We start from the raw sequence: 144,179 nt of genomic DNA, 5'->3' as shown, positions 1-144,179 counted from the left end.
CTTAGCCTAGTTTGCCAGTTCACTTTGGCTAGCTCTGCTTCCTTGCCTTCATAATCATTCTTATTTAAGTTTAAAATACTGGATCAACATCAGAGAGCAGGCAGGAACACAGGTTAATATCTCATTTGAAACGTGTTGCTTCAATGCTGCTGCACTGTCTCTATCTTACATTAAAGGGTTCTTTAATTTATATTCTTAATTCTTTGACTGGGGAGCTTTATATAAGCAACAAGAGTGTGATCACAGAGTCAAAACTGACATTGTGGTTATTTTCTTACAACATGTGCTTAAGTTTTTTAATATAAATTTACTTACCACACTTGCACTTAAAGTGTTTTTTTTTGTACTCTATCCCTTTGCTTGACATTTCATATTTGCTTTCTGCAGCAATTTGATAGTCCTGGGGTGCTCTTTGCCTGTTAGGATGCCACTCATCATTTTTTGTTGGGTTCTTTTGGGGAGATCAGTTAAGGCAATGTTCGATGCCTTCAGTCAAAATTATCCTGAAGCACATAGTCAGTTTCATAATTGAGGAATATCATTTGGGGAGTGCTCTTGGAGTCTCCCACATCATGGAGGTGCTGGGTTCTTTTCGTTACTTGGCGATGGACAGCTTAACTATCAGAAATGTTAATCTATAATGGACGGGTGTAAGAGGATAATCAAATCAAATCAAATCAGTATTATATTTGTGGAAATGATCTAAATTATTCAGGTTTCATTTTTCAACTTCTAAGTATTTTGCATTATTTTGTGTCTTATTCATCTTTGCAATTTAATTGATTTGATATCGGCTGTTTGACGAATTACTTGTTGGTCACTTGTAACTTAGATAAATGTACAATCGACTGTCGGTGGATCCTTTTGGACAAAGGCGTGCATTCGACCTACAAATTGCACTGATTTGATGGACTAGCCTGACGAGATTGTTAGCCTGTCTGGATGAATGTTCTTTAATTCCAAGTTTGCAGTTTCAATTAGCACTCTGTCTTTTTCTTGGAGCTGTCTTCCAAAGTAGCACTTGTGGTAACATCTTATAGATATTTAATTAGAAATAGGTTTTATTGTCACGTGTACTCAATTACAAGGATACAGGAGTACAGTAAAAATTCTACAAAGTCGCCATCCAGGTACCATCTTAGTTAGGTACAAATTCTTAGGTTTAGATCAGAGTGGTGCTGGAAAAGCACAGCAGGTCAGGCAACATCCGAGGAGCAGGAACATCAATGTTTCGGGCAAAAGCCCTTCTCTGTAATGATGTCCCCAACAGTATCCTTCCACTGACACTCTCATTCGTTTGGCTGAACTGGTCCTCACCCTTAACAATTTCTCCTTCGAATCCTCCCACTTCCTCCAGACTAAAGGGGTAGCCATGAGCACCCGTATGGGCCCCAGCTATACCTGTCTCTTTGTCGGCTATGTAGAACAGTCCACCTTCCGTAGTTACACTGGCACCACTCGCCACCTCTTCCTCCGCTACTTTGATGACTGCATCGGCGCCACCTTGTGCTCCCGCGAGGAGGTTGAGCAGTTCATCAACTTCACCAACACATTCCACCCCGACCTTAAATTCACCTGGACCATCTCTGACAAGTCCCTCCCCTTCCTGGACCTCTTCATCTCCATTAATGACGACCGACTTAACACTGACATTTTTTACAAACCCATTGATTCCCACAATTACCTGGACTACACCTCTTCCCACCCTACCTCCTGTAAAAATACCATTCCGTATTCCCAATTCCTCTGTCTCCGTCGTATCTGCTCCTAGGAGGACCAGTTCCAACACAGAACACACCAGATGGCCTCCTTCTTTAGATACCGCAATTTCCCTTCTTATATGGTTGAAGAGTCCCTCCAATGCATCTCATCAACGTTCCACCCCTCCGCTCTCAAACCCCATCCCTCCAACAGTGACAAGGACAGAACCCCCCCCCCCCCCCCCCCGCCCCGGTCCTCACTTTCCACCCCACCAACCTTCGCTTAAACCGCATCATCTGCCGACATTTCCGCCACCTCCAAACAGGCCCCACTACCAGGGATATATTTCCCTCCCCATCCCTATTTGCAAATACCGTTCCCTCCGTGACTATCTGGTCAGGTCCATGCCCCCCAACAAACCACCCTCCCGCCTTGGCACCTTCCCCTGCCACCGCAGGAATTGCAAAACCTGCGCCCACACCTCCTCCCTCACGTCCCTAAAGGAGCCTTCCATATCTAGCAAAGTTTCACCTGCACATCCACCAATGTCATTTATTATATCCGTGGCTCCCGATACATTGGGGAGACTGGACGCCTTCTCGCAGAGCGCTTCAGGGAACACCTCCGGGACACTCGCACCAATCAACCCATCACCCTGTGGCCTAACATTTCAACTCCCCCTCCCACTCTGCTGAGGACATGCAGGTCCTGGGCCTCCTCCATCGTCGCTCCCTCACCACCTGATGCCTGGAGGAAGAATGCTTCATCTTCCGCCTCGGAACACTTCAACCCCATGGCATCAATGTGGACTTCACCAGTTTCCTCACTTCCTCATCCCCCACCTTACCCCAGTTCCAATCTTCCAGCTCAGCACTGTCCCCATGACCTGTCCTATCTGCCAATCTTCCTTCCCACCTATCCACTCCACCCTCCTCTCTGACCTATCACCTCCATCCCCATCCCCATTCAACTATTGTACTCTTCTCCCCAGTCCCCGCTTCCCCCCCCCCCCCCCTCCCACCCCACCATTGATCTCTTCACCCTGTAGGCTTCCTGCCTCCATTCCTGATGAAGGGCTTTTGCCCGAAACATTGATTTCCTGCTCCTCGGATGCTGCCTGACCTGCTGTGCTTTTCCAGCACCACTCTGATCTAAACTCTGGTTTCTAGCATCTGCAGTCCTCACTTTTGACTACTAATTCTTAGGTACAAAGCAGGAACAAAGAAATAAATTTACAAGTTCAACATTACAGTCTTTATAAAGTTGAAAAAAAACAAATAAAGTTACAAGTTCCACATTACAGTTCTTCCTAAGTACTTAGCCATGCCGGCCTCGCAATCTCCACAAGGGCTCAATCTCCTCCATGCTGCAAAGGACTCCCCCTCCCCACGCTGGTTCAATCGCCCATCATTGGCTTGATCTCTCATGTGCTCTATGAGGCTGTAGATGCTGGGAGACCTTGGGCAGTATGCTCATGCCACTGCTGCCAGGGACCTCTTTCACTGCCACACAATCCCCCCATCTCCTCCATGGTGTATAAGCTCGCTCTCCACAGAAGGTAAATAGATAAAAGTAAGTATAAAAGGACAGTGAAAGAAGGAATAAAAATCCATGTAGATGGAGCAGATGACCTCCAAACAGGAGCCTGCACGCTGTTACTCTGCCACCATTTTTGAATTAGAAATTTGAATTAGAATATTGATACATTTAATGACTGTCTGAGCTTTAGATACCCTGAAGGTAAATTTCCTAAAATATTATGTAATTTGTTATCAATGAAATATAGATTTTATTATGTAATTGGTGGTTATTATTGAGTTTGTGACCTTGCAACTTGAGTTGTAATCAATTAAAATAAAAAACAGAGTATAACATTGGTCTGATCAACATTCTAACAAACCTATTTTTTTCAGAATTCATTCACAGGATGTGGACACTCACTGCCCAGAGGGCAGTTAGGAGTTAACAACATTGCTGTGGGTCTGGAAGCACTTGTAGGCCAGACCAGGTAAGGATAGCAGTTTTCTTCCCCAAAGGACTTGGGTGAACCAGATGGGTTTTTCCACTAATTGATAATGGTTTAATGGACATTAATGAACTGTTAATTCCAGATTTATAATTGAATTCAAATTCTACCATCTGCCATGGCGGAATTCAAACCCGGTCCCCTGTCTTTGGATTAATAGTCCAGCAAGAATAACACAAAGTCAAAATGTCCCATTGTTAAATGCTGTTACTGATGAGAGCCTGGAATCAGGGACCTCACCCATTGCTCAGTAATAGAGGAAATACTGGAAAGTCCTGAAGGACAGGAATTAATTTAAAATTGGTTGAAATAAATCTCTTCCTAGTTAACTCACACAATTATTTCAGTAAACAGAAACCAAAACACCATTTATGCTAAAATGCCACTCCTTCTCTGATGAACTAGTTTATGGGTTTGTCCCATTTCCAGACTTGATGAGATGGCATGAAGACTAAAGTTGCTTTATGGAACAAATGGCACTCTCTATCAGATGAGTCTTTAGACTCCATCCAATAAACGCAAAGATCCCGAAGCTCGATTTAAATATTTTCTGATGTCTTCCTAAAGATCCTTGTAGGGAGATTTGGACATTAGAGGGAAAATGAAGTGTAGGAATATATGTGAATAAAGTATCAAGTAGGCCTGGACAGGCGTAGTTGAGAGTGCCAGTGTCAAAAAGCATGAACCTCAGGATGTGGAATTGAGACGAGAAATGGTCTGACAAGACTAGCAATGGGAATTACACCTCTTCATCTCTCTCAGGATTAACATTCCACCTCCTCAAACACATTCAAGAATTCCTCCTCCTCCACTCCATCCTGTAATATCCAATCACAATAGTAGACTACACCATTGCTCTTTAATACGGGAAAACAGCAAAAAAAAGAGATGACTGATGTTTTCTATGTTACACAATCTAACAAGAATGCTAAAGGAGCCCAGCAACACAACTGCTATACAATTACACAGTTGCTAATTGTGTTCTCAATTCACCATAAGAACACAGGTGCACCACACTCCATGGTCCAGTGTGATTATAACATATCGTATTCAAGGAGTTAAAACAACATTTGGGTTTGCTAAACAGAAGTACTTTGTAAAACAAACCTAAGGAAAATATAAAAAATGGAAAGCCTGTGTAAATAAAATTCATCGATATCTTGAAGATCCAGGGAGAAGTTAGTCTGGTCACTGAGTGCTTAATTGGGGGCTCAACCAGCGACTGAATAATTGGGGGAGCAATAAAATCATTTGAGTAGCAATGCACAGGCTAGCAAATGCTTTAGGGACAAATCCCACTATGCTGCTAGTGGAATTACAACTCTGTTAACTGCCTGGGGAGGCATTGGCCCAGTAGTATTATCACTAAACCATCAAACCAGAATCACATGTCATGTTCTGGGGACTTGAGTTCACATTCCGTCATGGCAGATGGTGGAATTTGAAATCCAACTAAAGATCTGGAATTAAGAATCTACAGATGACCATAAAACCATTGTCAATTGTTGGGGAAAAGCCCAACTGACTCACTAATGTCCTTCCTGGAAGGAAATCTGCCTTCCTCATCTTATCTGGTCTACATGTGACTCCAAACCCACAGCAATGTGGTTGACTCTCAATTGCCCTTTGAAATGCCCCAGCAAGCCACTCTGTTCATGAGCAATTAGTTTGGGGAACAAATGCTGGCTATGCCAATGCTGGCGATGTCATAAGTATGGAAGATTAGAGGTTGAAACAGGCTAAATGTTTCTTATTTGGTTCCATGTTGATACGTTCAACATCAGAATGTTTGTCTTTTGATTTATTGCGATTTAGTATGCTTGCAATGTAGAGGCAGAAATGTTATGAGTCTTGAGTGAACACCTGTATGTTGTAATCACACTGGACCGTGGAGTATGATGCACCTGACTTCTTATGGTAAATTGAGAACTCAATTAGGAACTGTGTAATTATATTGCAGTTGTGTAGGCTGAGTTCCCTGAGTAGTCTTGTTAGACTGTGTAACATAGACTCGTTAAAGAGCAGATTCTGTAATTGTTACAACGGATGCCTGTGTATACTGGGGTTTAGAGTAATGAAACAAATTAAAAGCAGAAAATAGTCTCAACAAACAACAGCAGGTACTTCCAGCAGGCATAGTTCCAAAGACAGCTCACAGGAGAATGAAATTCTCTCCAGGTCCCTGATACGAGAAACCTTCCATTTCTTGTCAGTACAGTTCTACCCAAATGAATGTATATTCGCCTTTCAAATCTGGCCCTATCATTCCAGAACAGCATGTTTGAATTACTCAAATCACTCAAATTACTCAAATCTATTCTTGTTAAAATACTCAAGGGTTCATATTAAAGACACAAATGATAAACTGTGCGAGTGTGACAAAGGTAAACTATTCTTTCTTGTTCATCTCAACTTGTCTGATGCCTTTGATACAGCTGACCATACTATTCTCCTCCAGACCATCTTTGCTAGAGCAGATATTGTCCTTATCACCCAGTTCAGAGATTTTGCTGCACAACTCAAGAAGAGATGGGACATATACGTAGGGCTCCTTGGTCAGAGGTAGAGACTCTACCACTGCACCACAGGAGCCCCTCCACCTTTGCTGTCAGCCACCTACACTCATTTAATTCTATTCTTATCTATTTAATTTTGGCTAGAGAATCAAGGAGAGGTAGTGGCCTAGTGGTGTTATCGCCAGCCTATTAGTCCAGAAATTTAGCTAATGTCCTGGGGACCTGGGTTCAAATCCTACCATGGCAGATGGTGAAATTTGAATTCAATAAAGAATCTGGAATTAAGAGTCCCATGATGGTTATGAAACTGTTATTGGTTGTCAGAAAAGCTCACCTGGTTCACTAATGTCCTTTTGACAAGGAAATCTGTCATCCTTACCTGGTCTGGCCTACATGTGATCCCAGACCTACAGCAATGTGGTTGACTCTTAACTGCCCTATGGCAAAAATTGCAGGCCTACCCAGAGATGCCCTCATTCTGTGAGTGAATAAAAGAATCGTTTGCTACAATTTCTCTTACTTCTCTCCACTATCACTTCTGGAGTGGCCTCTTGCTTATGCATTTGTTTTCTCTTGGTGATTTCACTCAGAAACAAGGGCCACAGACGGTGGGGTAATTCAGATCAAGGATGCTCAGTGGACTATAATTACTGGAGCACAGATACCTCAGATTGTTTAAGGTTTGGGAATGCTTATAGGCATATATACATCTTTATGTTGAGTTGCAGTATCTGCAAAAACCCTGTCTTGATTCTTAAATTTGTCTCTTTTTTGTAAGTCTCAAACACAGTGAGATTTGCAAAAAAGGAGACAAATTTTAGAATAAAGACATGTTTTTTGCAGATGCTACAACTCAGCATAGAGATGTATTATAACCACAAGGAGCTCTACTTGATCATGCTTCTTACATTGTGCAGACAAATTAGTCTTTCCTAGCATCTGTCATGATGATTTTATTCCGCAACAATATGTTATACTGCCACCATGTCAAACCAGAAGGGTTGCTGCTCTAGAATTATCCATGGACCGTCAGCAGTCTGCCTCCAGTGCTCAATCTAAACCTTGCATGGCTAGCATGCTGGGTGAGAGCAATGCTCCCACACAAAACATCAAGCTGGCTATTAGGTTGTTCCATTGAAATCTTCATTCAAGTCCATTACAACAGAGCCTGTAGATGAACTTGGCCTCCTTCCCTTCCCTCATAAAGGGATAAAGGGCACTGATTTGTCGGCAACATTAGTCAGGGCCATGGTATAGCCGTGGGAACGTTTATGGGTGTCCGTGGAGCCCCGGGAGGAGGAGACTGCAAAGAAAAGAAAATGGGTACTGTAGGGGGTACTCCCAGGGATGGGAGCCTCAGTGGAGTGATGAGTAAGACAGAATAAAGTAGTAAAACACTATCTAATTTAAGTAACTTGAATGTAATTGAAGCTAGTATTTATTTAATATATTTGTAGTTTAGTTTTAGTTATGTAGATAGGTTTATTTTGGAAGAATAGTGGGTTGTTTAGTAACAATGGTACTATGTTATGACCTTGTTCTTTGTTTTTTTTCTGTTTGGATGGGTTTTTTTCTTTATATATAAATGCTTTGCAAAAGATTTAAAAAAGCTTTTCGATAAAAATACTTTTTAAAAAAAGGATAAAGGGATTATTTCCTTTCTAACATCCAAGTCTAATTTTCAGTAACCTCCAACACCTCATCCCCTTCCCAGAACACCCTCTTATGCAATCAAAGGAGGTGTACCATCTACATGTTTACCTCCTGTCTCCTCAGAGTTCAAACCTCCAAAATCTTTCTTTCATGAGAAGCAGCGATGTACTTGTATTTAATTCAATTCAGTCTATTTATTTGCTGCTCACAATGTGGTCTGCTGTACATCTGGAAGATCAAGCAATGTTTCAGTAAAGGTTAAAGAAGTTTGAATGAAAACACCTCATCGAATTAACCACTCCACGTCGCCTTCTGGACTCAACATTGAGTTAAACCAATTCAAACTATGAACTCTGTCCCCTATTTTGATTCAGATATTTTTCCATCTGCTTGTCTGATTCTTGTTTATCATATTTTTGCTTTTTAACAGAGCTATTCATTATTCTGCTATTCACGCTCATTCTGGACAAACTCCACCTTGTTCTCTATGAAAACCATTGCCATTCCCTTTACCTATTATTCCCAGAACATATTTTCATTTGTAACCTTTCCTGTCTTTCATCCAATCCCAAGCTTTCCCTTTTGTTCATCTTCCCCATCCCTCTTTTCAAGGTCAAATAACTCAACACATGTCTACCCTCCTTCTACTTGAAAAGGTTTGTCTCAACATGTTACCTCTGGTTTGTAGTGTTCAATGGTTTTATCTAAGTTTGCTTAGTTAATCTTTGTTCATTGCTTGATTGCTTTCGACTGTGGTGTAACGAGAGAATTTAGTGTGTAACTCCACAGAGAATCTCAGAGAAATGGTAAGACTCTAGAAAAGGTCTAAGACTCTGGTCCTGCAAACTCCGCATGGATAATGAAACCTCAATAAGTTCTACATTGTTTAACGCTCTATAATGAAAAAAAATAAACTGATTGGATTTTGGACAAGATCGTCTCTGTTTTCTCTGAGATAATTCAGATTAATAAGATATACAACAACTCAATCCAAACATAGCACAAGGTGATAAGCAAATAAGATATTTTTCTTTTTACAGATGCTACCAGAGCTGCTGAGTATTTCCAGCACTTTCTATTTTCATAACAGATTTCCAGCATTTTGTTCACATATTACATTGGGTGCCCTCTGCTTCCATGGACCTGGCATTCATGACCCTTTCCATCTTGCCTTGGTTACAGATCACCCATACCTAGTGACCCACTTTTGAAAATTTACAATGAAGCTACTCTCTAAAGTATATGCAGTGCCAAAATCTGAACTGCTGGTTGTGAGTGTGAGATGGAGTGAGAAAGGTTCAACATCATTAGGCTCCCACTCCTCTTGAACTTCACCTGTCTGGTCAGATGGCAGTTCTTGGGACTTTGTAAGGATAAAGGATCAAGGCTAGTTGGAGTGAAGGAAATTGGGGAAGAAATCATGAGGTAAGTGTAAATCAGAAGAGTTTGTGGGATCAAGGGAAATGAATGTAAGAAGGTGAAGTAGGTGGATTCAGACATTACCTTCAACATTTTCAACCCACAGCCTCAGTTGTGGCTGCATCAGTGATTTGCCAACACTGTTTCTTCCTTGCATGTGAGGACCTGCAGATATACTTGTCCCCTGCTAGCTAGGTTTTGATGGTTCTGATTATATGGTCAGAGTATTGAGTACAGGAGTTGGGAGGTCATGTTGCGGCTGTACAGGACATTGGTTCGGCCACTGTTAGAATATTACATGCAATTCCGTTCTCCTGCCTATCGGAAAGATGTTGTGAAACTTAAAAGGGTTCAGAAAAGATTTACAAGGATGTTGCCAGGGTTGGAGGATTTGAGCTTTGAGGAAAGGCTGAACAGGCTGGGGCTGTTTTCCCTGGAGCGCTGGAGCTTGAGGGGTGACCTTCTAGAGGTCTACAAAATCATGACGGTTAGGATAAATAGACAAAGTCTTTTCTCTGGTGTCAGGGAGTCCAGAACTAGAGGGTATAGGTTTAGGGTGAGAGGGGAAATATATAAAAGAGACCTAAGGGGCAACTTTTTCCACACGGAGGGTGGTGCGTGTATGGAATGAGCTACCAGAGGAAGTGGTGGAGGCTGGTACAATTGCAACATTTAAAAGGCATTTGGATGGGTATATGAATAGGAAGGGTTTGGAGGGATATGGGCTGAATGCTGGTTGATGGGACTAGATTGGGTTGGGATATCTGGTTGGCATGGATGGGTTTGACCGAAGGGTCTGTTTCCATGCTGTACATCTCTATGACTCTACACTGTGGATACAGGCTATCCAGCCCAACAAGTCCACACCACCCCTCCAAAGAGTAGCCCACCCTACCCTATTACTTTACATTTACCCCAAATGTACTCATCCCTGAACACTACGGGCAATTTAGCATGTCCAATTCACCTAACCTGCACATCTTTGGACTGTGGGAGGAAACTGGATCACCGGGATGAAACCCACACAGACATGGGGAGAATGTGCAAACTCTACACAGACAGTTGCCCAAAGCTGGAATTGAGCCCAGGTCTCTGGTGCTGTAAGGCAGCAGTGCTAACCACAGAGCCACTGCCCTTTCTTATCCCAAAAGCACTGGGAATTGTGTGTCAGTGAGTGTACAGAAATCTGTTTATGTGAGATGCCTGTAATTGCCAAATAATTGGAGATAATGTGAAAATTGAGAAATGTGGGTGTGAGTTTGTGAGGGTGAGGTGAAACTAGGAAGGTGTGATGTGAGTCAGGTTTGATAGAGAGTGTTAGTCAGTAAGTGAACAGACTGGTGATGAATGGAGCAGAGTGTGAGGTTAGTATTTCATTTGTAAGGATATGACATTTAAAGATGTATTCACTGGTCTTGATCGCTCATGAAAGGTCATTAATTGTCACTGCATCCAGTTCCTCAGCTGGAATGTTGACATTGATGGTGATGGCTGTCTGCTCTCTTTGCTTTCTCAGAGCCTGACTGGATATCCTCCTTGTTACCTATAGATAGAAGAGCTCTCTTGTTTATAAGCTGGTGATTATATGCTATTTGCATCAAAATAAATGAGTGAGAGTTAATCATGCATTGTTATCTCTATCCTTATTTTTGAGCTTTATCCTTATTCTAAGAAAGGCAATATGTTGATGTGAGCATTAGAAAGGAATACAAGACAATTATTTTGTTAAATTAATCATTTTATTCATCAGGCATGATTCTAATAAGCCACAAGCCCTGGTAATCTTGCCACTGTATTCAGCTAGGTGAGGTAAATAATTCTAACAGAACACACCATTGACTACAATGGAAGATGCAGGCACGGATGTGGATGTGGACGTGACATTGATGCTAATCATGTTTATCAGGGCTTTGGTCATCGAGTCATACAGCACAGAAACAGACCCTTCAGTCCAAAGAGTCCATGCCGAACATAATCCTGAATTAAACTAGTCAGAGAGGTTTTGGTGCATCAAGAAACTTTGATATTTATATTTGTTACTTGGTATTTGTTGTTGAAGCCAATGTCTGAGTTTAAATTGTCAGTTTCCCATTACTGTAGATGCTGACAACTGGTTTCAATATTCTTTAATACAGGAGTAAGGAAATGGTGAAGGGTATAACAATGTCTGTAAATGCTGAGGGGTTCTGTGTACGTTTGCAGGTGAATGGAACGTGGAACTGAGTGAATTCACCTCGTAATCTTCCTTGGATGTAAAGCCTTGACAAGCTTTTTCATGTTTGGCTGCTTCTTCCTTTTCACCCTCTTATTCCTTGCCCAATGAACACTGTTGCTCTTCCTCCTGTAAGTGTTGCTCCTACGGTGGAAATTCAATAACAATATGGTTAAAAATATAACAGCAATTCCACTCTGTTCCACTGCTTTCCCAGCATCTCAAGTGTTGGTGCGTAGGGAGTGCACTGCACTGCTGCAATGTTACATTTTATTACATGCCATCAGCCCATATCTGAAACAGTTTTGGAATTGTTCAATTTTTAGACTGGATGATATTTTTGAATCTCTTGGCAGTTCTCTGTGGTTGGTATGTATGAGGATGCCAGCCTTCCAGAAATATAGTACAAAAACAAGATTCAGTACTGTTAACTAGTCACCCTCGTTCCCACTTTAAAGAAACAAATAGCTACAGGCTGAACTTTTTCAATACTGTAGGATGCAGATGAAAAAATCAGAATTGTACACGCAGGAAAGCTATTTTGAGATTTCTTTACATTTATTTCTGTTCAATTTATTGTGTCTTTAATAATTCTGATGGTACCAGTCCAGATTTCTGAGACAAGCCAGTGGCTTAGTTCCAGTACACAGACAGTAACCAGGATTGTAGTACTCTGTGTCAGAACAGTTACTGGGAAACAGACTGACTACAAGACACTGGTTATTTCTGATGCTGTATTCTCAAATCACTGTCTGTTTTCATATGGATGCACAGACACTGAGTTTGTAAAGCAAAGTCAGGTTCACCTAAACTGGGATTGAGCAGTCTCACAGACTCAGAAGGTTACAACACAAAAGGAGGCCATTTGGTCCATCATGACTATGTGACACATTAGTTCAAATGGCATATAATCTTCTAACTTTCAAGGTAAATAACATTATGTATAAAACTTTACCTCTCTCCTGAACCTGCTCCAGGTGTGCGAGAGTGAGAGGGCTCAGGGTTTGATGTTGGACAGGTTAGACTTTGCACAGGTAGCCTTGTGATACAGTCAAAAAGAAAATGTGGTTACAAGTCTCATATCCCTTACTTGTTCTGTCATGCATAACATTCTGATGGGGAGTCTGTTTTCTGATATGCCCCCTCTCGTTCCCTAATTTTCACAGGCATTTTCCACAACTTTCTCCAGCAGAGAGATCAAAGGATGAAGCAAAGATTAGCATTGGAATGATATCTTCCACGTGACATTAGAACACTAATGGGATGGAGCTGCTGGTATCGATCATTCTTTTCAAGTGGAAAAAGGGGTTGCAAAGGCTTTACTATTGGAAGGGAGATGGTAAATCATCACGTAAAATGTTCAGTTAATGACCTGTCTCTAAACTATAGAGCATATAAATAATAACTTCTGCAGCTTTCTTTTTTGGAAATCAGACAGTGGATTTGATGCCCATTATACCCGAGGAAGAAAAGGGAAAACAGTGTAGTGTTACCTTGTCTGGCCTAGTTAAGCTGTTGGACATTTTCCAGCACTGGTCTGACATTCAGAGGTAAGAAAAGTAAGTCTCAGGATCACTGTCAATTTCTTTAATACTGCAGGTGAGATATGTTTTGCTACTTTCTACCCTCTGACCCTTTTCTGTGGATGGCGAAAGTGAAGACTGCAGATGCTGGAGATCAGAGTCAAGATTAGAGTGGTGCTGGAAAAGCACAGCAGGTCAGGCAGCATCCGAGGAACAGGAAAATCAACATTTTGAGCAGGAGCCTTTCATCAGGAAGGGCTCCATCTGTGGATGGCTACCTTGACATAGTGGAAAGACTTCTGTAACTTGAGGCCAAAGAAGACTTTAATGACAGAACTTCGAAAAGGAAGACTGTCTTTTTCATACTGTCTACTGTCAAGGTATTCCCAAACATGGACACCTCACTGAAATCTGACCATCAGCACATTGTGGGGACAGTGGTAGTGACTCAATTTTCCTCAAGTTGAACTAAATCATATGCATAGGTTTCCACTAGAGTTTTCAATGGGGTTCTTGTAATAGTATCCCTACCTCTGAGCCAGGATGCCCGGGTTTAAGTCCCACCTGATCGAGAGGTGTGTGATGACATTGCTGAGTGGGTTGTTTGAAAATATCCAGCAGAGGTTTTGGCACTTCCCTTTTCCCGAATGCCAGCCAGGAGGACCAGATGTTTGGTGTCACTGAGGTTACCGCTCTACCTCTGTGGCTGATTCCAAATACTGAGTCCATCTTCGAGTACCTCTTCAGCAGGATGTTCTTTAATGTGTCAATCACCTTCTTTCTCCCCTGCTACTTTCCCAACCTGCTGCTACTGAAATGCTTGTTTTAGAGAGGTTTTGAAATGAAGAGAGGCAGCTGGGGAGGCATTGAGGATTATGGAGGGAATTCTGGAGCTCTGGAGAGCTTTGCAGCTGAAAGCATTGAGCAATGAATATTAGAGTTGCTGAATTGGGGAAGCTTAGCCACCTTGGAGAAGGTTACAGAAATTGGAAGTGATAGTAAAATGAAAGATTTGGGAATGATAAGAATTTTAAAATCAAGGAATTGCCAGACTGGATGTCAATATAGGAGAGTCAATATAGGAGAATGAAAATGAAGGCGGGGGAGGTGGGTGATATGAAAAAAAACTTTATTGCAAGATCGAATAATGGCATATGACAGCCAAATCTGTACTCATGCACAACGTTTGACAGAGAAGGTTAACCAATGGGTTCGGTCAACATTTCCGAATATCACGAGGGTCAGGGCACGTTTTGTTCCCACACCAAATTTGAATTCAAATTGTCCACACACTGTACCACATGGACTCATTCACTCATTGCAGCTAAGGTTGTCATGCTTTTGACTTCTGTATACCAACTGAATTTCATGCTGTCAGTGAGGACATCTGCCACGTATGGTGAGCGCTCGTGAATCAAGCGAGTCGTAGATTTATTGTTCTATAAAAGAAGCAATTACACCTGCTTTCCCCATGGACAGTGGATGCCATCATGACAAAGCACTGCAATTTCACTGAGTGACAGAATTTGCCAGGTAGCTCTGTGACAACACATGCTTCCTTCACTATTGGCCAGATGTACATCAACAAGAAACATTACTCTCGCATTTGTAATCAGCAGAACACTAACATGCAGATGAATCTCGACTTCACTGGCACAGTGTCATCATTTTTAAGATTCTACAGTGCCAGCATTTTTAACACAGAAAGCTCTCTTAGAGGTAAAGGCTTCATTCAACCAGTTTTCTAAGAGCATACCTTGACAGTCCATTCATTCTGTAAAGACATCAGATCACCATTGGACTATATCATAGTGTTATGAAGGTGTAGAGATGTATTGTACCTTTGAGAGAGTTGAAGGAGTTAGCAAGCACACAGAGTGCTGGAGAATTTATAATGTAACATTTGATCCTGCACTTAGAGACAAAAACACCCTCAAGTTTGGCCAATCAGTTTAAATTATGCCCCAAAATACTAAACTCCAATCAAGTTTGAATTTGGTATTTTGACAATGTGAAGACCAATGAAATGATCCAATGCTTTGGTGTATAAACATTAAACAAGTTGAATGGTTGGAGGAGAACTGCCAAGCCACCAACATCTGCAGACTGCCAGTAGAATAGCTCTTTTAGAGGTACCTTTATCCATCAATGACCAGTGAAACAAAATCCCTAAGAAGAAGAAAAGAAGACAGAGGAAGATACAAAGAGAAGATTTGACAGGTGGCTGGTTTTGAAATTTGAATTCTTTGGTAAATCTTAATTGAGTGTTTTATCAGACTAGTATTGTAGAAGGGGTGGTAAAAGATAGGTTAGGGAAAGAATTTGTAATTAATTGTTAATTCATTATTCTCTGTTAGACTTTAAAAAATAAAGTAGTTAATTTTTACTTTAAATAGTGACTTGCGGGAATAGCTCATTGTCTCTGGAATTTCACAGATTACAGCACTGGATGAATATTTTCTGTGTGTTGGGTTTAAAATACAGGGGGTTTACCTTTCGTCATAACAGTTTGGGGGCTTTTGTCTGAGATTTGAACTGGTTTAGACAGACTTGAATAGATCTGGGGTACAAAAAGTCCCAGCAGATTTAAACACTTGCAGGTTAGTGTCCTAGATGTTTAAATAAAACATAGCTGAGACAATTGGTTTAGGTTTGGTGACTTGTGGTTGTTTAAATTAAAAGTGAGGGAAATAGCTCTTAAAATTGCTAAAGAGGTTCTGGGATTCTCAAATTTGCCAAGCAAGTTTAGAAGGAAAGAAAAATGCCATTCTTTTACAATTAGCAAATAAGTTAGATTTGGGTTTAAACAAGGTCAAAAGAAAAGCTGAAATTGTAAGGGAGTTACTCAAACCGTTAGATGTGTCAGAGAAACAGGCAAGTGCAGCAGAGGTAGAAAAACTTAAATTACAATTGAGGAAAATGAAGTTACAAGATTAACAAAGGGAGGGAGAAGAAAGAGAGAGGGAGAGAGAAAGAAAGAGAGAGAGAGAGAGAGAGAGAGAGAGAAGGTTCTTAGTGGAGCAAAAAAGAGAATTTGAACTTGAGAAGTTGTGACTTAGTCAGCAAAGTCAAGTGAACAGGGTGGAGATTAAAAGAGAAGGTAGTGATATGTACAAGCATATCAAAACTGTGCCACATTTTGATGAGAAAGATGTTGAAGCCTTCTTTGTTTCATTTGGCTAGGCAGATGGACCGGTCTGAGTATTTATGGGTAATGCTGGTAGGCAGAGCAAGTAAGGTATTTGCCGTGCTGTCAGCTGAGGGGTCAAGAGATTGTGAAGAGGTGAAACAGGCTATTTTATGTGCTTATGTATTGGTACCAGAAGCATACAGACAGTGGTTCAGAAGCAAAAAGAAAGAACCAGGTCAGACTTATGTTGCGTATGAAAGAATTAAACATAGTCATTTTGATAGATGGGTGTGTGTTTTAAAAATAGATAAGGCCTTTGAAGCTCTATGAGAGATTATTCTGCTGGAGGAGTTTAAAAACTCACTTCCGGAGATGGTAAGAATTCATGCGGAGGAACAGAAAGTTCAGGAAGTGAGAAGGGCAGAGAATTAGCAGATGAATACACGTTGCTGCATAAGACAAGCTTCTGGCCAGAATTTTATCCTGTGAGGGTCAGAAGTGGGGAGAAGGGGAGATCCTAAATTATGAAAAGAAATATAGAGAATACTGGTAAGCGTTTACGACAGGTTAAAAAAGAAGAGTGGAAAGGATGTGAAAGGTATCAGGTGTTTCCACTGTGGTAAAGTGGGACATGTAAAGTCACAGTGCTGGACATTAAAGAAAGGCATTGTGGGAAAAGATGTGGTAAAAGAAGCTAAGCCAGTGGTATTAGTGAAGGTAGTAAAGGAGACCCCAAGAAGAGCCGAGGAGCTGCAGGAGAGTGCACAGCCTACGCAGGGGATGGGTATGGAGTTAGTAACTGACCTCTACAAAGAATTTGCCTCCATGGGAAAAGTTTACTCCGAAAGAACAGGGAGAGAAGGACAAGAGATTATAATTTTGAGTGATACAGGATCTAACCAGTCGCTGATAGTGAGAGATGAGTGAATATGCGCTCTTTCTGATCTGTTACCTGAGAGTGTGGTCATTTTGGGATAGATGGACAGAAATTTAGCGTTCCCCTACATAAGATCAGGTTGGAGTGCCAACTGAAGACTGGGGAAGTTACAGTGGGAATGATTGACAGTGTCAGTTCCAGGAATTCAGTTTGTTCTTGGGAATGATTTGGCAGGATCCAAAGCAGGAGTGACACCCCTTGTTGTGGAGAAGCCCAAGGAAGACCAAGAAACTGAGGAGTTAAAACAGAAATATCCTGGTACTTTCTCAGACTGTGTGGTAACCAGATCCCACTATCATAAGTCATGGCACGAAGCGAAAAATAAAGAGAAAGATGAAGGAGTTGATGTTCAGTTAGTGGATACACTGTTTGACATAATGGTGCAGGAAAAACCTGAACAGGCAGGGGGTCAGACAGAAGTATTTAGTCCTGAAAAGCTAAGGGACTTGCAAAAGCAAGACAAGACAATAAAAGATATATATGTGGATGTGTACTCCAAAAAGGAGGCAGAGAATATTCCATAGGGTTATTATCTGAAAGATAGAATCCTAAAATGGAAATGGAGGCCATGGAAGGTTAGTGCAGAGGAGAAATGGGTAGTATACAGACAGGAGGCATTATGGGTAGCACATGAACTATCTGTAGGAGGTCCCGTTGGAATATGAAAGACTCAGGCTAAGGTACAAAACCAATTTTATTGGCCTGGAATACATAAGGATGTGGTTAACTTTTGCCGTTGGTCCATACGTGCCAAATGGTAGGTAAGCCACAGGCAGTAATAAAACCAACACCTTTGTTGCCAATTCTGCATTTGAAGAACCTTTCACATGGGTTATAAATGAGTGTGTAAGTCCCCTCCAGAGAACTAGGAGAGAGAAAGAACTGGAGAAGCAGGTGTTAGTTACTGCCCCTCAGAGTAAGGAATCAAATCCAGATGATGTGGATTTTGATGTGCCTCAAAATAGATTTAAAAATGAAGAAGTCCTTGAGGTGTGGGAATTGGTGAGTAAGCTATCTATCTCAGGAGCATAGAACGCAGTTGAAAGATTTGTTACTACAGTATAAGGACATATGTAAGAATCAGATAGGGAAGACAAATGCTATTGTATGTGAAGTAAACGTCGGGAATACTGCTCCGATAAAACAACACCCCTATTCAAAGCCAGACAGGTCCAGAAGAAGGTGAAGGTCATGCTCAACGAAGATATCATCGAACCAAGCCAGAGCGAGTGGAGTTCACAGATTGTCTTAGTTCCCAAACTGGATGGGACCCAATGATTCTGTGTGAATTATTGGAAGGTCAATGCCATTATGAGATAGGACTCATATCCAATTCTGAGAAAATTGGACAAGCCAGTTACATCACCAAGCTGGAATTACTGCGTGGTTACTGGCAGGTACCTTTATCAGAGACGGCGAACGAAATTTCTGCGTTTGTTACCCCAAATAGACTATATCAGTTTAAAGTGATGCCTTTGGAATGAAGAACGCACCCGCCACATTCCATAGACTCAAGAACAGAGTTGTTTCTGGGTTAACAAACTGTACAGTCTATTTGGATGATGTAGTGATCTTTATTAAGTCCTGGAAAGATCACATGGTACAGTCGGCAGAGCTCTTTGAACAACTATGAGAAACAAAACTGGTGATAAATAAAACTGAATTTGCGAAAGCAGAGGTGATATTCTTGGGATATAACTTTGATCATGGAAGGTTGACTCCACGGAACGCAAAGATGAAGGCCATCGAGGAATTTCCATGATCAACCTCGAAGAAAGAAGTGCTTTGATTCTTAGGACTTAACGGATTCTATTGGAAGTTTGTTCCAAACTTCAGCGGTGTAATGGCACCGTCAACCGATTTGCTGAAGGAGGACCCAAAGTTTCAGTGGACAGAACAATACCAGGAAGCATTTGACCATTTGAAAGCAATATTAGCCACCAAACAAGTTTTAGCTGCACCAAACTTTTCAAAACCTTTTAAGGTCACCATCGATGCTAGTGACATAGGGGTTGGAGCTGTGCTGCTACAGGAAAATGAGGATGGGATTGAACTGCCAGTGGATTACTTCTCGAAGAAACTCAACCTCCACCAGAGGAAATACTCCACAATCAAAAAAAAACTATAGAGTTTGGTACTGGCCTTACAACATTTTAATGTGTGTGTCATGAACAATGTGTCAGAGACAGTTGTGTCCATGGATTGCAATCCTCTTGCATTCTTAGAACGCTTTAAAGGCAGGAAAATGAAACTAATTCTTTGGAGTCTTATGTTACAGACTTGTAATTTAAAAATCATACATATAATGATTCATAAGAATGTAATCGCAGGTGCGTTATCGTTGATTTAACTGATAAAGTTTGGATGAGATTTGTATTTATTTAATGCTTTTATATATATATGTATATGCACACACACACAGGTATATGGGAAGAAGTTAAGGTGAACTTATATTAAAGTTGTCTGTATGTTAAGGTAATGTGTTTAAAGAATAGGACAAAAAAAAGCCATCTTTTCATTATGATGATTTATTTGTTTTCTTAAGGGGCAAGCGTTATGAAGGTGTAGAGGTGTACTGTACCTTTTAGAGAGTTGAAGGACTTAGCAAGCACACAGAGTGCTGGAGAATTTACAATGTAACACTTGATCCACCAGCTAGAGTACCTGGATTTCTTAATGAGACAAAAGCACATTTAACTTTGGCCAGTCACTTCAAATTATGCCCCAAAATACAAAACTCCAATCAAGTTTGAACTTGATATTTTGACAATATTAAGACCAATGAAACAACCTGATGCTTTAGTGTATAAATATTAAACAAATTGAGCGATTGGAGGAGAACTGCCAAGCCACCAACATCTGCAGACTGCCAGTTGAATATCTCTCTTAAAGGTATTTTTATCCATCAATGACCTGTGATACAAAATCCCTAAGAAGAAGAAAAGAAGGCAGATGAAGATACAAAGAGAAGATTTGACAGCTGGCTGGTTTGGAAATTTGAATTTTTTGTTAAAACTTAATTGGGGGTTTTATCAGACATTGTAGAGGGGTGGTAAAAAGATAGGTTTGAGAAAGAAGTTGTAAATAATTGTTAATTATTCTTTGTTAGACTTTAATAAATAAAGTTGTTAATTTTTACTTTACACAGTGACTTTTGGGGATAGCTCCCTGCCTCTTGAATTTCACAGACTACAGCATGAGGCGAATCTTTTCTGTGTGTCGGGTTTAAATTAGTGAGGGGGGTGGTGGGGAGGTTTACCTCATGTCATAACAACAAAACATTAAAGGTCTAAAGGTGCCCACTGGAATTCACCCACTCTGTCATATTGTGAAGTGTGGATCAATGTAAGTGAAAAGCATGGTTTATGTGATGCCTTACCTTGATTGTAACAGTAGTGTTGTTAATTGTTAGCTTTCTGGCACCAAATTGTGCCATGTTTGAGGTGGGCGTGTTCATACTGACTGACCTGGGCATTTCCTGTCACTTGTGGTGGCTTTAATAATATCGTAAGATCTTAAGAGATAGGAGGAACTGGGCATGTGGCCCATCAAGACGTTAAATGAGTTTACAACTGATTTGATTGTGGCTTTAATATCACTTTTTTGCCTGCTCCCCATACTCCTTGGCTACACTTGCAGATCAAAGATCTGTCTATCTCAGCTTCGAATATATTTCAATGGCCTAATCTCCCCTGTTCTCTGTGGAAGTGAATTGCAAAGAATAATGACCCTTTGAGATAAGTGAATCCTTAAGTGAGTGGCCCCTTATTTGAAATGTACCTCTTGTTCTAGACTCCCCGTAACAACATTTAAAAGGCATCTGGTTGGGTATATGAATAAGAAAGGTTGGATATGGGCCAAATGCTGTCAAATGTGACGACCTTAATTTAGGATAGCTGGTTGGCGTAGGTGAGTTGGACCAAAGAGTCTGTTTCCATGCTGTACAGCTCTGTGACTCTATAACAAGAAATATTCTCTCAGCATTGTCTATGTTTCAGTGCGGAGATCCATCTAAATGCCAATGAGTGTAGTCTCAACATGCCCAAGCTTTCCTAATAAAACAAGCACTTCAATCAGGAATCAGTCCAGTGACACTTCTCTGAACCGCTTCCAATGCAAGTATATCCCTCCCTAAGTAAGAGACAAAACTAGACTCAGTAGCTGGTTCTGTTTTTTCAAAACTTCTCTACTTTTATACTCCAGCTTCCTTGTATCGAAGGCAAAGATTCCTTTTTCCATTCTAATCCCTTGCTATATTCCTTCTTGTGACTCATGTAGCAAGGACATCCAGGTCCCTCTGTACCAAAGCATTCTTCAGGCTCTCTCAATTTAAATAATATTCTGCTTTTTGATTCTTTCTACCAAAGTGAACAACCTCAAAATTTTCCCATATTGTACTCTTTCTGCCAATTTTTTGCCAGTTGACTCAACGCATCAATGTCCCATTTGCAGGCACTTTGGGTTGAATCTTACCAGAAAACAGATAAGTATCATTTTTGATGAGTTTCATGGATGGTTCTCTCGTGTTATCATCCCAAACTTGCCTCATTACCTTTGCGTTGCCCCTTTGGTCCCCCAATCATCATAATCACACACTCACTGCAAAAAGAAGTAGTTGTCACTGCAAGGAAATCCTGGGTTCCCTAGCACCAATGCCGTCTTGAAGCCATCAGTCAGCATTGGCAATTCAAAGTTGCCCTTCACCCTGCAGGTTGTGGGAGAGCAACCACAAGCCAATACGTCCCAGAGCACGTAGGGGGCATACCTGACAGTTCATTACACAGATGGTTAGTGGTTAGCACTGCTGCCTCACAGCGCCAGGGATCTGGGTTCAATTCCCGCCTTAGGCAATTGCCTGTGTGGAGTTTGCACATTCTCCCTGTGTCTGTGTGGGTTTCCTCCGGGTGCTCCGGTTTCCTCCCACAGTCCAAAGATGTGCAGGTCAGGTGAATTTGCCATGCTAAATTGTCCGTAGTGTTGGGTGAAAGGGTAAATTTAGGGGAATGGGTCTGGGTGGGTTGCTCTTCCGACAGTCAGTGTGGACTTGTTGGGCTGAAGGGTCTGTTTCCACATTGTAAGTAATCTAATCTAATCTAATCATATCAGTGCCCAGTTTCACAGCTGCAGCTGCTTAAGACCCAAGCCATTCGATTTACATGCCCTTCGCTTCATTTCATCTTTGAAGCCCTCTCAAAGTCAGTGCTACCCTTTTCCCAGTGCCCAGGGTGGCCTATCACTGTTCAATGTCAGATCATCACATACTGCTAAAGCTTCAAATGGTCCAAAACATTCCCTTTTATTCAGTAATAGTAGAAGCAAACAGTAGACAAATGGAATCTGCATCTGCCTCTCAGATCAGAAATGGACTGCTTGCCTTTCAAGCTGCAACAATTCACAGTAACTGAGTGATAAGTGCACCCAGCTTATGTCAACTGGAACCAAGTGTCAGTCAAGTTCTGTATGGCTTGTCACACCTGACACTGCATTGCTTTATCATGCTGAAGATGATATGCCACCTGCTCATAGGGGAGACAACGACCTAATGATATTATTGCTGGACTGTTAACCCAGGTAATGTTCTGGGTTCAAATCCCTGTCATAGCCGATGGTGGAATTTGAATTCAATTAAAAAGAAATCTGGAATTAAGAGTCTAATGCTAACCATAAATTGATTTTTGGAAAAACACATTTTGTTTACCAATGTCCTTTAAGGAAGGAAACTGCCATCTTTACTTGGTCTGGCCGAAGTATGACTCCAGACCCACACCAGTGTGGTTTACTCTTAACCTCCGGGCAATTAGGGATGGGCTGGCCAAGCCAGTGTTGCCCTTATCTTGTGAATGAGTAAAATGAGCTCACCTTCCACATCAGAAGACGACTCCAGCTCTCCCATCTCTTCTGCCTCCATCCTAAGAACATAAGAACTGGGAAGCATGGTAAGGCAAGTCAGCCCCTCCAGCTTGTTCTGCTAATTAACACAATCATGGCTGATTCCATTTCAGCCTCAACTGCAATTTCTTGCCCATTCTCCACAACTCTTTAACACATTACTAATTTTAAAAACCTGTGTGTTTCTTCCTTAAATTTACGCAACGTTCATGCATTAACCAATCTGTAATGATATGGTCGAGATTGCTTGTGAGCAGGATTTGTACCTGACACAGGTGGTCACTGCATGTGTTTCACATGCAGGATGTTATGAATGCAGATTACAGTTGTACGTGCCTGATAAATACAATTGAAGGGCCTTGCATCATTCACATGGAAAGCTCGTGTGCTCATAAGAAAAGAAATTAACTTTACTAACTCAAGTGTGGTCACAGCCATTTTCCACATGTTGTTTGTATTTTCAAATTGATTAAATGCAGAAGGCATTTCAGGTGCTTTAGCATAATGAGGGTCATGCTCAGTCTGGCAATGAAGGCCCTCATTCTCTGAATGTCAATGCCTATTTCGTCCCATCGCTCCCTGGGTAGCCCTTCAGCACTGCACCTCTATCCGCTCCCACATAACCTGGAATTAATTCTGTATCACTCAACTTTATCCCTGGAGCCCCAGCTCTATAGCTTATGTCGCTCACCACCATGCTGCATAGTCCTTCTGTGGAGGCCATGGTAGTGATGACTGCTGATTAACAGCCTTCCCCTCTCACACCTCCCTCTCCCCGGCCTCCACACCTTCCCCCCCAAAAACTCCCAAGGCACGGTGGCTCAGTAGTTAGCACTGCTGTCTCACTGCACCAGAGTCCCGGGTTCAATTCAAGCCTGTATGTATGGAGTTTGCACATGCTCACTGTGTCTGCCTGGATATCCACTGGGTGCTGCAGTTTCCTCCCACAGTCCAATGATGTGCAGGTTAGTGGATTGGCCATGATAAAATTGTCTATAGTGTCCAGGAATGTGTAGGCTAGGTGAGTTAGCCGTGGCAAATATGGGGATAGAGTGGGATGGTCGTCAGAGAGTTGGTGCTGACTTGATGGGCTGAATAGCCTCTTTCCACACTGTAGGAATTCTATGATTCTGCCTGTGTGGAGTATCCTATGTCCTCCTAGACAATCTTGTTTCCACCCTTGCCAACCCTCCTTTATATGTCAGGTTTCCTCTTTGCCCTCTCAGATTGCTGCCTTTGAATCCTAGCATTGATGTCCTTTGATTAGCTCCCTCATTTGACATGCATTCAGATGACTAGTGCCCTGATTGATTTGGATGAACAGCCCCAGCTGAGAAGCAACCAAGCCTTTTGATCTAGCTGCAGCTTCCTGACAGACTTAACGCATATCCCCTGACAGGTCTTGAACACCGACATGTGGAGCTCTCCCCTGGATACATACCTGCTGACCCTGACTCCCTCAATGTTTACTGTGTACACTGAAGGGGTGCAGTTGTTCCATACGACAACCTGTCCATCCTCTTGATTGACTGTGGCTGACAATTGGACAAGCTGCCTGAATCTAGTTCCTATCTGACAGGTGGGAAATTGCATATTAGTGAGGTGAGATTAGGTAATAATGAGGTGCTAATTCCTGCACATAAGCCTCTCGCCACTCATGAGAAAGAACCTTGTCTCACTGTTGTAAGAATGGAACCTTTTGGTTCCGATCCTGGTAAACTTCTAGCTGGCCATCCCACATAATTTCCCAAACTTTCCAGCCATGGTCCACATTGTATAGAGTCTGGGAAGATTAGATCTGGCCCACAGTATTCTTCCCACAGCTTGCCTCTGACCTTTCTTTCCCTCATACATGGAAGATGCCATTGTTCTCCTCTCTCCTTTGTCAGTTTTCATTCAATGCTAATAAATTAGGAGGCTTTGTGCTTGGCTGCAAAATAACACAGACCTTGGACATATTCTTTAATTGGGATAGAGATCAGTTTTGCTTCAGAAACTATCTTGACTAAGATTGCTCTGTTGCAGGCATTAAAACATGTGGCAGCACTCTTGTTCCCACCTTCTAACTGATGAGCCATCAATGATTGGAATCAAAAACATCAGGAAGCTTTTGTCATGGTTTCAAACAGCCTTGCCGGGATACAGTGCAGTCAGCACACTTCTGGTACAATGGGCATAAATCGTAACCCTGCCATTTTTCCATTCAGCATTTCATTTAGGCCTCTCTCCTGAGCGATTTCCCAGATTGCGGAAAGAAAAGAGGACATTCTGCAGACAATACTTTACTATTACTGGAACCTAACTCAGTGAACGACCTGCAACTCAGAGTTTCACAGTCTTGTGTAGAATAGCTGCAATATGTTGGAGTCCTCCCTGACACGAGTCTAGCTGTTTTGGATAATCATTCTTGTGTGCTTTTTTAAAAACATTGCAAAGCAAGTGGATTACTCTGAAGTGCAGTGGCCCGTGTTAAAGCACAGTCGATTAGCAGTTAGCATTGCTGTCTCACAGCACCGGGGACCTAGGTTCGATTCCACCCTCAGGCGACTGTGCATCTGGAGTTTGCACGTTCTCCCTGTGTCAACATGGGTTTCCTCTGGGTGCACTGGTTTCCTCCCACAGACCAAAGCTGTATAGGTTACATGGATTAGACTTTCTAAATTGCCCAGTGTCCAGGACGTGCAGGCTAGATGGATTAGCTATGGGAAATGCAGGGTTACAGGGAAAATGTAGTGGGGTGGGTCTGAATGGGATACTCTTCAGACACTTGGAGGGGACCCGATTGGCTGACTGGCCTGTGTCACACTGTAGGGATTCTACGAAATCTGGCAGCCACTTTACATGTGGAAAATGTGTGGAAGAATGTTGGTCAAGACACTCAGCCAATTCTTCAAGTCATGCTATAAAAGTGGTAGTGTCACCATCTCTGGGCCAAGTCCCATCTACTCTGGATGTGTATCTGAACATGTCTAGGAGAAAGAGAGGACTGCAGATGCTGGAGGTCAGAGTCGAAAAGTGTGGCGCTGGAGAGACACAGCTGGTCAGGCAGTACCCAAGGAGCAGGAGAGTCGACCATTTAAGCATAAGCTCTTCATAAGGAATGTTAGGTGGGGATGGGAGGGGGCTGAGAGATAATTACAAGGGTAGGGGGTGGGGGGAAGTAGCTGGGAAGATGATAGATGCAGATGGGAAGTGATGGTGATAGGTTGGGGGGAATGGAGTAGATAGGTGGGAAGGATATGATGCAGAGCTGGGCTGAGGAGTGGCAGATGGAGTTCAACCCTGCCAAGTGTGAGGTTGTCCATTTTGGAAGAACAAATAAGAATGCGGAATACAGGGTTAATGGTAGGGTTCTTGGTCAGGTGGAGGAACAGAGGGATCTTGGGGTCTATGTACATAGATCTTTGAAGGTTGCCACTCAGGTGGATAGAGTTTGTAAGAAGGCCTATGGAGTATTATCGTTTGTTAGCAGAGGGATTGAATTCAAGAGTCGTGAGGTGATGTTGCAGCTGTACAGGACTTTGGTTAGGCCACATTTGGAGTACTGTGTGCAGTTCTGGTCGCCTCACTTTAGGAAAGATGTGGAAGCTTTGGAGAGGGTGCAGAGAAGATTTACCAGGATGTTGCCTGGAATGGAGAGTAGGTCGTACGAGGATAGGTTGAGAGTTCTCGGCCTTTTCTCGTTGGAACGGCGAAGGATGAGGGGTGACTTGATAGAGGTTTATAAGATGATCAGAGGAATAGATAGAGTAGACAGTCAGAAACTTTTTCCCCGGGTACAACAGAGTGTTACAAGGGGACATAAATTTAAGGTGAAGGGTGGAAGGTATAGGGGAGATGTCAGGGGTGGGTTCTTTACCCAGAGAGTGGTGGGGGCATGGAATGCGCTGCCCGAGGGAGTGGTAGAGTCAGATTCATTGGCGACCTTTAAGCGGCATTTGGATAGGTACATGGATGGGTGCTTAATCTAGGATAGAAGTTCGGCACAACATCGTGGGCCGAAGGGCCTGTTCTGTGCTGTATTGTTCTATGTTCTATGTTCTATGTTCTATGAAGATCTGGGATGAGGATCCAACCCTCCAACTTGACACCGTCATCTTGAATTGTCTTAACTGACCATCTTCCTTCCCACCTATCCGCTCCACCCTCCCCACCGACCTATCACCATCACCCCCAACTACACCTACTTGTTGCTTTCCCAGATACCTTCCTCCCACCCCCATCCTCTTGTTTATCTCTCAGCCCCCTTCTCCATCCCCACATTCCAGGTGAAGAACCTATGCCCGAAACATCGACTCTCGTGCTCCTCGGGTGCTGTCTGACCTGCTGTGCTTTTCCAGCGCCACACTTTTCATGTCAGCACATGTTGTTTCAAAGACCTATAAATCCCCCTCCTATCCTGGAGTTCTCCGGTCTCTGTCCATTGGCTACAATATCAGATAGTGCCTCGGGCACCTTCTTTACTGCTCAGGGATCCAGGGCGGGCACTGACCAATTACTGGGCCCATGACTGGTTTATTCTTTGAGGTGGCTGTTTTACTACAGTTTCATAAGAAGTTACATTAAATCAAATCTCATTCAGACAGAGGACCCATCCATCACCATGAAATTACAAAAGTAGCAATAAACTTTTTTCAAGCAGCATGAAGCGTTGGTGCAGAAATCATTTTAAATTTAACAGGGCTGGGAAATCCCTGCGCCTGCATTTCACCGTCAGTGGCAGGAAGCTTGATACTCTCCCAAGATTTGTGATTGTACTCATTGTTTGGAGGTTACTTGCTATCAGAGTACTTTTTCAGTCCTGATTAATGACACAAATTTCCCTTTGCCTCCTCACTGGACGGTGAAACAGTCTGTCACTCAGTTACAAAGCAGCACGATCTATCCACGGTGGCAGCTCAATAATCAATGGCTCTGTAAAACTAAGCAGCCCTGTATGACACATTATTATCTGCGTTATTCAGATAAAGGCAGTGCCTTTTTAGGCTCATGGTGTCTTTGGCAATGAATTATGATATGGATATTGATGTTGGGTTCTAGCTACAAATGATTTTACTTGGCTTTTCCACTGTCAGAGAGAAATTGATGGAGCTGAAATCATGACTTCAAATTAAGTGGCAGCAAAAGTAGGAGAATTCATGGTAGCATTGGTGTCTGATAGCATACTGATGCAAGTGAAAGTAGGCTTAAAAGGTAGGGGGTAGGGGGGTGGTGGCGCGGGGGCAATGGCCGAGTGGTGTTATTGCTAAACCATGAATTTGGTAAACTGGCAACAGAGCATGGCTGCCGAGGCCAGGTCGCATCCACTTTTCTTTTCATTACATTTTTCCCCCCCTCTCTTTTCTTGTTGTTTCTTCTTCTTTTATCTTTGAATTATCTCTCGGTGAAGAACTCAATGGTGGTGAGTCCGCCCGGCGCTTCTGTATCGACGAGGCGGTCCTAACACTAGCTCATGACAGCTGCATCGGAGGCGAATTTGGGCCCAGAATGAGATCCGGCAGCATCAGCAGTGGCTGCATGTCGAGGTTTGGCCCAAAGCAGTCTCACCATGGAAGAAGAGTTGGGTTTGGGCTGCTGTGGTACCCGGCACATTGGTGGTGGCTGCATTGGTGAGGTCCAATGAAGATTCATAGTGGCGAGGACATCAGTGGAGGCAAGATGACGCAGATGAGTGGCAACTCTTGTTCCAGTGGCTGTGGTGTGGCAAAGAGCACTTGTGCCTGGCCGCCAAGCCCATGGTGGAGCACTTAACAAGAAGGATTGTGAAGTTGAACATACTTTTTTTCTGCCCTCGTGTTCCATGTTACTTTTCTGAGTTTTAAGATGGCGCTGGAGTGTGGCAACACTGTACAACACGTTTCACTGCATTTTGTGAGAAAATTCATGTGACATTAGATGAAATAATAATAATAGCCACAATAATAAATCCAGAAACTCAGCTAATGTTCTGAAGACCTGGGTTTGAATCCCAACACAGCCGATGGTGGAATTTGAATTCAATTTTTAAAAATCTGGAATTAAGAATCTATGGAAGACCATGCAGCCACTGTCGATGGTCCGAAAAGCCCATTTGGTTCACCAACTGCCTTCAGGAAGGAAACTGCCATTGTCATCTGGTCTGGCCTACACATGACCACAGACCCACAGCAATGACCTCTGAAATGACTGAGGAAGCCACTCAGTTCAAAGGTAGCTAGGGAGGGGCAATAAATGATGGCCAGCCAGCAATGCCTACATCTCACGAGCGAATAAAAAATATCAAGTGGAACAAAGCTTCAAAACTATTTCAGAAAAAAATCAGATTCAGTATCAGGAGTAGGCCATTCAGCCCGTTGAGCCTGCTCTGTCATTCAGATCCTGGATGATTTGAATGCCAAATTCATTTGCCTCTTATACCCCTTGACACCTCCATTAAATACAGCTGTCTAAGTCTCAGTCCCAAAAGCTCCAATTGTCTGAGCCTTCAGGGGAGAGAGTTTCAGATTTCTATGACCTTTATTATGAAGCGATGTTTCGTGATTTTACAACTGAACATCTGAACTCTGATTTTCAAAAGATGTTCCCTTGGTCATGTTTCGCCCTTTTGACAGTATCTGTCTTTGCAGCATTTAAACACCTCAATCATATCACCCCTTCACCTTCCAAATTTTACAAAGATGCAAAGCAGAAACATGACATTCACTTAGTGATCAAATGTAGTTTTATTTCAAAAGGACCAAACAGACCTCCAATATATTACTGAAGCAAACTTGGGGTTTAGCACTGACTCTCGTGAGGGGCTTTGGAATTTAGCACTGATTCCAGTAAGGACATTTGGGGTTTAGTACTGATTCCAATGAGGGGATTTGGGGTTTAGTACTCATGCTAGTGAGGGCATTGGGGTTTAGTACTGATTTTAGTGAGGGGATTTGGGGTTTAGTACTGATTTTAGTGAGGGGATTTGGGATTTAGTACTCAGTCTAGTGAGGAGATCTGGGGTTTAGTAATCATTCTAATGAGGGGTTTTGTGTTTAGTACTGATTCCAGTGAGGGGATTTGAGGTTTAGTACTGATTCCAGTGAAAGAATTTGGGGTTTAGTACTGGCTCAAGTGAGGGCATTTGGGGTTTAATACTCACTCCAATGAGGGGATTTGGGGCTTAATACTGACACCAGTGAGGGGATTTGGGGTTTGGTATGAATCCAGTGAGGGGATTTGGGGTTTAATACTCATTCCAATGAGGGGATTTGGGGTTTAGTACTCACGCTAGTGAGGGCGTTGGGGTTTAGTACTGATTTTAGTGAGGAGATTTGGGATTTAGTATTAACTCTAGTGAGGGGATCTGGGGTTTAGTAATCACTCTAATGAAGGGTTTTGTGTTTAGTACTGATTCCAGTGAGGGGATTTGAGGTTTAGTACTGATTCCAGTGAAAGAATTTGGGGTTTAGTACTGGCTCCAGTGAGGGCATTTGGGGTTATATACTCATTCCAATGAGGGGATTTGGGGTTTAATACTCATGCTAGTGAGGGGATTTGGGGTTTAGTACTGAATCCAGTGAGGGGATTTGGAGTTTAGTACTGAATCCAGTGAGGGGATTTGGGGTTTAATACTCATTCCAATGAGGGGATTTGGGGTTTAGTACTGAATCCAGTGAGGGGATTTGGGGTTTAATACTCACTTCAATGAGGGGATTTGGGGTTTAATACTCACTCCAATGAGGGGCTTTGATGATTCGTGCTGACTCCAGTGAGCTTCTTCTATCCTCTTATGTCTTTCTGAAATTGATTACAGAAAGAAAATAATTTCTCTTAACCTGTAGGAAAGATTGATTAATTCTTTAACTTGATGAAAGTAGCTGGTGTTTTGGGAAGCATCTTACTGGATGTTTAATGTGGTACAAGGTTGCAGTCACATGGGGACCACTGGGATCTCTGATCTACACAATCCAGTCACTTGAATTTACTTGCTGCAAATGAGATTTGCAAGGTTAAATATTCGATTATATAGGGAGATTGGAAACACTGCAGTCCGTAAATTACTTATTGCTTGTTGAAAACGTTACCCAAAATGAAAATAAAATAGCAGAACTCACTGAACGAAAATTGTTGGCAGGCATGAAAGTAAAAATAAACTTTGCACAGTGGGCACTCTAGATGCCCTGTACAGACACCCCATCATTGAATGATATTTTTCCCTGCAAGCCTGTTGCCAAAGTTAGCTGATGGTGATATTTCCTGGCGTGGACATAATTGGAATAGGCAGCTTGCTTGATTGTAACTGTGTCTCAGTATTCAAAGGGTAACTGTGTTCATGTGAATTTCCACATAATCTACTGTCATTGCTGTAACATGAAATATAAATAGCATCTGCCCTTGAAAATTATTGACTTGATACATTCATTGAAAAATTTCACTTCTGTTGGGAAAATATTTCAGCCTTGTCCTATATTGTAGGAACATACACAGGGCTTGATTTGGCCAGCACTGAAAAGGTTTCATCTACTTGAGAGAAATTGGCAATTACCTGTCAGTTTTGTGGGGATAGTCCAAAAGAATCAAGTGCCCTTCGGGCAATAAACTGGTCACCATCAGGAGTCATCCAAGAAGACCCCATCTGTCCACTGACCAATTGGAGACCGGCAGTTACCTAAGCTGTCTAGTGCCAGTGGGAGAAATGGCTGCTGATGGCACTGCAGCTATCAGGGATCCAGGAATGTTACAATCACAGAGATGTACAGCATCTACTCATCCATGTCAACCAGATATCCCAGTCTGACCAAGTCCTATTTGCCAGTATTTGGCTCATAACCCTCTGAACTCTTCTTATTTATGTACTCATCCAGATGCCTTTCAAATGTTGTAATTTAGATCCAACTCCATCACCTCCTTTGGCAGCTCATTCCATACATACACCATCCTCTGCATGAAAACGATGTCCCTTGGGTCCCTTTGAAATCTTTCCCCTCTCACCTTAAACATATACCCTCTAGATTTGGACTCACTTACCCTGGGGAAGAAAATACCTTGGCTATTCACCTTACCCATGACCGTTATGGTTTTGTAGACGTCTACATAACCCCTGCTTGAGAGCAGGAAGGAATTGGTTTTACAGGTGATGAGGGTCGATGCCAAGGGAAAGAGGTTGACTATAAGAGTGCCTAACAATGGAGTACCCTTGAAAGGTCACTTACAAAGCCAACATGGTTTGCTGAGAGGCCTTTGGGCAACAAGGGAAAGGTGGGCCTGTGGAATTCATTGCCACGGAGTGCAGTGGAAGCCGGGACGCTAAATGTCTTCAAGGCCGAGATTGATAGGTTCTTGTTGTCTAGAGGAATTAAGGGCTACGGGGAGAATGCTGGTAAGTGGAGCTGAAATGCGCATCAGCCATGATTGAATGGCGGAGTGGACTCGATGGGCCGAATGGCCTTACTTCCACTCCTATGTCTTATGGTCTTATGGTCTTATTTTCAATCCCAGATTGCAAGTGGGCATAGAGATAATGTCTGTTAATCACTCATGATATGATTGAGCATATTTGACATTCCACCAGCTTTGACTGGGGATTCTACATTAGCTCCTTTAACACTCTGACTTTTCCACAATGCTTTCAGGGGATGCGTCTTTATTGACCATTCTTAATTTCCCTTGAACTGAATGTTTGCTCACCATTTGAGACGGCAGTTAAGAGTCAACCACGTTGCTGTGCATCAGAGTTACATGTCAGCCAGACTGGATAAGGACAGCAGATTTCCTCCACTAAATGAAATCAAGTGGGGTTTACAACAGCAATAGTTTTATGGTTACCATCATGGAGACTAGCTTTCAGTTCCAGATTTATTAACTGAATATTTCATCAGTTGCCTTTGAACTCATATTCTCCAGATCATTAGCCTGAGCTTTTGGACTACAAGTCCAATGACATTCTCACTATGTCAGTATCTCTCGGTGGATTGGGTGGAAAAGAGCTTGTGATCTTTTGCAACCAGGAGACTGAAACAGGGCCTATCATGTGACTAAGCTGGCCTGGCCATCATGGTTCCTAACAAAGCAAACTTGATTAAATCCAACATATAGAATTAAGTTTTTTTTTCTGTTTATTTTGATTGTTGTATCAAGAGAACTTTAGTACGGGCAACAAACTCACTGTTAAAAACAATAAATGCTGGAGATCACGGCGGGTCAAAAACCATCCATGGAGAGAGAGCAAACGAATGTTTCGAGTATAGATGACTCTCCATCAGTGTTAAGTGAAATGTGGGGGCGGACAGCATTTATGCAATTGTTTGAGGGTGCTAGTGGGTACAGGATGCTGATGAAGAAAAGGTGTTGATAGTTCAGGTTAAGTAATCAGAATGCGAGAATGGCAGAACAGTGGTGTGTCTCCTACCAGACTTGAATAGACACTTACAACTCCAATGGGGGGAGGGGAGAGAGGATATGATAACAAGCTGAAAGAAAGGGAACAAATGGGAGCTGGTTCACAATTTATATTGGGTGTGGAGGCTGGAAACCTTACAATCTTTAAAACATATTTAGATGAGTACTTCAAATACTAGAACATTCAAAGATATGGGACAAGTGCAGAAAATTGGGATTAATACACTTTTAATGATAGTTATGTTGTTGCGATCTGATGTGCTGTGAGAATCACTGAATACTGATGGGTCTCAGGGATTCCAAATGCCAACATTTACTTATTGGAAACAATAACTTTTTTTCTCTCTCTCTGTAGATGCATCCAGACCTGCTGAACTTCTCCAGTACTTTCTGTTTTCATTTCAGATCTCCAGTGTAAGCAACATTTTGCTTTTAGTTAATTGGGGGCCAAATGCCTTTTGACTGATGCCTCAGTTTCCAATCAGTGAAGTGAGTTTTGGAGCTGACCCACCCTTCTGCAGGCTGGGACAAATGTAACTAATAAGAAAAAAAAAATTATTCTTAAATCACGTTATTTAAAAAAAGAACCTGCATTTCAGAATTGCTCCCAAATGGAATAAGTCATCATGATTGACTCCTTCCGTTGATAGTGGCTGCTCCATATTCCTCTTGCAGAGGTTACCTTTTGCTTGAAGGCATGAAATTTGCACCATCGTTTCTTAAATTCATCCATGCAGATGGGCATCACTGGCTAGGCCAGCATTTATTACCCAACCCTAATTGCTCAGAGGACAATTTAGGGTCAGTCCCATTGCTGTCGGTCTGGAGTCACACGTAGGCCATTCTAGGTAAAGACAGCAGATTTCCTTTGTGAAAAGGCATAATTGAACTACATGAATTCTTCCCGACAATCATGTTTGTATTTGACTCTTACTTGCAGATTTTTGTTGAACTTAACTTCCACCCATGATGGGATTCAACCCTGGGTCCCCAGAAAATTACCCAGAAAATTAATGCAGGTACACAATCCTTTATCCGAAATTCTTGGGGCCAGTTGTTTTTTGGAATTTGGAATTTTTCGGCTTTTGGAATAAGTGACATCGTCACAGTTAAATAAAACAAATTACCTAACAGCAGATGCATGTGTGAATAGGTAAAAACAATGACTGCAGATGCTGGAAACCAGATTAGTGGTGTGTGAATAGTCCGAGCGCTGAGACACAGTTGGTGCCTGCCAGTGCTGAGCCAGGCCTGTCACATCTGAGTGATGTGGTTAGAGTGAGTGTGGAGTTGGGTCACCTGCTCACACGTCAACTGATGCTCCACACTCCACAAAAACATTTTGCATTTCAAAGCTTTTCAGATTTCAGAATTTCAGATAAAGGACTGTGTACCTGTAGTCTCGTTATAATACCACCAGGCCATCGCCTCTACTCAGTGTGATCATTGAAGTTCTGTTTCAGGTTGGTCTTCTTGAATAAAAATGAGCAAGCAAGTACTGGCTTTTGTTATCGTGTTGTAAGACCCAAGTTCCAATACTTAACCCATTAAGGATGGGCTCAAGGCTACGGGACAAGTTAGCCATGGTATATTTATGGCAGTCCTAAGATTCACACAGAGGGTAGTACGTGTATGGATTAAGCTGCCAGATGAAGTGGTGGAGGCTAGTACAATTGCAACATTTAAAAGGCATCTGGATGGGTATATGAATAGGAAGAGTTTGGAAGGATATGCGCCAGGTGCTGGCAGGTGGGATTAGATTGGGTTGGGAAACTGGTCGGCATGGACAGTTTGGATCAAAGGGTCTCTTTCTGTGCTGTACATCTCTATGACTCTATGACTCTATGTGCAGGTTAGGTGAATTAGCCATGGTAAATTGTCAATAATGTTAATGGATGTGTAGGCTAGGGGCATTAGTCAGAGGAAATGTAGAGTAATGGGGGAGGGAAATGAGTCTGGGTCAGTGTGGACATGTTGGGCCCAATGGCCTGTTTCCACACTAGGGATTCTATGATGATTTTATTAACATTTACAACAAGCAATTCTATTACATTCAAGACTTTTGCAGGGGAAATGAATAAATGCTTTCAGGGGAAGATCATGTGTTAAGGGTGTGGTGCACCCTAGCTTGTATTGATGCTCAGTAATTCAAATAGCTTGGCACAATGTGAGGGGAGGAGGGGGGCCTCTAGATTATGGAGTCGCGGAGATCTACAGTACAGAAAAAGGCCCTTTGGTTCATTATATCCACAGCAATTAAAACAACCACTTAACTCCTCTAATTTGAATATGGTGAACATACTTACATAATCTTGGTCTTTATGGAGCTCTGCTGACTGAGTAAGCTTCTTCTGCCACAGCCTGACTGACCAAAACATCTGGGTAGTCAAAAAGTATTCTCTCTTAGCAAATAATTTATAATTTAACTTTCTTTAGCTGAACACAAACGACAGGGTTGGTATGTCAGCCCCTCTCACACATTTGTAGACATTTAAATCCTTCCCCTTCTGTTATTTGCCACCTCTGAATTGATAAACTCCCCAACTGAAGGCAGCTTTCATTGGAATTTGCCAAAAATCTAATGATGATGCTGACCTTTAAAGTAAGCACTCTTCAAGTATGCACTATTATTGAGCTAAATGCAAATCGCCTTGACCTTTTGCAATGCAATAGTGGCATTATAATAGCTTAACTCCTGCGATCTGGGCAGAGTCAACTATGCGACTCACAACCAAGTCTTACAACAGATCTCTAAATATTTCACTTCTTGGTAGATATCCGATTGAGTGCCTAATCTGTGTTTAATGTTACTTGTTATGGGTGGGAACACCTGTCAGCCAGAACATTTAATGCCATTTAGAATGCACAGCAGAATAGTTATTTAGACATTAAACTACTTTTGTATAATCACCATAAATTTGAATTTGGAGTAGTTAATTAATCACAGACATAACACATTAACAGATCAGTGATAAATCACTGTTTAAACTTTATTAGATGGTGATGATGATGAAGGATTATCTTCCTGAAACATTTAATCAAGATGATGAGGGTCTCACCCACTATGTCTCCAGAAGGCAGTGGCCCTCTGTCATACCCTTTGGGAAATGTCTGTGGGAATGACCTTCCAAGTAGGCACTTGAGTGGCCAATGGAGGCTCTTCTCTGGTATCAAGAACTCTGCAGTTGAAAATCCTGTCCCCACCCCAAGAACTGCTGACTAGTTAGCTATTTCAGGCACCACTGGTGGCAGCTACTACAAATTCACCCAGGAGAGGGGCAGGATGGTCTAGTGACCCAGGCGATACATGATTAAAGATGGGATGGGTAGGTATCAGTAGCAAGGGTGAATAGGTGGCTTTCAGTGAGATTCCACCTTGTCCATACTGGGTTCCTCATTCAGGCTGTGGGCATCTTTGAATGAGGGAACCCGCACTGTGAGAGCTTGCAGGGTGACCAATGTCCTGCCTGTCATTAGTTGAATGCCAGTGGTGGTATTATTGATTGTTTAAGTGATATAATGGATGAGCACCCTGGTGAGAAAGTAGTAGGCTCTTTACTTACCACCTTCCCTCCTGATTAATTGACCCCTGCTTCCAATTTCTTTAAAAAAATAATCTTGGGTTCTTGAACAAGCAAAATACATCTAGATAGCTACAATTTCTAGTAGAATTCAATATTCACTGAGTATTGATCTGAGTTGAAGAAATTGAAAGAATTTACATTTAGATAACACTTTTCAAAATCTCAAGATGTTTGAAAATGCTCTACAGTTGATTGAGGATTTCTGAAATGTAATCACTATGGCAATGCAGAAAACGCAGCAGACAATTTGCATGCAGAAAAGACCATCGATGTGATAGGTGGCTAGAAACATCTCCATTTGAGTGACTAAGGGATAAATATTGATTAGGGTTCCCTCGTTCTTGTCACAAATCACTCAGGCAGTGCATTGGAAATCAAGCCTAGCTATTCCTGAAATTGTCACAAATATTAAAACTTTTTAAAGAAATATGCAAAGTTTCCAAATTGCTTAATTTTCAGATAAAATTGACAGAAAGCACCGATCAGTTTGCTGTTCTTAACACAAAATTGTTATTTATTATAGGTCATCAGATTCTAGCTACAAGTTAACAATTAAGCTAAATTGAATGAATTCAACAAATTAAAACTCTAAATCCCTTATAACCTCCACCCCCCCACCCCCCACCCTTCATGCACAAAAGTGAAAACCAACAGGTGAGTGGAGAGAAAACTAGGAAAACTAGAACCAAGAGCAGTTGGTTGGTTCTTACTGATCTGAAGGCTTCTCTTCAACCATCTTTTTCCTGAATGTTTTTTCACTGGTTTGCAAGAGGCATGAGGTTTCTGGTGAAAGGCTTTTCACTTATCCAATTCAAAATTACAATTTCTCTTAACCACTGAAGAAAGCTAAGATGGGTTTTCATCTCGTTTAAGGTGTCTTACTGCAGACAACTGACAGAGAAAGTTTTTATCTGCTGTAGATCTGTTGGTTTCTCTTTTGCTCTGACAAAGCTGTTCTCTATCTTGCTTACAGTCAAGTTGTTCAGCTACTTGACAACCAATCACACAATTGTTGGCAGGCAGAGAACCTTTGTCATCACTAACTGGTTTGTAGACTAGGGGCCAATCAGTTTCACTTGTAAGCAATCCTTGGCTCTTGTATGTGTGCAAATTGTTGGAATCCACAGCTACACAAGCAGTGTTCACAAAAGTTATAAAACTTCTTATTTTAAAAACTATTTCCTCTCTAAAGATACAAGTAAATAAGTTTCCACCAACCTTTTGCTGCACAAAAAAAATTTGTCCCTCTCTCTTTTTTGTCGATAAGCTTAAATTTGTGCCTTCTGGTTGCTAAGCCAGTTGCTCCTTATTTCCAAATCAAAATCCTTTATGATTTTGAATGCATCAATAAAATCTTTATTTGTTTTTGCCCGCTTTAAGGAGAGTAAATCCACTATCCGGATGCTCCGGTTTCCTCCCACAGTCCAAATATGTGCTGGTCAGGTAAATTGGCCATGCTAAGTTCCCCATTGTGCTAGGTGCATTAGTCTGAGGGAAATGGGTCTGGGTGGGATACTCTTCGGCGGGTCAGTGTGGACTGGTTGGGCCGAAGGGCCTGTTTCCACACTGTAGGGAATCTAATCTAATCTCTGCTTCTTTGCAATATTTGCTTTTTAGCATGTCCAGCACAGAAACAATGTTACGGAGTCCTAACAAATGTGCACAGCTTAGATATACTAGAATGACAGCAGAAGGAATATGTTATAACTATAAAAAGGGACTTCAAATACTACAGTTGTATTCAATGGATCAGAAGATAAAACAGGTTCTCTGACATGTTTAGTGTTAGAAAAGGACGTGAGGAAATGCATTGTGAAATATTACTTCCACTGGTTGATGTATTATCAAAATACAACATTCAATTAGGATAAACAGGAAGTAAGTAGATTTAAGAACAAAACAAAATTCACACTGAGTCACCAGAATAGAATTCAAAAATAATATTATAAATAGCTGCTGAGGTTAAGCCGGGGAGAGATCGAACCCAGCACAGGGGAGAGATCAAGCCCAGCACATGGGAGATCAAGCCCAGCAAAGAGGAGAGACTTCGCCCAGCACAGGAGAGAGATCGAGCCCAGCATATGGGAGAGATCAAGCTCAGTACAGGGGAGAGATCGAGCCAAGCAGAGGGGAGATTGAGCCCAACATATGGGAGAGATCGAGCCCAGTACAGGGGAGAGATCGAGCCAAGCACAGGGGAGATGTTTGAGGTAGGGGTGACCACCGATGCTCCTGCTGACTTCACCTGCAGGAAGTGCAGCCAGCTCCAGCTCCTCACAGACTGCGTTAGGGAACTGGAGCTGGAGTTGGATGAACTGAGGATTATTCGAGAGGCTGAGAGGGTGATAGATAGAAGCTACAGGGACATAGTTACTCCAGAGAACAGAGGTAGCTGGGTAACAGTTAGAGGTAGGAAGGGGAGGAAGCAGGCAGTGCAGGGATCCCCTGTGGTCATTCCCCTCAACAATAAGTATACCGCTTTGGATACTGCTGGGGGGGACAGCCTAGGAGGGATAAGCTGCAGTGACCGGGTCTCTGGCACGAGGTCCAACTCTGAGGCCCAAAAGGGAAAGGGGGAGAGGTGGAGAGCGCTAGTTATAGGAGACTCTATAGTTAGGGGGACAGACAGGTGGTTCTGTGGACATGGGCGAGAATCTCGGATGGTTTGTTGCCTCCCGGGTGCCAGGGTCCGAGATGTCTCGGACTGTGTCTTCAGAATCCTTAACGGTGTGGGATATAGGTAAATTAATGTTACTTCTGCAACTCTGCAATTCCATTTTACAAAGTAAAATGAACTCACACCAGTGTGTAATTGTTTTAGCCAAGAGCTGAGTCAACAAGAATGGAAACGATGTGGAGGAAATATATAATTGTTTTTGTATTAGCTAAAACTGTATGTCAGAAGGTAGACATTATGGGCAAGTAGATAAGATGTTGTGAGGGGATGAAGTTAAGCTAGATACGCCTGTACAAACAGTAGGTATAAACATCTGCTTCCCACTTTTACAAAAACACAGGAACAAACCCCAATTAAAAGGGTCATAGGGATCAGAATGGCCTCGGGAAAGGCACAGATGAAGAGGGTAGATAATGATGAAGAAAGAATATGCCTAACAATGACCTACAGCGGGATGAGGTCAAACAGCCTTGTGAGGCCAGGAATAAGCATTTTGTCACAGACAAGGCCGGATAAGGCAAGAGATAAACGGGAGTAATGGGGGCCGGTCTTAGGGAAGTGGAGGATGTAAACAGGGGAGGGAGCAGTGTAAAACAATAGACATCAAATCATATAAATGTTGTGTATGAATTGAATTTGGTGTGTGTATGTCCTCTACCTTATAGGCACTGGACATCACACCCACTTGCAAGTGTAAAATAAATGACACTACTGATTCAGATCTTGTCTCGGACTGAAATGATTGAAGTGAGTGGGCTTTGTTTCTCACAACGGGGAGGGTGTGCAGCCAGAAGTCGTGGTGCACATTAGCACCAACGACATAGGTAGGAAGAGGGGTGGGGAGGTCATTCAGGAGCTCAGGGAGTTAGGCTGGAAGCTAAAAGCTAGGACGGACAGAGTCGTCATCTCTGGGTTGTTGCCGGTGCCATGTGACAGTGAGGCAAGAAATAGGGAGAGAGTGCAGTTGAACACGTGGCTGCAAGGATAGTGTAGGAGGGAGGGCTTCAAGTATTTGGACAACTGGACTGCATTCTGGGGAAGGTGGAACCTGTACAAGCAGGACGGGTTGCACCTGAACCAGAAGGGCACTAATATCCTGGGAGGTAGGTTTGCTAGCACTCTTCGGGGGGTGTTTAATCTAATTTGGCAGGGGGATGGGATCCAGACTTGTAGTCCAGCAAGTAGGTTAGCTGTTTTTCAGGATGTCCAAGAATGTAGGGAGGCTGTGGAGAAGGTAGCACTGACAGGGAATGCTTGCAGACACAGAGATGGGCTCAAGTGTGTATACTTCAACGCAAGGAGTATCAGAAATAAGGTGGGTGAACTTAAGGCGTGGATCAGTACTTGGGACTACGATGTTGTGGCCATCATGGAAACATGGATAGAAGAGGGACAGGAATGGTTGTTGGAGGTTCCTGGTTACAGATGTTTCAGTAAGATTAGGGGGGGTTGGTAAAAAAGGAAGGGGGGGTAGCTTGGCTAATTAGAAATGGTATAACAGCTGCAGAAAGGCAGTTCGAGGGGGATCTGCCTTTGGAGGTAGTATGGGCTGAAGTCAGAAATAGGAAAGGAACAGTCACCTTGTTGGGTGTTTACTATAGGCCCCCCGATAGCAGCAGAGATGTGGAGAAACAGATTGGGAAACAGATTTTGGAAAGGTGCAGAAGCCACAGGGTAGTAGTCATGGGCGATTTCAACTTCCCAAATATTGATTGGAAGCTCTTTAGATCAAGTAGATTGGATGGGGTGGTGTTTGTGCAGTGTGTCCAGGAAGCCTTTCTAACTCAATATGTAGATTGTCCGACCAGAGGGGAGGCCATATTGGGTTTGGCACTTGGTAATGAACTTGGTAACAAGTGATGGGCTTGTTAGTGGGTGAGCATTTTGGTGATGGTGACCACACTTCTGTGACTTTCACCTTGGTTATGGAGAGAGATAGGTGTGTGCAACAGGGCAGGTTTTACAATTGGGGGAAGGGTAAATACGATGCTGCAAGACAGGATCTGAGGAGCATAAATTGGGAGCACAGGCTGTCAGGGAAGGATGTCGTTGAAATGTGGAACTCTTTCAAGGAACAGATACGACGTGTCCTTGATATGTATGTACCTGTCAGGCAGGAAATAGATGGTCGTGTGAGGGAACCTTGGTTGATGAGGGAGGTTGAATGTCTTGTAAGGAGGAAGGAGGCTTACATAAGGTTGAGGAAACAAGGTTCAGACAGAGCGTTGGAGGGATACAGGATAGCCAGGAGGGAGCTGAAGAAAGGGATTAGGAGAGCTAAGAGAGGGCATGAAAAATCTTTGGCGGGTAGGATCAAGGATAACCCCAAGGCCTTTTATGCATATGTGAGAAACATGAGAATGACGAGAACGAGGGTAGGTCCGATCAAGGACAGTAGTGGGAGACTGTGTATTGAGTCGGAAGAGATAGGAGAGGTCTTGAATGAGTACTTTTCTTCAGTATTTACAAATGAGAGGGACGGTATTGTTGAAGAGGAGAGTATTAAATGGACTGGTAAGCTAAAGGAGATACTTGTTAGGAAGGAAGATGTGTTGCGCATTTTGAAAAACTTGAGGACAGACAAGTCCCCCGGGCCTAACGGGATATATCCTAGGATTATATGGGAAGCAAGAGAGGAAATTGCAGAACCGTTGGCAATGATCTTTCCGTCTTCACTGTCAATGGGGGTGGTGCCAGGGGACTGGAGAGTGGCGAATGTTGTGCCCCTGTTCAAAAAAGGGAATAGGGATAACCCCGGGAATTACAGGCCAGTTAGCCTTACTTCGGTGGTAGGCAAAGTAATGTAAAGGGTACTGAGGGATAGGATTTATGAGTATCTGGAAAGACACTGCTTGATTAGGGACAGCCAGCACGGATTTGTGAGGGGTAGGTCTTTCCTTACAAGTCTTACTGAATTCTTTGAGGAGGTAACCAAGCATGTGGATGAGGGTAGAGCAGTGGATGTAGTGTACATGGATTTTAGTAAGGCATTTGATAAGGTTTCCCATGGTAGGCTTATGCGGAAAGTCAGGAGGCATGTGATAGAGGGAAGTTTGGCCAGTTGGATAGAGAACTGGCTAACCGGTCAAAGTCAGAGAGTGGTGGTAGATGGTAAATATTCAGCCTGGAGCCCAGTTACAAATGGAGTTCCACAGGGATCAGTTCTGGGTCCTCTGCTGTTTGTAATTTTTAATTAATGACTTGGAAGAGGGAGTCGAAGGGTGGGTCAGTAAATTTGCAGACGATACGAAGATTGGTGGAGTTTTGGATAGTGAGGAGGGCTGTTGTCAGCTGCAAAGAGACTTAGATATGATGCAGAGCTGTGCTGAGGAGTGGCAGATGGAGTTCAACCCTGTCAAGTGTGAGGCTGTCCATTTTGGAAGGACAAATAAGAATGTGGAATACAGGGTTAATGGTAGGGTTCTTAGTAAGGTGGAGGAGCAGAGGGATCTTGGGGTCTATGTTCATAGATCTTTGAAAGTTGCCACTCAGGTGGATAGAACTTGTAAGGCGGCCTATGGTGTATTAGAGTTCATTAGCAGAGGGATTGAATTCAAGAGTCGTGAGGTGATGTTGCAGCTGTACAGGACCTTGGTAAGGCCACATTTGGAGTACTGTGTGCAGTTCTGGTCGCCTCATTTTATGAAAGATGTGGAAGCTTTGGAGAGGGTGCAGAGGAGATTTACCAGGATGTTGCCTGGAATGGAGAATAGGTCGTACGAGGATAGGTTGAGAGTGCTAGGCCTTTTCTGATTGGAACGGTGAAGGATGAGGGGTGACTTGATAGAGGTTTATAAGATGATCAGGGGAATAGATAGAGTAGACAGTCATAGACTTTTTCCCCGGGTACAACAGAGTGTTACAAGGGGACATAAATTTAAAGTGAAGGGTGGAAGGTATAGGGGGGATGTCAGGGGTAGGTTCTTTACCCAGAGAGTGGTGGGGGCATGGAATGCGCTGCCTGTGGGAGTGGCAGAGTCAGAATCATTGGTGACCTTTAAGCGGCAATTGGATAGGTACATGGATAGGTGCTTAAGCCTATCGTGAGCCGAAGGGCCTGTTCTGTGCTGTATTGTTCTATGTTCAACGCATGGGAGATCGAGCCCAGCATGGGGGAGAGATCAAGCCCAGTCCATAGGAGATATTGAACCCAGCACAGGAGAGATATCAACCCAGTGCATGGGAGAGATTGAGCCCAGCAGGTGGGAGATTGAGCCCAGCACAGGGGAGAGATCAAGCCCAGTGCATGGGAGAGATTGAGCCCAGCAGGTGGGAGATTGAGCCCAGCACAGGGGAGAGATCAGGCCCAGTGCATGGGAGAGATTGAGCCCAGCACTGGAGTACACGTGATGATAAACTTAATTCTAATTCTAATTCCACTTTCAATAGGCCACCTAAGAGTCTTTTCCCAGCACTTCTAACCTAAGGGCCTCTTCTGATGCGTAGGGAAGGCCTCCCCCATTACCTCCTCCTCCACTCCTAGCCCCAACCCTTTCACTGGTAAAGGCCATCCTCATAAAAACATTCAGGGTATAGAGGGACATGGACTATGTAAGAAGCAAAAGGTTTTACCTTAGAAAGACATCATGTGTTGGCACAATCTTAGTGGGCTGAAGGGCCTGTTCCTGTGCTGTACTGCTCTTCGTTCACATCAATAATCCCTCCCCCTTTTGTTGGATCATAGCCAACATGACTAGGTGTTCTTGACTTCACTTACCTCAGTTCCAGGATGATGTCCATGATACTGTTCTGAATTGCATGCATTGCCAGTTGTGATCCAGTTAGCTACTGACTCTGGAAGGCAGCATCTCTGCTCAGAAAGGGTCATGAACCTGGCAGTTCATTGCTTGATGGTCATAGAATTGTGTTAGAACTCCTGGAACTAGTTGAGGCAGGATTGGTCCTGGCTTTTTGGCCTAACTTTGGGCCATAACTATCCTGACAAAAATCAGTTAGTTGTAACAATTAAGAGCAAATGAGATAACTCAATTAAAAGAAATATTGAGGAATATATGCAGAAAGCACAGGGAAGTTGAATAAATTAGATAACACCAAATGTCAGTGTTCTATGTTCTAAATTACCTCCATCCACGCCATCTCTATGGCTATAGACAGAATATTAATCATTATAAACAGTCCCTGCTGGGACACTTTAATTAAAACAACATTTAACAGACATTGGAAACTAGGATGGAAACTTCCAAGAATCATTCTGTTACTGAGGGTGATGATGAGCCCCAGACCCTGCAGTGGTTTTTACACGTGTTTACAGTGGGGCTTTAAATGTTTTACTACCTGCAAATAGTTAGTCCTTGGTCGGTCCTGGGAGGGCTCCAATGATCTCAAAACTCTTAATTTAAAACAATCACAGTTGATAATTAAATTAATATATTAATCCTATTGAGTCAATAAATAGACCAGTTTGTAAAATCATTTTATAATGAAGTTATAGCGTTGAGAAAAATCATTGGGTCATAGAGTTATACAGCACAGAAACAGAACTTCGGTCTAACTCATCCATACCAACCAGACATCCCAATCTGACTTAGTCCTCTTTGCCAACATTTGGCCTATCTCCCTCTAAACCCTTCCTATTCAAATACACATCGAGATGCCTGTTAAATGTTGTAATTATATCTCCCTCCACCACCTCCTCTGGCAGCTTGTTCGACACATGCAAGTGAAAGATTTGCCCCTCAGTTCTCTCTTAAATCTTTCCAATGTCACCTTAAACCTATGTCGTCTAGTTTTGGACTTTTCTACTTTGAGGAAAAGACTTTGGCTATTCACCCTGTTATACCCCTCATGATTTTATAAACTTCTATAAGGTCACCCCTTAGCCTTTGACACTCCAGGGAAAAAAGTCTCAGCCTCTTCAGCCTCTCCCTGTAGCTCAAACCCTCCAGTTTTGGCAACGTCCTTGTACATCTCTTCTGAACCCTTTCAAGTTTCACAATATCTTTTCTCCAGCATGGAGAACTGAATGCAGTTTTCTAAAGGCACAGCTGCTGCATGACCTTCCAACTGCTGTACTTAATGCTGCTGTTTATATTCCATTCTTTAAAGAAAGTCATTTGCAGGTTGTGGATATTATTAGCCGAGTCAGCATTTATTGCCAATCCTGAATTGTCCTTGAGAAAGTGATGGTGTGCTGCCTTCTTGAACTGGCACAATTCACAGATGTTAACTACACCCAAAGTGTTATTAGAGAGGATTTTGACCCAGCAACAGTGAAGGATTGGCAATATAGTTCCAAGTCAGGAAGACATGTAGTTGCAGTTGCAATTTGAGACATGAATTTGTAGTTCATGTTATTCTCATGGATTTGCTGCCTTATTCCAGGCAGTAGAGGTCACATCTTTGGAACGTGCTGTTTTAGGAGCCATGGTGAGTTGGTACAATACATCTTGTAGATGGTACACATTGCAGTCCCAATGCTTTGCTGGTGGAGGTGAAAGTGAAGGTAAAGGGACAAGACAAGGTGCCAATTAAGTGAGCAGCAATGTCTTGGGTAACATTGTGCTTCTTAAGTGTGGTTGGAGCTTCCCACATCCAGGCTGTTCAGATGGTTGATAGAGTCGATTGGTGAGTTGCCTGCTGGAAGATTCCTAGCCTCTGGCCTGCTCACATAGTCACAGTATTTATACTGCTAGCCCAGTTCAAATATCTTCACCATGTGGTGACCTTCAAAATGTGTCTATAGGGGTATCAGTGATAATAATACCATTGAATGTTATGGTGGATGATTGAATGTTGTCCAGGTCTTGCTGCAAATACTTTACTTTAGCTTCAGAGAAATTGCTGTTAGTGCTGAAAATTATGCAATCATCAGTGAACATGCCTACCTTTTATCTGAGATTGAAGAGAATATACTTTATGAAGCAGCTGAAGATTGTTGAACCCAGGACTTTATCTTGAGGAACTTCTGTTGTGATGTCCTTTGGTTGCGATTATTGACCTCCAACAAGCACAAGCACCTACTTTTGTACCAGGAATGACTCTAACCAACAACGATCTTTCTCCTTGATTCTCATTGACTCTAGAGTTCATTGCTAGAGCTCATTGATGTCTGACTCAGTCAAATGCTGCCTTGATTTCAAGGGCAGTCATCCTTACAGCCCAAGTTCAATTCAACTCTTTTGTCAGTGCATGAATCAAATCTGTAGAAATATAGAGCAGAAATGGACCAATTGACCCATTAAGCTGGCTCTGCCATTTAATATGATCACGATCTTGATTAATAGAAGATCAAGGATTATGAGGAGAAGGCAGGAGAATGGGATTGAGAAACATATCAGTCATGAGCGAATGGTGGAGCAGACTCAATGGGCTGAATGACCTAATTCTGCTCCTATATCTTATGGTGTTAGGTCATAGCTATCTCAATTCCATACTCCCACTGTCTCCCCCTCATACCAAACATCTTTAGCCTGTAGAAATCTCTTTCCTAAATATATTTAGTGACTTGGCTTCCATAGCCTCTGCAGTAGAGAGTTTTATTGTTTTTCACTCAGAGGGTGTGAACCTTTCTCCTCATCCCATTCCAAAATGGCTTACTGTTTATCCTGACACCATGACCCTTTGTTCTGAAAGTGCCTGGTCTGGGAAACATTATTCCCGCATCTAATCTTTTCAGGTCTGTGAGAATTTTTAATGTTTCAATGATATCCTATTTCCATCTTCTACATGTCAGTGAATATTGGCCAAGTCAACTCAATTGCTCCTCGTTCAACAAATCTGCCATCACAGGAATCGGCCCTTTGCTGTACTCCATCAATGATAAATATATCTATTGTTAGATAAAACTGCACACAGTACTCCAGGTATGGTCTCACTAAGGCCCTGTATATAAAACTTAATCCAGTAATAAAATCCTCTTGCAGTGATGTTCAGCATAGCATTTGCTTTCCAAAGTGTTGGCCACATTTGTAAGCTTACCTTCAATTACTGATATACAAGTACATCTATGCCCCTTTTTCCATCAACATTTCCCAATCTATCATAATTTAATAATGCTGTGTTATTTTCTAACTATGGTGGAGAATGTCACACTTATCCATGTTATACTGCAACTGCCTTGCTTTACCCACACACTCAACTCATCTAAGTCAGCCTGAAGTATCCTTACATCTGCCTCACCTAGTTTTGCATTGTAAAAACTGAAATATTATCAAGTTCTGAAGAAAGGGCACTGGTCTCAAAACATTGACTCTGCTTTCTCTCTACAGATGCTGCCGGAATTGCTGAGTTTCTGCAGCAATTTCAGTTTTTCTTCAGGTCTTCAGTATCCACAGTCATTTGTTTTATTTTGAAAATACAATACTTGATTTTCTCATCCATATCATTGATATATAACATGAATACCTGCAGGCTAACATTGATCCTTGTGATACCTCATTTGACATTGCCTTTCATTCTGAAAATGACCTACTTATTCTTCCAGGGGAAAGTGAGGACTGCAGTTGCTGGAGATCAGAGTCGAGAATGTAGTGCTGGAAAAGCACAGCAGGTCAGGCAGCATCCATGGAGCAGGCGAATCGATGAAGGGCTTATGCCCGAAACGTCGGTTCTCCTGTTCCTCGGCTGCTGCCTGACCTGCTGTCCTCTTCCAGCACTACACTCTCGACCCATTTATTCCTCCAGTCTGTTTACTGTCTATTAACTGATTCTTAATCCATGCCTGTATCTTATCAACAACTGCATGTTTTGATTTTTCACATTATTGTTTTATGTGGAACTTTTTACAAAAGCTTTCTGAAAATCCAAATGCACCACATCCACTGGTTCACCTTCATCTATTCTAAGTTACATTCACAAAAAAAAAGTCCAGTAAGTTTATTAAACGCAATTTCTTTTTTTTTTCTACATCTATACTGATTCTGTGTGATACAGTTGATACTTTCTAAGTGTTGTGTCACCATATAGCAGAAAAACTCCAGCATTTTTGTTACATTGTTATTAGATAAGTGGTCTCTAATTCCTGGTTTTCTCCCTCCATACCTCTTTCCCTGCCACCTTTTTTTAAACAGTGAGGTTATATTTGCCATAGCTCTAATCAGCTGGAACAGTTCCAGAATCTTGAAAGATGACAACCAGCGCACCCATTATTTCCATGGTCACCTCCTTTATTTCCCCAGGATGTAAATGATCAGGTACAGGGGATTTTAGTCTCTTTAACTTCACAATACTTTTTTAAAAACCGAATTCTAATCTCCTTCAATTGCAGTTACCCAAAAGAACCTTGCTTCCATATTATGTGCAGGAAATATTTTTGTTTCTTTTTCTATGAACTAAAGTAGATGTTTGATTGCTGTGCTATTTTGTCAGTATCCATTATCAATTCTCCTGTTTTAGTCTGTGTTTATCTGCACTGAATTTTTTCCCTTTTCAGATATTTATTAAAGCTCTCACAATCTGCTTTTATGTCCCTTGCAAGTTCAATCTCAATCTATTTCCATCCTTTAATCAATTCCTTGGTTTTCTTTTCCTGAATTCCAAGTTGATCCCAGTCCTCAGGCTTGCTATTTTTTCTACAATTTTATGTGACTCCTCTTTAGATCTATTACTCGACTTAATTTATTTCGCTAGCCATAGTGGGCCACCTTTACATGTTGCATTCTGTCATTGTGTAGTATATAGAGTCATAGAGATGTACAGCATGGAAACAGACCCTTCGGTCCAACCTGTCCATGCTGACCAGATATCCCAACCCAATCTAGTCCCACCTGCCAGCACCCGGCCCATATCCCTCCAAACCCTTCCTATTCATATACCCATCCAAATGCCTCTTAAATGTTGCAATTGTACCAGCCTACACCACTTCATCTGGCAGCTCATTCCATACACATTCCACCCTCTACGTGAAAATGTTGCTCCTTAGGTCTCTTTTATATCTTTCCCCTCTCACCCTAAACCTGTGCCCTCTAGTTCTGGACTCCCCGACCCCAGGGAAAAGACTTTGCATATTTACCCTATCCATGGCCCTCATAATTTTATAAACCTCAATAAGATCACCCCTCAGTCTCCGACCTCCAGGGAAAAAAGCTCCAGCCTGTCCAGCCTCTCCCTATAGCTCAAATCCTCCAACCCTGGCAACATCCTTGTAAATCTTTTCTGAACCCTTTCAAGTTTCACAACATCTTTACGATAGGAAGGAGACCAGAATTGCATGCAATATTCCAACAGTGGCCTAGCCAATGTCCTGTACAGCCGCAACATGACCTCCCAAATCCTGCACTCAACACTCTGACCAATAAAGGAAAGCATGCCAAACGCCTTACAGATAGTTGCTTGTGGTAGCTTCACAGGTTGACACGCCAAGGTGGATTTCCCTCTGCATCAAGCATCATATTCATAGTATTGTAGAATCTGTACAGTGCAGAAAGTAACCATTTGGCCCATTACGTCTGCACCAACCCTCCGAAGAGCATCCCACACAGACCAACCCTCCATCCAGTTTATCCCCATAACTCCACATTCAGCATAGCTAACCGTCTCGCCTGCATATCTTTGGAACTTGCGAGGAAACTGGAGAACCAGGTGGAAACACACACAAACACAAGAAGAACATGCAAACTCCACACAACCAGTCACCCAAGGCTGCAATCGAATCTGGGACCCTGACGCTGTGAGGCAGCTGTGCTAACCACTAAACCACATTATCAAAGTGCTGATTTATGATACACATTGGTATTTGTGGAAGTGCTTGCATAAGCCCAGTTAAAGGGTCCATACGATACTTTTAAACATCTGCACAGGGATTTATGATCTTTGACCAGCTATAGTGATTTAAAGGTCTGCCAGTTAAATTAATATAGAATCAATAGAGTTCTCTGAAGATATAAATTTGATTTGCTGATTGGTTTAGAACTTCTATTTTACGGTCTAAGCAAAAGCTGGACAATCATATTTATAAGTTGAGCTGCAGAGCTGGGCTGAGGAGTGGCAGATGGAGTTCAACCCTGTCAAGTGTGAGGTTGTCCATTTTGGAAGGACAAATAAGAATGCAGAATACAGGGTTAACGGTAGGGTTCTTAGTAAGGTGGAGGAGCAGAGGGATCTTGGGGGCTATGTTCATAGATCTTTGAAAGTTGCCACTCTGGTGGATAGAGCTTGTAAGAAGGCCTATGGTGTATTTGCGTTCATTAGCAGAGGGATTGAATTCAAGAGTCATGAGGTGATGTTGCAGCTGTATAGGACCTTGGTAAGGCCACATTTGGAGTACTATGTGCAGTTCTGGTCGCCTCACTTTAGGAAAGTTGTGGAAGCTTTGGAGAGGGTGCAGAGGAGATTTACCAGGATGTTGCCTGGAATGGAGAATAGGTCGTACAAGGATAGATTGAAAGTGATAGGCCTTTGCTCATTGGAACGGCGAAGGATGAGGGGTGACTTGATAGAGGTTTATAAGATGATCAGGGGAATAGATAGAGTAGACAGTCAGAAGCCTTTTCCCCGGGTACAACAAAGTGTTACAAGGGGACATAAATTTAAGGTGAAGGGTGGAAGGTATAGGGGGGATGTCAGGGGTAGGTTCTTTACCCAGAGAGTGGTGGGGGCATGGAATGCGCTGCCTGTGGGAGTGGCAGAGTCAGAATCATTGGCTACCTTTAAGCGGCAATTGGATAGGTACATGGATGGGTGCTTAAACTAGGACAAATGCTCGGCACAACATCGTGGGCCGAAGGGCCTGTTCTGTGCTGTATTGTTCTATGTTCTATGTTCTATGTTCTATAAGTGTTTCTTTTGAAGATCAGTTTAACAGAAAAGTGTAAAGTTATTTAAATGGTCTGAAGTGTGGTTGAACAGTGAAATGTTGGGAAATTGGGAACATTTTTAGAAAATAATGTTAATCTTGCCCTTAAAAGACTTTCAGCTGTTATAGGCAGCATGGTGTGAATTTTTAGTACATCACTTTGAATAGTTTGTATCAAAGACGTGGTGATGAGAGATTTGAGTTGAAAGTTTCAAAGGTATGGAAAGAGGTCTGAAGCCTATGGTAGGTATACTTTTAAGTACTGAGATAAACCTTCAATGTAATATTACCTCTCACTTGGAACAGGTCATTAAAATCATCTTAAGCGTAACTCCCATCATCTGCAGGTGTGTATGACATCTTCCTCTGTACCAGTGAAGCTTCAATGCTTGACAAGAGATCACTTTTCTTAATAGAATAACACAGACAGAGGGGTCATCAAAGCAGAGTCTGACAATATCGATCGTGAGAGCAGAAGATCAGTCGGTCAATTGGAGGAGCCAGTTTATGATTCTGTGCTTGGGCAGGTCAGGCAGCACCTTACAGTGCTTACCTTGTGATGATGTCCTAGACTGTGACTGCATGTTGTGCACTGCAAAACTTTGCTGTCCACCAAGGACTCACCTTTAACCCTGGAGAGAGCAAGATGTCAATGGAGCTCAATGCAGGTATGCATCTTGGAGAACATACAGTGGCAGAAGCATCTGCTGAGGCTAGGACAGTGAGAGATTGGCTGTCTGGTACAGTGTTTACTCCTTCAATCTGCCAGACTGTTGTATCTCCATCATTCTGTAATTCCCTCCTGTCTATGTCCCTGCCTCCCTGTGTATCTCCCTGTGAATGTCCCTCCTTCCCTCCTGGAATGATAAGGAGACTGCTGGCAAATATGTAAACAAATGGTTTTCATTTAGAAATGGAAACATTTTTCAGAGGTAGGCATGCAGGTAATACCTCACCAATACTGTGTAGTTGTGATTCTTTGACAGTATTGATGTTAAATAAAAATGTTCGCTAGACTATACAAAGCCGTTCAAAGTGTGTGTCATTAACATTTGAACTGTCATAACTTAAATAACAGCGCAAAATCACTGTATAGTAACAGCTATTAAAACATAACCAGCAGAAATTATATTACACAATGCAAATAATGAATAGTGCCTTCAGAAAAGTCAACGATGAGATGGCAAAGTACAATACTGCATGTGGAGTTAAAAGTGGGTTTCAACCTATGTGGCAGAATTTCCTTCATGTATTGATAATGAAACAGGGAATTGGTTGCAGCAGCATTATGAGGTGAGATCTATTACTAAAAGGGTTCCTTAAACCTCCTACATCTTCCCCTTCTTCGTGAAGGGACCTCCTTAGTCCTGAATGAGAGATCAGGCTCTGGGCTGCATCTGATCAGAGGTTACAAGGGGTTGTTCTTGATCGGATGGTACAGATGCTACAGTTGTGGCTGGAGACTGTTGTTGGACAAGCTACAGAAACTGCCTCTGACATTCAGACTACTGCAGAAATTATGTAGTCTTGTCAGGTTCTGGATAGACTACACCGGAATGGTTCACAGACGGGAGGAATGAAGTAGAATGGTCTCCAACCTTTTGCGAACTCTAACTGTGATGCATACATGTCTTGAGGGAGCTCTGAGGACCTTCATAACATGTCTCATGGTGATGCTGTCATTGTGGGGATGCTCTTGTCATGGGCTGCTGTTGTCATGGGGATGGTTGATTTTGTGCTGACAATGTCGCAGATCCGACACCTACCTGGGCGGCACAGTGGCACAGTGGCACAGTGGTTAGCACTGCTGCCTCACAGCGCCAGAGACCTGGGTTCAATTCCTGCCTCAGGCGACTGACTATGTGAAGTTTGCATATTCTCCCCGTGTCTGTGTGGGTTTCCTCTGGGTGCTCTGGTTTCCTCCCACAGTCCAAAAATGTGCAGGTTAGGTGAATTGGCCATGCTAAATTGCCCGTAGTGTAAGGTGCAGGGGTAAATGTAGGGCAATGGGTCTGGGTGGATTGCGCTTCGGTGTGTCGGTGTGGACTTGTTGGGCCGAAGGGCCTGTTTCCACACTGTAAGTAATCTAATCTCTAATCTAATCTAAACCTCTAGTATAAGGGAACCTTCCACTACAGCAATTTCAGTCTCACTTGCTGCACTCTCATGTATTGCAGATAAATTGAAAGTGAGGAAATCACTATCCACATCTTTGACGCAAAGACAGGAGGAGGAACAAGTATGGCTGAAGATGCGGGGGTGGGGGGTCTGCAGAAGGATTTTGAGAGGCTGGAAGAGTGGGCAAAGATGTGGTAAATGGAATGCATTGTGGGAACGTGAGAGATTATGCACTTCAGTAGGAAGAAAAGAAGTTTAGACTATTTTCTAAATGGGAAAAGGCTTTGGAAGTGTGAAGCAAAAGGGGCTTAGGAATTCTAATTCACGATTCTCATAAGGTTAACGTACAGGTTCAGTTTGCAGCTAGGAAGGCAAATGCAATGTTAGCATTCCTTTTGAGAAAGCTGGAACACTAGAGCGGAGATCTACCACAGAGGCTACATAATGCTTTAGTCAGACCACATCTGGAATATTTTGAGCAGTTTTGGGCCCCTATTTTTAAGGAAGGATGTGCTGGAGTTGGAAGGGGCTCAGAGAAAGTTTACAAGAATGATCCTGGGGATGAAAGTCTTGTCATTAGAGGAATGATTGAGTTCTGTGCTGAATGGAGTTTAGAAGGATGAGGGGGGAACCTGATTGAAACTTACACAGAATACAGAGATGCCTGGTTTGAGCGGATGTGGAGAAGATATTTCCCTAGTAGGACAGACTAGGTACCGAAGGCACATTCTCAGACTGAAGGAACTGAGATGTCTTCAGCCAGAGGGTCATGAATCTGTGGAACTCAATGTCACAGAGGGCTGTGAAGGACAAGTCATTGAGTGTGTGAAAGAGAAAGATAGATGGGTTTTAGATTAGTAAATAAGTCAAAGTTATGGGGAGAAGGCAGGAGAGTGTGGTTCAGAAACATATCAGCTATGATTGAAAGGTGGAACAGACCTTTGCCTAATTTGCTTCAATATCTTACAGTCTTATGGTCAGAGACAGGTGTGCTCTCAGAGCGTTATCTTTCTTCCTCCACTGCAGGTAAAACATCACATTGTATGACATGTTCCCCTCTGTTTGATCCACAACCAATTTCTGATCTGTCAAGACATGAAGACATTGCCAGCACAGGTCCCCATGGTTATGTGTCAGAGAATAGAAAGAAAGCACTCTTCATTTATCACAAAATAAGTCCAAAACAAATGGTGCAAATGTTACTTAACTTATGGACTCACCTCTGATGCCAACGTCCAAAGCTCCGTTAAAACAGTGGGATTCACCAGGCTAAGCATGTGCAACATGTACTCCTCCTGTTCCATCAGCTCCTTGATGTAGGTAGTTCATGGATACTGTACATATGAAGTACAAACCAGTTTTCCCTGCCTTGATAGAAATACAATTGAAGTAAAATGCACTGAATTAAAAATAAATAGTACCGTCTCTGAGACAGTCATTCTGTAACATTTCATACAATCTGTAAGCAACATTGACATTTCAGCATCTAGCACTTTAACTGAGCGGATCACGTGAAGTTACAGCCATCTCGAAAACAATTGCCACACCCAACTCACAAAGGAGGACATTAGGTTTTGAAAAAAAAGGAATGCACATTTTAAATGTTGAAATACCATTACTTCTTTTGCCTCTTCTGGTATATATTTCACTTTTTGCAGCACTGGTTGACTTTCCTAGCAACTACGCTATTCATGGAGACAATGTCAGATATTTCTTTCCGTGTTGCACTTTGTACTTTGTTGTTTAATTGCCAAAGTATCAAAAATTCAACTCTATTTTGATTCCACTTCAGCCAAAAATAGATTGAGATCAGCCAAATGTTGGTACAGCCTCTTCACTATGATCTCTTCACCGACTATGTTCTACCATTGGAATACCTGATTTCAGAGGATTACCAGCTGAATCATTTAAAAGCATTTTAAAAATACGCATGAAGAGCTAATTAAAGTAAATGACACTTAGTCGCATTTAAAAACCTTGCTTTTTGCATGTTAACATCAAAAGCTAATTAGGAACATCATGACATTTGTATTTAATCATTAGAATATAGTTACTTGCTCAGTAAATGCAAAGTGACATTAGGAGTTAAACTCATTTCAGACTGATTGTATTTAATCTTTGAGATGAAATTTAAAATAAACAGCTCATCTGAGATGAGCTGCCCCTGATGCTTTTACTCTGGTCTGGCTGGTGAGGAAAATGGATCTTAAGGGGTGGTCCTTGCCAGCAGTGGCACCATCTGTGGATGGGACCTTCTCTTTCTACAGCCTGACAATTGTTGCTCCAATGATGACGCCAGAGACCAGGTTTCTACCTTTTTGGCAGCTTCCATTTTGGGAACAGAAAATCCAGGTAATTGTTTCGCCTGGGCAGCCTGGTGCTGCCCCATGGTATGCCCTCATGCTCTCTTGATTGGCCCAGAGTTGATCCCTTGGCTTGATGGTCATGGTCGAGTGGGCGAAATGCCAGGCCAAAAATATTTAAAATAGCTGCAGGAGTAGGCCATTCAGTCCATTGAGCTTGCACCACTTTTCAATATGATCATGGCTGATCAAGCAATTTCAGTATCCCACTCCCACTTTCTCTCCAATATCTGTTGATCCTCTTAGTTTCAAGGCATGTCCAGCTCCCTCTTGAATGTATCTAATCATCCAGCCCCAACAGCTTCCTGTGGGAGAGAATTCCACAGGTTCACAACTCTCTGAATGAAGAAAGTCTTCCTCATCTCAGTCCTGAATGGCTCACCCCTTATTCTTAGACTGTGACCTCTAGTTCTGGACTTCCTCAACATTGGGAACATTCTTCCCGCTTCTAGTCTGTACAGTCCCATAAGGATTTTATATGTTTCTATGAGACTTCACCCCTCATTCATCTAAATTCTAGTAAATACAAACCCAGTCGATCCAATCTTTCTTCATATGTCAGTCCTGGAGTCCCTCAACAGCAAGAATGTCCTTCCTCAGACTAGGGGACCAAAACTGTACTCAATACTCAAGGTGTGGCCTCATCAAGTCCCTATATAACTGCAGCAAGATGAAGTTGCAGATTGAGGTTGGACACAATTCTATTTCTTCAGAAGGATCATTGGACTGGTAACTTTAATGCTACTTTCTCTCTGTAGATGCTGCCATACCTGGTGAATTTCTCCAACAATTTCTTTATTTTTGTTTCAGATTTTCAGAATCTGCAATTGCTTTATTCTAGGGTTATCAGCAACAATTGGCAATGGCTACATGGTCTCTATTAGACTAGCTTTTAATTTGATAATTATTCATTTAATTCATTTTCCAAATTGCCATGGCAGGTTCTAACTCATCATTTCGGGCAATAAGCCCTTCATCAGGATTCATTCCGAAATGTCGATTGTCTTGCTCCTTGGATGCTGCCTGACCTGCTGTGCTTTTCCAGCACCACTCTAATTTAGACTCTGATTTCCAGCACCTGCAGTCCCCACTTTTGCCTAGGTTCTAACTCACGTCCCCACAGCGTAAACCTGTGTCTCTGGATTATTATGCTACTGCCTTCCCTCGTCCTACTTCATTCAATTCTAATAACAGAACCCAATCAATTTTCACTGAACTCATATATTTCTTAGTAAAGGCCCTACCAAATATATCATAAGATCTCAAGGTAGATAACACTTAACAACTTTACTCTTATCCATTTAGTCCATTATTTCCTGTTAGATTTCTATTAGATCTGTTACAAGTGGCATTCTTCTAATAAACCCTCACAAAAGTGGTTTTATAGTATTAATCCTCACTGAATGCTTTTGAGTTGCTTCCTTTCAAAAAGACTTCAATATTTTTTCCATTGCAGCCATAAAACTAGCAGTTACAATTCCCAGGATCATGCCTACAGCCTTTGAGGATTGAAATTACATTTCCTATTTTGCAAACTCTGTGAGCATCTCTCTCCAATAACCTTTGCAAAATTCAACTCCAGTTATTTAGTATCACAGGTACGTCGGATCGGCATTGGTGTTTTACGGACCTCCAAGTTCATTGCTTTCCTAATGACCATTTCAGTATTGAGCAGGGTTTTTGCCATAAACATAGTTTATTTAGTTGTCTGGAAGGAATACAAAGGCTTTGGCATATTGTTCACCACCTCAATTTCCCATCCTCCCCATCTTTAATTTCCCCCACATGTTTTCTTAATATGTTGTCACTGCATTGATTTAGGAAAAATGGGAACTCAGGGACTTTTCAAATATTGACATCGTTTGCCAGAGCAACACTAATTGAAAGTGACTCAATAAAATAAGAAATTTCTGAACATTAGCTTGTCTTCTTTGTGCTCTGCAGTAGCAAAGAATTTATTGTAATACTTGTTTTTGGCACTGAGCAAACGTAATTTAATGTTGTAGTAGATAATCAGATAACACAAGCCGCCCTGTTAGGTTGAATGAGATTTGTGCAATCGAGTATAAAGGTAAATTACGAGTCTACTGAGGCAGATAGCTTTTCGGAAACTTCCAACCTTGACATAAATGGTATGATCCTTACTTTGCTCTGTAGCAGTGCAGGGTGTTGGGAGTGGTGTAGGTACATGGGAGGGAGCTATGGGGTCAAGCTGTACCTGCCGCCCCTGAAAATGGAGTCTCAGGGGTGACCAGGTATCAAGATGCAGGCTGGTTAACATGTCCACCTCGGTTCTGTAGGATTTTGCCCTTGGAATGACACTCTGGCCCCTTGAGCCTTCACACCCCACCCACTCTCCATGCTATCTTATAGCCTCCACTCACCCTCTTTACAGCTGCTTCAGCCAGAAGGGTAGTGGATGTATGGAACTCACAGAGGGCTGCGGACACCAAGTCATTGAGCATATTTAAGACAGAGATAGAAATGTTTTTGATTAGTAAGGTGATCAATGGAGAAGACAAGAGCATGGGGGTGAGAAACATATTGCAGTCTTAATGGGCTGAGTGGCCGATATCGTGTATCAGCATAGGCCTTTCCGTGCCTATTTTTCCACCCCACAATCCCTTATAAGTCTCATGCCAAATCATACTATTTAATGGTCCTTCCATTGGCTGTTCCTGCAACCCCCTATAAAAGTTTCAACCAATCAGCTAATAGAAGTACAGGGCTCAACCATTTCACAACATTTATTTGCATAAGATTAAGCTTTGAGACAATGACAAGAAAGGTCCCAGAAAAAAAATTGCAATCACATAAAGGTATCAATCAGGTAAAGTCTACAGTTGTCTGCTTGACAGTCCAGCTTCTCAAAATGATTAGCTAGAGGGTGTCTGTTTTGACAGTGGAAGAAAACAGTTTATTTTGCTTGGTTAAATGATTCCAGTGTCATTTCATCTGTTGGATTTGGACTCTGTACTGAACCCCAAGGTAACAAAATACTTTGTGGAGAGTAACAAAATTGATAAAAAGGACAATCAATGGATTAGAAGGCAAATTAAAATTGGTTTTTGGACAACAATGATTAATATTTCAAAATTTCACCAGATGAGGTATGGCGTGATATACAAGTTTGAAATGTGTTAGTCTATCTTTCTCATAGATTCCTATAGATTCTGAGCTCTTCTTTTCTTGGTTTCTGGGGCCTAGTGTTTTGATTCATTAGGTTCAATATATTACATTAGCCAATTTCACTTTAACATACATACAATCCACTTTGCAGATTTAAGACTTCAGCTTTAGTTTCTTAGTCTGCCCTAACTTCTATTCCTTCAGATCCACCTTCACTGCTGGAACTACACAATGTACAACTGCCTGAAGCTGTGCCTCCTTCTCTCTTCCTACCTCCTCTCACTGCCAAGATTGGCTTTCCTGAAATGGCAAAGAGGTGAAATGTACAATGGGGCGGTCTGCTTGCCTAGTCTGAAGGAAAGTTGGTGGCTCCGCATCGATAATACACTGTGGACTAGACAAACTGGTGCAGGTGGGAGGAACTCCCACCAAAGGAGGTTGCTAGACTATTTGGTTGACCAGCTATAGCCTTCAGAGCCCTGCAATGTCACAAATTACTGAATGGGTACTGCACAGATGAAGGCCACAATGAATCTCAGATCTAGGTAGGTTTGCAGCATTGGTGGGGAAGGTCTGTGCATCTTTGGAAGCAGAATAGGGTGGGGATGGAGGGTTGGATTTCAAAGTGTTGGGAGGAGGAAGGAAGGAAGAGGAGGTACTGTCCTCTGCCATCCATCTGCAGATGCCTAAAGGAGACACTAATGAAGGAGTTCCTTCCCACTCTTTTAAAAGCTTACAAAATGCTGCTCCTCCCATATTATGGCATGGAAATAATAATAATGGTGTCAATTGAGTTTTTATCAAGCTCAAGGGTGGCACGTGGCACAGCTGCCTCACAGCACCAAGGACCCGGGTTCGATTCCACCCTCAGGCACCTGCCTGTGTGGAGTTTGCACGTTCTCCCTGTTTTTGTCAGGCAGTCTGATTTCGTCTCACAGTCCAAAGATGTACAGGTTAGGTGGTTTGGTCATGCTAAATTGCCCTTGGTTCAGGGATGTTTAAATTAGGTGTGCTAGCCATGGGAAATGTAAGGTTACAAGGAAAGGAAGGTGGATTGCTGTTCAGAGGGTCACTGTGGACTTGATGGGTCAAATGGCCTGTTTCCACACTGTAGGGATTCTATGGCTTTGATTCCTTATTTGTTTAAATATGGATGGTGTGCTATGAAATTCCATACTTCCCCCTCCCCCATGTTATAAGAGTCAGCTAGGGATTGGGAATGAAGGGGGTGGCCTGGTCACCCATCCTATTTTACCAACCAAAACATATACAGCAGGGCATATAACATCCAGCTTTAAGACTATACATTACTGATCCCTGCAACTGGAGGTTTATAACAACCAGAAAAATGCTGTAGTCTTTATTGCATTTTAATAACATCCCCTCAATCTGTAAAAATTACTTTAGTCACTACTTAGTTTCTCTGGCAACTCATAACCCAGAACAAATATTCATCATCGGTCAATCACCTTTGCACAAACTTATTCATTTATTAACTTTATTAATTAGATTTCTTAATTTATCTAATTCATTGGTACCACTATGTAGATAGGCCGACCAGAGAGAAGGCATTATTGGATTTGGTACTTGGCAACAAACCAGATCAGGTGTCAGATCTCTCAGTGGGAGAGCATTTCGATGATAATGATCACAATTCCCTGACCTTTACTATAGTCATTGAGAGAGCTAGGAGCAGACGGTATAGGAAAGTATTTAATTGGGGGAGGGAATTACAATGCTATTAGGCAGGAACTGTGGAGAATAAATTGGGAACAGATATTCTCAGGGAAATCAATGACAGAAATATGGAATTTATTGAGGGAGCACTTGTCCCACTGAGGCAAGGAAGGGATGGTAGGGTGAAGGAACCTTGGATGACAAGGGATGTAAAACATCTAGTCAAAAGGGAAGAAGGAAGCTTACTTAAGGTTGTGGAGGCAAGGATCAGACAGGGCTCTAGAGGGTTACAAGATAGCCAAGAAAGAACTGAAGAATGGACTTAGGAGAGCTAAAAGGGGGCATGAAAAAGCCTTGGCGGGTTGGATTAAGGGAACCCCCAAGGCACTCTACACCTATGTGAGGAACAAGAGGATGGCCAGAGTGAGGGTAGAGCTGATCAGAGATAGTAGAGGGAACTTGTGCCTGGAGTCTGAGGAGGTAGGGGAGGTCCTTAAGTAATAATTTGCTTCAGTGTTCACTAGTGAGAGGGACCTTGTCATTAGTGAGGACAGTGTAAAACAGGCTGATGCACTCGAACAGGTTGATTTTAAGAGGGAGAATGTGGGTTCAGGAGTGCATAAAATCACACTCTATGCAGATGATGTTCTCTTTTTCCTATCAAACCTGGCAGTGCCAGTGCCTCATTTAATACAATGTATCAATTAATTTGGCTCTTTATTGCGATATAAGATTAATTTTATGAAGTTGGAGGCCTTGCCCGTGGTGGGGTCTTGGGGGAATACCCGATCTCGAAGGTGAAATCCGATTCTCTTTCAGGTGTTCACAGGGAGGTTTTCTGTATCTCCCCATTTTCATTATTCCCACCTTTGACCAGTTATATAAGGCTATCTTTGTGCACTTGCATGATGGGGTAAGCTAGGATCTTCAGCATTAGGAGGTTCTTCCAATATCTTGGTTAAGTCGAATAGCTCTTATTAAAATGAATGTTCTTCCTTGTTTATTATATCCCATGTGAATGTTCCCTCTGATGTTGCCTAGGCAAACATTGCAGAGACTCAACGCTTCACTTGGTTCTTTTATTTAGCATCACAGGCAGCCTCTCATTAAGCTTGTCATATTGCAACTTCCCCAGGGAATGGTGGGAGGGGTGGGGGGTGGACTTTCCAGATATTAAGAGATATCAAATAAGCTCCCTACTATCCTTTGTGAAAGATTGAGCTTGTGAAGACCTGAGGTCAACATGGCTGGATATTGAGGCGTCCCAGGCAAAGTGCCCCTTTATTAATCTTTTATTCATGGATAAGATGAGGACAGTGACAGAGTATTGTCAGAACCCAATTGTCATCAATACGGTGATTGCATGCAGAGTGAGGCGACAAAGAGAGGGCAGTTTATCTAAAACCTCCTTTCGCACTTCTATAGAAGGAATGCCAGGATTTCGGCCAGGGATGATGGACTCTGGTTTTAAGTTATAGGCTCCAGGGGAGTCTCTTGTCTTGGAGACTTATTTGAGGGGGAGGTCATGATGTCCTTTGATCATTTGAGTCGCGAATATGAACTGCCTGGCAGGGACCTCTTTTGTTACCTTCAGGTCGGGGACTTGAACAAGACTACACTTCCAATTGATCTTCATAGGTCTGATGTAGAGAGGGGAGTACTTCAGACTACAGGTACTCTCCCGATTAGCACCCTTTACCATTTACTGGAAGGTGGTGTCTCAAAAGATATTGAGCAGCTCCGTGGGGTCTGGGAGCAAGAGTTGGGAATGGAGATTTTGTCAGATCTGAGAGGACATTTGGGAGAACATGAGAAAGATATCAATCTGCAACAGGATGCATGCTATGTACCTGAAGGTCCTTCATAGATTTTATCTGGCCCCAAAGCAGCTTGCGAAATTCAAAAAGGGAGCATCTTCACTGTGTCCCAAATGTAAATTAGGTATTGGCACTCTTACCCATTGTTTGTGGTCATGACACAAGCTTTGCAAGTATTGGGGCGCTATAGTAACTGTCAATGAGGGGGTCCTGGGGACTGAGGTCAAGATAGATCCTGTGTCTCTTCTCCTGGGCCTGCCAAATTAGCCTTCCTTCGATGAGCATGGGAAAAAGCTGTTTAATATTCTTATATATCGTGCAAAGAAAAACATTATGATGGGTATGGTCTCAGAAAGTCCTCCGGCTCTACTGGGATGGCGTAGATTAGTCATGGCAGATATCCCACTGGACCTCCTTACAAGTATGGTGCACCGGAAAACAGAACTTTTCTACATGTCATGGCGGCCCTTTCTGAACCATTGAGAAGCAGCTTTGTCAGCCATTTTAACTAGGGCTTTTGTTTAGCCATGAGACCTGGGCTTGATGAGCTGGGTGCCCTGAGAGGAAAAATCTCAAATAAATATGGGTATGCTAACTGATGGTCCCGGTGATGGTGAGCTTTGGGGGGGTGGGGGTTGTGCTGAGTGAAGTAATTTATTTTAATTTAATTTAATTTATTTTCAATTATTTATTGAGTTGTAGTATGGGTAGCTTTTTTATTATTTGCTTTGTAGAGTAGAATAGTAGTGAGTTTATTGTAATTGTTGTTATACTCTCAGATGGTTATATTTTTGTAATTATATAATTTTGTGAAGAGTAAAAATCTTTTCAACAAAAATAACGATAAAAGGAGGATGTGCTGGAACATTTGAAACGCATGAGGATAGATAAGTCCCCTGGACCTGACAGGATGTACCCTAGGTTACTACAGGAAGGGAGGGAAGAGATTGCTGAACCTTTGGTGGTAATCTTTGTGTCCTCACTGTTCACTGGAGTGATGCCAGATGATTGGAGGGTGGCAAATGCTATTCCCTTGTTCAAGAAAAGTTATAGGGATAACCCTGGGAATTATAGTCTAGGTAACCTTTTGTTGGTGGTGGGCAAATTATTGCAGAGGATTCTGAGAGATAGGATATATGATTACTTGAAAAATCATAGTTTGATTAGAGATAGTGAGCATGGCTTTGAGAGGGGCAGATCATGCCTCACAAGCCGTATTAAATTCTTTGAAGATGTGACAAAACACATTGATGAAGGTAAAACAGTGGATGTGGTGTACAAGGATTTAGCAAGGCATTTGATAAGGTTCCCTATGGTAGATTCATTTGGAAAGTAAGGAGGCATGTGTTACAGGGAAACCTGTCTGCCTGGATACAGAATTGGTTTGCCCATAGAAGACGGAAGGTGGTAGGAGATGGAAAGTTTTCAGCCTGGAGCTCGATGTCCAGTGATGTTCCTCAGGGGTCTGTTCTGGAATCTCTGCTCTTTGTGATTTTTATAAATGACTTGGATGAGGAAGTGAAAAGGTGGAATTGGAGCTGGATGAACTTAGAATCTTTCGGGATGCTGAGGGTGTAATTGAGAGGAATTACAGGGAGGTAGTCACCTCAGATACAGAAAAATGATAGATGGGTTACAGTCAGGGGATGGAAGGGATTCCTTGTGGCCATTCCCCTCAATAACAAGTATACTGTTTTGGATACTGTTGGAGGGGTAAGCAATGGGGTACAGGTCTCTGGCACAGAGTCTATCCCTGTTGCTCAGAAGGGAAAGGGAAGAGGAGGAGAACATTATTCATTGGGGACTCTGTAGTTAGGGGAACAGATAGGAGATTCTGTGGGAACAAGAGAGACTTGCGATTGGTGTCTTGCCTCCCAGGTGCCAGGGTTCATGATGTCTCAGATCATGTTCTTGGGATCCTTAAGGGGAAGAGGGAGCAGCCCCAACTCTTGGTTCACATAGGTTCCAATGATAAGGGTAAGAAAAAAGCATAGGGTGTAAGACAGAAATTCAAGGAGCTAGGGTGGAAGCTTAGAGTTAGAACAAACTGAGTTGTTATCTCTGGTTTGTTACCCATGCCACGTGGTAGTGAGGTGAGGAATAGGGGAATAGAGCAGTTGAACACTTGGCTACAGGGATGGTGCAGGAGGGAGTGTTTCAGATACCTGCATAAATGGGGCTCACTCTGGGGTAGGTGGGATCTCTACAAACAGGATGGTCTTCACCTGAACCATAGGGGTACTAATATCCTGGGTGGGGGAATTTGCTAATGATTTTCGGGTGGGTTTAAACTAATTCAGCAGGGGGTTAGGAAGCTGAATTGGAACCCCAGTGTATAGGAGGTTCAGAGTAGTGAGGTCAGGAATAAGGTTTCAAGGTCGCAGAACAATACCAGCAGGTAGGAAGTTGGTTTGAAGTGTGTCTTCTTCAACGCCAGGAGCATCCAAAATAAGGTGGGTGAACTTGCAGCATGGGTTGATGCCTGGAACTTTGATGTTGTGGCAATTTCAGAGACATGGACAGAGCAGGGACAGGAATGGTTGTTGCAGGTTCCAAGGTTTAGATGGTGCAGCATGAATAGGGAAGGTTGTAAAAGAGGGGGAGGTGTGTCATTGTTAGTCAAGGACAGTATTACGGTGGCAGAAAGGACGTTTGATATGGACTTGTCTACTGAGGTAGTATGGGCTGAGGTTGAAACAGGAAAGAAGAGGCCACCCTGTTGAGAGTTTTATATGCCTCTGAAAAGTTCCAGCAATGTAGAGGAAAGGATTGTAAAGATGATTCCAGATAGGAGTGAAAGTCATAGGGTAGTTGTTATGGGGTGTTTAACTTTCCAAGTAATGATTGGAAATGCTATAGTTCAAGAACCTTAGATGAGACAGTTTTTGTCCAATGTGTGCAGGAGAGTTTCCTGACACAGTATGTAGATGGGCCAGAGCTAGAACAAACAGAGGTGCTAGCGAGGTGAGGAATAGGGAGAGAGAGCAGTTGAACATGTGGCTACAGGGATGGTGCAGGAGGGAGGGTTTTGGATTCCTGGATAAATGGGGTTCATTCTGGCAAAGGTCACATTGGATTTGGTACTGGGTAATGAAACAGGCCAGGTGTTAGATTTGGAGGAAGGTGAGCAATTTGATGAGAGTGACGATTCAGTTACATTTACTTTAGCAATGGAAAGGGATCGGTATATACCACAGGGTATGAGTATAGCTGAGGGAAAGGCAATTATGATGTGATTAGGCAAGATTTAAGATGCGTAGGATGAGGAAGAAAACTGCAGAGAATGGGCACAACTGAAATGTGGAGCATGTTCAGGGAATATCTACGGCGTGTCCTTGATAAATATATACCTGTCAGGCAGGGAGGAAGTGGTCAAGTCAGGGAACCGTGGTTTACTAAAGAAATGTAATCTCTTGTCAAAAGGAAGAAGGAGGCTTATGTAAAGATGAGACATGCAGGCTCAGTTAGGGCACTTGAGAGTTCCAAGTTAGTCAGGAAGGACCTAAAGAGAGAGCTAAGAAGAGCCAGGAAGGGACATGAGAAGTCTTTGGCAGATAGGATCAAGGAAAACCCAAAAGCTTTCTCTCAGTATGTCAGGAATAAAAGAATGACGTGAGTAAGATTCGGGCCAGTCAAGGACATTAGTGGGAAGTTGTGCATAGAGTCCGAAGACATAGGACAGGCACTAAATGAATATTTTTCGTCAGGATTGACATAGAAAAAAGACAATATTGTTGAGGAGAATACTAAGATACAGGCTATTAGACTAGATGGGATTGAGGTTCATAAGGAGGAGGTGTTAGCAATTCTGGAAAGTGAGAAAATGGATATATCCGCTGGGCCAGATGGGATTTATCCTAGGATTCTCTGGAAAGCTAGAGAAGAGATTGCAGAGCCTTTGGCTTTGATCTTTATGTTGTCATTGTCTACAGAAATAGTGCCAGAAGACTGGAGGATAGCATTTGTCATCCCCTTGTTTAAGAAGAGGAGTAGAGACAACTCTGGTAATTATAGACCAGTGAGCCTTACTTCGGTTGTGGGTAAACTGTTGGAAAGAATTATAAGAGGCAGGATATAATATCATCTAGAAAGGAATAATTTGCTTAGGCATAGTCAACACGATTTTGTGAAGGGTAGGTTGTGCCTCACAAACCTTATTGAGTTCTTTGAGAAGGTGGATGAGGGTAAAGCAGTTGATATGGTGTATACAGATTTCAGTAAAGTGTTTGATAAGGCTCTCATGGTAGGCTATTACAGAAAGTATGGAGGCATGGTACTGAGGGTGATTTAGCAGTCTGGATCAGAAATTGGCTAGTTGTAAGAAGACAGAGGGCGGTGGTTGATGGGAAATGTTCGTCCTGGTATTCAGTTGCTTGTGGTATACCACAAGGATTTGTTTTGGGGCCACTGTTGTTTGTCATTTTTATTAATGATCTGGATGAGGGCACAGAAGGATTTGCGGATGATACTAAAGTCGGTGGAGCTGTGGACAGTGTGGAAGCATGTTGCAGTTTACAGAGGGACATGGATAAGCTGCAGAACTGCGCTGAGAGGTAGCAAATTGAGTTTAATGCAGAAAAGTGTGAGATGATTCACTTTGGAAGGAGTAACAGGAATACAGAGTACTGGGCTAATGCTAAGATTCTTGGTAGTGTGGATGAACAGAGAGATCTCGGTGTCCAGGTACATAGATGACTGAAAATTGCCACTCGGGTTGATAAGGTTGTTAAGAAGGCATATGATGTGTTAGCTTTTATTGGTAGAGGGATTGAGTTTCGGAGCCATGAGGTCATGTTGCAGCTGTACAAAACTCTAATGCGGCCACACTTGGAGTATTGCATACAGTTTTGGTCGCTGCATTATAAGAAGGATGTGGAAACATTGGAAAGGCTGCAGAGGAGATTTACCAGGATGTTGCCTGGTATGGAGAGAAGGTCTTATGAGGAAAAGCTGAGAGACTTGAGGCTGCTTTCATTAGAGAGAAGATTAAGAGGTAATTTAATAGAGACATACAAGATTGTCAAAGGATTAGATAGAGTAAACAATGACGGCCTTTTTCCTTGGATAGCACAAGGGGACATAGCTTTAAATTGAGGGGTGATAGATATAGGACAGGTGTCAGAGGTAGATTCTTTATTCAGAGAGTAGTAAGGACATGGAATACCCTGCCTGCAACAGTTTTAGACTCGCCAACTTTAAGGGCATTTAAACGGTCATTTATAGATATATGGATGATAATGGAATAGTGTAGGTTAGATGGGCTTCAGATTATTTTCACAGGTCGGCGCAACAGTGAGGGCAGAAGGGCTTGTACTGCACTGTAATGTTCCATGTTCTATGCAACAGGACATTGACAGGATGCAGAACTGGGCTGAGAAGTGGCAGATGGAGTTCAACTTGGAAAAGTGTGAAGTGATTCATTTTGGAAGGTTGAATTTGAATGCAGATTACAGGGTTAAAGGCAGGATCCTTGGCAGTGTGGAGGAACAAAGGGATCTTGAAGTCCATGGCCATAGATCCATCAAAATTTTCCCCAGGGCGGAAAAATGGCTATCACAAGGGGGCATAATTTTCAGATGATTGGAGGAAGGTTTAGGGGAGATGTCAGAGGTATGTTCTTTACACAGAGAGAGGTGGGAGCGTGGAATGCACTGTCAACAGTGATAGTAGAGTCAGATGCATTAGGGACATTTAACTGACTCTTGGAGAGGCACATGGATGATAGTAAGATGAAGGGTACGTAGGTTGTTAAATCCTAGAGTAGGATAAAAGGTTGGCACAACATCGAGGGCTGAAAGGCTTGTACTGTGCTGTACTGTTCAAATTTCTATGTTCTATTGGAATTATTCAAGGAGGATCTAGGGGTAGCACAGTGGCTTAGTGGTTAGCATAACAGTGCCTGGCACCCGGGTTCGATTCCAGTCTTACGCGACTGTCTATCTGGAGTTTGCCCATTCTCCCTGTGTCACCTCCCACAATGCACAGATGTGCAGTTTAGGTGGCTTGGTCAGGGGAAATGCAGGGCTTCAGGGATTGGGGTGTGGGTGTGGATGAGATGTTGTTTGAAGGGTTAGTGTGGACTTGATAAGCCAAATGGCCTGCTTTCACACTGTTGGGATTCTATGAGTCTCAACCAAAGTGGATAGAGGGGAACCAGTAGATAGGTAGTTTGCTCTCACCTATGAATATTAGAGGATGGAGTTGAAATGGAAGAGGCACTTGCCGTATGTAACAATGTAAGACAAGTTGTTACTACATGCTAGTAGTAGATACAGTTCACACCACTAGTCATGCATAATTACTCAAGACTCTTGGGAGTTGTACCTGTATAGATCTCAAGTGTCTCCGCACGAAGACAATGACATCATCAGGATGAGTGCAGCTCAATGTACATGTTTATGAACACGGTCAGAACCATTAGAACAGCCCTCTTGCAAATATTTGCACATTCATAGGTTCCCTGAATGTGTATACAAAATATGGGAAATATTCCTTTGTAAACCCTTGGACTAATTTGGTCAAAGCAGAGTCAGTTATCCAGAAGAAACGTACAAAATTGTCGAAGAAGATGTTTGTTACTTGTGTACAGCAACAGAATTGGCATTCACATAAGTCAACAAGTTAATGAAATCTGATAACAGATGGAGAGAAATCTGATGGCCTTTACTGTCCCCGGTTTAATAGCAAATGTTATACACTAATACGATAGGGTTTAGCAAGATTGTCATGGCATCCCAGCCCTTCAAATTTGGTACTGGAACGAAACATAAATTGACTTTTCAATGTACTGATGGATAAGAATTAGTCATGGGGATCTGAACTATCTGATTTGTTGGTCAAGCCTGAGGTCTGACAAAATAATAAACAGGGAGATTGACCTAATACTGTGCACTATCTAATACAGGATACCTTAACCTGTGAATAAAACTGATCCTGTTCACCATCATACCCAAAAGCACACAAATTCTTCTCTTTTAGATAACAGGATTTAGCCATGTGTCACCTTGACCTGAAAATGCTTGCTTATAAGAAATGATATATCACAATTAATGTCAATGCCCAAACCACAGTAGTGAAGCTCTTATTTAGAATGTAATTTTTATCAATAAATAACTCTACATTTGCTTTTATTTCAAGGGCATTTGTTAAAAAAAAAACAAAATAAGAGTCCAAAAGATTGTCCTTGAGATAAATAAAGCAACACTATATGAGCAATGTTTTACTGGACTTATTATCCAATGGAGTTCCGAGAGAGGACTCTTCGTTTCTCGAAGAATACCTTGTGTGTTTCCTAATGATGCCTTCCATCTTTTGTGAAGTTGAGAAAAATCAATATACCATCAAAAAAGTGGCACTTTACTTTCATGTAAGTAAAAGAATGTTCTTAAAACTCCATAACATGAGTTGTCTCCTACTTCACTAATTAACTCCTAGAATCCCTGCTGTATATGTATCTATGGACTGCACACCCCAATATTGCACTTATTACTGATGCAAGCCTTCGTTAGAAAAGAAAGGAATTGAAGCTTTGATCCTGCACTCTGAAATTTACAAGCAGTTATGATCGCCCTTTGAATAGTTGCAATTGTAGAAGCAGACGTAATTACTTCGATTTATCTGGACAACTCCCCAAAATATTTTCCTGATTGTAGGAAATCTGTCCTATGTACAGAGCTACAATCATTCTTTCAACTCTCCAGTCGACTTCAATTGCTCCCAGCACTTTTAACAGCTTTTGCTAGTTTATCTGGTCTAAAGCTTACTCATCATCCATAAAACAAATGTATACTTCTTGCTGGTGTTCCATGCTTCTATTCCTTAATGCTTTCATCATTGCCACAGCCTACTTAGCTCCAAGACCCTATACTCATGTAATTCCTCATTTTGTCTTCCTATCCAATTGCTAGATCTTTAACATTATCTTGGATATATGTGTAATTAAAATTACATTTTAATGTTTATTACAATTCATTGCTTTTGGTAAATCTGAACCTGGTGTAATGAAGCAGGCTACGAAATAAATCTATCGGCTGTCATGGTTGCTCTTTAATGCCTATGTTAATGGAATCCATAGAAACACTAAATGAGATCCATTGCAGAAAATAATGAAATTTCCAGATGACTAGGCCCAATGGTTAGTATAGCAGAGGATCTACTGATCTTAATGGATCAAAATAAAAACAAACTTATGGAATGAAAATTAATGTAAAGAAGGTGAGAGTTATGAAGATTGGAAGCAATAACAGCGGTCAAGACAAATGACCAATTGCTGGAACAGGTTTCAAAATTTAGGTACTTAGGAAACCTTTTGCAGAAGATGGATATTGCTATAAAGGAATCAGAACAAGATTACCAATGTCAAAGATTTCATTCTCCAAACGTGAATAATTGCTCAATACAGGGATGAGTAGAAATCTTAAGAAAACAGTAAACCAGACAATGATTTGCAATGTCTTATTGTACAAATCTGAAATATGGACCTTGAGAAATGCGAATGTTAGAAGACTGGAAAGTTGTGAATCATGGTTTTGGAGAAGAATAGACTGGGTCAATTGGTGTGGGAGGTGATGGCACTTTAGCAGTGAGCATGCTAATAAACAACATAACCAGGGCATGAATAATAGCCCTTGTGTAGACTTGTAGTGTGACCGTAGCTTCAGGAGTTTCCCTGTAGCAAAATTTGCTGAACCTAATTAACCAAACTGTCTGCTGAACAATCCTTAAATAAACAGAAGCCACAGCCATTCGAGCAGTCCTAGAATGAGATTGGTACATTTGTGAAAACAGATAGAGAAACACAATATGGTGATCAGTAATAATTTCTTATAGACAATGTGAAAACAGCGATATGAGTTTAATGACTGCAGGAAGAGTCTCAGGCAAGAACTGAAAAACTATTGAAGATATACATTGAAATCCCAGCAGGCAGAATTCCTTATACCATCATCTATCCAGATTCCTATAATTGGAGAGACTTCTCAAAAGAAAACGGGAAAATGAACACGGCCCACAGCAACATGTGGTGGCAGAACTGCCTAGTCTGCGCAAAAGAATTGAGTCAGATATCCTATCCACAGGAACCTGGGCATTAACAGAAGAATCTAGAAAGTTCAATGAATCTCAATCCTATGAGATCACAATGCTTAATGGGGCAATATTAAGAGGAACAAGAAGCCAAATCTGAGAATGAAACAATGGTATAACACTGAGTAATTCCTTTGCTCAGTGAACACATCTAAAGATAGATTTGGAGAGTAAATTTGTGGAGATCACAGTGAAAACAATCAGAGTTCTAACAATACACAAGATACCTTCACACCTACATGTCAAGAACACAAAACGATAAATATCGACATCAGAAAAATTGTATCGTTGCCAGAGGGTAGCATGGTGGCTCAGTGGTTAGCACTGCTGCCTCACAGCACCAGGGTCCTGTTTGGAACCCCACCCTCGGGTAACTGTCTGTGTGGAGTTTGCACATTCTTCCCGTGTCTGTGTTGGTTTCCTCCAGGTGCTTCCATTTCGTCCTACAGCATAAAGACGTGCAGGTTAGGTGGATTGGGCATGCTAAATTGCCCATAGTGTCCAGGGATTTGCAGGTTAGGTGGATTAGCCATGGGAAATGCAGGGTTACAGAGTAGGTCTTTGTGGGTTGCTGTTTGGAAAGTTGGTGTAGACTCGATAGGCCGAATGGCCTGTTTCCACACTGGAGGGATTCCATGAAAAAAATCCAGGGGAATTGTTAAACCACCAATCTGTAATATAGTCTTGTAAATACTTAAAACCTCAAATCCGTAAACTCTTAAACAGAGGCTCCTTTTTCTGTGTGTTTTGGAACTGCGGTATACACATACATTCATTCTATTGCACATACTGTTATCTTTGATAAAAAAGTGGATGTTGTGATATCACTTTAAGAGGGAACTTGCTCAAGAGCAAATAATCAGGACATTACATGTGACTAGCAACAACTGAGCAATCTAATTTGCTGCCTGTAGTATGATAGAGTGGAGCTGTACTCTCCCTGAAACAATAGTTGCTGAATATCTGGAACAAGCCTGTCTGCTGAGTTATCCTGAACCAGCCTTCAAATAAATAAAACCTACATCCAGTCCTGTGGTGAGATTGGCAGGATTATCAGAGCAAACTCAGAACCATGACAGAGAGAAAGCAGAATTATTTTTTAGCTGGAGGAGGAAAGGATGCTAGTAAATTATGTCAAGAAAAGGCTACAAAACTAGATTAATCTATATTGTAAAGCATGAGGATTTGCTGAAGGGAGTGATTGAAGGAAAAGTAAAGCGATGTAAAACAAAAGAAAGAATGAAACAATTTAAAATGGAAGTGGGCAGTCCCATAAGCAATCAAAGAGGAAAGTTCAAAACCATGAGGCAGATGAGCTTAGGCAGTTCAGGACTAATATACAATCAGCTAGAATTGAATATTTGAGAAGACACCTTAAAAGGCCAGATTACATATATGTCTGAGGCTCTCTACAAAATGCCAAAGGGATAATAATAATACTACGTGCAACTTTAATATTATGTAAGGATGTTAACAGTAATTTATATTTTAAAAAATTCAAATTACCGAAATGTAAGTATTACCAAAAGAAAGGACATTGTACCTACGTTTAGATTCACTACACTTTTAAAGGCATAGGCACATAAATTGTTTTCAGTTTGTTTTGAATTCAAGTTTTTATAACATGGTTATATCTTAGACTGTCTCTTTTAATTTAAAGTGTTAAGATGAACTGAAAAGGAACATGGACCTCCTTCTATCTTTTAACTTTGCCCAGCAATGACTCAAGTGATGATTACCGTGGGAAGAGGCACTCCAGGTCAAGACTTACTAAAACATCACATGCCATATTTCACATCTGAACAGAGAGAGAGAGAGAGAACAAGATAAAGAGAGAGAGAAAGAGAGGTGTTGTTCTTGCTTTGAGTAGACTTACAGAGCTTTACTGGATGAGTGGTGCTGGAAGAGCACAGCAGTTCAGGCAGCATCCAATGAACAGCGAAATCAATGTTTCGGGCAAAAGCCCTTCATCAGGAATAAAGGCAGTGAGCCTGAAGCGTGGAGAGATAAGCTAGAGGAGGGTGGGGGTGGGGAGAGAGTAGCATAGAGTACAATGGGTGAGTGGGGGAGGAGATGAAGGTGATAGGTCAAGGAGGAGAGGGTGGAGTGGATAGGTGGAAAAGGAGATAGGCAGGTCGGAACAAGTCCGGACAAGTCAAGGAGACAGTGCTGAGCTGGAAGTTTGAAACTAGGATGAGGTGGGGGAAGGGGAAATGACTTCACGACATGGTTGAAGAGCTTCAGAGCAGAGGAAATGACTTCACGTATTTGCTTTCCAGCATCTGCAGTCATTGTTTTTACCTTACAGAGCTTTATGCAGGTGCAATAAAAGCCCTAGACACAGTGTTACGACACAAGGTAAACCCCACCCCACCCCCCACTAATTTAAACCAGAAACTCCTGCAGTAATCTGTGAAAATTCAAGAGGCCAAGAACTATCCCAAAGGTCACTATTTAAAGTAAAAATTAACAACGTTATTTTTTTTAAAAGTCTAACAGAGAATTATCAACTAACAACTCTTTCTCAAACCTATCTCTTACTTTCCCTTCTATAATAATAGTCCAATAAAACCCTCCGACTAAGATTTACCAAAAAATTCAAACTTCAAAACCAGCCAGCTGTTGAATCTTCTCTTTGTATCTTCCTCTGTAGATTTGCTCTCCAGGTCGGTGTCGATGTTTTTTCTCCCTAAAAACTCCTTCTCTAAACAGGTACCTCTCACAGAATTCTGGCTAGCAGCCTACCTCTGTTGGTCTTTTGGTAGGTCTCTGCAAACTGTTCAAATTGTTTTCAGTTTTATACCCCCAAAGCGTCGGATCATTTCATTGGTATTAATATTGTCAAAATACTAAATTTAAATTTGATTGGAGTTTGGTATTTTCGGGTAGATTTTAGACTGATTGGCCGAATTTGAATTTGTTTTTCTTTGTCTCCGGGCAACCCAGCTATTCGAGCTGTTTGACCAAATGTTACATTGTTACCTTGTTCAGAACACTTAGTGCTGTGTCAGGTAGTTCTGTGAGCTTTTAACTCTCTTAAAGGTACAGTACACCTTTCACCTTTGTAACACGTCCCCCCTTAAGAAAAAAGATGAACCATCATAATAAACAGATGGCTTAATTTCTTTTCAATTCTTTGAACACTGTAACATACAGATAACCTCAAACTTAGTTCACCTTAACTTCTTCCCATATACCTATATATGTATAAAACATTAAATAAATACAAATTTCATCTAAACTTTATCTGTTAAGTCAGCGATAAAGTATCTATGATTACACTCTTATGACGCGCAACATGTATATTTTTAAATTAAAAGTCTGTAAATTAAGACTCCAATGAAATAATCTCATATTTTTGTCTTTAAAGCTTTCAAATAATGTAATAGGATTGTGATCTGGGTCCACAACCCCAAGAACGTCACCTCTGCTTTTGTGAATTCCATTTTGTTTAAGTTTATTACCGGTTTTGCTTCTCGTAGCCATTCAAAGAGCTCTGCCAACTGTTCCAGGTGATCTTTCCAGGACTTACTAAAGATCACTACATCATCCAAATAGACTGCACAGTTTGTTAACCCAGCCACAACTCTGTTCATGAGTCTTTGGAATGTGGCGGGTACTTTCTTAATTCCAAAGGGCATCACTTTAAATTGATACAGCCCATTTGAGGTTACAAATGCAGAAATTTCTTTTGTCGCATTTGATAAAGGTATCTGCCAGTAACCACGCAGTAAGTTCAACTTGGTGGTGTAACTGGCATGTCTGACTTTCTTGATACAGTCCTCCAAACTTGGAATTGGATATGAGTCCAATTTCATAATGGCTTTGACCTTGCGGTAATCCACACAGAATTGTTGAGTCCCATCCAATTTAGGAACAAAGACGATCGGCGAACTCCACTGGCTCTGCTCGGTTCGATGATATACTCGTTGAGCATGGCCTCCACTTTCTTCTGGACTTGTTTGAGTTTGAAAGGGTGAAGCTGATAGAGGTGTAGTTTTATCGGAGCAGTATTCCCTACGTCTACTTCACGGACAATAGCATTAGTCCTCCCCATCTGATTCTTACATATGTCCTTATGCTGCAGTAACAAATCTTTCAACTGCGTTCTATGCTCCTGAGACAGAAAGTTTTCTAACCTATCCCACTCCTCAAGGACTTCTTCATTTTTAAATCTATTTTGAGGCACATCAAAATCCACATCTGGATTTGATTCCTCACTCTGTGGGGCAATAACTGACACCTGCTTCTCCAGTTCTTTCTCCCTCGTATAATACGGTTTCAACATGTTCACATGACATACCCAAACCTTTTTTTTCTATCTGGCATCTTTATTAGATAGTTTACCTGACTCAACTTTTTCTCAATTTCATAGGGATTTTAAACTTGACTTTGAAGGGATCTCCTATCACTTGGTAACAGTTCTGACATGTCATCCCCTCGGGAAAACGTCCAAGTCTCAGAGCTTTTATCTGCCATCTGCTTCATTTTATACTCTTCCCCTCTTGAGGTGTCGTTTAGTTAACTCACCTACTCGATTTGGTCTCTCCCTCACCTCCGATACAGAATCTAAATGTAAGATCTCTGACATTGGTTCTGTCAATTTTTCTTTAACTAATTTCAAAGGGCCTCACACTTCATGCCCAAATATTAGCTCGAAGGGAGTAAACTGAGTGGATTCATTTGGGGCATCTCTAATGGCAAACAATATGAATGGGATACCTTTATCCCAATCATTCGGATAATCCTGACAGTATGCTGGCAACATGGTCTTCAAGGTCTGATGCCACCTTTCTAAAGCTCCCCGGGATTCAGGATGATACGCACGGGATTTGAGGTGCTGTGTACCTAAGTTATTAATGAACCGCCATAAACAGCCTAGCAGTAAAATTTGACCCTTGGTCCAACTGAATCTCTCTGGGTAGCCCATACTGTGTGAAGAAAGCTACTAACTCCACCACTACACCTTTTGCCCTGATACTGCATAATGGAATTGCCTCCAGAAATCTGGTAGACTCATCCATTATGGTTAACACGTACTGTTTCTCACTTTTAGTTCTCTGGAGTGCACCTACGCAACCAATTATAACTTGCATGAAAGGTTCTTCAAGTGCAGGAATTGGCAACAAAGGTGATGATTTTATTACCGTCTGTGGCTTACCTACCATTTGACATGTATGACACATACGGTAAATGTTAACCATATCCTTGTGCATTCCAGGCCAATAAAAATGTTTTTGTACCTTAGCCTGAGTCTCTTGTACCCCTAGGTGACCTCCTACAGGTAATTCATGTGCTACCTGTAACACCTCCTCTCTGTTTGCTACCGGCAACACAATCTGGTGCACTTCAGCCCATTTCTCCTCTGCACTAACCTGGCGTGGTCTCCATTTCCATCTTAAGATTCTATCTTTCAGATAATAACTGTCCGGAATATTTCTGCCTCCCTTTCAGAGTACTCATCCACACATATATCGTTAATCGTCTTGTTTTGCTGTTGCAAGTCCCTTAGCCTTTCAGGACTAAACACTTCTATCTGACCCTCTGCTTCTTCAGGTTTTTCCTGCACCATTCCATCAAACAGTGTATCCGCTAACTGAACATCAACTCCTTCATCTATCTCTTTACTTTTTGCTTCATGCTATGACTTATGATAGTGAGATCTGGTTACCACACAGTCTGGAAAAATATTTCTGTTTTAACTCCTCAGTTTTCTGGTCTTCCTTGGGCTTCTCCACAACAAGGGGTGTCACTCCCGCTTTGGATCCTGCCAAATCATTCCCAAGAACAAACTGAATTCCTGGAACTGACACTCTGTCAATTATTCCCACTGTAACTTCCCCAGTCTTCAGTTGGCACTCCAATTTGATCTTACATAGGGGAACGCTACATTTCTGTCCATCTATCTCACAAATTATGACACTCTGGGGTAACAGATCAGAAAGAGTGCATACTTGCTCATCCCTTACTATCATTGACTGGTTAGATCCTGTATCACTCAAAATTATAACTTCTTGTCCTTCTTATCCTGTTTTTTCTGAGTAAACTTTACCCATAGAGGTAAATTCTTTGTAGAGGTCAGGTACTAACTTCATACCCAGTCCCTGCCTCGGCTGTACATTCTCTTGCAGCTCCTTGGCTCTTCTTGGGGTTTCCTGAACTACCTTCACTTATGCCACTGGCTTACCTTCTTTTCCCACATCGTTTCCCACAGTGCCCTTTTTTAACGACTAGTACTGTGACTTTACGTGTCCCATTTTCTGGCAGTGAAAATATCAGAGTTGGGAATCTAAAAAAAACCTTTTCCCAGTGCTTTTCTGAAACTGTCAGCACTGTAACTTTCTGTGTCCCACTCCATTGCAGTGAAAACACCTGAGGCCTTTTACCTCCTGTCCACCCTTTGGGCTTCTTTTTATCCTGTGGTAAATTATTACCAGTGTTCTCTACTCTTGCTTTTGTAGTGTAGGGTATCCCCTTCTAACAGCTTCTATCCCTCACAGAATGAAATTCAAACCTGAAGGTTCTCTTATGCACCAACATGTATTCATCTCTAATTCTGCTGCCTTTCTGAACTTTCTGAACTTTCTGTTCCTCCACGTGAATTCTTATCATCCCTGGAAGTGAGTTTTTGAACTCCTCCAGCAGAATAATCCCTTGCAGATCCTCAAAGGTGTTATCTATTTTTAAAACATGCACCCATCTATCAAAATGATTATGATTAATTCTTTCGAACTCAACATAAGTCTGACCTGATTCCTTCTTCATGTTTCTGAACCACTGTCTGTATGCTTCTGGTACCAATACATAAGTACTTAAAACAGCCTGTTTCACCTCTTCATAATCTCTTGACCCCTCATCTGACAGCGCTGCAAATACCTCACTAGCTCTGACTATCACTTTAGTTCTGAACTAGCATTACCCATAAATCCTCAGACCACTCCATCTGCCTAGCCAATTTTTCAAATGAAACAAAGAAGGCTTCAACACCTTTCTCATCAAAATATGGCAGTTTGACATATTTATATATCACTACCATCTCTTTTAATCTGCACCCTGTTAACTTAACTTTGCTAAGTCACAATTGCTCAAGTTCAAATTCTCTCTTTTTTGCTCAGTCAGGAACCTTCTCTCTCTTTCTTTTACCTCTCTCTCTCTCTACTCTCTCTTTCTCTCTTTCTTTCTTCTCTCTCTCTACTCTCTCTCTTTCTCTCTTCCTTTCTTCTCTCTCTCTCTCCCTTTCTTCTATCTCCCTTTGCTCAGCTAAGAACCTTCGCCCTCTCTCTTTCCTCTCTATCTCTGTTTATCTTCTAATTCCATTTTCTTCAATTGTACTTTAAATTTTTCTACCTCTACTGCACTTGTTTGTTTCTCTGACACACCTAAGTGTTTGAGTAACTTAGGTATAATTGCAGCTTTACTTTTATCCTTGGTTAAACCCAAATCTAACTTAATTGCTAATTCTAAAGGTGTGGCTTTTTTCTTTCCTTCGAATCTTTCTTGGAGAAAGTGAGGACTGCAGATGCTGGAGACCAGAGTTGAAAAATGTGGTGCTGGAAAAACACAGCAGGCCAGGCAGCATCCGAGGAGCAGGAGAATTGACATTTCGGGCATAAGCCCTTCTTCAGGAATGATTCCTGAAGAAGGGCTTATGCCCGAAACGTCGATTCTCCTGCTCCTCGGATGCTGCCTGGCCTGCTGTGTTTTTCCAACACCACATTTTTCATCTTCGAATCTTTCTTGTCAAATTTGAGAATCATCTTCAAATCCCAGAACCTCTTCAGCAAGTTTAAGAGCCATTTCTCTCACTTTTAATTTAATCAACCACAAGTCACCAAAACTAAACCAATTGTCTCACCTATGTCCAAGAAGATCTAGGACACTAACCTGCATGTGTTTAAATCTGCTAGGATTTTTTGTACCTCCAAATCTATTCAAATTCGTCTAAACCAGTTCAAATCCCAATGACGAGCCCCCAGACTGTTATGGCACAGGGTAAACAGTCCCTGTTAATTTAAACGAGCAACACAGAACCCCTGTGCTGTAATCTGTGAGAATCGAGAGGCCAAGAACCATCCCAAAGGTCTCTATTTAAAGTAAAAATTAGCAACATTTTTTAAAAAGTCTAACAGAGAATAACGAACAACTATTTATGACTCCTTTTTCAAACCTACCTTTCACTTTCCCTTCTATGATACTAGTCTGATAAAACCCCCAATTAAAATTTACCAAAAAATTCAAATTTCAAAACCAGCCAGCTGTTGAATCTTCTCTTTGTATCTTCCTATGTAGATTTGCTCTCCAGGTTGGTGTCGATGTTTTTCCTCTGTACAAACTCCTTCTCTAGACAGATACCTCCCAGAGAGTTCTGATTAGAAGCTTACGTCTGTTGGTCTTTTGGCAGATCTCCTCCCATTGTTCATATTTCTTTTTCGGTTTTATTCCCCAAAGAATATTTTTGTCCTGAGGCAACCCAGCTACTCGAGCTGTTTGACCAAATGTTACATAGTTACCCTGTTCAGAACACTTGGTACTGTGTCAGGTAGTTTTGCGAGCTTTTAACTCTCTTAAAGGTACAGTACCCCTTACATCCTCATAACAACAGAGTGAGTGAGACAGAGAAGGAAGCAGCAGGGAAAAAAAAGGTTTTCTAGCTACCAGGTTGAATGTTAGTAAAAGCTTGTTCCCTTGTGTAAAGAAAAGGATTCTGTAAAGTTTAAGGTCATTGGAAGATTCATCTTGGAAAGGCCATGAGAAGGGAATGACTTTTCACCTGTTTCCTGTAAATATGCAATTTTGTGGACAATATGAAGTATACACAAGCAGGCTGGGAGATATCCGTGATGTTAAAACATTGATAAGCACTTTTATCCTGTAGTTTAGAGTATTGTTTGCTGACAAAATTATATTTGTTTCAGACTAAAAAATTCTTAAAACCTGTAATCCCGCCATGTGGTTCCTTTCATGATGTCAAGGTGCAGGTGTTGGACTGGAGTGGACAAAGTTAAAATTCATACAACACCAGGTTACAGTCCAACTGGTTTATTTGAAAGTACGAGCTTGTACTTTCAAATAAACCTGTTGAAATATAATCTGGTGTTGTGTCCTTTAAGTCAGTTATTCTGAGTTTAATTTTGTTTTAAAAGTTATCTGAAATAACTCCAAAGAGACCTTGGAGTGCAGGTTCATAGTTCCTTGAAAGTGGAATCACAGGTAGATAGGATAGTGAAGAAGGTGTTTGGTATGCTTTCCTTTATTGGTCAGAGCATTGAGTATCGGAATTGGGAGGTAACGTTGCAGCTGTACAAGATATTGGTTAGGCCACTTTTGGAATATTGTGTGCAACTTTGGTTTCCCTCCTATTGGAAGGATGTTGTACAACTTGGCAGGGTTCAGAAAAGATTTACAAGGATATTGCCAGGGTTGAAGAGTTTGAGCTATAGGGAGAGGCAGTACAGGCTGGGGATGTTTTCCCTGGAGCATTAGAGGCTGAAAGGTGACCTTATAGAGATTTATAAAATCATGAGGGACATGGATAGGGTAAATAGACAAGATCTTTTCCCTGGGGTGGGGGAGTCCAGAACTAGAGGGCATAGGTTTACAGTGAGAGGGGAAAGACATAAAAGAGACATAAGGGGCAACTTTTTCATGGTGCATGTATGGAATGAGCTGCGAGAAGAAGTAGTGGAGGTTGGTATAATTACAACATTTAAAAGGCATCTGAATGGGTATATGAATATGAAGGATTTAGAGAGATATGGGCTAAATGATGGCAAATGGGACTAAATTAATTTAGGATATCTGGTTGGCATGGACAATTTAGACTGAAAGGTCTGGTTCCATGCTGTAATCTTTATGACTCTAAGAACTCCATGGAGGCCAGTATCCCATCACCAATGAGATCCACCTGGCACACCTTGTTCCAATCACTACATTATCAGCCTCTTTCAGAAAAACTGAGGCAGGACAGGTGACTGAGGTGTCAGTGGAGGAGCACTTTGGGGCCAGCGACCATAATTCTAATAGTTGTAAAGAGTGATGGAAAAGGATCGACCAGATCTAAAAGTTGAAGTTCTAAATTGGAGGAAGGCCAATTTTGATGGTATTAGGCAACTTTCAAAAGCTGGTAAAGGGACGGCTGGAAAATGGGAAGCCTTCATAAATGAGATAACAAGAGTCCAGAGAAAGTAAATTCCTGTTAGGATGAAAAGAAAGGCTGGTAGAAATAGGGAATGCTGGATGACTAAAGAAATTGAGGGTTCGGTTAAGAAAAAGAATGAAGCATATGTCAAGTATAGACAGGATAGATTGAGTGGATCCTTAGAAGAGTAAAGGCAGTAGGAGTATACATAAGAAAGAAATCAGGAGGGCAAAAAGGGGACATGAGAATGCTTTGGCAAATAGAGTTAAGGAGAACCCAAATGGTTTTCATAAATACATGAAAGACAAAAGGGTAACTATGGAAAGAATAGGGGCCCCTCAAAGATCAGCAAGGCAGCATTTGCATGGAGCAGCAGGAGATGGGGGATATACTAAACAAATATTTTGCATCAGTATTTACTGTGGAAAAGGACATGGAAGATATAGAATGTAAGGATGGTGACATCTTGAAAAATGTACATATTACAGAGGAGGAAGTGCTGGATGCCTTGAAACGCAGAACAGTGCATAAATCCACAGGATCTGATTAGGTGTACCCTAGAACTCTGTGGGAAGCTAGGGAAATGATTGCTGGGCCTCTAACTGAGATATTTGTATCATCGATAGTCATAGGTGAGTTGCTGGATGACTGGAGGTTGGCTAATGTGATGCCACTGTTTAAGAAAGGTGGTAAGGACAAGTCAGGGAACAATGGACCAGTGAGCCTGACATCGGTGGTGGGCAAGTTGTTGGAGGGAATCCTGAGGGACAGGATTTACATTTATTTTGTAAGGCAAGGACTGATTAGGGATAGTCAACATGGTCTTGCGTGTGGGAAATCATGTCTCACTAACTTGATTGAGATTTTTGAAAAAGTAACAAAGAGGATTGATGAGTGCAGAGTGGTAGATGTGATCTAATTGGACTTCAATAAGACGTTTGACAAAGTTTCCCACGGGAGGCTGATGAGCATGGCCAGATGTTATGGAATACAGAGAGAACTAGCCATTTGGATACAGAACTGGCTCAAAGGTAGAAGACAGAGGGTGGTGGTGTAGGGTTGTTTTTCAGACTGGAGGCCTGTGACGCGTGGAGTGCCACAAGGATTGGTGCTGGGTCCTCTACTTTTCATCATTTGTATAAATGATTTGGATGTGAGCATAAGAGGTATAGTTAGTAAGTTTGCTGGTGACACCAAAATTGGAGGTGTAGTGGACAGTGAAGAAGATTACCTCAGATTACAACGGGATATTGATCAGATGGACCAATGGGCTGAGAAGTGGCAAATAGAGTTTAATTTAGATAAATGTGAGATGCTGCATTTTGGGAAAGCAAATCTTAGCAGGACTTATACACTTAATGGTAATGTCCTAGGGAGTGTTGTTGAACAAAGTGACCTTGGAGTGCAGGTTCATAGCTCCTTGAAAGTGGAGTCATAGGTAGATAGGATAGTGAAGAAGGCATTTTGTATGCTTTCGTTTATTGGTCAGAATATTGAATACAGGAGTTGGGAGATCAAGTTGCGGATGTACAGGACTTTGGTTAGGTCACTGTTGGAATATTGCATGTAATTCTGGTCTCCTTCCAATCGGAAAGATGTTGTTAAGTTTGAAAGGGTTCGGAAAAGATTTACAAGGATGTTGCCTGAGTTGGAGGCTTTGAGCTATAGGGAGAGATTGAAGAGGCTAGGGTTGTTTTCTCTGGAGCTTTGGAGGCTGAGGGGTGACCTTATAGAGGTTTATAAAATCATGAGGGGCATGGATAGAATAAATAGACAAAGTCTTTTCCCTGGGATGGGGGACATCAGAACGAGAGGGCATAGGTTTAGGGTGAGAGGGAAAGACATAAAATACACCTAAAGGGCAACTTTTTCACTCAGAGGATGGTACGTGTTTGGAATGAGCTACCAGAGGAAGTGTTGGAAGCTAGTACATTTGCAACATTTAAAAGGCATTTGGATAGGTATATGAATAGGAAGGGTTTGGAGTGATATGGACCGGGTGCTGTCAGGTGGGACTAGATTAGGTTGGGATATCTGGTCAGCATGGACAAGTTGGGTTGAAGGATCTGTTTTCATGTTGTATGTCTCTATGACTCTATGACTCTAATTGTATCAAGTTATTGCTATTGTGCTCCCACTCCAAGGTCTGACTGATTTCACATTAATGTTCAGCTGATGGTATGTTATTTCATTGGATATCAACAATATTTTTAGAATGGACTGTAAAAAATGTAGTCATTACTGAGGCAAACAATACATAATAAACATGCCATTTCACCCTCTTCTATACATTTTCTGAATGCTAATTGTCTTACACTTTGTCCCTTGAAGGATCAGATAATCTGTAGTAGAAGCTTCGTAAAATAAATACCCCGCTGGAAATCATGTATTAAAATTAGATTATAGTTACTAACATAAAATTACTAAAATAGTTCATTGAAAATATATTTTTATTTTGATCATTTTTAAGGTGGCTTGACATTTTCCATTTTCTCCAGAATTATCTACGGCCAATTGGACTTTAAGAACTTTAGTTCTATCTATGTATTATAACAACTCTCAAGATCTGTCAAGGGTAAAATAGATAGAGACCTTGTGAGAACATATTCAAGACACGAATGATGTTTTGTTGATAAGATAATGTTGAGAATCACACAACACCAGGTTATAGTTCAACAGGTTTATTTAAAAGTACAAACTTTCGGTGTGCTGCTCCTTTGTCAGATAGTTAGTGCAGCCGGATCATAGGACACATGATCCTACTCCACTAGCTACATGATGAAGGATCAGCGCTCCAAAAGTTTATGCTTTCAAATAAACCTGTTGGACTATAGGTAAAAACAATGACTGCAGATGCTGGAAACCAGATTCTGGATTAGTGGTGCTGGAAGAGCACAGCAGTTCAGGCAGCATCCAAGTAGCTTCGAAATCGACGATTCGGGCAAAAGCCCTTCGTCAGGAAGGACTATAACCTGGTGTTGTGTGATTCTCAAGTTTGTCAAACCCAGTCCAACACCGGCACCCCACATCACTAAGAGAAAAAGAATAGTGCTTAACAGAAGTATGTTAACCTAGTTCTAATGTGATAAACTGAACATAAACTGCACTCTCTAAGATTCATGGAATTTAGAACCATAGCTTGGCTCCAGTCAATTCTACTAAATTAAGGGGCTATACCAATCAATACTTGGCTAAGGAGACTCCTACTTTGACTGTCTTATCAAAGCACACCTTGTACGGAATATGGCTCACCCCATTCTAGAACTTGTATCATTTCCCCAGCCTAATGCCATTCCAAATGTTGGTGTCCTGCTGGTAAATTGTGTGGCCCTGATTTGAGTAAGTCATGAAGAACTTTGTTCTGATAATTAGTGGTATTGCAGTGGAAGACCAAAGATGCCAAAACTTGGTTAAAATGGTTATTAGAAATTTAATGATGTACATAGTATTTGTCGTGCATCCAAAGGAGGAGAAGAAACATGAAAGCTCATGTGTGCTACGGCTATAATTAAGAGTAAAATTGACATCAGTTCAGTGAGTAACTTTGACTTTAGACAAACCCAGGCCTATTGGGACAGTGTAGGTCAGCCACACACAGTTTTCATTAATTAGATCAATGCAGGAGCACAACAAAATGCCCAATTAACTGGTCAAGCCAAATTTTACTCCAAGATACTATCCTAATTAACTTTCTGAGGCCTAACAAATGTCCAGTTACTATCACAGCTTGACAACAGGCACAGTTTCTCCATTTCCAATTTATCTTAATTTCAAAAGTGAGTATTTATCTCTCCTGCTCAAATTAAGGCTTCAGTTACATTGTCACTATTAATTAATCCATGTCTACTATAGCAAGACTGAATTAAAAGTTTATTGAACAGTAGGCCAAAGCAATTATAGCCTGGATTTGGGGGTTGTAATGTGATAGTAAGAGTTCCAATATTCACTGTCATTACTCAACTGATGCTGACAGCAACTTCTGGAGTGTGCAAAGGATGAACATGGACACCAAGAGGTTCCCATGATTCTCCACTGGGTGTGCTGTTGAGGCATCCTCCAATAGCATGCAGTGGAAATCAATTTAATGAGAATTTGTACTCTTCCACTGTTAGTTTCACTGCAAAACCCTTGAAAAACGACACCTTTTTCATAGGAAGTGAAACTGTGTTTTCAACAGTGAACTAACTTTACAGTTATTCTTCAGCATTCTCAGAGTCTGAAAATCTCTGTTTATGTTTGTGAAATGTCAACTTTTCTTTCCACAATGACAAAAAAAATCACGTAAAAAGACAAAATGTTTTTTGAAGAGAAGTATGAATTTAAAAAAAATTAAACCTCTATCATAATCATTTACTTCGCCTTAAAAAAATCAAGTGATGAACCTTAATGGTCTTTAACTTCCTGATTTTCTGTACAAGTATAGTTCAATGAGATTAACCCTATTTGTTAATGTCAAAAATCACATGACACTGGTTTATGGTCCAACAGGTTTATTTGAAACTGCAAGCATTTGGAGTCCCTCCTCCTTCAGTAGGCAGTGGGGCTACGAAGGTTTGAGGTTTCACATAAAGCTGTTGGACTATATCCTGATGCTGTGTAATTTTTGACATTGTCCACTCAGTCCAACACTGGCACCTCCACATCATGACTGTTCATTAATGCCGTTACTGCTGCATGACAAGATGTACCCTTGACTTGGGGTAAGCTTTAAACTGTTGTCAGAAAATGGGAAATTCAAGAGACTATTACACTGAAATTGTGGGAGCAGGTTTCTTTAAATTCAGTGGAGAGTTCCCCTGCTTTGCTGCTAACTGCAAAATCGGAGCCAACAGTTATTTTCTATTTATGCACTTACCTTTGACCCAAGAGCTGAAAGCAATAACATTTGATATCAACAATTCTTATATTTTGGACTTGTCTGGCTTATAAATACCTCATTAAATTTTCATAACTTGGGGATGACCATTGGTGATAACATACAGACACTTAAAGGAGTTGGACCATGTGGTCTGTATACTAAGATAAAGGAGAAAATTGTGATTAATTATAATGAAGGAGAGAGGAATTTGACATCTACTTGCTCTTTGTGTTGCCCGTGCTGTTCCTCTCATTCCATATGAGAGATCCAGGTAAAGCTCCATAAGCTGCTTTGATAATGCTGCGATGGCTAATAGCCAAAGTGTAAGTCAAGAGCAATAAATGATAACAGAAATGACCTCCAAAAAATTGTCATCCGTGTAAAGCAGTGAAAGAACACTACCAGAACAATTTCAGTGAACAAAATATGGTCACATAGGCAGAGAAGCTGATGTGATTTGGCTTTCTATATGTTAGTCCACTTAACATGTACTGCAGAGATTCAGATTCTTATTGAAACAGAGATTTTGAAAATTATAGACAACTATGTTTGTTCACATGACATTTCAGACTTACACAAGCAGATTTGGTTATGCTTACCTAGTATTGTTATTACTTTACATACACGTCTGTGCAAATGCCTGGTTTAAAGAAAACTGGATACTTGCTTAACTGTAGAGAAAACAAGATGGAGACTTTTTTATTTTAGAGTGTCACATGTCGTGGCATCTTTTAGCTTACTTAAAGATATAGTGATTTTCTCAGGCCTGTGCAAATAATGTGACCGAAGCAATGGTCTTAGTTCCACGTTTAAATACTTGAATCAGTGTTAGGATTTCACAGGCCCACCAATGCTTGCTAATCCCTTGCCATCTTGACCATGGCATATTACAGGCGGCTGCAGAAATCTCTGCAGGTGAAGAATACAATGTTACCGTAGAGAAGAAGGTGGCATAGTGAGAGTGCTACTGGACTAAGAATCTAGAACCCTGCACTCATGTTCTAGGACCATAGCTTTGAATTATATCATGATAGATGACATGATGAAATTTGAATTCAATAAAAAGCAGGTCAATGTAACTACTATTGTACAAAACACATCTGGTTTATTAATGTCCTTTAGGAAAGGAAATCTGCCATCTTTACCTGATGGCCTACATGTGACTCCAGACCCACAATGATGTCGATGAGGAAAGTGAATATACTGTTACCAGGTTTACTGAAAACACACAAATAGTGGGAAGGCAAATTGTAAGGACAACAGAAAGAGTCTGCAGAGGGATATAGACAGGTTTAGCAAATGGACAAAAACTTGGCCGATGGAATCTAATGTTGCAAAATGTGGGATTTTGCACTTTGACAGAAAGAATAGAGCAGGGCAATGTTATTTAAACAGAGAAATACTGCAGAAAGTTACAGAACAAGAAAGATTTGGGAGTTCTCCTACATGAATCATAAAAAGCTAGCATCTAAGTTCAAAGGGTAATAGAGAAGACAAATGGAATATTGGCATTTATTTCAAAGGAAATGGAATATAAAAGTAGGCAGGTTTTGCTATAAGTATACAAGCCACTAGTCAGACAGTAATTTGGGGCTTCCTTGAGGTAAAGATACACTGGCACTGGAAACTGTCCATAGAAGGTTCACTCAGCTGATCTCAAGTATGGGAAAAAGTGAGGACTGCAGATGCTGGAGATCAGAGTCGAGAGTGTGGTGCTGGAAAAGCACAGCAGGTCATGCAGTATCCAAGGAGCACGACAATCAACATTTCAGGCATAAGACTGAATTCCTGATCAAGGGCTTATTCTCGAAACGTTGATTCTCCTGATCCTCATATGCTGCCTGACCTGCTGTGCTTTTCCAGTGCCACACTCTTGACTCTGATTTCAAGCATAAAGTGACTGTCTTATGAGGCGATATTGAGTAGATTGGTCCTACACTCATTGGTGTTTAGAAGAATGACAGCTGACCTTATTGAACCAAATGAGATTCTTAGGAGACTTGACAGGGTAGATGTAGAAAGGTTGTTTCCCTTATGGGAGAGTCTAGGACTAGCAGGCATAATCTCAGAGTAAGATAGTTGTCCACTTAAGACAGAGACGGAGAGGAATTTCTTCTCTTAGAAGATGGAGATTCTGTGGAATTCTTTATTCCGGAAGACTCTCAACTTGGGAATGCGATAGGTGGAGGGAGGTCAAGGTGAGGGTGATAGGCTGGAGTGGGGTGGGGGTGGAGAGGTCAGGAAGAAGATTGCAGGTTAGGAAGGCGGTGCTGAGTTCGAGGGATTTGACTGAGACAAGGTGGGGGGAGGGGAAATGAAAAAACTGGAGAAATCTGAGTTCATCCCTTGTGGTTGGAGGGTTCCCAGGCGGAAGATGAGGCGCTCTTCCTCCAACCGTCGTGTTGCCATGGTCTGGCGATGGAGGAGTCCAAGGACCTGCATGTCCTTGGTGGAGTGGGAGGGGGAGCTGAAGTGTTGGGCTACGGGGTGGTTGGGTTGGTTGGTCCGGGTGTCCCAGAGGTGTTCTCTGAAACGTTCCGCAAGTAGGCAGCCTGTCTCCCCAATATAGAGGAGGCCACATCGGGTGCAGCGGATGCAATAGATGATGTGTGTGGAGGTGCAGGTGAATTTGTGGCGGATATGGAAGTGTCCCTTGGGGCCTTGGAGGGAGGTAAGGGGGAGAGGTGTGGGCGCAAGTTTTGCATTTCTTGCGGTTGCAGGGGAAGGTGCTGGGAGTGGAGGTTGGGTTGGTGGGGGGTGTGGACCTGACGAGGGAATCACGGAGGGAGTGGTCTTTTCGGAACGCTGATAGGGGAGGGGAGGGAAATATGTCCCTAGTGGTGGGGTCCGTTTGGAGGTGGCGGAAATGACGGCGGATGATACGTTGGACATGGAGGTTGGTGGGGTGGTAGGTGAGGACCAGTGGGGTTCTGTCCTGGTGGCGGTTGGAGGGGCAGGGCTCAAGGACGGAGGAGCGGGAAGTGGAAGAGATGCGGTGGAGGGCATTGTCGACTACGTCTGGGGGGAAATTGCGGTCCTTGAAGAAGGAGGCCATCTGGGTGATACGGATTTGGAACTGGTCCTCCTGGGAGCAGATGCGGCGGAGACGAAGGAACTGGGAATATGGGATGGCGTTTTTACAGGGAGGAGGTGTAGGCTAGGTAGCTGTGGGAGTCAGTTGGTTTAGAATAAATGTCCGTGTAGATTCGGTCAGCCGAGATGGAAATGGAAAGGTTTAGGAAGGGGAGGGAGGAGTCTGAGATGGTCCAGGTGAATTTGAGGTCGGGGTGGAAAGTGTTGGTAAAGTGGATGAACTGTTCAACCTCCTCATGGGAGCACGAGGCAGCGCCGATACAGTCATCGATGTAGCGGAGGAAAAGGTGGGGGATGGGACCAGTGTAGCTGCGGAAGATGGACTGTTCCACATATCCTATGAAGAGGCAGTCATAGCTAGGGTCCATGTGGGTGCCCATGGCTACTCCTTTGGTTTGGAGGAAGTGGGAGGATTGGAAAGAGAAGTTGTTCAAGGTGAGGACCAGTTCAGTCAGTCGAAGGAGGGTGTCGGTGGAAGGGTACTGGTTGGTACGGCGGGAAAGGAAGAAGTGGAGGGCTTTAAGTCCTTCATGATGGGGGGTGGAGGTGTACAGGGACTGGATCCACCCCGACCTCAAATTCACCTGGAACGTCTCAGACTCCTCCATCCCCTTCCTAGACCATCTGGGTGATACGGATTTGGAACTGGTCCTTCTGGGAGCAGATGCGGCGGAGATGAAGGAACTGGGAATATGGGATGGCGTTTTTACATTGACCAAAAATGCCATGCAGGTCCTTGGACTCCTCCATCGCCAGACCATAGCAACACGACGGTTGGAGGAAGAGCGCCTCATCTTCCGCCTGGGAACCCTCCAACCACAAGGGATGAACTCAGATTTCTCCAGTTTCCTCATTCCCCCCCCCCCACCTTGTCTCAGTCAAATCCCTCAAACTCAGCACCGCCTTCCTAACCTGCAATCTTCTTCCTGACCTCTCCGCCCCCACCCCACTCCAACCTATCACCCTCACCTTGAACTCCCTCCACCTATCGCATTCCCAATGCCCCTCCCCCAAGTCCCTCCTCCCTACCTTTTATCTTAGCCTGCTGGACACACTTTCCTCATTCCTAAAGAAGGGCTGATGCCTGAAACGTCGATTCTCCTGTTCCTTGGATGCTGCCTGACCTGCTGCGCTTTTCCAGCAACACATTTTCAGCTCTGATCTCCAGCATCTGCAGTTCTCACTTTCTCCCCGGAGCAGACTCAATGGCCTGAATAGCCTATTTCTGCTTCTATGCCTTATAGTCTTATGGTATTCTTTGTGTAGACTCTCCAGTAGCATTGGCTTTTTCGAGAGACTTGTATACTGTGCTTGGGCATGTGTGTATGCATATCAGTGATCATGCAGTTTTAATTTGAAACCAACCACCCCACAATGTAAATCAGATTATTTTTGCAACAACAGGTAGATAATTCTACAATATAAGGATAACATTAAATTGGCTGTTTCACATTTACCGGGCCAATTGTTTATGAATTGATGCTGACTGGAATATCATATAAAGCTGGCAAGTAATTTTCTTCAGCATTGCCTGATAGCTGCATTAACCCATTAAAAAAACATTGTCTATTTAATAAGAAGAGATAGATTGCTTTTCTGAAGTCTCGCTCTCCCACGAAGTTGACATTTATAGTTTCCCTTATGAATTTTACTTGAAGGAACAATCAATGTGAAATAATCCAATGACAATGGTTTGTTAATAATTTCTAAAGAGCAGTCAATGGATTCTCTCAGTAAGTAGAAAATAGTCATTTTCTAAATTTGTTTTCATATATAAAATGAATCCTTAAAATAAATCCCTGCCAGGAACCAAATATTGAAAGGTCATCTGTGCATAAGTTGTTTAAGAGGTTGACATTTTCCCTTTATATGGTAAACATAGTTGGATTTTCCAACTGCTTTTGGCGATCAAATGAAAAATATGAAGTGCTTATGAAGACCTGAATAATGTGAAAGATAATTTAAGAGCTTGGAAAGTAATTAATCTTTTGTTCATTGCCTTTTATTTCATCACCTCTTTCAATGGAATCTGAATATTGTTAGTTGTTCAGGTCGTGAGCAGTATCCGGTGATGGTGCCCGAAGATCTTCGAAGTTTGATAAAGTTGTCTGCCTGGTGGTTTCATCAAAGCATGTTCTACCTTCAACAGCCCCACCCGAACAGTCTTTTTCTGTCAGCAATTTTTTTTTGAGTGACTAAACTATGGTGTTCAAAAACTGAAGAAAATATAGATATTTTAATATCTTTCAATCTTTCCCCTGGATTATGCACAACAGTGTTTAACAAATTATTGGATTTTGCATTCAACAATGAAGGGTTTGAGCTCACTGTTAATCTTGAAGATAGCTCCTCAAAAGGGTCTAGCAAGCTCTGTGATGTGAAGTTCCCCTTTCCCACTGTAAATTTTATTCTGGCTTCAGCAACAATGATGTTATCAAATTGTCTCCAAAACCAGTCACGTTCAAACATTCTCACAGATGGCAAATCAGGATGTAATTAATACATTTTATACTTCAGACGTTATAATATTGGAGAAGCAAAATAGAGTCTGTGGCATATTCATGAAATTAACATAGAAACAGAAACATCATCCAAAAACTTTAAAATAAAAGGAAATATTTTTAAAATCTGTGGAATATTAAGATATTTCTTGTTCCACTAATAAAATTTAGCTTTTCAGGGCTAGAGGTTTTTCATCAAAAACTATGATTTTGTACACTGTTTTAAATAAATACAGATCACAGCTCATTCAACAGAGTATAACTGATTCAAGAATATTTGAGAGAATAGAGTAAAATGTGAATGTTCATGTTAATTTGGTAATGTCTAATTGTCTTTTTTATCTACAAGAATGTTAACAGCATATGCAATGGAGAAGTGAGAGCAAGTTCTTATTTGTATCTAACAGTGTGTATAAGAATGTGAGAAATTACTGTCAGCCTCCCAGAGCAATGGCTTAGAATGTCAATGGTGTTGCCATCATTAAAGCTACAAAACTCCATGAAAATATTTAATTTGAGGAAATTGTGGGGCAATCCTGAAAGGCTTGCTAACCAATTTTGAAAGGGCTAGATGTGGGGATGGTGGGGGAAAAATATTTCCTTTTATTTTAAAGTTTTTGGATGATGTTTCTGTTTCTATGTTAATTTCATGAATATGCCACAGACTCTATTTTGCTTCTCCAATATTATAACGTCTGAAGTATAAAATGTATTAATTACATCCTGTGTGGAGTTTGCACATTCTCCCTGTGTCTGCGTGGGTTTCCTCCGGGTGCTCCGGTTTCCTCCCACAGTCCAAAGATGTGCAGGTCAGGTGAATTGGCCATGCTAAATTGCCCGTAGTGTTAGGTAAGGGGTAGATGTGGATGTAGGGGTATGGGTGGGTTGCGCTTCGGCGGGGCGGTGTGGACTTGTTGGGTCGAAGGGCCTGTTTCCACACTGTAAGTAATCTAAACAGTAAGCTTAATGAAGTGGTAATAAAGAGACCCAGGTTAAAGTTTTGGAAGGACAAATACCAATTCCTACCATGGAAACTGTTGAAATTAAACTCAATGAATGATTACATCTGCAAGTAAAAGCTAGTTTCAGTAGTGATGACAACAACACTGAAATTCCTATCTGTAATAGAAACATTTGCTTCATTACATCCTTTTAGAGAAGAAATCTGCATTTCTTATCTGAGCTGATCTACATGTGATGTTATAAGGTTGATAGAGAGGGCCAAGCAAGCTACTCAGACCCAAAATTACTGCAGAAATCTGAAAAAATGAATTGAAACATCAAAAAAAGGGGCAGGAGTCGGCTATTTGGCCCTTTGAGCCTGCTCTACTATTCAACACATCCTGGGAGATCTTTGAATTCAATGTCCAGTTCTTGCTTTCTCCCCATACCATTTGATCCCTTTAGCTCTAAGACCTATATTCACACCTTTTTGCAAGCAACTGGATGGACCACCTGGCATTGACCTAGTCAAGTACTTAGTGTGGTAAAGAACATGGGAGATATAGAATGTAGGGAAATAGATAGTAATATCTCAAAAAATTTCCATATTACAGAGAAGGACATGCTGGATGTCTTGAAATACATAAAAGTGCACAAGTCCCCAGGACCTGATCGGTGTACCCTAGAACTTGTGGGAAGCTTGGGAAGTGATTGCTGGGCTTCTTACTGAGATATTTGTATCATCAGTAGTCACAGATGAGGTGCCAGAAGGATGGGGGTTGGCTAACGTGGCGCCACTGTTTAAAAAGGTTGGTAAGGACAAGCCAGGGAACTATAGACCTGTGAGCCTGATGTCAGTGGTGGACAAATTATTGGAGGGAATCCTGAGGGACACGATGCACATTCAGACTTGCACCAAACATAGGAGAATTGTTCCACAGGTCTATCAAACTATATCTGACATACTCATACCCACCGAATTACACCACATAGGCAAAGTCTCTAACAGTAATAATACCATTCTTGAATGGTATCCTAAGTAGGTGATGTCTGCCCTTGGAGTCTTCAACATTAACTCCAAACCTCATGAAATCTCCCAGTGCCTTCTACCGCTCTCCCCAACACTGATTGAACTAGTACTCCTCCATTTTGAACACCAATTGGAAGAATCATGGAGCATGCCAAAGACATAAAGTGGTCTGCATTTTGAATGGGGTTTTCAATGCTTTTCATGAAGACAACTACTGATGAGGCTGCTTAAGTCCAGAAGACATCTATGCCAGATTGGTTCCATCACTGTCTTGCACAGAGAGAGGGAAAAGTTTACTTGACCCTGTCCTCACCACTGTACCTGTCATAGATGTATCTTTCCATAAATGTATTTGTAGGAGTGACCACCTCATAAATAGGCAGAGACAAAGTACCATCTTCTCACTGAGGTAACCACCTATCTACATTCTTGTAGTTTTTCTTCCTGCTGTGTGGACCTCTTAAGTCTCTGCCTGCTAGTAGTTTCTGGAAACAACTATATGGTTATGCAGCTTAGAAAGAATGTTGCCACCCATTGTGTTCAGTTGCACAATCTACATTCAACAGCTCCAAGCCAGGCTGCTGTGAAGTGTAGAGGACCATCAGCAGTAACAGAACTGTATTCGACATCAACTGAGAAGCTCAAGGTTCAACATGAGCATCCCCCAATCTGGCACTGTCATCAAACCATGGTTCAATGAGGAATACTGGAAAATATTCCAAAAGCAGTACTAAATAGACCTAAAAATGAGTAGCCAACAACACAAGATTACATTTGTGCTAAACTGCAGGAGCATTATATCTATACCATGTGGATGGCAGCGGTTCGAGAAAACAGCCCACCACTATCTTCTCAAGGACAATTAGTGATGGTGCGTAAATTCCATCAATCCTCACATTCCATGAAAGAATAGAAAAACAGTAGCAACCATTTTAGATCTTAACAGCTTAGGACAAATCACAAATAAAAGCATTTTGATTCCACTATAAAAACATCAATAAGATGACTAAATTAGGCTAAGCAGTTTAATAAGCTGTAGTGGTCATTAGGTATGGTTTTGTCATTGGTATTGGTTTTGTTCTGTACTCAAATAAATGAGATGCTGCACACATGATTTTGGAAAGAGAGATACACCTTTAGCCACATTCACAAAGGAATCAGGGTCACCCTATTAATTAAGGACCAATTACTTTATTTACCAACTGTAATTAAACTTCACTTAATTATCCTACTTAAAATATTTATGTGATTAACTCTGATGGTGGATTGAGGTATTTACATTACACGTGTCATTTCCTAAAGCAGTTGAAGACTCGCAGTCACCAGTTAATTAAGATAATCTGCCTCTAATCAGTAACTAATTATTCCTGCAGCGCAAACAGCCCTGATCGGTTAAACAGTTGGAGGAAGCCAATGCTTTTTTGCATTATATTGGTACCTATTTTACCAAAGGTTTCTCTTATCAGGTCACAATGCATGAACTGTAAGAGTTGAATAAGTCATTCTGTCTTTTAGAAATTAGACTGTGTGCAGAAATCAGTGTACAGGAGTGGGAACACACTGTAACTCATTGTTAAGTTTGACTTATGAGAAATGTCATATTTGTGTTGTCTGCTGATTATGATCATTCCGATTTGCAGCCATTATTAACTGTGTTACTTATTGGCCATCTACTTCACGGAGATGGTTTTAGGGTATTAGTCATGCATGATACATCAACATCTTTTTAAGAGGCAAAATCAGAAATTGCTGGAAAAACTCAGGAGTTCTGACAGCAACTGTGGAGAGAAAGTGGAGTTAACATTTCGGGTCCAGTGACTCTTCTTTAGAATCTCTTTAAGCAAGTCTGCATTCTTGCTGAAGGCTGTACAGATTTGAGATGATGATTTCCAGTACAGTCGGTTCTGCTATAACGCGCGTTTCTTCAATGCAAATTGGCTATAACATGATTGAAGAATTTAGACCATTATTTGTAGAAAGTGAACTTTGCTTACCTGCATTGTCTATAATGCAATTCCAGTCCCATTGGTTTAAATGGCACTTCTATTGCGCAATTTCTTATAATGCAGGATCACACAGGGACAGAGCTATCACATTATATCAGAACCGACTTTTAATTCAGTTGGAGTGTTTGATTTTCTTATGGTATTTTGGAAATGCTAGTCCAGGCAGTGACCAGAAAGAGGGAAATACACGCCTGTCCAACAATGGTTAGCAAGCTCTATGGAAATCATCTCTGTAGACTGTTGGAGGGAATTGCAGAGTGTGTAAATGCAGAGTTTTGTATCTTGGACATGGCTACACTTCTGAGAAAACATCAATGGACCCACTAGAGTTGTTAAGATAAGATTACCACACATCACTTTCTGCTTATGCCTCAGGTTTCACTGATAGTTTCCAGCTACTTAAATTCAAGACCCTGCTGGGTATGAGTAAGCGCAGATATGGAAACAAAATATCCTGGAGCCTTTGATTATGCTAAAACTTTCAATTATCAATTGCTCCTCGAGATCCTTTGTTGATTTGAAAGTACATCATAGATTTGTTAAATGCAGGTGGTAAAAATGGAACAGTTATGGTTCATCGTCCTAGTTTATGATACAAATCACTTTTTGGTAGCAGAGAACCTGAACATTACTGAAAAAAGAAAAAGTTGATACTTTTTGACTTGCACTCATCAGAATTGTGCTGCTAAGTATCACAGTTTGATCATGTCATTACAATAGGGGAAAAAACCATCCCCAAAGGTTCTTTCTCAATCAGAATCAAGGAGCTTAGTCCTGCAGACCTTGAGAGAAAGTCTCAGAACTGGCCATGACCAGGAAAATGAAGCTTCTTGGCTATAAACCAGCTAGGTGAAAAGCTTCAGCAAAATCAATCAATCAGTCAATGAATTTCAATCTTTCTAATTCCATCAGAGTTGGACTGGATTCCGTACTTTCTGACTTGCCTGATTTATGCTTCAACCTATTATTTCAGCATTCAATCCATTTTTACAACCAAATCAATCAAATATTTGTCCAGGTGCTGTTAAATAAATTAAATACTAAAGCATTAAATGTTTGAAATGGACTATATTCCAATATCTATTGTGGAAAGTCCTTTATTCTTATCCTTGACGCTGATCAATTTTGTCCCTTAGTCCTGCAGTTTACATTAAACAATCAGCTTCTGTTTACATTATCCATGCCTTTCAGTCTTTTAAACTCCCATATCATGTCCCTTCTCAATCTTCCTTTCTGCAATGTAAGCTGTATAATTCTGACAAGCTGTCTCGGAATCATTTTTCAGCTCTCCCCAATGTGTCAATGCTAGTTTGAAGATAAAGAACAAAAGAATAATGGATGCAATTTATATAGAACCTTATCATTGCAACAGGACATCCCAAAGCACTTTACACGCAACAAAGTATTGTTTTAAGTTGTGAAATAGAAAACATTTCCCATGTATATTATCCACAAAAGCACTTTTCTGCTGCCAGTAGTTGGTGAAGTAATTCAGTGGCAAGACAGATGCAATTATTCTGGTTCAAAACTTCAACAACGAGAAATGAACCAAATGACCTTTGTTAATGAGTTTGGTTTAGTCTGTTTCTACTTGAGTTAAGGAAAAATTGCAAGCCCAATTAAGTTGACAAAGAAATCATACTTCAGGAAAACCAAATTAAAGGTTCAGTCAGAGATTTAAAAAGAAGTCAATATCCCTTTTGAGAAGCCTGAACATAAATAACAAAAAAAGGTCAACAAGATATTCTAAGCAATCAGCTCTATTTGGAACACTGTCAAGTCCATTTCATTGACTGGTGGTTGAATTGAGGAGATGAATCAACGGTACTCAAAAACATCTCCAGGATTGAACTATGCTTCCTCCAAAGGCAACCAGTCAGCTATTAGCCCTTCTTGTATTAAATTGGTGTGAAATAGTGATACATTCCCTTGTATTATCTCAGTGTCATCTGAGGTAATTTCTTGCAAATGCAAACACAATGTCTTCTCGTATCTGCAGTGTTTAGATAGCAGTTAATGTATTTGTCCTAAAAACACAGACAATGACCTTCATCTCTTCAGTGATGATTTATCTATTTCTAAAAGCAAAATAATGCTCTAAAATCAGTGACCTGATAAGGGTGAGAAAAAGAGAAAACTCTAAGAAGCAAATGTTACTGTTTACCAAGAGAAGCCAGCAGCCCAGAGGTTATGTCAGGCAGTTGACTAGGCCAAGTTTGCAATGAAAATGCATGAGAAATCATCTAACCACATCAACACTTTTCATTAGCTCGGTAGATGAAAGCTATGGAATAGACAGATTATGTGAAGTATAATTAGCCACGCAAATTGACTGGGGACAAAGATCTGTTCTTGCTGCCAAATGTGATCCTGGTGTAAAGTATCACCATAAGTTGATAGGGTTGAATGAAGTCAGGTGCAAGTAAGCTATGTAGGGCTTAATGGCTTATTTCTCTGCGGTAGATTCTATATGATGGTGATGTGTTAGTGTTCACTCAGAATCTGAGTTACTGCAGCAAAATTCACTTTCTACATTTGTGTTGTAGTTTTGGACAATAATGGCAGTTTTGGACAGTGATTTCTTTCCATGACTTGGCTGACCAGGAATTCCCCTCACTCTTAACTCCTGCCACTGCCATGTGTTCAAGGACTTGTAGATAAACCTGTTTGGGTACATTGTGAACTGTGCCTTTTTTGACTATCAAGTCCTTGAGTGGGACTTGAACCCAGAGTTTCTGTTCAGGTATCTGGTTATTGAGTCACAATACTTCTTAAATTCCGTGCATTGTAAAATTACTCTTTTGTGGAGACAATAGAGAAGGTGTGAGCATTTTGCTTGGAGCAGAGTAAGTTAGGGGGAAATTTAACGTAAGTGCTAAAAATTGAGAGATTTTGATAGACAGTACATAGGGAGAAATTCATTCCACCTGCAAGTAAGTGAGTAACCAGAAGACTCCAATTCAAGCTAATTGGCATCAGAACCAGAATGCAGAGTGGGAGCAAAGTGTTAGGATCTGAAAGGTGAAAACTGGTTGATGGAGTGGTGAAAGGAGTTTCAGTAATAACTTTCTGAAGGACAATGGACAAAAACTTGTATAAGAAAATATTGCAGGACTATGGAGAAAGAGCAATAATCCACACATGCACACCAGACTTATTGGCTCTCAACTGTGCTGTAAGGTTTCAAGGGAGAAGCTGACCAGTCAACATTTCTAAACTACCCATATTTGTACTCAGATGGTGATGGTCTTTTCTCTTGAACTGCTGAAGTCCCAGAGCTGATGGTACTCCCAACATAGTTTTGGATAGGAATTCCAGGCTTTTGATCCTGAAGTTATATTTTTTATATTTACGTCAGAATGTTCTATAAAATAGAGTCAGAATGTTCTATAAAATAGAGTCTTAGAGATGTATAACACGGAATTAGACCCTTTGGCCCAATTTGTCGATGCCGACCAGATATCCTAAACTAATCTAGTTCCATCTGGTCCACATCCCTCTAAACCCTCCAATTCATATACCCACCCAGATGCCTTTTATGTGTTATTATTGTATCAGCCTCCACCACTTCGTCTGGCAGCTCGTTCCAAACATGCACCACCCTCTGCATGAAAATGTTGCCCCTTAGGTCTATTTTAAATGTTTCCCCCTCACCTTAAACCTAGTTCTAGACATCCCTACCCCAGGGAAAAGACCTTATCTGTTTACCCTATCCGTGCCCCTCATGATTTTATAAACCTCTATAAGGCCACCTGTTAGCATCCGATGCTCCAGGTAAACTAGCCCCAGTCTATTCAGCCTCTCCCTCCAGCACAAACCCTCCAAACCTGGCAATATCCCTGTAAATCTTGGTTGTCTAATTCTCAGAGATTTCTTGCACCTCCCTCAGTGAAAACAGACACAAAGTAATCACTTAGTTTCTCTGCCATTGTGAAACTTGAAAGGGTTCAGAAAAGATTTACAAGGATGTTGCCAGGTTTGGAGGATTTGAGCTATAGGGAGAGGCTGAATAGACTGAGGCTGTTTTCCTTGGAAAGTCAGAGGCTGAGGGGTGACCTTATAAAATCACGAAGGACATGGATAGAATAATTAGACAAAGTCTTCTCCCTGGCATGTGGAAGTCCAGAACTAGAGGGCATAGGTTTAGGGTGAAAGGGGAAAGATATAAAAGAGACCTAAGGGGCAACTTTTTCACACAGAGGGTGGTACATGTATGGAATGAGCTGCCAGAGGAAATGGTGGAGGCTGCTACAATTGCAACATTTAAGATGTGTTTGGATGGTTATATGATTAGGAAGGGTTTGGAGGGGTATGGGCTGGGTGCTGGCACATGGGACTAGATTGGGTTGGGATATCTGGTCAGGATGGACGGGTTGGACCGAAGGGTCTGTTTCTGTGCTGTACATCTCTATGACTCTATATTACAAATTATCCCGACTCTGCTCTTAATTTGTCTCAGCAAAACATTCCTTTATGCATCAGCATAAGCTTTAGAGTCCCTTATTATGTTTCCAGCTGGATAGTATTCATCATTCTATTCTTCTTTAACAGTTTCTTGGTAGTTGTTAGTGCATTTTTAAAAACTTCTCAATCCTCAGATTTACTACTATTTCCAGTCACTTTATAAGTCTGTTCTTTTATTGTTACACGATCCTTCACTTTCTTTGTTAGCTCCAGTTGACTGACATTTTCTTTTGTGTTTTTGCAACGTGAAGGAATTTATGGTTGATGCAAGACATGTTATAGCTCTTGAAATACTTTATCTATTGACTGCATACAGTCAAGACTTTTAATGTGTTTTCTCAATCCAGCTCAGCCAACTTATGTCTCATGCTTTTTTAAAAATTTCCCGTATTCAAATTTATCAACCTTGATTTGAATTGAACTACTATTTTCAAACATTATGTAAAATTTTGTTATATTATATTCAATCCTCTCTGCAGGTTCTTTTACAAAACAAGCTTATGAATGGGACCTATATAATTACATAGTACTAGCTCCAAAATAGCTTGTTCTCCAGTCGCTCTTCAAAATGCTGCCCTAAAAAACGTCCCCAAAACTTCGCAGCAAATTCTCCTTCACAACTTTAGTGCTTGATTTCTTTAGCCAGTCTAAATGAAGATTGAAATAATTGATTAATACTATGTTGCACATGCTGCACATTTCTTTCATCTCCTAACTCATGCCCTACCCCATATCACTATTATCACTATTTGGTGGCCTATGTATAACTTCAAACAATGCCCACTGCCCATTGCTGTTTCTTAATGTTGTTTTGAACAGAAATCTTCCCTTCCTAATATACTGATCCCATATTTGCACAAGTGCTTTGCGCTTCCTGCTTCTCTGCCCTTCCTAAATGTTGAATGACCTTAAATATTCAGTTTGAAGTCCTTGCCAGCATGCAGCCATGTTTCTCCATCAGCAATGCTATCATAATCATTTACCTCTATTTGTGTTTTTGTTAGATAATCTACGACATGCATACAGATAGCATGCTCTTAAATTTGACCTCGCCCTGCATTTGAGGCATATTCAGTGCTCATCTTTGTTTCTGCTGGCTTCTAGTCTCTCTAGTACCTTTTTGACCTTATGTTACCAGCTTAACTCATTTCTAATTTGGTTTGCCGCTTCAGTTTCCATTACTACCTAGTTTGTATACTTCCAAAGCAAACACACATTTGCATGAGTGCCTTGTCCTGTGTGACAGACAGTATCGGCTGCACTAGAAACAATTTGAAGTACCTATTTGGAGGGTCTGTGGTTTCTTCAGAGCCAGCCCAAACAATGTTATGATATCAATTTTTTTGCCATCCTATCATAACCATATACCAATCATTTCTTTAGAATTGTCTGTGAACTATGGATTTGCAGAAGATTGTTTATGATTCCGTTTTACTTTTCAAGTGTTTTAGCTTAGAAATAATCAGCAGCAAGATAAAGGGTTCAGTTCCTACATGTGAGAGAAAGCTAGTTAGGTAAAAGATAAGAAAATTATTAGCTCAAACACATAGAGATTTAAAATAAGTGTTAAATTTTCAGTACGAAAATGAGATCAGAATCTATTTTCACTGTAGAGCTCACTTCCTTTAAAATTCTCTTTAAGAGGTGAAGGAATTGAAGTTTAACGTCAGAATGTAGCAGTTGTGATGGCTTTGGCAGTTAAGTAGTTGGAGGTTGCGCCATGGGGAGACTGGGAAGAACAGGTCCTGGGAGCGAGAGAAACTCCAATGTCTTGCTTTTATAGCTCTCGGTCACATAGTTCAGGACAGAGAATGATGCTGCATGAATGGAGGAAGCCAATTATAGAACTTCAGGTTTTTATAGGTTGACTTTTTCGTTGGTTTCCAGACAGCTTCGAGACCCCTGAAGCAATATTCAGCTTAAGAAACTAATATTGGATTGGTTGTTATTCACTCCGGTGGGTTGGGTCCAGGAGAATGTTAGAATAATTTTATTCAAGCGATGGGGAGGCATCAAATCATCCAGCTGCATTTCAGTATGTCTATGAGGAGCTAGGGTGATCACTGTTCTTGTGCATTAGGTGCCCTCCTCTCAACCCTTCAAAGTATGGCAATGTCAACACTGCAGGGCATTGGTGATTTGGCCAGGATTGCAGTATGGGACGCTCAGGCTTTCAAGACCATAGTGTATAATACTTTAGAGTTCCACTCTACCGATTATGATAAATGATTTACTTTTATTACTGAGAAAAGCAGGCAATAGGCAAGGCACCAAGTTCAGGGCATAGTCAAGGTTGAAAAGAGTAGGGCAAAATTTTAAATAAATTATTAAGCAGCGTCCCACTGACAACAAAATCAGGTGCTAAAATCCTTCACGATTGAATTTAACACAACTATGAAAATTAAATTTTGCTTTGACCATTTTTACATGAATACTTATTAATTAAAACAATGGGTCATCAACATCTTCATCTTTTTCTTCACCATAGATAATTGGTTATCATTTCATATTAAAAGAACAAAAGTTAGCAAGATGATACAATATAATTTTCTTTCTCATATTATGTACAGCTCATCAGGTTTCTTTGATTCAATGTATTCATATTCTTTTAATGCTGCAGTCCTTCATGTTCTGGGTTAAGTGCACAATAGCCTGTGGTAATACCTGCCAGTTTGCAAAAGCTTGTACTCTATTCAGTTACAATAATTTTAATCAAACTTTAGAAGAAGCATGTCATTGCAATTTAATTAAAAGTGATTACTTTCTGGTCCAAATTACTGATATTTAAATAATTTCAGAGATTGTTAAATATCAAAAAGGTAATAGAATTAGCTAATTCAAGGAATATACCTGGTGTGACAAGAAAGGAAACATTTTTGCCACATGGCGTAAAAAAAGTATTGGTTTCTTTTTGGGTCTGTGATAACACTTTCATCTCTGATTTACAGGATCATGGGTTCAAGCCCCATTCCAGCACTTAAGTGCATATTCTAAACTGATATTTTTATGCAACGTGGAGAGATAGTTGGACTATTGGAAGTGTGGTCTTTCACCAGAGTGTTGAATAAGTGGTTAATGTAACTTTACTCTTATAATAGTTACTGAGCATCTATGTAAAGAACTATATCAGTGATATCAGGTCATGTGGAACTATAGCCTGAATCTGAAGGTTTGCAGAAGATGTTCTGTCTTACCATCCCTTGTATACAGTTTTGTTTAATAGAAGCAAGGATGTTCACCCAGGTGAGTGTAGACTAGTTCTTACTACATGGTAAAAATGGGTATCAAATTCATAGAACCGGAGGCGAGCACCAAGGAGCATCTGATGGTGAAACCCTTTGACAATATAGCCCTATGAATGAGGGATGAGGCCAACCCAATGACACAACTCTAGAGGGACTCTCTGAAGAGCAGCTCAGCAGTGACAGAAAGCAATGTGTGATAGACATCAGTAGCACTGGATTGTGTAGAGGGGAAGCATTCATTTAAAAAAAACTCAGTTGAATATAGTGCAGATCTAGAAGACAATACAATTCTTAATTTCTTGGAAATGAGAGAATGCAAATGGGAGTGAAGAAAAATGCCAAAGATGAAGGTGATAAGTCACAAGAGGACATTCCATACGTTTATTTGATCTTGCAGGGCTGAGAGATAGAGAAGAAACCTACTACTCACATTGTTAATTCAGTGGAGATAGAGGAGCTAAACTTTGCATTCTAGTGGTACTCTGTTAGATCTCTGCTGCCTCTTTCGAGGTAAGTAATTTGTTTAAGGAGTTAGTGAAGTTCTTTACTGATTTCTCAGAGCCTGCCAATGACATACAACAATAACAACAGAAACAGCAACCTCATATTGTCTGTGTTTTGGACACTTTGACGGTTGATGTATTAAAAACACTTTGCCCAAGTGCTGTTGTCAGTGAAGCAAACAGAAGGACACAGAATTTGGCTTGAATTCCAACTGGACTTTCTAACAAAATATTCCTTATTAACAACACCATGTGTGCATTTTTCCAAATTCCTCCAATATCAATATCTAACTGTCTGTCTAAGAAAGGATCCTTTGAGCTGGGCTATTGGAATCTTCTTCTTTGACATTGGGCTAGCTCTGTTCCATGAAGGTGAACCTCACAGACCAGGGTGGATCCTTTCACTCTCTTTTGCTCATTGTCTCGTGCCCGCTGTCTTGCTCTTTCCAGATAATCAGACCTGCGCAGCTGGGTCAGATCAAGTCTTTGCTGAGGGGGTGGATTCCAGGACTGTGCTTTACACCCCTTTGCCCCAGACTTTTCTGAATGTTCTGTCACCTCTGAGTAATGGGATAATAAGTGTGTTCAAGGCATCCTCCAATGGGGTCATGCAAACACCCTCACTGTTGCCATTCTGGGGAGGTGTAAAGCGCATGGCCTCAGGTACCGGCTAGGAGTCGAAGTGTTAGAAAATCTTATTGATACTCCTCCAATACACAAATCTCAGGCTAATTCTAACTGGTTCCCCTGAACCTTAGTGACCTTATTGACCTTAGTTTGCACTGTTCTCTGTAGCCAATAGCTGTTGGCTGCTGTTTAATTTTGTTTGGTCAATTTTCTGTCAGGGCATGGATGAGTTGGACCGAAGGGTCTGTTTCCGTGCTGTGACTCTATGACGCTGTGACTGATTTTGATGGCTATGTATCCTTGACAAAGTTGCAGACAATTCTACTCAAGGTAAAGGAACTGTCAGTGTTCCAGGCTAAGTGCAAAATGCAGGCACAAGTTGTAGATTCTCTGAACCTTAAAGGAACAGTAGTTGAAGAAGATATTATATTAGTTCAATCTCTAATGAACACATTAAAATTTCTACAGTGAGCAAAGTAACAACACCTGACGTATCTTGGATAGTGGAATTAGAAAGGGAAGGAGGTTCATAGGATCAATACAGATTCATGGACAATTAATTATCTGGTAGGATGGATAATACACCACTTTTATTAACAAAAGTTAATTTTATGCAATCCATCCTTAAAATGATGAACAGGAGACATCATTTAGAGGGAAATATCAAACTTCAGAATTGAGTCAACACGTGATAGTTCTATAACTGCAAACAGCTAATAGAAGACTATGCAGAGAAAAGGAGATACTTTAGTCTGAGTTGCATTACAACAATATTCAATGGTCAGAATTTTTTAAACTGCATAAGAGGTAGCTGAAGTCTACAATACATTCATCAACAAGTCAGGGATATTCTTGAGGTTTCTTCTCAGCCAAAGTTTAGGGGACAGAGTACAGAGTTTGTAGTCTTGCTAAATGCATTGGAAAAGCTTCAAGTCAAACATTAAAAGGAGCTCTAACAGATCAAAAATGAAACAACAATTAGAGCTACTTCAAGAAACACAATGCTATCAAGCCTCAGACTGAAAAAATAAGCACAAGATTTCCAAAAATGTTCCAAAATGACAGTGTTATCACACAATTGACACAACAAAGAGCTACTTTGATGGAGGTAAACGTCTCTCTCTTTTACGGAAATATTCAGAGCTCCAAGATCATTGTGATTGATCATTGCTGAAGAAATGTTTCTGAGACAATCAACGAGTGATAATCTGCTATTTGAAAAATAAACTCTTAAAAGGGAGACAGAGAGAATCCAAATCTTGATTTAAATTTGCAAAAGGTTATTATGGAAAAGCAAAGTCTTATTATTGATGGAGAGCATCTGCAGAATGTGGATAATCTTTTGATAAATAACTTCAGAATAGATACAAACCACAGTGCGATGCAGGAGTCTTTTATAGATCTTGCTCCAGAAGCCTCTTTCCTTACTGATGATGATTCACTTTGTATTTCTACGCAAATATGTTTGACTGTAGATGACCAGCCCCATGCTGAAATACCTCTGAAACTGATAGCACTATTGAGATAACATGACACTCCTACTCTCTGAGTTAGGGGGAAAACCTCAATCCCCCATCTACAAACTGCTCTTCACCCTTCCTTTCATCCACCAATTTCATCCCTTTCTCAGAACTGGCCACAGATAGTATTGAAAGAGAGAATTACATTCTGTCATCATCCTTTTAAAGGATGGCAATGTTAAAGTGTTAGAGTTACCTCTACAGTCAGTTTTTCTCACAGCCTAAGCCAGAGTCTGTAGGATCCTAGAGGATGCTCTCTCTGCCCATCCTTTGTATATAGTTATGTTTAATGAACCTTGTTAATGTTCACTCAGACAAATGCAAGCTCAATCTTTAAAATAAAGCCATGTTAATTTAAGACACTGTTTTCCCAGTAAGGTGGATGCAAAGTTTGACAGTTCTATTTAAAGAATAGTAGGCAGGATATTTTCCCAAGGTCATGGGCAACATTTTTCCACATCAAGAGAATCAAAAGAAGATTAACTAGTGGCTGGGTAGAATACTGTGTATCTGAGTTGATGAGGCTGAGGTGGGAATGATGGCATGATTGAAATGCATACCCTTCTGATCATAACTAAGTTCATGGTTGGAAAGTTGGTGGTTCAGCTTCCTTCCCCACTGTGAACTGGGGCCATTAATTGAATGGTTAAGGACTATTTTATGGCCTCATCCCACCACCACAAAGGATTAACCCTGCTGCAATACGACTCGTTCAATAAGTAAACCTGTGCTGGCAGCTTGTCAGCTGGGAAGGAATGGCAATCTGTGGTTGACTGAGAAACTGGACAAATGGCAGAGGAGTGTTAGCTGAAAGTTTGCCCCTTGCTCTTACTTCTGACTTTGTGCTGTTCTTTCCCTGTGTCAGCCAACTCCAGAATCACTTCTCTTTCTCACACATCACTTCTGTTTGACCTTGGTTGTCTGTCATCCTGGGTATCCTTAAGGAAACAGCTCCTCCCAAGCAATGCTGATTGTGAAAACTGCCAGCTTCTGATTGGCCAGCAGCGCTCGCTGTGGGGATGGGGGAGGTTCAGACTTCTATCCCCAGGTGTTAATTCCGGGTGAAGGCTTGTCACTGACTGCGTTCATGAGGTAAAAACAATGACTGCAGATGCTGGAAAGCAAATACTGGATTAGTGGTGCTGGAAGAGCACAGCAGTTCAGGCAGCATCCAACGAGCAACGAAATCGACGTTTCGGGCAAAAGCCCTTCATCAGGAATAAAAAACTTCCTGATGAAGGGCTTTTGCCCGAAACGTCGATTTCGTTGCTCGTTGGATGCTGCCTGAACTGCTGTGCTCTTCCAGCACCACTAATCCAGTACTGACTGCGTTCATGACATGTTGGCCTTATGTCTATTCAGATTGCAGATTTGTAATTGCAGATACATTCTATTTTGTTCCAAAAGCAATCAATCTGTAGACTATCAGTCAATGTGACATTCTATAAATTCCTACTTTGGAAATAGAGCTGGTCTGACTCAAGTTTGGGATACAGACAGACTCTAACCCCAACTTTTAATGCATTGTCTGAGCTGAAATGTCACCTTTTTAATATATAGATAAAGTCTTAATTTATCTCAGGACTATGACTTGAAAGAAGTTCTGGGATTTACATATTAATGGATCGACATCTGCATCCTCATTCTAAGTGATTAAAGACTTAACATCAATCTCGGTTTGTTCAATACACAGCATCAGTTATATGACACTTCGATCTTTTACTATAAATTCTGTGTCCTATAATACTATTCCAGCAGCTACCCAATGAAGGAGCAGTGCTCTGAGAGCTAGTAATTTCAAATAACCTGTTGGAATATAATCTGGTGTTGTGTGATTTTTAACCAAATGAGAAAAGACATTCTACTTACGTGTAGATGAATTAATGTGGTATATGAAGTTTAGTTCTAGTACAATGCCAGATGTGCAGGCCTTGTGTTCTAACAACAAACAGATCATATCAAACAGCATATCCATTTGACCATTCGCAATAAGCAGAGTATTGAGCATACTGAATGAGCTTGTGCTTGCAAAGCGGAATTTAATATCTACTGCTAAATGCATTTCTGCAGTTCGACTGCACTTATTGAATCATACTGAGAGCACTAAAATTATCAGTTGGACCCACAGTGCCTCACTTACACTTGCTAGAAGCCACGTGTAGCTATACCAAAGCACCTGTCCTCTGCATAAAAAAGGAACAACTTCAGGCATTGTACATTTTTGAATTAAAATAAAATCTGGATAACAGTAGTTCCTGGATGCATTCTCAAGTAGCAACACTTTGACCAATCAGAATTAACTTGGCAACCAATCACAACCCTCTTCTCATGCATAACTTGGATGCTCCCTTTGAAATTTGGCATTCTTGCGTCATTCCTGATGAACACAAGACAAAACACTTCAACAGCATGTCCTTCTTTTTCCTGGTTAGCTCAGATGATTATAGCATGATGCTAATAATGCACACATCTTGGGTTTAGTCCTTTTCCAGGCCAGCACTTCTGGCTTTCAATTCAGACTTTAATTCTTAGCTTTTGTAGTACAGTGGGAGCATCTGTTCCACCTCTGAAGAGGCCTGGGTTCAAGTCCCACCTGCTCCAGAGTTGTGTAATAACATCTGTGAACAACTTGGTTTGAACATATTTATATTTCTTGCTGAAATATTGAAGTTCTGTGCTGCCAAGTAGATAGTTAATTCTGTCAAGACATATGTAGAATTAAAAGCCAACTTCCCTCAAGTTTAATGCACCTTAACACAATTAGTATTTTAGTGATGAGATCTGAGTAGCATTTCAAACTGATCAATTTAGAAAGTGTTGGATTCATTCATGAATATATTTCATGATATGGAAAATGATGTACCTAAGGGCACATCTCATTTTTTTTTTAACATGCCCTTGTGATCTTATACTTTCCTCTTGAGTTACTCACAGGAACATTATCACTTACAAATTGTCTAATATAATCATTCTCTTCCTTCAATCACCTCCTTCAGCAAGTTGTCTTGCCTTAGAATAAAAACCCATTCACTCTTGCTGCCTTTTCTTGCTGATATTGACCAACTATCTTTCCTCCTCTATATCCTGAGATCATTTTCATTGTTATTGATTCATGGGGCGTGGATATTCTTGGCTCATTTATTGCTCATCCCTAATTGTTAAGAGTGCCATTGCTATGGATCTGGAGTCACATGTAGGCCAGAGCAGGTAAGGATGGCAGATTTCCTTCCCTAAAGGGTTTTTCCTGACAATTGACAATGGTTTAATGGTCACCATTAGACTCTTATTCCCAGATTTGCCATGGTGGGATTTGAACCCGGGTCCCCAGGACGTTATCAAGCACTTTGGATTAACAGTTTAGTGATAATACCACCAGTCCATGTCCTTAACTCTTGTCTTCTTTACAACTGATTCACTCAACATTCTGTAAAACAACATTTCACTACTTTCTAGTATTTAGACATCCATTCTTCTCAGTGTCTACATTTCAGCCCCGTACATTGAAACATAGACCTCTGTCACTGTACAGCACAGGAAAAGGACCTTTGGCTCATCAAATCTGTACTGGTCAAGTAAAAGCACCTAACTGTTCTACCCCAGTTTTAGCACTTGGCCCAAGTACATACTTAAATACTTCATAGAATCCCTACAGTGCGAAAGTAGGCCATTCAGCCCATTGAGTCCATACTGACCCTCCAAAGCGAATCCCACTCAGATCCACTTTCCTGTATTTCCCCTGGCTAATCCACTGAACCTTCAAATCCCTGGACACTATGGGACATTTAGCATGGCCAATCCACCTCCCTCCATATCTTTGGACTGTGGGAAGAAACCAGGGCACCAAGAGACATAACAAGAACATACAAACTCCACACAGACAGTTGCCTGAGGTTGGAATCAAACCTGGGTCCGTGGTGCTGTGAGGCAGCAGTACTAACCACTGAGCCACACTGCTGCCTGATTGTGTTGAGGGTGTCTGCTTTCACCATCCCTACAGGCAGTGAGTTCCAGATTCATATTGCCGTCTGGGTGATAAAGAAATCCTCACATCCCTTCTAAGCCTCCTGTCCCATTAATTAAATAAATACACCCTGGACATTGGTTGCTCTGTCAAGAGGATGAGTGTCTTCCTGTCTCTACAATCTATGCCCCTCAGAATGTTATACATCCCAAACATGTCCTCCTTTGGGTCTCCATTGCTCCTCAATCTTCATAATGAAAACATTCCAGCTCATGCAAAATCCTGGCAAATCTCCTCTGCCCCTTTTTCTGGAATCTGGATTCCAGAACTACACATAGTATTCCAGTTATGACCTAAACAATGTTTAATACAGTTCCAGCATCACCTCCTTGCTCTGAAATTCTCCAGCTCAGCTAACACAGGTAACTTTCCCATATGCCTTTTCAACTACTTCATCTACTAATCGTGGTACTTTAAAGAGTCAGAGAGTCATAGAATGATAGAGGTTTCTAGCACGGATTCAGACCCTTTGGTCCAACTTGTCCATGCCGACCAGATATCCCAACCCAATCTAGTCCCATTGCCAGCAGCCAGCCCATATCCCTCCAAACCCTTCCTATTCATTTACCCATCAAATGTTGCAATTGTACTAGCCTCCACCACTTCCTCTGCCAGCTCATTCCATATACGCACCACTCTCTGCGTGAAAAAGTTGTCCCTAACGTCTCTTTTATATCTCTCCCATTTCACCCTAAACCTATGTCCTCTATTTCTGGACTCCCCCACCACAGGGAAAAGACTTTGTCTATTTATCCTATCCATGCTCCTCATAATTTTATAAACCTTTATAAGGTCACCGACGTTCCAGGGAAAACAGCCCCAGCCTGCTAAGCCTCTCCCTATAGCTCAAATCTTCCAACCCTGGCAACATCTTTGTTAATTTTTTCTGAACCGTTTCAAGTTTCACAACATCTTTCTGATAGGAAGGAGACCAGAATTGCATGCAATATTCCAAAAGTGGCCTAACCAATGACTTGTACAGCCACAACATGACCTCCCAATTCCTGTACTCAATACTCTGACCAATAAAGGAAAGCATAATAAACACCTTCTTCACTATCCTATCTACCTGTGACTCCACCTTCAAGGAGCTATGAACCTGCACTCCAAGGTCTCTTTGATCAGCAACACTCCCTCGGGCCTTACCATTAAGTGTATAAGTCCTGCTAAGATTTGCTTTCCCAAAGTGCAACACTTCACATTTATTTAAATTAAACTCCATCTGCCACTCCTCAGCCCATTGGCCCATCTGATCAAGATCCCATTGTAATCTGAGGTTACCTTATTTGTTGTCCACTACACCTCCAATTTTGGTGTCAACTGCAAACTAACTAACTATACCTGTTCTGCTCACATCCACATAATTTATATAAATGATGAAAAGTGGTGGGTCCAGTACCGATCCTTGTGGCACTCCAGTCTGAAAAACAACCCTCCACCAGCACCCTCTGTTTTCTATCTTGGAGCCAGTTCTGTATCCAAATGGCGAGTTCTCCCTGTATTCCATGAGATCTAACCTTACCAACCAATCTCCCACATGGAACCTTGTCGACTGCGTTACTGAAGTCCATATAGATCATGTCTACCACTCTGCCCTCATTGTGACTTCTTCAAAAAACTCAATCAAGTTCGTGGACAATAGCACAAAAGTCCCTCTGATCCTCTGGGCTTCCCAGCATCCTATCATTCATCATGTATTCCCTTATCTGGTTTGTCCTCCCCAAGTGCATCAGCTCCCACTTATCCAGATTGAATTTCATTTGCCACCTATTAACCCACCTCACCAGCCCATTTATATCCTTTTGTAATCTAAGGTTATAATCCTCGGTATTTACTATTGCACCAATTTTGCTATATCTGTAAACTTACTGATCAACCCTTCTAGGTTCAAGCCTAAATCATTGTTAAATACCACAAATAGCAGGGATCCCAACATTGATGCCTGCAGAAACTTATTGGTCACAGGCTTCCAGTCACACAAACACCTTTCGATGATTACATTCTGTTTCCTGCCATTCAGTCAATTGTTTCCAATGTGCTCAATTACATTGAATCCCCTTGGCTCTTACATTTGCTATCAGTTTCCCATAAGGGTCCTTATCAGAAGCGGAAACAATTCAGATAATATTCTTGAGAACTCTTTTAAGATCACTGCTCATTCTTATGTTCACCAGTTCCTAATTTTTGGAAGAATACATTGTTTGCCATTACTATTCTAGCCTTGTTTTCTTCATGAAAATAAACTTCTGACAAAATGTTCTCAAGCATTTAATTTATTATGTCTATTCCTCACACTTGAATTTTTAAAAAAATCAAGTTGTTAAATCTGGCTAGGTCAGAACACTATTTTTGCAAGTATTTATCAATCTGTGATGTTCAAATTAGAGACTCTGTCTTAAACTATTGAGCAAGGATCAGATAGCTTTCTTAAATCTTGAGACAGGTGAAAGAACTGCTCTGTAAATTTATTACTAATGTCCTAGTTTTATACAACAGTTGTAAGCAAATTGTTATTTTCTATGATAGGACAAGGGAGCTTAAGTGATACAAAATATGTATTTTGTTTACTCTGATAAAGGGTTTATGCCCAAAACATCAATTCTCCTGCTCCTCGGGTGCTGCCTGACCTGCTGTGCTTTTCCAGCACCACACTCTTGAGGGAGAACTAGCTATTTGGATACATAACTGGCTCGAAGGTAGAAGGCAGAGAATGGTGGTGAAGGGTTGCTTTTTGGACTGGGGGACCATGACCAATGGTGTGCCTCAAGGACCAGAGCTGAGTCCATTGCTTTTCATCATTTATATAAATGTTTTGGATGTAAATATGGGAGATATAGTTAGTATGTTTGCAGATGACACTAAAATTGATGGTGCATCAAGCCAATCAAGAAGGTTACGTCAGAGTACTATGGACCTTGCTTCAATGGGTTGGTGGGCTGAGGAGCGGCAGATGGAGTTTGATTTAAATAAATGTACTGCAGTATGTTGGTAGGAAAAATGGGACAGGACGTATACAGTTAATGGCAAGGTCCTGGGGAGTGTTTCCGAACAAAGAAATCTTAGAGTACAGGATCATAGCTCCTTAAAAGTGAAGTCGCAGGCAGATAGGATAGTGAAGAAGGCATTTGGTACGCTTGTCTTTATTGGTCAGTGGTTTGAGTATAGGAGTCAGGAGGTCATGTTGCAGCTGTACAGGATATTGGTTAGGCTAGGGCACTTTTAGAATGCTGCATTCGGTTCTGGTCTCGCTGCTTTAGGTTAGAGGTTGTGAAACTTGAAAGGGTTCAGAAAAGATTTACAAGGATGTTCCCAGGGTTGGAGGGTTTAAGCTGTCAGGAGAGGCTGAATAGACTGGAGTTATTTTCCCTGGACCATCAAAGGCTGAGGGGCAACTTGACAGAAGGGACATGGAGCAGGTGAATGGCCAAGGTCCTTTCCCCAGGATTGGGGGTCCAAATCTAGTTGTCATAAGTTTCTGGCGAATGGGGAAAGATTTTTAAAATGGACCTAAGGGGCAACTTTTTAACACAGAGGATGGTATGTGTATGGAATGAACTGTGAGAGGAAGTGCTGGAGGCTGATACAATTGCAACATTTAAAAGGCAACTGGATGGGTTTTTGAATAAAAAAGGTTTAGAGGGATATGGGCCAAATGCTGATAAATAGGACTAGATTAATTTATGACATCTGGTTGGCAAAGACAAGTTGGACTGGAGAGCTCGTTTCCATGCTGTACATCTCTATGACTCATGACTATGAAGTTTAAGAACACGATCTTCTTTTCTATGGCCAAGTAGCTATCAAATTGAAAAACTGGCTGTGATCAGACAAACTCCTCTTGAATTGTGGGGACAAAGATGTGAAATCATGTGGTAAAATTGGAAACTCAACCTGCACCCGAGTGATTCTTTATTGGTACCTTGGTAAGATATTGATCTTTTGAATTTTAAATACTTTTGAATTTTGTTCAGTTTCTGACCTAACTATAGCACAAGGCCAAAGAGATAGAGTTTAGTGATCATATATTCTGAATTATACTAAAAATATTTAGATTTGAAGAAAGTAAAGAAACCCAAAAATGAGATTTTCCTTGACTATTTGGCTCAGCACTGTAGGATAAAATAAGCCTTATTTGTCCTGGAATCCCACTGCTTAGTAAAATAGCATTTCAAATCTGTGTGGCGAAAGTGAGGACTGCAGATGCTGGAGATCAGAGTCAAGATCAGAGTGGTGCTGAAAAAGCACAGCAGGTCAAGCAGCATCCGAGGAGCAGGAAAATTGACATTTCGGGCAAAAGCCCTTCATCAGGAATCTCAAACTTACTCTCTGCAACTTCCTCTACCTTTCAAAGCTTTCTCAAAATCACGAAGTTTATCGACCATCACTCCTTACTCTACCACAATGATTTTCGTGTTAATTCCTTTTGTTCCTAAATAGCACTTTGGGATATTTTCCTAAATTATGGAAAGCATATAAATCCAATAGTTCATGTCATGTGTAGGCTAAAGAAATAGCGTTGCTGCCATATGTTTTGGAGTTTACATTCTCTCTTGATCAACATTTATGGAAGCAATGATTCCATAATTGGGGAAATGCCCGAACTGAAATTCATTACAATTGAGGGTCACACAGGTAATGAATATATTGTTATGTAGAAATTCTAGAACTGAAACAAGACCATTTAGTTCACTAGGTCCATGTTGTTCACATAGGTCTCCTTCCACATTACTTCAGCTCATCGTGTCAACATAACCTTTCTTATTGGGCTTCATTAATTTCTAAGTTTGGTGTGCTTTGAAACAGATCAAACTGCACATCTGAGATTATCATTCCAAATAATAACACTTTGAAACCTTGAAGATGGTAGGTAGAAGTCCCAGTGCCGTAATATCAGTATCCACCAGAGGGCAATTTAGCTGCACTAGCAGAATTTCTCAACTGCTTTAGTTCCCCAGTGGGTTTTTTCTCCATGAGGCAAAGTGATTGTTTTCCTTGCTTCATCAGTTTCTACTCTTCTGCTGTGCAACTACAGTGGGAACAGTTTTTACCAATGGCCTTGACGTTTCCAAAACAGAATTCTCCTCACCTCTTTGTTGACAGCTGGTCGATGTTTCTCCAAGGGAGCAAAATGGAGTCCAGCTGAACCCACATGAATTGTCATGTTCAGCTCATAAGCGCGACCTAAGTTTCAGCTCGAAAGACAAACATCCGTGTCAGTGGACAGGCTCTTCTCATCAGCAGCAGTGAACTTGGGTGTTGCTGCAGGTTTGAAACCTCAAGGTGATCTTGAAGTCTTCTGCCTGTTTTAAAATTGGCATCTTACCTTGTTATTTTCCTTTTTGCTGATGGCAGTTTTCTTGTTGCTGCTCTGTGGGTATGGGAAGGTTTCCGATGGTGGCTTTTCAGATTTCAAACTGAGCTGCACTCTCTAAGGTCCATTTTTACTTTTCTCTGTGCCACTCCCTGATGAATGTTGGGGACATTTTATACATAAAAGTACTTCAATATTGTTTTGGAAATGCAAAAAGAATGGGGAGTGGGAAGGAGGAAAGGGAGGAACTGATAAGAGACAAAATAGAGATAGAATAGAGAAATGAAGTGGGAATGATAATCTCAGATGTACAATTTGGTCTGTTTCAAAACACACCAAACTTAGAAATTAATGAGACCCAATAAGAAAAGATATGTTGACAAGATGAGCTGAAGAGAACAGTAAGAGAATAAAAGTAAACCAATTAATTCTATTAATTAACTTGAGCATCTTTCACACAGCAAAAGAAAAGGTAGACTGTTGTTGATACATGTTGAAAACAGTGATTGAGGTAATTGAGATGTTTGATGTCAATAGCAAGATGTTTACGTGGTTCTGACGCTCACATCTCATTTAAATCTCATCAACAATCTATCTGGTTGTCCAGCATTCTGGAGCTGGGATTTCTTGTGGGTGTGGGGTGTAGGGGACGCGCCTCCTATTTAAACTGAGCTGACATGAGTGGCACAGTGCTTAGAACTGCTGCCTCATATCACCAGGGTCCCTGGTTTGATTCCAGTTTCAGGGGACTGTGTGTGTGGAGTTTGCACATTCTCCACATGTTTGTGTGGGTTTCTACTGTGTGTTATGGTTTCCTCCCACAATCAAAAAATGTGCAGGTTAGGTGGATTGGCCATTCTAAATTTCCCCATAGTGTCCAGGGATGTGCAGGTCAGTTGGATTAACAATGGCAAATGTGAGTTTATGAGGATGGGCTGGGTTTGGGTGGGGTGCTCTTCAGAGTGTTGGTGCCGACTTAGCAGGCTGAATGACCTATTTCCTCACTGTAAGGAAGTCTATGACACTCATCCTGAAAATAGACTTTACATTAAATTTAATTTTAAGAAAATAGCAGCTCATCTTTCTAACTTTCTGTGAGGTCTTCTGATGCCAGCTTCTGGATGTACTGGGTGCAGGCCTTTGTGGGATCGTAAACTTAGGGAAGGGTCCACCATGCCTTGCAGCTAGGCCTGCAGGGCCCAGTCACCGCCCATTTTAATTCCCCCAACCATCCCTTTCCAACATGACCATCCTTGGCCTCCTCCATTACCAAAACAAACCACTGCGCCAATGGGACAAACAGAACCTTAGCTTCTGCCTGGGCACACTCCAGCCCAGAGGACTCAACACTGAGTGCTCCAATTTCAAATAACCTCCTTCCCCATCCCCTGACTCCCTTCCCAGCCCCTCCCCCTCCCTGCCACTGCTCCCTGCCACCAACGGGATTCCTTCCACCCTTTGACCAACAAGGTCATCCCCTCTACCTGTCTTCACCTATCCCCGCTTCCAGTCTGCCCCCACCACCCCCTTTATCTGCAACTCCCACCACACCCATCCCCAGTCCTGAAGAAGGGTTACACCTGAAAAATTGACTTTTGCACTTCCTGATGTTGCCTGGCTTGCTGTCCACTTTGGATTCCAGCACCTGCAGTTTCTTTTTGTCTCCAACACTATCAGAAGGCAGTCCAAGAAAATGCAACACCAAGTCTACAAGGAGGTTTTTGAGAATGTCAGTACTGGAAGCAACACTTCCAGGACAGTCTGAGATGTCCGGTAACCTTACCCAGTAATAATGTTGTTGCTTTGTAATCGCCTCATCATTGGGTAAAACCTTGATGCGACATTTCTCTCTGCATACTTTTTCAAATACAATGGGGCAATGGATCAGCAGTTCTCATTCAGATCATGATTTGGTGATGTCAGTGTTGGACTGTGGTTTACAAAGTTAAAAATCACACAGCACCAGGTTATAGTCCAACAGGTTTAATTGGAAGCACTAGCTTTTGGAGCGCTGCTCCTTCATCAGATGGTTATGTCACAACCACCTGATGAAGGAGCGTCGCTCTGAAAGCTAGTGCTTCCAATTAAACCTGTTGGACTATAACCTGGTGTTGTGTGATTTTTAACTTCATTCAGACCATTCATCCTTCTTATGTTTCGAGAACAAACAGCATTCTGTTTTTTTCCCAGTAACAGCCAGGAAACACTTCACTCTTCTGCTAACCTTCTCAAGTTTCACCCTGCAGATACACATCAATCCCTCAAGTGCAATCCTCCTTGCAAATTGCTGCTTTTTCATCATTAGCTCACACATCTGCACAGCTTTTATAGAAACTGCAAAGCAACCCACCTGCCATAGGACAGGCTGGCAGAAAGACACTGCCAGTATCTGGACAGGGCTTATCTGCAGGCAAGCACTCATTTGAATTGAAGAAGAAGCAATCTTGGAAATTACTGAGACAGGCAGAAGAGAGAGAAAAAGGAATGGGGAGATTGGAGGCCACACAGAGTGTCTACCTATTTTTTTATTGAAGAAATCACACCATGAGACAAACAGACATTAAAACAGAGCTACTCCAGATTCTGCAGCTGTAATTTCTTGCAAAGAAAGGGAATGTACCCTGTCATTCACTTCAAAGTTGTGGGGCATCTTAGTTAGAAGTATTGATGAATCCAGGGATTTCTGTTTAGGCAATATTTAATCATGCCTACCCCTTTACTAGATCAGGCCTGGTTGTTCCAAAGGACAACCATGACCTTGACCTTTTAAGTCAATCATGTCCATTTCGATGTCCATTTAGATGCCTTTCTTCTCAACATGCATTTCTGCAGATTTCCTTCTAAACACAGAAATGTCAACAGCATCTTTTTTTTTATTGTGACATTTACAGCAACATAGATAAGGAGTACGACTTAATTGGTGGAGAAGTTTGATCCGCCACCATCTTAAGGCAATAATTCAATCTCTCAAAATGTTACCTTGATAGGAAAAGATGAAAGATTACGAGTACTGACAAGATGCAGATCATACTACCTTTTCGAAAAAAAATTGAATGTTACTTTCATTCCGATTTCTTTTCCCACTGAATGCTTTCCTCCCACTATAGTCTGGGCAAGGTAAAGTCATTGAGTGAAGTGAGCACTGTTATCATCAGTGCTCTCAATATTCTCTAATCCTCCAATGCAAAGCACAAACTGGGATTATGGATTTACTTGGTCACAGTCATAGTATGAAACTGAACTCTTCTGCCCACATTTCACTTTTAATAATATGCCATACTGTACAAATTGTGTTTACAGTTACTTTTTAGTCAGCCATGAACGGTTATTATATTACAAAAGATTAATTGTTCCATTGTACTAAACCTTTTGTTGACTTTCCAAAAGATATTTCAGAAGCAGCTAACAGAACAATATTTGCAATAGCACATTATTGTCACTATGTGCTCGCTGTAGCACTCTGTAATAAATGTAATGCCTTGTTATTCTGAAGGATGACTTATGAGCTATGCCGATAATTGCACTACGTGCAGCTCTACCCATTCACTGGGCTTTGTGCCAATTCAGGTCAGCAATGTCAGCAGTTTACAGGTCAGCAGCTCTGAGTTACTTAGTTACAGAGTCTTTTGTTACACAAAGAACCTTCTAAAAGACAATTAATAAATAGCTGCCATTTCATGGGTATTTCAAATCTAAACTTTCCAGTCACAAGTTCAACAACTGTTTCATTACCTGCCTAATCATATGTACACAATCTCTTAGGACAACCATTTGGTTTAAACTAAAATGATGCAAGATACAAAATTAAAGCGGTTGTATTGAAGTAGTACCTTCTCAGAATTACAAACATAACAAATCACCTCATAGTCAACAAGTTGTATTTGAAGTGTGCTCAGTCTTATACAGTGAAAGGTAAGACTGGTAGGCTTAGAGAATAATAAATGAAGAAAGATAATGAGCATCTAGTCATAGAGACATAGAGATGTTCAGCACGGAAACAGACCCTTCAGTCCAACTCGTCCATGCCGACCAGATATCTCAATCTAATCTAGTCCCATTTGCTAGCACTTGGCCCATATCTCTCTAAACCCTTCCTATTCCTATACCCATCCAAATGCCTTTTAAATGTTATAATTGTATCAGCCTCCACCACTTCCTCTGGCAGCTTATTCCATACACACACCACTCTCTGTGTGAAAAAGTTGTCCCTTAGCTTCCTTTCATACATTTTCCCTCTCACCCTAAGCCTATGCCTTCTAATTCTGGATTCGCCCACCCCCAGAGAAAAGACTTTGTCTATTTATCCTATCCATGCCTCTCATGATTTTGTAAACTTCTATAAGGTCACTCCTCAGCCTCCGATGCACAAGGGAATATGTCAAGAATGGAAAAGTATCATAAATTAGGTATGGGCAACTGCGTTCAAATGAATCTCTTGAAGAATATAAAGACGGTAAGGGCATTCTTAACAGGAGATCAGGATGGCTAAGAGGGGATATGAGATTGTCTTGGCAGATAGTAGTAAGGGCATGGAATGCACTACCTGCAACAGTTGTAGAACTGCACTACCAACTTTACAACATTTAACTGGTCATTGGACAGACATATGGATGAGAATGGAATATGTAAGTTAGATGGACTTCGGATTGGTTTCACAGGGCAATGCAACAGTGAGGGCTGAAGGGACTATACTGCAGTGTAATGTTCTATGTTGTATAAGGTTAAGGAAAATCCAAAGAGATTCTACAAATATATTAAGAGCAAAACAGCAACTAGAGAGAGAGAGAGTTGGACCCCTTAAAGATCAAAGAGGTCATCTTTGTGTTGAACCTCAGGAGATGGAAGAGAATTAAATAAAGATTTCATGTCAGTTTTTATTGTGCAGAAAGAAATGGAGGCCAGAGTACTCAGGGAAATAAAGATTGAAGTTTTGAAAACAGTTCACATTATGGAAGAGGAAGTGCTGGAAGTATTAGAAAATAAAAAAAAGTTGATAAACTTCTGGGACCTGATCTACTCTATTTCAGGGCACTGTGAGAAATTAGGGAGGAATTTGCTGGGATCTTTTCAGAAATATTTATGTCATCTATAACTACGGGTGAGCTGCTGGGTGATTGGAATACGGCTAATGTAGTGCATTTGTTTAAGAAGGGATGTAAGGAGAAGCCCTTGAGTCTGACCCTACTGCTGGGTAAGTTGTTCAAGGTAACTCTGATAGAAAGGATTTATGTGCACTTGCAGAGGCAAGGAATAATTAGGGATATTCAGCATGGTTTAATGCGAGGGAAATCGTGTCTCACAAACTTGTTTAATTTCTTTGAGGATGCAATGAATATTGTTTTCTTGGACTTTAGTAAATCCTTTGATAAGGTTCTGCAAGGTAGCCTCATTAGTAACGTTAGATCAGAGTGAGCTTGCTAATTGGATACAAAATTGACTTAACCACAGGAGACAGAGAATGATGCTGGAGGGTTGCTTTTTGGACTGGAGGCCTGTGACCAGTGGTGTTCAACAGGGATTGGTGCTGGGTCTTCTTTTCTTGTCATTTTTATGAATGATTTGGATGAGAATATGGGAGGCATGGTTAGCAAGTTTGTGGATGACACTAAAGTTGTTGGTATAGTTGACAATGAAGAAAGATATCTAAGATTACAAAGAGATCTTGACCAGTTTGACAACGGGCTGAGGAGTGGCAAGTAGAGTTTAATTTAGGGAAATACGTGGTATTGCATTTTGATAAAACAAACAAGGACAGGACTTATTAAATTAAAAATAGGATCTTGGTTAGTGTTGTAGAACAGAGACACCTAGGAGTTTATGTACTTAATTCTTTGATGTCTGCATTACATGGAGACAGGGTGGTTAAGAAGGCGTTTAACATACTTGCATTCATTGCTCAGACCTTTGAATATAAGGAGTTGTGACATCATGTTGAGATTGTACAGAATGTTGGTGAGGCCTCTTTTGGAGTACTGTGTGCAGTTCTGGTCATCCTGTTACAGGACGGATATTATTAAGCCATAAAGGGTTCAGAAAAGATTTGCCAGGATTTTGCTAGGACTAGAGGGTTTGAGTTATATGGAGAGGCTGGAAAGGCTGAGACTTGTTTCACTGGAACATATGAAGTTGAGAGGTGACCTTATAGAGACTTATAAAATCATGAGGGGTATAGATAAGGTGAATGGTAGGTGTCTTTTTCCTCGGGTTGGGGGATTTCAAAACTGTGGGGCATATTTTTAAGGTGTGAGGAGAAAGATTAAAAAAAAATGAGGGGCAACTTTTTTATGGAGAACGGTTTGTATTGGAATGAACTGTCAGAGGAAGTGATGGATACGGATGCAGTCAAAATATTTAAAAGACAGTTGGATAAGTACATGAATGTTTGGAGGGATATGGGACAAGCACAAGCAGTAGGACTAGTTTAGGTTGGATTATGGTCAACATGGACTGGTTGGACTGAAGCGTGTGTTTCAGTGCTGTATGAATCTCTGACTTTCCTAGAAACTTGTTCACAAAGATATTGTCACATACCTTTGGAGCAGCTGGGACTTGAGTCTGGATCTACTGTCATAATGTTGGACCAATTTGCACTTCACGAGGTCCTTGTTATGGACCACACCAGACCCCCTCAAAATGTATTAGGAAAATAGAATAGACCCTAACTTTTTCTTAATTTAATGGTAAGTGCCAGGTGTTTTGTTCCAGATGCAGTTCAATTAGTTCGACTACCAGTTCTGCAGCAAAACTCACTTCATTCATATACTATAGGTAAAATACAACAAAAGAAAGAATTGGAACAATGCTATTGGAAAACTTAACAGAGTATTTTACTACTAAACAGTAATTGTTACAATATAGTAACATCCCATAAACACACCTGTGGCAAAGGCAAAGTCATCAAAATAGATTGTCTCACATACAATTCTAGCAGCCCAGGGAGACAAGCATCTAGAGAAAACTCTGACAGAGTGTAGCAGGGAGAGTTGTATTACAGCTTCCAAACACAGTTGAGGCCCAGCAACAACTGCTGCGATTGAAAAACTAAAAAAAAAACCCTAAAAATCCTGGTTCTGTGAGAGCTTAACAACACTCATTCAGGCTGCTTCTATTATTCCTACTTTAAAAAATCTGAAGGCTTCATAAAGTGCTTACTGTAATAGCTGTGCATAGACTGCTCTGTACGTCCTCCTTAAAACTTCTCTTCAGAAAAAAGGACAAATTACACCTTTTTTTAAAGACTAAATTCCCTACAATATGGAAACAGGCCCTTTGGCCCAACAAGTCCCCACCAAGCCTCTGAAGAGTAACCCATCCAGACCCATTACCCTATCCTATATTTACCCCTAACTAATGCAGCGAACACCATGGGCAATTTAGCATGGCCAATTTACCTGATCTGCACATCTTTGGATTGTGGGAGAAACCGAAGCACCCAGAGGAAACCCAAACAGACACGGGGAGAATGTGCAAACTCCACACAGACAGTCATCAGAGGCGGGTATTGAACATGGGTCCCTGGTGTTGTGAGGCAGCAGTGCCAACCACTGAGTCACCATGCCACCCTTAAGGTCATAGTATCATCACCTTTTAAGGTCATAGTATTGTCACAGTCACATAAACAAAAAAAGATGAACTGATTGATCATTTACCTTACTTTTGATGGCATTTGTTGAGAAAAATATATGGCTATATAACAGTTCCTCCATGCTAAACACTGACTAATTGAACAGTCAGGCAGGAATCTTTTGAAGTTGGTGGAACTACTAAATAAGAAAGTTAAGATGCATACTGAATAAATGCCTCACAGCGCCAGAGACCCGGGTTCAATTCCCGCCTCAGGCAACTGTTTGTGTGGAGCTTGCACATTCTTCCCGTGTCTGCGTGGGTTTCCTCCCACAGTCCAAAAATGTGCAGGTTAGGTGAATTGGCCATGCTAAATTGCCCATAGTGTTAGGTGAAGGGGTAAATGTAGGGGAATGGGTCTGGGTGGGTTGCTCTTCAGAGGGTCGGTGTGGACTTGTTGGGCCAAAGGGCCTGTTTCCACACTGTAACTAATCTAATCTAATCTAATCTAAATACAGACTGAAGAACACAAAAGCAAGAAAACAATGCTAAATCTTTATAAACCACTGATATGTTCTCGGATGAAGCATTGTTTTTAGGTTTGGGAATCACTGTTTAGGAAAAATATTGAGGCATTGGATATGGAGGCAATGGAGGTTTGCAACAGTATCAGAAGTAAGGAGCTTCGGTCATATGGAGAGACAAGGAAGTTGTGAATGCTCCTCTCAGAGAAGAAAAGGCTAAGGAAAAATTTATTAAATATGTTCATATTCATTTAATAACTTTGATGGAGTGATTAAATAGAGAAGATCACAGGGAGGTCAATAACCAGGGGAGATAGATTTGAGATAATTAGCAAAAGACCTGGAGGGGTGAAAAGGTGAAATTGTTCTTCACTGTGAGTTCTGATTTGGAATGTGCAACCTGAAAGGAGGGTGGAATTGATAACTTTTAAAAAGGAATTGGATATATCCTTGAAAGGAAAAATTGTGGACTTCAGGGGACTAATTGGATCGTTCCTTCAAAGAGTGGAGACAAACTGGATGGAGTGAATACTTGTAACTTTCTGTGCTGTAAGATTCTTTGACTTTACGATTTGATGACTCAATTTAATTTCACCACAGTTTACTTGAATGTCAAAATGCTGCCCATGAACTGAAGGCTATATTTGTATCTCTGACTTGCTATGCATTGATATTTATAGTCTGACTGTGCTGTTGAGGAAGTCAGTTGCTTTCCATACAAAGTTCAGAAAAAAATCATTATCTGGCTCTTCTCACAAGGAACTGTACAGTGAAGGAATATGAATTAGAGATACAGCCACAAGATTGAAATGTTTATTTGAGCATGGATCCTCACCAGGATGAAGTTATCAGAGAAAGACATGCAAGCAAATCACATACATTGCTTGTGAACTAAAGTTTCAGTTTCTTGAAAAAGGATGGCATAGATCACCAAAAAAAAGGCAGAAGACAATTGGAAAGCAGAGAGTTGGATGAAGTCAGTTCTGTTAGTTCTGTAAGCCAGGCTGATAAGGATTTGTCAACTTGTTTTATACAGCATGCTAGCTTTTATTCTTCAGTGAAGACAATGGGCTGTCAAGAAGCTTACAATAATTTCTTTACAGTGCAGCACAGTGACTATAGCGATATCAGGTCGGTGTTATAAAGTATATGGGCAAATATAGCAGATTTAGACATCTGATTGTTGCCATGCAAGTGATGTTGTTTGCCACGCTGTTATGCTTTCTTTAAAAGAACAAACGTACATTTGGCAAAAGTGAGAACTGCAGATGCTGGAGATCAGAGTTGAGAGTGTGGTGCTGGGAAAGCACAGCAGGTCAGGCAGCATCCGAGGAGCAGGAGAATCAATGTTTGAGGCTTAAGACCTTGATCAGGAATGAAAATTTGGAGGAAATATGCGCACAGTGCACGAATGGATGACTTAATGCCATGGAGCATTTTGACGTGTAGCTATGATATGCAAATGTTAAAGTGACATTGGAATTATTGTGGAATACTAGCTGTAAAGCTCAACCACCAACATCATGAACATGGAAATATCAGTGTCAGCTATGAAAGTGCTGGTTATGTTCTGTTACTGAGAGAGTATTATGTTTAGAACACAATTCATATATTTGCATAGATACCACTTGAGATGGCAGTGAAAGTGCAGTTTTGTCTTGGCATTATTTCAGAGTCCTGACCATTTCTTTCTCATCTGTTTCATGATCTAAAAACATAAAAGATTAAATTTATTAGCCCTCTCTGCAGTGCTTTTTGTAGCAAAGGGAAGGAATAGTGTACACACAAATATAAATACTCTCATCATTTTCAGCTTTTGCTGCAAAATATTAAAAACAGGCATCATTAATGATAACAATTTTTCTAATGTTGCCTTGATAAAGTTTCATAACTGGTCCTCAATCGAGCCTAAGCAGTGAAATATTGTCAAATGAAGCAAACATCCTTTTGTAAGCTGATGCAGTCCGAAATGCTTTCTTGATCCATTCCCTGAGAATGGGGGATTGATGGTAAATGTGCAGAGGGTACTCTTCACTCCTTACTTCCTGGCTTCACTGATGTTTCTCCTATATTGTTTTCATATATGTTTAAAGATAGGCAGACGTACAAATTTTATTAAAAGTCCTGATAATAACACTGACTCATTTATTTTTGAATTAAAACTCTTTTTAATGTCTTCCTCATGTCTTCCAATCCCCCATCTTCCCTATGGTCAATACTGAACACAACCATAAGACATTTACTTCTTTGAAATGTCAGTGCCAACTGTGTAAATGAGTGTATTCATCAGAGATCTAAGCAGATCACCTTATTTGTTCCACCAGACAGTAAAATGCTAACTCAAGCAGGTTTACCACTAGGGTAATAATATATGTAATTGAATTTTGTGATTACAATGATTTTTAAAATGGTGTGATGTTGGATGGAAATTTTAACCCTTTGACTCAAACCGGCTAGTAAGTAACATGAGAAAGAGTGCCCACACGACTCGAAATATCCATTTCAATTGCTGTCTGATCGGGGAAAGAATTGAGAAACTATTCAAAATAATAACTTTGATTTTGGACAACAAACTCTTCATGAAGTTTAACTGTGCGTTGTTATCCCTCTTCTGCAGTTCCATCATTTTAATTGTCCATGTCATGACTTTCTAAACATCTGGAAAGGTGTTTAACATTTTAAACACTTTTTTTTTGGTTCTAGAAACTGCTTAGAATGGTCCTCAAATTTAACTTTTTGCAGTGAATGTTCTGCTGTTTCCTACTTATCTCTGTGTAATCAAATTTCAGACTTTTGATGAATTTTAGACTTTTAAATACAACAGCAGAGACTCCAGACAAAAGAAATTAGGAGGTAAAAGAATGAAACAATATTTGTAATATTCATTTTCACCAGCTGCTGGTAAGGTTTGATTCAGGGGAAGGTGCTAATGAACATCAGTTTAACAGAATACATTTTTTTACCAGACAAGTGTAACCCAAATTCAATTAACAGCAAACGTGCTGTGTATATAAAATGATGCACAACATTTCATGAAAATTATGAATTGAAAGTTCTGAGTCGCCAAAGTTTTTTTTTCCTTCAAGCTAGACTGAGAAGATTGTAAATTACCTGTTTATGGTTTCCTTACTGGGATTTGGGATTTAATTGTACATTACTTCTATGTTCTACTTATGGTGATTATTGTCCAACACATGCAGTTAGACATGTCTTGAGGACTGGATGGTTAAATTTCCTATGGTATAGTCAGAACACAATTGGGCAGAATGGGGGAAATTTTAACTGCACCAAAAACAGCTGGTTGGGGTGAGGTTTGGGGATGTTACTTGATTAAAAGTCTAAATCTAATCCTAATCCACCTACATACTGCTCACTTTTGCTTTTAATGATTTTAAATGGACATGGAGCATGGGCAGCTAATCTGCTCCAACTTCATGGGTTGGTATTTTAAATATTATAATCAGGTTGCATACCTCCATTTTGGCTGGGTTGGCTGGGTATCCTGTAGTCTGGAAAGTGTGGAATGGTTGGGAGACAGGAACAGTCTAAAAATTAAGAAAAAGAAATGATGACTATACCCCTCATATATGGCTTTTATACACGAGTGCACCAAAAGACACAAAGAGATACTATGAGTTTGAGGGCAGAGTAATCTGAGTCCATGCTGAAAATTTATGAAAACAATTGATGCTAGATTTCAGACCGATGGAATAATCAGGATCATTGTCATCTCCAGTATGAATCCAGATCAAAACCAGTATATTTCAATAGAACTCGTACTGGTCCATATAGGTTTCCCGTCTGGGGACTCAGCAACTAAACCAAGATAAGGGTCTGCTGGATCAGTCAGTAACGCTTTTCCATGGGTCCAGAGTGCCTGCTTGGTAACCAGATTCGACCTCAAGTTTTTTTTTCCAATTTCCCTATAGTCTCCTGTCACTGAGGCCTCTGATTTTCTTCCTGCTCCATTTCACCCCCAGCCTCTGAGCTGTCTCACCCCTCTACTTTAATGGTCAATACTAGGCTTCCCATTGCTTATCTGAGCCTCTGACCATGCTCCTGGATCCCAGGGTTGAACTTTCTCCAGCCTGTTAGAGTTCTGGCCTACCTAGTTCTGCAGCCTCTATTGGACACCTCTCCATCAGATTGGAAGCCAAGCCAGTCAATTAAGCTGTCTTCCACGAGAGGAATGAAAGGCGCGTGCAGGAGTGTTAGAACTCCAAAGCCTGAGCAGAGAGCTCCAAACTTTCTGTTTTCTTCCATCCCGCACTGCTCCATCAACCCATTGGATCCAGTAAGTGAAAACTCCTTCAAATAACCTTTGATTTTGCAGTGGACAATAAAGGAACAGCGTTCATCACACATTCAGCTGACTAAGTGGCCAATATTAACAGGTTTTGAGAAGACTTGTAGCTCAGGTTGAGGTTCTGGATGTAGGTTTGCTCACTGAGCAAGAAAGTTCACTTTCAGATGCTTCATCACCATACTAGGTAACATCTTCAGTGAGCCTCCGGATGAAGCACTGCTGATGTTTCCTGCTTTCTATTTATATGTTTGGGTTTTTTTGGGTTGGTGATGTCATTTTCTATGGTGATGTCATTTCCTGTTCTTTTTCTCAGGGGGTGGTAAATGGTGTCCAAGTCAACATATTTGTTGATAGAGTTCCAGTTAGAATCCCATGCTTCTAGGAATTCTCGTGCATGTCTCTGTTTGGCTTTTCCTAGGATGGATGTGTTGTCCCAGTCAAAGTGGTGTCCTTCCTTATCTGTATGTAAGGATACTAGTGAGAGAGGGTCATGTTCTTTTGTGGCTAGTTGATGTTCATGTATCCTGGTGGCTAGTTTTCTGACTGTTTGTCCAATGTAACGTTTGTTACAGTTCTTGCAAGGTATTTTGTAAATGGCATTAGTTTTGCTTGCTGTCTGTATAGGGATCTCTGTGCATAGCTCTTTAGGCAAACACAATTTTCATGAAGACCCACAGGACATGGGACTGGACATAAAGCACTGTTGGACATTTTAGATGCCATTCCAGGGTCAAGATCATATTGTGTGCATGTGTGAGAGTTCATACCTTGCACTCTGTAGTGAAGTTATTAAGCATAAACAGATACTTCCCACTGACTACATGCAAAGTAAGCAGATGTGTAACACTGATTTGATGGGAATGGTGCTGCTTTGGAACTCCGTATTGTAGCCAATGATCTCATTTAACCTCACATAACTGAGCATGCAATCATTTGAGTGAATAATTCATATTGGTGCATCTCATTGCTGCACTGTTTCCTGCCCCACCCTGTGACCCAACCCATTGTCCACCAATGCTATTTAAAAGGACCATCAATTACTTACAATTTAGTTGCTGGTCAATATCTTCCGACTGTTTGTATAATTCTGCAAGTGCATGGTGCTTTCTGTAGCTTTTCCATGTTACAAAATTGACAGGGAGCGGTGTGGCACAAGCTGGAGGCATTAATAGCTCTAACTTCAATGCTTCTAAACAAACTATTTGCTCCTAGACTTGAGGCGTATTAATAAGATTTGTCCTTGTGTATGGCTAGACTGGGAACAGAGGCTCTACAGTATTTAAAAGAAAAGTCTGGAAGAGAGAGAGAGAGAAAGAGAAAGGATTTCAGCAGGAGGCCAGATCTTCCAAGGTTGTTCAGATACCAATTTTCCTTCCTGAATTTAATGGAAGTACAATACAGGAGATGCTTGCACTCCATGAATGATGTCCTTTGCTCCTTGCTGCAGTCACAACTATATCTTCAGGCTGGGAAAATACCACGTTATTAATGGCTGGAAGGATGACAGTGATGATGAACTTTTATGTATCTGGCCCTTTTAGGTTGGAGCTGGATATATTTGCCAGACTTTGAAGGTTACTGTACCTTGATGTTTAAGGGAGGTCACTGAGACTGCTAGTTAAAAATTGTATTCATACCAGAGACATTCATCATCAAAGACAAGGTGAGCAGAATGGTTTGCTGGCTGCCCTGTGGTGCAGAGGTCATTAACCGCACACACAACACTTTCAGGTCCATCATCTCAATTCTGTTGTGTGCCAGAACGGAAATGATTCCATTCGAGTCGCGCCTGACCACAGGCATGCCGGTCAATGCCCGGTATCGTGTTGGTATTCATGATAGCTTAATTTTCTGGCAATCTGTAGTGCCTGCTGCTTTTGTGCCAACTGAGTTCTGAGTACTATGTGGTGATCACATGGTTGATAGCGCTAGTTTGCAAGTTATGTATACATTCTCCACATGGATACGCTAAGAATCTTGATGCCACAATGAATGTGACGGATAAGTTAGCAGTCATACTTCTGCGTGACTGCTGACTTTGTCCACTCCAGTCCAACACTGGCATTTCCACATCACGTGAATGGATAATGCACTGGGGTACAACTCTCCCACTGCCTGGATTGCGCTGTGTGAGCCCGGCAGAGAACAGGCAAAGACTTGCTGATCCACTATGTGTTATACAGTGTTGCCACCATAACAGAACTGTTCATATTCTCAGGTAAACAGTGAGCAACTGAGGAATAGGAGTATGGAATAGGTGGATTAGGGCAACACGGTGGCTGAGTGGTTAACACTGTTGCCTCATTGCACCAGGTTCAATTCTGTGTGGAGTTTGCACATTCTCCCTGTTTCTGCCTGGGTTTCCTCTGGGTGCTCCGGTTTCCTCACACAATTCAAAGATATGCATTGGCACCATGCTAAATGGCCCACAGTGTTCAGGGATGTGTAGGTTAGTTGCATTAGTCAAGGGAAATGTAGAGCAATAGGGTAGGGGAATGGGGTCTGGGTGGGATACTGTTTGGAGGGTCGGTTTGGACTTGTTAGGCCAGATGGCCTGTTTCCACATTGTAGGGATTCTATGAATGAGGAGGAAGAGGAATCAGTGACAGCATCAATCATCCTGTTCTGTCTGGTAAACAACAAATTTGTATGTGACACCAGCTACTTCAATCTTGATTCTCCATCAGTCAATAGGTTTCTGGCACTGAGCATCGCATTATTATATGGTAGGTGCACAGCAAAACTGAAAACCAACAGACAATAAATAATACAAACCAAGTTTAGATATCAAATCTAAACAAATCATTCTTCCCCATCTCTGGTTGCCTTTCACTGATGTTTTGGTCCCAAGACGTGGGAAGAGGAGGATTTGCTATATGAGGCAAAGGATAAGGTATGATATTAGTCATTGTTGGGCTGATTTCATTCTGCTGTTGCACACGGAATCAGGAATGGCTGTTCCAGTAATGGCCAGCACCACCTCATGAGAGCCTTTTTACCCTTCAGTTTGCTCCTGCTTCCTCCAGTTATGATGAAATTTCTGAAGACAGAGGAGATTGTGTGATGTGATTGTCATGATAGAACAGCCTGGCAGTATTTACCTCCTGTGAGATGCGATATGTCGGTGTGAGTTTTGCAGCAGTGCTAATTTAGTAAGGGATGGTGCTGTGATGCTTCATGTCAGTAGTCAATCTGAGTTATGTTGGATACAGGTTGTTTGTCAGTGAATGCTGATGAAATGACTTAAGCAGTATTTGAGGCTGGTAATGAAGTTGGTCCAATATAGTATTTTGAAGATGCATTACTGACTTTGTGCACTCCTGTGGGATCACTGAACTTCCTGTGACACTTCTTGAGGTTAGGTGCTTGACATTGAATTCTACTAAATTGCATTATTTTTTGGATGTGTATTGGAGGACTTCCTGGCCCGTTGTGGAGTCAGAATAACTTGCCTACTGTCTATCTCCCCAATACCTTGAGTGCAGTGCGTAAGATCGTGAGAAATTGTTTACTCCCACATTGTGCCATTCTTCCCTGTTTTTCCAGGATTGAGTCACTACCAGGATGACTCACAACATGCTCTCCAGCCAGAACGCATCTTTCATCTTTAAGGGTTGCAAGCTGGTTTAAAGTAGTGCCAGGAATTGATGATTGTGGGCTCCCTGCTGATGAGTGAGTGCAGACCGTGAACAACACAGTTAGTGATGACAACAATCATGCACCTTGGCAGGCAATACAAAGGTTAAGAAGTACCTGGATTTCCATCAACAGACATGGATTAATTGGGCAATACCATCCAAATGCCTGATTCTAGGGCTAGCCAATTAGCCCAGACACCATCTAAAGCAGGAATTATGATGTACAACATTGCATTAGCTAGACAATCATGGATAGAAATCAAAGTAAAGAATGGGAGGGAGAGAAACGGGACGAAGGAGACAGAGAACAAAGTTCAAAGAAAATGCTTTTTCTTTTTTATTAACTTTATTAAACAGTACAGTTTACAAAACAATGAACATTAACAGCCGTATACAGAGAAACAGCAACTTACAAGGGAGAGGAGTGGCAACGCCAGGCCCCAAACCCTGACGTTCAACCAGTTTTCAAGGAAATGAGGACAACCCTTGAATCCCACTTTCAGTTATTACAAAACAGTAACAGTAACAAAGACATATAAGACAGTCCAATTAGATAAAAAAAGCGAGGAAATGCTTTTTCAAATGTTATACAAGAATTAAACTCTGCAGGAATGTAACTGCCCACTTGATGAATTAAGTTTTCAATGCTGCAACGATTCATTGGCAATAATTGAGTATTTGCATGTTCACTATCACCTGAATGCACTAATCTGAAATTACTCTGGCATCTTTAACTAATGAGTAAGTACACCAATTCCAAGCCCTTACATGGATTTCAGCGCTGAATCTATTAGTAATTTCCAAGTGCAGTGAAGTCTGTAGAACAGCAGGATAGTTCCAAAAATGATTTCATCACTTCCAAGTTTAACTGTACATGAATGGAATCTTGAAGTTACACTGATCAAAATTAAACAAAGGAAGTGTGCATGCTGGAGGTCTGAAACAAATAAAAACAAAAATTGCTGGAGAAACTCAGCAGATCTGACAGCATCTGTGGAGAGAAGGAGAGTTAACCTTTCGAGTCCAGTGACCCTTCTTTACAGCTAGAACTTCTTTAAAATACTTGATGGAGAGGAATTTGTTAAGTGTGTACTAGAAAATATTCTGATAAAGTATGTGGATATACCTACTGGAGAAGGTGCAAGATTTGACCTACATTTGGGAAATAAGGCAGGGCAGGTGACTGAGGTGCCAGTTGGGGGAGCACTTTGGGGTCAGTAACCATAATTCTACTTGGTTTAAAATAGTGATGGGAAAGGATAGACCAGATCTAAAAGTTGAAGTTCTAAATTGGAGGAAGGCTAATTTTGATGGTATTAGGCAAGAACTTTCAAAAGCAGATTGGACGCAGATGTTCGCGGGTAAGGAAAATGGGAATCCTTCATAAATTAGATTACAAGAGTCCAGAGACAATATATTTCTATCAGGGTGAAAGGAAAGGCTGGTAGGTATAGGGAATGCTGAGAGAAAGTGATGGTTTGGTTAAGAAAAAGAATGAAGCCCGTTAGGTACAGACAAGATAGATCGAGTGAATCCTTAGAAGAATATAAAGGCAGTAGGAGTATACCTAAGAGGGAAATCAGAAGGGTAAAAAGGGGACATGAGATCGCTTTGGCAGATAGGGTGAAGGAGAATCCAAAGGGTTTTTACAAATACATTAAGGACTAAAGGGTAACTAGGGAGAGAATAGGGCCCCTCAAAGATCAGCAAGGTAGCCTTTGTGTGGAGCTATAGGAAATAGGAGAGATACTAAACGAGTATTTTTCATCAGTGTTTTTGCATCAGTGGAGAAGGACATGAAAGATATAGAATGTAGGGAGATAGATGAGGACATCTTGAAAAATGTCCATATTGCAGTGGAGAAGGTGCGGTTTGTCTTGAAATGCATAAAAGTGGATAAATCCCTGGGACTTGATCAGGTGTACACTAGAACTCTGTGGGAAGCTAGGGAATTGATTGCTGGGCCCCTTACTGAGATAATAAAAATGTGTTGCTGGAAAAGCGCAGCAGGTCAGGCAGCATCCAAGGAGCAGGAGAACTGACGTTTCGGGCATGAGCCCTTCTTCAGGAATTCTCCACGCTCATGCCTGAAACGTCGATTCTCCTGCTCCTTGAATGCTGCCTGACCTGCTGCGCCTTTCCAGCAACACATTTTCAGCTCTGATCTCCAGCATCTACTGTCCTCACTTTCTCCCTTACTGAGATATTTGTGTCATCAGTAGTCACAGGTGAGGTGCCGGAAGACTGGAGGTTGGCTAACGTGGTGCCACTGTTTAAGAAGGGTGGTAAGGACAAGCCAGGGAATTATAGACGAGTGAGCCTGACATTGATGGTGGGCAAGTTGGAGGGAATCCTGAGGGACAGGATTTACATGTATTTGGAAAGGCAAGGATTAGGGATAGTCAACATGGCTTTGTGCGTGAGAAATCATGTCTCACAACCTTGATTGAGTGGTTTGAAGAAGTAACAAAGAGGATTGATGAGGGCAGAGTAGTAGACGTGATCAATATGGACTTCAGTACGGCGTTCAACAAGGTTCCTCATGGAAGACTTGCGAGCAAGGTTAGATCTCATGGAATACAAGGAGAACTTGCCATTGGGATACAGAACTGGCTCGAAGGTAGAAGACAGAGGGTGGTGGTGGAGTGTTATTTGTCAGACTGGAGGCCTGTGACCAGTGGAGTGCCACAAGGATCAGTGCTGGGTCCACTACTTTTCATCATTTATATAAATGATTTGGATGTGAGCATAAAAGTGTAGTTAGTGAGTTTGCAGATGACACCAAAATTGGAGATGTAGTGGACAGCGAAGAAGGTTATCTCAAATTACAATGGGATCTTGATCAGATGGGCCAATGGACTGAGGAGTGGCAGATGGAGTTTTATTTAGATAATAGCGAGGTGCTGCATTTTGGGAAAGTAAATCAGAGCAGAAATTATACACTTAATGGTAAGGTCTTTGGGAATGTTTCTGAACAAAGAGATCTTGGAGTGCAGGTTCAGAGCTCCTTGAAGGTAGAGTCGCAGGTAGATAGGATAGTGAAGAAGGTGTTTGGTATGCTTTCCTTTACTGGTCAGAGTATTGAGTACAGGAGTCGGGAGGTCTTGTTGTGGCTGTACAGGACATTGGTTGGGCCACTTTTGGAATACTGCATGCAATTCTGGTCTCCTTCCTATCAGAAGGATGTTGTGAAACTTGAAAGGGTTCAGAAAGGAGTTACAAGGATATTGCCAGGATTGGAGGATTTGAGCTATAGGGAGAGGCTGAACAAGCTGGGGCTGTTTTCCCTGGAGCGTTGGAGGCTGAGGGGTGACCTTATAGAAGTTTATAAAATCATGAGGGGCATGGATAGGATAAATAGATGAAGTCTTTTCACTGGGATGGGGGAGTCCAGAACTAGAGGGCATAGGTTTAGGGTGAGAGGGGAAAGATATAAAAGAGACCTAAAGGGCAACTTTTTCATGCAGTGGGTAATACATGTATGGAATGAGCTGCCAGAGGAAGTGGTGGAGGCTGGTACAATTACAACATTTAAGAGGCATCTGGATAGGTATATGAACAGGAAGGTTTTGGAGGGATATGGGCTAGATGCTGTCAGGTGGGACTAGATTAGGTTGAGATAGCTGTTTGACATGAATGAGGGTCTGTTTCCATACCGGACATCTCTATGACTCTATTTTAGGTCACGAACTAATGTTCTGCTGGGATAATAAAACTGCACTCAATATTGTCTGAAAATGCCATCTGATACTTCTGGTCCATGAGGATTTTACATTAAGCAATATATAAGCATGTTTCTGCAGCAAGTTTTAAAAGGTTATCTAGAGCATTTTGCATTCAGTTTAAGGACTGCACCTGAAGAAAAGTTTTTTACTGGTTTTATATCCTTTCAAAAATAAGGCCTGTCCATATTCGATTGTCCAAAGATTAAAAACAAAGACCTAGAGTTACCCCTCTGGCTCTTAAAATGCAAGATGAACCCTAATACAGCTTCTGTAATGCATTATCAAGTCACTGCTGACCTTGCCTTGGAGTTTCTTTTCTCTTCCATGCAAATGGTGACTTCCATGCGCAATTGTATGGGAGAAGAGGTAAGCTGGCTAGAATATCCAACTCAGTCCTCAAAGATAGCAGCACAGAACTCAGTATCATTTAAATTGCCATAAATGATATCCTCTTCACCAAGCCCCATGCTTCTTCTCTCCCATCCATACTTCCATGCACCCACATGTCCCCATGCTATGCTATCCCATGTGTACTCTACCTGCTGACTATAGTCCTCAAGAACCATACAACAACAATGTGTGCTGGTGAGAACAAAACATTAAATCTACAAGCAATTCAATAAAATTCTCATTTCCAACTTTTTAGATTAAATTGCTTATAGTGTGCAAACAGGCCCTTCAGCCCAACATGTCCATACTGACCCGCCAAAGTGCAACCTACCCAGACACATTCCCCTACACCTAACACTATGGGCAATTTAGCATGGCCAATTCACCTAACCTGCACATTTTTGGACTGTGGGAGGAAACCACAGCACCCAAAGGAAACCTACGCAGACACAGGGAGAATGTTCAAACTCCACACAGACAGTCGCCTGAGGTGGGAATTGAACCCAGGTCTCTAGCGCTGTGAGGCAACAGTGCTAACCACTGTGCCACCGTGCCGCCCACTATTTATTCCATTTGTTCACAGGATGTGGACATCATTGGCTAGGCTGAGCATTTATTGCCCATCCCAAACGGCGATTAAGAGTCAACCACATTGCTGTGAGCCTGGAACCAGGCCCGGTAAGGAGGGTGTTTCTTTTTTCCTAAAAGTGTGATGATTCTGCTCCTTTCACAAGATTATGTTGTCCTTGGTTTTTGTTCAGACTGGTCATAAATGCATAGATTCTGAAATGTCTGGGTTTACCTACTCGAAGAAGCTTTTAAGTTTTTAAATAAACACTCGTACAATGAAAGTGGAGTGGTCAGTTCTCCAAGCTCAGCTTTTCTCTGGTTTGGTTTGGTTTTAGCAAGCAGTCTGTTTGTCTTTTGTTAGACTGCTGGTCCAACAAGCAGCTACATGGAAGAAGGTGTTCCATACTGAATCCCTCTGCCATCTCTCTCTCTCTCTCCTGTAAGACCCTCTGTATGATTTTGACCTTTTCTGCCAAGGGGTGTTTATGAGGATTATTGCAGGGATTTAGAAGAGCATCATTAAGCTAGGATAGTCTGTTGGATTTTTGGATAGGTTGCTATTTTATATTCTGTTCTCTTTTGACTCTGTTTCATTCGATAATCTTGCAAATAAATTCTGTTTTGTTTAAACAGAATGGTTGGGCCAGCTGCATCCCTCCTGGAATATCCTGCTTAAAACAACCAGCAAAGTTAGGGTCTGGGATACCGTCTTGAAATGTTTTCAGGGGGTCTGGCCTCATCCATTACAAAGGACATTAGTGAACCGGTTGGGTTTTTCTCCAATAATTGATAATGCTAGTTATCATTAGACTCCTAATTCCAGATTTTTATTGAATTCAAATTCCATCATCTCCCAAGGCAGGATTCATCCAGTCCAGAATTTTAACTGGGTCCCTAGATTAAAAATCCAACAATAATGCCACTTGACCATTGCCTCCCCACAATGGTACTGAGTCAAAGTGACCACAGGCCAAACATTGGATATTCTAAATTAACCAACAGCCAGAAAGATCAAGCCTGATAGAAAATTGGCCAGACTAAATTAAACAGCAGCCAGCAGTTATCATCTACAGAAAACAGTGGAAAACAAGATCAAAGGTAAAATGGTTATAACCAGCCTGAGGGTTGTAATTAGAAGAGTACCAATCAGACATTCTGGCATCTTGACTGCCTGAGTATGTGCACTCTACATCGCCTGACATGGCAACAGTGAATTGTGTTGGTGCGCCCCCATTGGGTGATTCGAAAGCAGCTCATGGTACCATTGGCCAAAGGCTGCAGAATATTCTGGAAGGACTAGTGCATGTATGGAATAAAAACACAAACAGCTGGAATCCAGCCTCTTAGAGAAGGCTCAGAAAACACTCAAGGGGAATATTCCCTGCAAAACTCATGGCAAAAGTCTGTGAGCAAATATATCCCCCTTCCTCTGGTTTTCCATTGTGCTCTGTAGCCAACAGCTTATGTGCACAAACCCAAGAAGACCTAAGAGTAGATTTAGGCTTACTTGTGGGACCCACTTTCATTGAAGACAGCCATCCTTATGCCAAAAAGGAAGGAGATTACAGCAGCCCAGCTTAAAGATGTGCTAATATCCATTCTCACACATACAGAGCTAGATAAAAAGAAATGCTGTGGAACTTTGGAAAATACTTAATTTAATAAAAATAAGGGATTTTCTGTCAATAAAATTGAGTTGAATCAGAAACCAAATTCTGTGTCCTTTTGGCCAAATCACTGACAAGAGTGGTGGTGGAGTGTTGAAAGCATGGACAATAGTGCTGCAAAGACAGTCCCATAGATAAAGTTTTAACCTCTTCAGTGGCTATTGAATTGAGTAGAAAATAATCATATATTCAGGAACCACATCAAAGACAGGTTAATTTATTACAAGCTTTTCAAACCATCAATCAGCCAACCAAACATGCTTCATAACTTTTGAAAAGCAGCCAAGCATTCATCACGGTCACATGAATTAAAGCATTACCTGTTAGCTCCTCTGAAACTAAAAGAAATTGTGTTACATTTCCATTTCAAAGCAGATTACCTGTTAATCTGTGGAGTAGAGTGTATGGATTTTCACTGTCGGCAGAAAGGCCTTGATCTCAAGGTTAAAAGGCATGTGCACATTTATAACAGTCAAAGACAACTGCTTCCCATCACTGTTTCTGACTATTTTAAAGTTGCCAAGGTACTTTATCGGGGGAAAAAACAGCAATGCATCTCAATACTTTCACAATGCTGTTGAATGTAATGGTGAACTTAACATTGTATAATAGAATACTATGATCAATTATGTAATTACAAAAAAAAACACACCATTCCAAAGTAATATTTTTTGAAATTTTCGGAAGGTTTAACACTTACCAGCCAGAATGTTTACAGTTGTTCAACAGGCTTCCCCAAGTAGTCAGGTACTCTCCAAAGTAGTGGTTTTCTAGTCTTTCAAACTCCACACCAGCAGATGAAAATAGCATAGGGAAGGACATTCAGATCTTCTATCGTTTTCATAATGATGACTCTGAACTCAAAGGAGGCATATTTATAATTGACACCCAAGGCTTTCACAACCCATGAAAACACCACACAAAAGTACCGCAGGGTCAGGAAGGCAGGGGATACTTGATGTTGCAGTTAAAACAAAAATCACACCTTTAGTTTTCTTGAGACAGTAATCTAGCCCAAGGTTGTAGCTTCTTCCAATAAAGTCAGTGTGATATGAAAAATCCAAATAACCCCTTCGGTATAAGGTACAACATTTCTTAACTTAAATGTGCTCATTTAATAAAACAGAAAAAATGCAGTTGAAATGTAATTCCTCCTTCTGTAATTTATTTGCTTTAGGTAACTGTTTGAAATCCATGGTATTGGGTATTGATTGTGTTTCCATTGCCTTCCCCCATGCAAGCCATTCTTGTTACCAAAATACACATTTACTGACACTAAATTCCATTTATTGCCAATTATACCATTTTACCAATTATCTCCTTCCAACTCCTTTGTGTCCCTGAATTATTTACCAGGCCTCAACTTTTAGTGTTGCCCAAAGATTTCTCAAGTCCTGTACCCAACCCATTTTTGAAAAAATATAAACTCGTGGCCAGGTAAAAAACTAAAATCAGTGAAAGAAAGAAATTGTGTTAGGATGAAGGCAATGTTGATAATATAAATATTGTAATAGTCCAGCTTAACAAGGACAAACCTTTCTTATATGACAGCATTCAGGTATAGAGTGCATAGTTTAGGCCATTGCATTGGTTCCTAAGTCAATCTCCTCAAGATATCAGTTTATTGCTAGTGGCCCTTCATTACACCCCCTCTCAGGCAAGTATGTCCTTTCTCAAGTAAGGACATCAAAACCGCTCAAAGTACAAACTCTACTGATCTCTCAATCCCTTTCATATATTTATGCTGATTCTGTTTAATCACATCATGATTTTCTAAGAACCCAGCTACCACATCTCTCATAATAGACCATCTCCTTCCAATGTTAGGCTAACTGATTAACATAACAAAAAAAAATCAAAATAGAAATAGGGCCACTGAGCAATACATTGACTTTCCTGCTTCTCAGATGCCATCTGACCTGCTGCGCTTTTCAAGCTTCACATCTTTTGACTCTGACTTCCTGCATCTGCAGTCCTTACTGTCTGAAAGAGAAGGCTAGTGGGTGAAGGTATAGAGTGACAGGTGTGTGTGAGAAAGGGGAGGTTGCCAGGTGGAAATGTGGGCAGGTATCGAGGAACTAGGTTAGTAAGAGGGAAGGGTAGCTGAGGGTGGGGGTGTTGGGTCATATGTTGGGGGAAATGGGTGATATTATCAGGTGTTGAATATGGATCTGGGAATCAGGAATGCATGGAGGTGTGGGGGTTGGTCAGGTATTCGGGAGTTTAGTTTCAATGACTGAGAGGTTGGTGTGAATAATTAACAGGTCAGTTTTATAATTATCCAGAAGTTAGAGCAGATTTTTCATTCCTTTAATATTGATAATGTTTACTTAACCCCAGTGAGTAAGTCAGAATCCTTCAAAGTCTCCAGCTCTACCTCAGATTTAGGGACTTTTACAGAGGTTGCCAGGAGCTAAATGATTGCTGATTGAAATTCAAACTTGCCAGGCAATGCATTGGGACTTTGTGGGGTCCCAATGTGTAGCTTTCAGAGTACATCCAGTCTCTGACTATCCAGAGAACAGAGGATCCTCAGAGTGCAATGGTAGAAATATTTCTTTTTATTTGTTAATGGGACGTGGGTGACATTGGCTAGGCTAGCATTTATTGCCCATCCCTAATTGTCCAGATGAGCTTTTAAGAGTCAACTGTATTAATTTGGGTCTGGAGTCACACATATCCCAAAACAGATAAGAACTGCAGATTTCCTTCCCTGAAAGGTATGAGATAATTACTTAGTCTTTGTATTTGCCAAAGAAGCTAATGCAATGGATAATAGAAGATGGCATATTCAGTAGAATGGCCTCTTTCTGCTCTGTAAGATTCTAAGATTCTCTAATACATTAGGTACTAAACTAGAAGTACAATTATATATAAATGATGCTTTTACTCTGGAACTTATGAACATTGTGTAGTTTTTGCACATACTGAGTATGGACAATACAGGTACAGATGAATACATTTCCCGAGCACTGCAAGTGACCAATGCGTCCTATGGCTGACAGATAAAAGTTTCAGAAAATGCCAAATAAAAGGACTGGGAAAGCTGGAGATACTGCTGCTTAAGGAAAGTAGACAATTACCTTTAGTGTGTGAGATGGATACAAGGCTAATTGCTTAAAAGGGTCCATCTGCTGTCAGAATATTACTGAGGACTGTGTTAAATATATTAGCTGCAGGCATCAAGCGATCCATATGGCTAACAGACCCCTGTCACAGGCATCATTAAGCAAACCTCATGACTAACAGATTTCTGTCTGTTGTCTTGTAAGATTCACTGATCTATATATCTGCAGAAGAGAGATATCTTCAGTCAGAATCCACATCTCTAGGGCATGACATTGGTAAATGTAAATTGGAAATGGAGGAAGCAGTTTATTTGGAGTTTACCAAGTTTTCTTACCTCAAATTCAAATGAACACTTTGAGTCATATCTTGGAGGAGAAATCCACAGACAAGTCAGCTATCTTGGCTTAATGTATATGGCGAATTTTAAAATATATATATTTGGTCATGGGCTGTGGATGGTTCTGGCTATGTCAGCCTTTATAGCTGATTCTTATTTGGCTAGACAGCAGGTAAGAGTCAACAAAATTGCTGTGGGTAGGAACAAAGGACCACAAGTAGACCATTCCATCAATCGAGACTGCTCCACTATTTAATATGATCATGGCTGATTGAATATGCTAATGTCTTTTATCCATATTATCCCCAAAACCCTTTATTCCATTTGTAATCAGAAATCTATTGATCTCTGCTTTAAATGTACTCAAAGACTTGGATAAGTACATGAATAGGGAAGATTAGGAGGAATATGGGCCAGGAGCAGGCAGGTGGGACTAGTTTAGTTTGGAATTATATTTGGCATGGGCTAGTTTGACCAGAGGGTCTGTTTCTGTGCTGTATGACTTTATGATTTTGACTCTATGAATGAGTTTCCACAGCCTTCCCTGATAGAAAATTCCAAACATTCACAACGTTCTGAGTGAAAAAAAAACTTCATCTTAGTCCCTAATGGCATCCCCTTTATTTTTTATCAAAACAGAAATTGGTGGAGTAACTCAACAGGTTCCGGTAATACCTGTGGAGAGAAAGCAGAGTTAACGTTTTGGGTCCAGTGACTCTTCTTCAGAACTGATGGTAGCGAAAAAAAATGTGGTATATATGCTAAAGATGGGAGTGGGTAGAGGAGTGAGTGATAGGTGGAGACAGAGCTCAGCAGGAGAAAAATACAGTTAGGCAGAAAAAGGGATAGATAATGGTGAGCTAGGAAGGAGAAGTGCTGATAATGGGAAAGTAAGTGGTTGAAAATGGGTTGGCTGTGTTGACAGCAGCCTATGTGATGACAGGTCTGGTGTGCGGTAAAGGGTGTGGAATTGTTGAACTTGATACTGAAACCTGTAGACTTCAAGTTCCCGAAGAAGAAAGTGAGATGCTGTTCTTCCAGTTTGAGCTGAGCTTCACTGGAGCACTACAACAAGTCTGAGACAGAGATGTTGGCCAGGGAACAAGATAGAAGTTAGAAGTGGCAGGTAGCTGGAAGCTGGAGGTCATTTTTATGGATGATAGGTGTACCACAAAGCAGTCACCAAGTCTGCCTTTCAGCTCCTCTGTGTGTAGAAGATGACATTGTGATCAGCGAATTGTGAGTAGATTAGGTTGAGTGAAGTGCAGGTAAAGTGCTGCATCACCTGGAAGGTGTGTATGGGGCCGAGGTTACTGAGGAGGGAGGAAGTAAACGGGCAGATGTTACACCTTCTGTGATGGTATGGGAAAGTTCCATGGGGCTGTGGAGAGGAATTGGGAATGGAGGAGGAGTCGACAAAGTGTCCCGGAAGGGATGGTCCTTGTGGAAGGCTGAGAAGGGAATATGTGTTTGGTGGTGGCATCCTGCCAGAGATGGCAGAAATGGCAGCTTATGATCCTTTGGATGCAGATGCTGCTGGGATGGTAAGTGAGGAACAGGGGGACCCTGTCGCTGTGTGGGAGGGAAGAGAAGGAATGAGGGCAGAAGTGCAGGAGATGGGCCAGACTAGGCTGAGGGCTCTGTCAACTACAGTGCTGGGGAATCCTTAGTTGAGGAGAAAGGTGGACATTCTGAGGCTCTCTGCAGAAGGTAGCTCAATTTGAATAGATGCAACAGAAATAGAGAAAATAAGAGAATAGAATAGAGCCACTACAGGAAGCAGGATGTGAGGATATAGAGTCTGTGGGAGTCAGTGGGTTTGTGTGGATATCAGTGACCAGTTTAACACCAGAAGTGGAAACAGAAATGTCAAGAAAGACAAGGGAGGAGTTGGAGATGGACCAGGTGAAGGTGACAACAGGGTAGAAAGTGGAAGTGAAGTTAATAATAATTTCCAATTCCAAATGACAGGGAAGCAGCACCAATTATGTCATCAATATATTTGGAAAAGAGTAATGGGGAGTAGCATCTGAATTAGACTGGAATAATGATCTATGTACACACCAAAGAGATAGTCAAACCAATGAAACATCCCCTGGCCATATTTTTGATCCTTATTTTTAAATTGTGCACCCTGGTTCTAGAATCTGCAGTCAGTGTGGACATCTTACCTGCATCAGTCCTGTCTATCCCTTCAACTATTTTGTATATCTTTAATGATATTACTTCTCATTTTTCAATTTGCTAGAGAATACAGACTCAGCTTGCCCAATCTCCCTTCATAGGACAGTCCCACCAACCTAGGAATAAGTCTGGTGAATCTTTATTGGATTCCCTTATCCGAAGTTGCCCAGAGTATGCCACGTACGGTCTAACCAAGTTTGTTTGCAGATGAAACAAGACTCCTATCAAATCCTTTTGTGATGAAGGTTAGCATTCTAATAGCCTTCCAATAGCTTGCTGCACTGACATGCTTATTCTTTCATTGCTTATTGACAAGGACACCCCTAAGTTCCTTTGAATGTTTACACTTTCCAACTTCTTACCAATTAAATATCATTTTGCACA

Source organism: Chiloscyllium punctatum, chromosome 7 (genome assembly GCF_047496795.1).
Source record: "Chiloscyllium punctatum isolate Juve2018m chromosome 7, sChiPun1.3, whole genome shotgun sequence".
Lineage (NCBI taxonomy): Eukaryota > Metazoa > Chordata > Chondrichthyes > Orectolobiformes > Hemiscylliidae > Chiloscyllium > Chiloscyllium punctatum.
This window is presented reverse-complemented; position numbering follows the sequence as displayed.